We start from the raw sequence: 144,179 nt of genomic DNA on the forward strand, positions 1-144,179 counted from the left end.
CACCACCCGCCTGCCATCACTAGCCACCTGCCACGTACCCATCACCACCACCCACCACCCACCACCACCACTAGCCACCTGCCACGTACCCATCACCACCACCCGCCACCCACCACCATCACCCACTCGCTACCACCCTCCACCTGCCATCATCACCCACCCACCCACTACCACCCGCCATCTACCACCACCACCCACTCGCTACCACCCACCACCCACCACCACCACCTACCACCACCCACCATCCGCCACCACCCACCACTCACTCGCTACCACCCACCACCCGCCACCGTCACCCACCCACCCACCCATCATCACCCGCCACCACCCATCTGCCAGTACCACCCGCCACCACCACTCACTCACTGCCACCCACCACTCGCCACCGTCACCCACCCACCCACCACCACCACCACCCACCCGCTACCACCACCCGCCACCACCACCACCTACTCGTTACCACCCACCACCTGCCGCCATCACCCACCCACCCACCACCACCCACCGCCACTAGCTACCCACCACCCACCGTCACCACTTTCCACTACCGTCTTCCGCTGCCACTTGCTACCACTTGCCATTTCTCACTATTTTTTATATTTTTAAAAATTTTTAAACATTTTGTCAATTAGCAAACGCGTTTGTAGTTTATATTTTTTTTAAAATAAACAAAAAATAAACAAAAACCAGTTTATAAAATTTTTGTAAATATAAACTGAAAACGTAAACGTTACCAAACACACCCAATAATTCCCCATACAACTTGTCACCCATGCCTATTCCTTACCTCCCAAAGCAAAGCTCTACCCCCCGTACTTCTTGTTTCCCACGCGCTGATCACCTTCCATGGCTAATCACAGCCACAGCGGAACATTATGTTATTTTGAAAAGATGGTTAAAAATTGATTTTTTAATTTTTTAAATTTTTATAAAATTAAAATAAAAATTATAAAAAAATATGAGAGTTGATGTGATCAAAATGGGTTAAAAGCTGAAAAGTGCCGAATCTTTGGCCGAACACTCTTATGGCTGAAACATCACCCTTCATGGCCGAACACGGTTAGCCGGATACACCCATGGCTGAACAAAACCCACTTCCATTGCCAAGCACACCCATGGCCAAGCACACCCACTTCCATGGCCGAAACACCTCCTCTCATGCGACCATGGTCGAACAAACCATCAATGGTTGAAAGATTTCCATGGTCTAACACCACCCATGGCCGAAATAACTCCATCCATGGCCGAAACACCATCACTCATAGCCGACCCCACAAACACATGGCCAAAGGACTACCATGGCCGAAACACCACCTCCCAAGACACCAAAGCCTCCCAATCTCCCACTGCTGAAGCTCTTCTTCCACTCTTGTTTTGCAAATCCAAAAGCCCCTTCTTTGCCAAACAAACGTCAACCTCCTCTTTGCAGAACAAAACACTGAACACTGCCCATCATTCACACATTTATCAATCCACACCAAAACGACTCACACCCAAAACCCCAAGCAACTCCAAACACCCAAGCAACACCCAGCCAGCCAACCGAAAACCTAAACCAACAAAAACACTGTCGGATAAAGACCTAAAGACAAACACCCAACAGCAAAACTAAAGATCAAGCACAACCTAAGCAGGAGGATGAACAATGATGAGAACAATATGCGGAAAAAAAAGGGTTCAATATTATTAAAAGAGGAAAAGAGCAAACACAAAGAGAAAGCAAGGCTAGCCGACTGCCATGGCCATATGGCGGTGGCTAGTTGACCAAGGGAGAGGCCTATAAAGGAAGTTTTTAGAAAGAGAGGGGGAGGTTTTTTTTAAAAAAATTTAAGGCATAATATGACAATAACAAAAAATTTAAGGCATAATATGACAGTAACAAAAAATTTAACATGTCATTAAAGAAGCTCTTAGGAGTGCACCTAGTATGCATCGTAATTATTCAATATTCTAGGAGTACTACGTGTCTGTATCGTCATTCAATATGTCATCTCATGTTCCTCAAGCACCTAACATAATATCCAACCCACCCACCTTCTCCACCAATCATAATACGATGGAATACTACGTGTCCATACTCCGAAATTACAGATTAATTACCCCCCAACAAAAATATTGTTTGCACATAATAGTGTTAATGGCATAGACATGTAGGTGTGGCCTCCAAATAAGACAGTACTTTATAATTGGCTAGAAAAAAAAAATTTGTTCATAAAGGATTGAATAATGTTTGAGAGCTCTAAGTTGAGAACTTTAATGTAACTCTACTAATGTGGAGAGTGCCTATGAGAAGGTGGGGCCCACACTCCTCTATCTATCTATCTCTCTCTCTCTCTCTCTCTCTCTCTCTCTCTCTCTCTCTCTCTCTCTCTTCCACCTCAATAGAGCTCCAGTTAGAGTTCTAGTATTAGAGCTATGTATCATCACCCGAAAGGATCTATCACTAGAATAATGTAATGGTAGTATTAATATGTTAGGGATATTTACCGATAAATCCTACCCTACAAACAGCTTTCCAGGTTGGTCCCAATATTGTTCTATTGTTCTCATTAGTCCTATTAGTGGGGAATATATCGTTTAATTCTATTTCCTTTGTTTGGCCTCATTTACTGAGACAATTATGCCCTTTCTTTCACGCAAGGCCGATTTTGTTAAGATTACTTGTTCACATTTGGTAATTCAAATCTGTTACTGGTGGGACGTTCCTTTTCATACGTTAAGGTTTTGGGGCTGCGTGGTTGTGTGATTGTTTGACATACTAACGGCGATCCTAAAGTATGTTGTCGAGGCTGCCGAGTTGCAAAGGTATGTTTTTGTTTTTATTATTTGTGTGTCTGTGCGAAGGTAGTGTTGCAAAGGTAGTGTTGTGTTTGTGTGAAGGCAGCGTGAGTAATCTACTGTGTTCACACATTAATACCAATGTAGGTGTTCATTGCAGATTTTCGGTGTGACATTGTCATATATTTACAGGTATGGACACGCATATTATGTTGGTGTGTTGTTACCGCAATACGAACGCCACAATCAAGTTGCATTTTTCGTTTCGATTTGATGATCTTGTCAATTTTTTGTGCGGGAAATTCAATGGTCTAATACATGGTAATGTGTATTTGTTTTTCAAGATGCCAGGATACAATAATTTCACATTACAGAACGATATCGATATGGAGAACATGGTTTCCCTTGCACGGTCTTTCCGCTTAGAACACATTGATGTCATCATTCAATCTCAAAGAACGCATGGTGCAGTTGACGTTGGTGATACAACTCGAAGTCCACGTGCTGTTACGTGTAACTTGCCTGTGCTTGCAGATGATTCAGATATTGATGATGACCAACAAGATTTGCTTTCCAAATTTTGCCCCCATGCCGAGAAACTTTTTTTGTTCGCTCCATGGGCTCATGGTATCACACATGTGGGTCAAAGTTTCGAGGGGGAGCTGCTGAATTTCTTCAGAAATATGCGGTTGAGTGTAGATTTCGATTCAAATTTGTGAAGAATGACTCTGTTCGGATTACAGCGGTATGCATGATAAGAGAATCGAAAAGATGCATGTGGTCTATACATACACGAGTGTTACATACTGATGAGTTTTTCTACATTCGCAAGTGGAATAGGGAACACAGTTGCAGTGTTGTCGTTTGGACAAAAAAAAATCCAAGGGTTGGGTCTAAATTAATGTCTGATGTTATATCCGAATGGGTACATGACAAACCACTTACACGCCCGACCGATGTGCTATACGACTTGAAGAAAGATTATGGATTAGAGGTTCGCTACCGGGACGGATGGTTGGGCGTTAAGAAAGCGCGTGGCGAAATGTTTGGTGCACATTCCATTTCGTTCGATCAGTTACGGTGGTACGGTAATGTTGTCATGGACTACAATCCAGGTAGATACATCAACATTGATTACGATGAACAAAATCACCGATTTGAATGATTTTTTATATCATTCAAAGCATATATTGATGGGTTCAACCATTGTCGCCCTTTACTTTTTTTGGATGGCACCCTAATTTTTCACAGAATCATAATCAAAATTTGAATCACTGCCTATAATAAAGCCACAATTTTTGGAATTGAATCACTGCCCCAAATAACTCAAATTGCCCCAGAATCAAATCACTGCCATGTCAGACTCCCCAGATTTTTGGAATAAAATCACTGCTTTTCTGATTGTTGATCTTGGAATCAAATCAAACAATTTTCATTCAAGACAGGATGCCATATGAGCACATAATTTGCATTCATGCCTATTTAGCGATAGGATTGCCCTGTCCTGATTTTGGAAATAGGATCTAAGATTCACTAAATCATACAGAAAGGCAACATTGCAATCTTAGAAAGGAGTATATCATGTCCCAGTTTGGAAGGTGCTAATGTTCTCTATATGCAAAAGGTAGGCTCGGTCACAAAAGAGCACATCGGTTATTACTATCAATATAGCTCTCATTCCACAAGAAAATGATCAAACAGTACTAATAACATAATCTGACACTTGCCTTATTGACATAACATAGCCCATGAATAGTGTCCAGGATATTATGCAATTAGACAGGTTTCCTTAGTTCTAAAATGATGCAATGCAATTAACAATTAACCACTAATTTCATAAAATAAAAATTTTCAAGTCAAACTAACTTAATTCCCCAGCAGAGTCACCAACTGTGGGCACATGCCTTTTTCGAGCCTAAGGCAAGCATCTCATACCGACTAGCTTTATTGACACAAAGTCACCACTTAATTTTTAAAGGGGAATTAACAAACCTTTAACAATGACAACTGTGTTAATGCCTACTCCATCATAACAAAGAACATTCAAGGTTCGGGAACTTAGACACAAAAGGGGAAGGTCATTTGCATGGAAGCACCCCCTTTGGCCCAATCCGAAAATTGGCATATACTCACTCACTATTTTATGATTTCAATGGTTAATTGTTCACAAAAATTTATTTCAGACCTAAATCCCATAACTAACCTAAAACTACGTGATTTGAAGAAAAGTGAGAATCATATATTTTAAATTAAATAAATAGAGCCATATTTACATAATAAATAAATAAAAAAAAAGATTTTTCATTAGAAAAAGTGGATTTTGATAATCCATGGCCTTAAACATAAACTAAAATATACAATATCCACAACAATATTCAAAACAAACAATTTTGTTTATAAAACATGGATTATTGAAAGACAATGCAAAAGCACAAACACATGCTATGAAGATTTAAAAGACTTACCCAGATGTCCACTTTACGTATCTTACATGCAATACATAAAATAAATATGACCTAGACATGTAACTAATCATAAAAAATATGTACCTAGGCTTGGTTTAAGGGTTCTAACGTGATTTAATGTATAAAACAACAAGCAACACATAAAATAATGCAAAACTAACCTACATGATGCTTAAACCCGACCATCCATGTTGGTTATGTGATTACAATAAATCTAAAAAAACATGTTGTTTTAATAAAATAAATGAAACATGTGAGAAAAGATGAAAAACTTTGTAAAGATGATAAACTAGGCACTGAAATAAGAAGAAACAAAGAGTTACTTTCTGGTTTTAAGAAACTGAAGAGCAAATGCAAAAGAAGGCAGGAAAAAAAACTGAGTTCCTTACTTGCAAGCCTCCCTCAAGCTTTGGTTCCAATTTAGGGTTGATGTTCTTCAGTCCTTAGAGTATTTTCAGAGGCCTAGAGTTGCTTTAGGGTTCAGTCTTTAGAGTATTTTCAGAGGCCTGGAGTTGTTTTAGGGTGTGAGAATTTCTGAGCTAAGGCAAAATGAAGGAAAAGAATGGTGTTTTGCTCTCAAAAATTCTAGAAAGTGGTTTAATTCCTTAACCCCTTCAAAGAGAGCGGTAGGGGCTCAATTTATAGAGCTGGGGGAAAGTTCTAGAACCTTTCTAGCGTTTCATCGTTTCCCTCTCCGCCGTTCCCGCCAAAAATGCACCAAAATTGAGTTACCAAAAATAACTCTATGATGCTTTAACATGCACACGTGCAACGATTGTGCGCATGTACAAACAACGTGCGCAATCACATCTAACATGTGCACACGCATTTTTCCTTAGTATACGTGCGATACATGCATGCACAGGTACAAGGTCCTACGTCTTTCGCTTGCTTGCGGCATAAGTAAACCCGAATTGCATTCTAATCAATGTTTAATTTTGGAAAATATGATCACTCAAAGCACAATCGTTATAGCGATCCCAGTTTTTCCACTTCGCTGAGAATGTCGAGGATAGAGCTGCCCGGTCAGCTCACGCTTGTCCAGGGGACAGCACCCCTTGGTGGGTCCTAGGGCAATGCCCTGGCGGGGTTGAGGGGCAACGCCCCCGAAGCAAAAATACAAAATGTATTAGAAGTTGCTTATCCACTCGAGCGGCCATTTATGCGCTCGAGCGGAGAATGTTTGGTTTTAGAAGTTTCACCTGTCTGCAAAAGTACTAGGAAAATGTATTTGACACTCAAGCGGGGCTTTCCACGCTCGAGCGGATCATGTTATATCAGTTCGTGAATCTGATATTTTAGATCACTTTTGTCTATCTCTCTCTCTTAAATTGGATCAAAACCTTAATTTCTCAAGATCCATTGGAGTTCTGCCATAAGTTCTTCATCAAAGTTGGTTAAATTTTCGAGGGCTTCGTTGTGTGCGGTAAAGATCGAGTTTCGACACCTTTGATTTTGGGGGTTTCATTTCATTTCTTATTCAAAACTTGAGGTAGGGATTTTCTTAGAGTTATATATATATATATATATTTTTGCAAGATCTATATGATTTTCGAAATCACCTTTCAATAACTTTGAAAATTGATTGTTGATTCAAGAAGTTGAGCAATTTTGAAAGTGGGTTTGTCTCTTATTCTTTTAAAATGATCTTATGGATTTTGATCTTCATTTATTGAAGAAAAGATGATTTTGGAAAGTTTTCTTTCAAAAGATTTGAGTTGTATAGTTTTGGTGAGAAAACCTAGAATTTGGAGATTTTTTTTAAAGCAGACTAAAAATCCATGAATGATATTGTTATATTTATTTTGTGCATCAAAATAAATGGATGTTTAGAAAATCTTCTTATTTATATTTATATTAATGATGAATTTCAGGGAATATGAGAATTGTTGTTCATTTTGAAAATTATTGTTCAAAACGTTGAAATAGTCTTTGAAATAACTAATTGTCGGGGATACTTGAGAAAAGGGAATTGTGTTATTCCTTGGATGATGAATTGGAATAATAGTATTTATATTCATCTTGTGAAATTGGCATATCAATTCATTTGATTACATTAAACTTTGAAAGTTGATTTAAAAACTTGCATTGAGGAAAGAATGTTAAGAAACAAGTTTTCATGGAATGGTTTTGCGGTAAATACGTTGGTAAGTCTTGATAGTGGTGTAGATGATATTGAATAAGTTGGCTTGAAAGTCCGGGGTGAAAAATCAAAAACTTGTGCGGATAGGTGTCGAGCCTTCCAGTTAATACCGGCAAAAATGACAATTTGGTAGTACTTGTATAGTTTACTTGCAGACACTGACCTAGGGATTACCAGGGTCATATTTACCGCCCTTGAAATAAATTGTTTTGAACAATTGAAATTGCATGATATCATTGAGCATGATGGTTTTCAAAAGATGAAAATGTGGTTTATCTTCAAAAAGGGTATAGCATGGCACGTGTATTTCATCTCTTGAGACTTGTATAAAATGTATATACTTTGTTAAGAATTTCCTACTGGACTTTATGCTCACCCTACAGAATTTTTATGCAGGAAAAGATGTGGTGATCCCACCCAACTAGGGGCGTGGAAGTATATGTGTTGGGAGTACAATGCTCTCATTTTGTTGTGACTCTGTGTGTAAGCCAATGGCTGTGTTTGTGTGGGTTTGAATAACCGTTTTGTGTAACCAGGCTCAAGCCTTGAAAACTTGTAAACCTTGGGGGTATTTATTTGTTTATTTACTTGTTGTTGGATTAATGTATTGTTACATGAAGAACTATTGTATCATGTAATGTAAGTTTGGAGATTTATATTCGGTTTTCCTTGAGAGAGCCATGATTGTTGGCCCTGTTTGGGAAGCCAAGGTTTGGCTTTTTTTGGGCTAAAATAACCAATAAGACAAAATGTCACACCAAACCCATAATCATTTCACTTTTTCTCTCATAAACATCACATCCAACTATAAAAAAATCTAACTCTCTTCCCAAACACTAATATCTTAGCCTACCAAAATAGCCAAAAACTAAAATACCCTACTAAAACAGCTAACTTCCCAAACAAGGCCGTTATATTATCATTTGAGTTAGAAATTTGGAGCGTTACAACTACAATGCTCTCATTTTGCTGTGACTCTGTGTGTAAGCCAAGGGTTGTGTTTGTGTGATTTTGAATAACCATTTTGTGTAACCAGGTTCAAGCCTTGGAAACTTGTAAACCCTTGGGGGTATTTATTTGTTTATTTACTTGTTGTTGGATTAATGTATTGTTGCATGAAGAACTATTGTGTCATGTAATGTAAGTTTGGAGATATATATTCGGTTTTCCTTGAAAGAGCCATGATTGTTGTATTATCATTTGGGCTAGAAATTTGGAGCATTATAATCGGGCTTTCCGGGGTTAAGAAGTCGAATTTTGACTAAAAACAGGTCTAGGGGTAAAATGATCATTTTCAAAAAAAGTTAATTTTTGGCCAAAACAGGTTTGTACAACAACTCTAAACAATCCTTTAAACATTCTAAAGATGAAGTAAGTATCGTTTCATCATCGAGAGGCTCATAAGTGCCTGAAGTCTTAGAGTCAGTCAAAATGGGGTGTCTATAGTTCCTTCACTTCGGCAGAGGCACACCACAATCACCTGGGAAATAATTTCCACTAAGGGATGAGCATAAAGCCCTACAAAGATAATCTAAATAAAGTGTATGTATTTGAGTATATCATGAGGTGCAATGCATATGAGATGGCAATGCCAAAAATTATAGGTTTTATCATTTTGAGAACTTCATGCCATGCACTTGTTCGAAAACATATTTACAAATTCATGCATAGCATTAATCATTGCATAATCTCATCACCTAATATTCGCATTTGATTTGAGAAATTGGCTTTCAAAAATATTTGTTGGAAATATTTAAAATGTGTTGAGTTACAGGGTAAATACCTTGGTGAATCCGATTAGGACGTGTAGAATTGAGAATTAAATTAGCTTAAGATCTATAGTGAAAGTTCGAAAACAAGCGTGGATAGGTACCAAGTTCCTTCTGGTTAAAAGCCGATAAAGTGGCTATTAGGTAGCGCATTGAGAGTTTACTTGCAGACACCAACCTAGGGGTTACCTGAGTCATATTTACTGCCCCTTGTTTTATCAATGGAGATAATTGATCATTTGTAAAGATTGTAGTTAATGACGTCTGGATTACATTAATAAACCAATCGAGATTATCAAATGTTATTATTTTTGAGGCATTACACCCACCACCCTTAGCTCTGAAAGCAATAACATTACAACCCTAAAGTGCATCTAAGGTCTAAAGCAAAGCAAATTAAAGTGAATCCAAGCCCGAGGAAAGCTTATAAGTAAGGAAACTCACTTGTTCTCCGCGTGCTTTTCGGTCTCTCTAAAATCAGCGAGTAAGTCAGTCTTTTTATTTAATTTTAGTAGCTTCTTTGTCTTATTTTCAATAGTTGTAGGATGGTTATCTTGTATGTTTTCACGTTATTTTGCATGTTTTGTTTTTAATTTGTATAAACAGCATGTTTTAGATTGGTTTAGTCTTCATACTTACATGCATGTGGCCCAGTGTATTCATTGTATAATGTTCAGCATGTTTGATTTTACTTGTTATTTGCTTTTTGTGCATTAAATTGTGTTAGAACCCTTAAATCGGGTCTAGGTTGCATCTTTTGTGTAAAGTAGCACGTTTAGGATCATTGTACTTTAATTTAGTCATCTCATGAACGGTTGGACACGTGGCATAAGAGTGGGAATTTGCGACACGATACGATAATACAACTCGAACCGTACACGAAGTTAGCAGGTTAGGATTGACCATTTTCTGACACGAATACGTATATGACACGACCTGATAATACGAATATTAAATAGGTCGAGTTAGTGTCAAATCTGTATAATATTAAAATGACATGGATAACCCATATAATGAAGACTTAGTTACACACTTTAATATTATTTCCACTAAAGAGTATCATGACATTTTTTAATCTCTCAGAGCTTCTCAAACCCTTACTCAAACTTTTCATCAAATTTAAATTTGATGGAAAAGGCTCACTTTTTCTGCTCCAACGTTGGCATCAAACACATATCAAATGAAGGAAAACCCTAAACTTTCATCAAATTGAGGAAGACTTTAGCGTTCATCAAATTTTTGCATATAGCCGTTAAGGCTTCAGTGTTCATCAAATTTTTGCATATTACCGTTGAGGCTTCAGCGTTCATCAAATTTTTGCATATTGTCGTTGAGGCTTCAGCATACATCAAATTTTTGCATATAGCCGTTGAGGCTTCACGTACATCGAACAACCGGCCAGTTGTCCTCCCGGACAATCAATTACTTGCAAAGTTGCCCGTTGTTGCTTGCAAAGTACCCATTGCCCAGTTGTTCTCCTCGATTGTCCTCCCGGTCAATCGGTTGTTTAATGAAACTTAAAAAATTAGCGTTGGAACGCGTGACATCAGATACACCTTTTTATCAAATTTTTACTCAAATTTGATGAAAATTTAGAGTAAGCGTTGGAGATGCTATTACATAATTACATATAATTTATTAAAAGTATGTAAAATAGAATTTTAAGTTTAATATATGTTTTGTTTTTGCTTTTAATTAAACTTAATGTATTTTTTTGTCTATTATTTGAGTTAATCTATAAAAAAAAAAAATATATATATATATATATATAATAATAAAATACATTTTTTATAAATTAAGAAAATTAAATTAAATTGAAATCAAATATTTTTATTAATAATTTCATTTAATAGAGATTAGTTTCATTAAATTTAACTTGTGAATTTTTTTTAATTTCTTTTATACATTTGATATTTTTAGTTAATAGTAAAGTTTTTTGACATGACACGTTAATACACAAATCGGGCACAGACCAAAAATGACACGATACGATAATACAAAATAATAAATGGGTCAGGTTAGTGTTAAGGTAATTCTAACATGAACTCGCGATGACACGACACGAATATAACCCAACACGACACCACGCCCATGGCATATGCTTGTTCTGGTGCATTGTTCCTTAAATAATCCAAGTTAGGTTTTTTTTTTCCTACAAAATTGGTTGTTTTGGATGTTTTCATAAGTATCATTTAATTTAGTTCATGATTATGGCCATTTATTGTTTCTTTTGGTGGAAAATATGCTTGTATTCATTGGATGTAAATTGAGTGGTATTTGTTTATTCAGTTACTTAGTTTTAGGATTAATAATGGTTTTTAGGGTTAATAATAGAATTTATGAAACAATTAATCTCTAACCTCATAAAATAGAATATTAATAGAGATCAATTTTCGGATTGGACAAAAATTGGTACTTTCATTCAATGACCTTCCTTTTTTTGTACTTTACCTACCGAACCTGAATTATTTAGTTTCCGAATCTTCAAATTGACCAATCTTAAAGTCTTTTGCTTAGTTTTCATTGTTAAAAATTTCTTAATTCCTTTAAAATTAAGTGACGACTCTATCAATGTAAGAAATCAAGTTGGCACAACATAAGTGTGAAAACGCGTTTTATACCTAAAAAGGAAAACATGTTTTGTAAATTTTCTCTCTAAGATGAGAGCGTCTTTGTCCTAGGGCAGTCTCTCTGGGTTCTTCCCAAGTTGCCGGCATCTCCCACCTTCTCCCCCACCTCACTGGCTCATTCTCCCCTGCTCTTATACAGCCTTCTCCTCTCCTGTTTACCTAGCTCCATCTCTCCAAACATTCGTTCCATGCCTTTACTTCTCCATCTCTCCTTCTCTCTCTCTCTCTCTCTATCTCTCTCTCTCTCTCTCTTAGTTTCACCTTCATCTCTCATTTCCCAATCCACTGATACCTGTTTCTATACCTCTCCCTAGTAATCCCCGTCCTTACTCGCCCCCACCTCTCTCTATCCTCTTTTTTCCCTCCTATTAATATCACCCCCTAATCAACCTAGATACCATCTGTACCCACACAATCCTCCCACCACTCTTCCTCCCCTATCTCTGGCGGCTAACATAATGGAGCCCTCGGAATTAGATGGTCTGGCCCTCAAAGGATCGGGTGAGACTGAGGGTCTATCCCATCTTTGTCTCCTTAGGAAGGTGTTGGCCCCTAAACCACTGAATAAGAATGCAGTCACCACCATTATTCGTAATTCCTGGTGAACTAGAGGTGAGTTGTCGATCTCACCTTGGACGGAAAACGCCTTTCTCTTTCAATTCACAGATGATGAAGATCGTCATAAAATCTTGAGAGACAGTCCTTGGTCAGTTATGGGTTTTCTATTAGTTCTTCGCCCACTAATTGCAGGACAAACCATGGAAGAGATTGATTTCAAGTGGTGCCAGTTCTGGGTCTAAGTCCACGGCCTGCCCTTTAACAAGCTCACCAAGAAAAACGGTGAAATCATTGACAACCATGTGGGGCGGCTTATTCGGGTAGAAGCTCATACAGAGGGGTTGCTGTTGTATCGCGGTTTTTTGCGTATCCGAGTGGAGATTGACACAACTAAACCTTTACCCCAAGGTTTTTGGCTCAAACGACCACCAGAGGGTAGTGATATTTGGATATCCTACAAGTTCGAAAAACTATCGGACTTATGTTTTGCATGTGGGAGATTAGGCCATGACAGCAATGGGTGTAAGTTTGTGTCCAAAGAGGTAAGGGACCAATCTGGGTATGGTCCAAACTTGAGAACAGGAATTGCTCGCCCTACCGGCCTCCCTGTCGAGCATTATCGTCAGCAAGTTGATGAGGCCGAGAACCGACTTCAGGGTTTGCTTCGTTGTTGGCCACCACCCTTTGTTCCACACCCCACAGTACCACCAACGCATGCTCCTGCTACAGCTGTGGTCATAAACCAATCAGATAAGGGCTCGCACTTTCTACTAGCTTGTTCTGACGAGGTTGCACCCCCACACCTTTCTGAAACTTCTACCACCACTGGGCAGTCTGATACCTCGACACATGGCACCCCGACCTTAATCCCAGCTCCAAAACAATGGGTAGACAAACACCCACCACAGACCACCATTAGCCATGAACCCATTGCAATTCACCCAGTGCTTTACCCAGCATTTGGCCCATTATCTGACCCACCCATCCACCCCATATCTAGCCCAATGATTAACTTTACCCCTCTAGTCCACAGCCTGGCGATACCCACACTGAAATTGACTCTGCCTTATCTCAGACTGGGCCCAATTACTTTGTTACAAAGCCCCTCGATAGCCCCAAAGGAGGTCTTCTTTTTTACATCTGGTGAGTCCACCAGTGGGCCACCCTGGGCTGACGAACTGGGCCCGCCCTCCCCCACCCCAAGGGGAGCGGCAGACCATGGCACTAAGCTGATCACCAACATTCCTCATCTCTCATCGAAGGCACCACGTAAACGAAAACACTCTCGTCGAAAAGCTAAATCTTCAACCCCTCTCACTACCAGTTCTACTCTGGTTAATGCTCTAATCCAGTAGTCTGATACACAAGAAGTAACTGAGAGCATATGTCCAGTATCTGTAAGTCCATTGCCTAGTCCTGTTGATGAGTTTGAATCCCAAGTTCCCAGTACTTACCCAGATGTGGATAATAGCTCTGTTACCAGGGTGTTTGTGGCTGGCCCTAAGTAACCACACACGTTATGTTGATTTTGAGCTAGAATTGTCAGGGGATGGGACGACCCTTAACAATCCGGATCCTCCGAAGGTTATGCCATACCCATCGTCCTGCAATAATCTTCTTAATGTAGACTAAAAATAAACAACCCAAGCTAGAAAGAATTAGAAAAAGCTTGAGTTTTCCTCATACCAACTATGTGGACCCAATGGGTGTTTCTGAGGGACTAGCACTGTGGTGGAGGGATGAAGTGAATCTGTAAGTCCATTATAAGTCTGAAAATCTCTACAAATGTTTTGTTACTTTGGGCTCAGCTCTTGACGAGTGGTTGGCCACCATTGTCTATGCCCCATCTAGGTGGCCTGATAGGAAAATCTTCTGGCAACGCCTCAAATCCTTAGCTGCTGAGAATTGTTATCCTTGGGTCTATCTAGGGGATTTTAAGGAAGTTGGAAGCATGAATGAGAAACAAAGAGCAGTGGGATGCAATCTCTCTCACATTCAACACTTTCAGAATTTGCTTTCAGAGTGCGCGCTCATAGACCTAGAATTTAAAGGTCATCCGTATACCTGGACGAATAACCAAGCGGGTAGTCACCATATTCGAGAAAGGCTAGAAAGAGCCTTAGCTTCTGTCGATTGGAGACAAAAATTTCCCTATGCACAGGTTCTTCATGAAGTCTTACTTGGTTCTGACCATTGCCCCTTATTTCTCCAATGTCATGTCCCTCCCAAAAAAACGCCACGCTTGTTCAAATTTGAGTCTATGTGGACCACCAGTCTGAGTTGTGTTGAAGTTATCAAGTCCAACTAGAAGCATTCTACAGTGGGTTCCTCTATGTACAACTTAGTCCACAAACTCAAATCATGTCAACGCGGCCTTTCTTCTTGAAACAAAACTGAGTTCGGGGATAATCGCATCACGCTTGCCAACCTTAAAGCTAAACTCTTGGACATCCAAATGCTTCCTTTTTCAGATGCCAATTTGAATCTTATCAAATCTTGGCAAGGTGAAATTGAAGAAGTTTTATTACGAGAAGAGATGTTCCAACACCAACGGTCAAGGGTTAATTGGTTAACTTATGGGGACAAAAACTTAGCTTTCTTTCATGCTATAGTCACCCAGCGTAGGCAAATGAATCAGTTGGTCAAAATCCAAACAGCAACTGGGGATTGGCTAGAATCAGATAAGGAAATCAATGGGCACTTACACGACTACTTCCAAAATCTCTATCAAGCTTTACCTAGTAAGGATTTACGTGACGCCCTGGAGGTGGTTCACACTGCAGTTACTGGGGATATGAATAGAGCGCTCACTAGAACAATGACTGATGATGAGATTAAGGCGGCAACCTTCTAGCTTGGGGCTTTAAAAGCCCCAGGACCCGATGGCTTTCCTCGGCTCTTCTATCATAAGCATTAGGACGTGGTCGGGAATGATGTCTGTGCAACAGTTAAAAGGCTTTTTCAACGGAGGGTTTCTACTCCAAGAATTGAATCATACCAATCTAGTGCTCATTCCCAAGGTGGCTTCCCCAGAAAGACTCACACAATACCGGCCCATAAGTTTGTGTAACTTTTTCGTGAAAATCATCACCAAAGTGTTGGCTAACCATTTGAAAGGCGTTCTTCGCAGTCTTATCACCCCTAATCAATAGCATTTGTGTCGGGACGGATGATCCAGGACAATATTTTAGTGGCCCATGAAGCTCTCCATTTCCTCAAGCATAAGTGGAGAGGGAGAAGAGTGGATATTGCTTTGAAACTTGACTTTAACAAGGCATATGATAGAATCCAGTCGGATTTCTTGGAAGCAGTCCTTCATAAGTTGGGGTTTGATAGGCGTTGGGTTCAGTGGGTAATGCAATGTGTCACTACAGTTCAATTCTCAATTTTCGCGAACGGGGCCAAACGAGCATCTGTATCTCCTGCTTGTGGTCTCCGCCAAGGCGACCCTCTCTCTCCATACCTCTTTCTTCTTGTAGTTGATGTCTTGTCCAAATTATTGCTTTGAAGCCTTCACATGAGGGATATTTCAGGCATCAGACTGAAGAGAACTTGTCCCATTTTATCGCATCTCTTCTTCGTAGATGATGCTATTCTTTTTCTTTAGGGCGAGCAACGAGAATGCCAATCTTTACTGGAAATTATGAGAATCTAGAGTGTGGCATCGGGACAAGTCTTGAATTTCGATAAATCTGGTATCATCTTCCCGGCCAATGTTAGCATGGCTGTGAGGGGGGCTATTTGTTTGACTTTGGGAATTTCTCTAGCAGACCCAAATGCAAAGTACTTAGGTCTACCTTCTCTCTGGGGCAGATCCAAAGCTGAAGCGTTTGGGTTCTTGATTGAGAGGGTGTTATCCAAATTGCAAGGATGGAAAAACAAGCTTCTCTCCTCTGCTGGGCATGAAACTTTGATAAAGGCTGTAGCACAGGCTATCCCCTCCTGTGCCATGGCCTGCTTCTTTTTCCCTAAACGTTTTTGTAACAAGTTGAATGCTTACATTCAAAATTTTTGGTGGAAAGGGGACCCGGACAGTAGAGGCATTCATTGGGCTCGATGGGACTCCATGACAACTTCAAAATCTGCTGGGGGTATGGGTTTTCGGGATTTTCAGGCTTTTAACCAAGCTATGTTGGCTCTTTAAGGTTAGAGATTACTTCAACACCCCTCCTCTTATTAGGCCAAAATTTTCAAAGGATTATATTTTCCTCACTCAAATTTCATGACAGCCACCAGAGGATATCGACCTTCTTAGGCTTGGACAAGTTTATTAAAAGGCAGAGACTTACTTCAGAGGGGCACCAAATGGAAAATCCATAATGGGCAATCTGTCCACTTTTGGGAGGATAAGTGGATACCTTCGGCCCCTCAGTTCAAGATTTCAACTGTCAAACCACTCGGTACGTCCATACATGTTGTGGCAGATGCTATTGACCAAACCCGAAAGAGCTGGAACATGGAGGCTCTGCAGCAGGTCATCTCTCCGGAGGAACAACGGGCTATTAGTGTCATCCCTATTTCAATGAAAAGCAAACAGGACGTGGTGGTGTGGCATCCTTCCAAATCTGGTATGTTTTCTGTAAAATCAGGGTATGTTTTGGCTCGTGCCTTACAGGTAGAGCAACAACCGACTCGTCTTTCACCTTCCCTACAGCTCCCACAGGACTTCTGGAAAAAGATATGGCACCTCAATGTACCTCCCAAGCTTAAACATTTTTGGTGGAAAGCTTGCAAAAAAAATTTAGCTACCAAGGCCAACCTCTTCACACGCAAATATACTAATTCTGGGTTGTGTCCAATCTGTTGTTCAGCTCCAGAAACAATGGAGCATTTGTTTTTTGACTGTCCTTGGACCCAAGCGGTGTGGTTTGGGAGCCAACTTAGCTTGCGCATTGAAAGGGGTATGGTCAGCCATCTAGCAATTTGGATAAGTCAACAGTTGGAGTTCTTAGAGTCTCGACCCAGCTGGAGCCTTTTTTTAAGTCAGTTAATCATAACTGCTTAGCAAATTTGGAAAACTAGGAATGATTTTATCTTTAATCATATCCCAGTTAATCCAGTGGAAACTTTAGATCGTGCTGTCAATGCATGGACAGAACATGTCCAGTTTCTGCGGAGAGTCTCATCTGAGCAAAACAGTTCTTCTATCCCACAGACCAGGCGTAACAGATGGCAACCTCCTCCTCCTGGCTTTTTGAAAGCCAACTGTGATGCGGCCTTCTGCAAGCAGTCCAACAGAGCCTCCTTAGCCGTAGTCTTTCGTGACTCCACAGGGTAAATTATTGATGGCCACACTATTAACATCCATACTGATTCAGCCTTCCTAGCTGAGGCCCAAGCAATTCGGTTGGCTTGCATCATGGCCTAACTACAAAACTGGAGGAATGTGATTGTTAAGAATGACAATTTGCTAGCTATCAAACTCTGTGTTTCTAAAAATGTGCCTCCTTGGGATAGCTTGGTAGTCTTCTCTGACATTAGATGTATCTCCCAAGTTTGGCCCATGTTTTTTTGCTGGACAAGGCGAACCTCTAATCATGTTGCACACAGGGTTGCCCACACATGTGTATTGTCAAAGTTGCCTGTTAACTGGGTAGCTATTCCCTCCAAGGAATTGAGTTGTTTGGCTCACCTGGATGTTTTTCCTCCTACTTCTTAATATATTTCCCTTTCTGTTCAAAAAAATATAACACTCCAATAACGTAACACTTCAATGTAACACACTAAAAAATTCATTGGTGTACTTTTTCCAAACGTAACAACGTAACACTCAAAAAAAATCTTTGGTATACTTTTTCCAAACTTAACGCTCCAATGTATAAAATAAAAAATAATAATAAAATCCTTAGTGTACTTTTTCTAAGCATAACACTTCAATCAGTGTAATCTCAAACGTAACATTTCAATCAATGTAATCTCAAGCGTAATACTCTAATGTAATGCACAAAAATACTAAAAAAGTTTATTAGTGTATTTTTTTCAAACGTAACACTTACAGTTTAAAATTATACATTTGTTCAATTTGTACTCCTTTTGGAATGGTTTGAAGAATCTCACATTTTTTTTTTTTTTTTTTTTTTAGTGTTACATTGGAGTGTTACGTTTAGAAAAAGTAAACTAATTTTTTTTTGTTTTTTTGGTTACATTGGAGTGTTACGTTTAGGATAAATACACCAAAAAGTTTTTTTTGTGTGCTACATTAAAGTGTTACACTAAGAATTTTTTTTGGAGTGTTCTATTGAAATGTTATGTTTAAAAAAAGTACACTAAGAAATTTTTGTGTGTTACATTAGAATGTTACACTAAAGAGTTTTTGTATGTTACATTACAGTATTACATTAAAAAAATTTTAAGAGTATTATATTAAAGTGTTACATTTGAAAAATGTACATCAAAATTTTTTTTATATGTTACATTAGAGTGTTACACTAAGGAGATTTTGTGTGTATTACATTAGAGTGTTACATTAAAGAGTTTTTTTATGTGTTACATTAGAGTGTTACATTAAAGAGTTTTTTGGTGTGTTATATTAGAGTATTACGTTTAGAAAAAAAACACACTAAGGAGTTTTTTTATGTATTATATTAGAGTGTTACAATAAGAAATTTTTTATGTGTTACTTTAGAGTATTACACTAAAGGAGTTTTTTTTTAGTATTATATTATAATGTTACGCTTGGAAAAAATACAGTAAGAAAATTTTTTTTTTTGTGTTATATTAGTGTTACGTTTGGATGTTAATTAATGTCGATGTTACAATAAACACGAACACCACACCAATAACATTACAAACGAGGTAACATCATCGAGCTACAAATCACTCTACTTAATCCCTACAAAAAAAATAAAAAATTAAAACGTAAAAATTTACCTTACCCACGCACACCCAACATTAGAAAAAACAAAATCCAAACAAAATCACATACAATGGCAAACAAGTAAACTTTCGAACCCCCAAATCAAGAAATACAACATATCCAAAATAAAAATGACTAATTGATTTGAAAGAAAACTTCTAAAGACTGAATGGAATAACTTTTCTTCAAATGAGATTTATGAGTAACTTTTTCAAAATTAAATGTCAAATCAAATTTTTTATTAACAAAAAAAATAAATTTTTGTCAACTTCCCAAACACACACACTCTGTTTTTTTCAGTTATCAAATATTTACAAATAAATAAATAAATTGAGTTTTTTGGTTCTATATATCGATGTATTTTAGTAAACTTTTTTAATATATTTTTTATTTTTTAAATACGCCTAATCTAACTATACTTAAAAAGTAAAAATATTTGCATTCACTAGATGCAATATATATATATATATATATATATATATATATATATATATATTTATATGTTTTAAGTCAATACATATTTATATGTTTTTGTATTATTAAATTCTTTTAGATTTCTCTATATAAAAAAAAAAATTATTTAGATGTATCTAGATTAAGTTTATCTAAAAAAATAAAATATATATATATACATTTGACTAAATTAGTAGGGAAAAAAAAGTTAACATAAAACACGACAAAACATAGAACTTAAAAATTGAATTTGACTTTTTAAATTTAGTGGATTAGACACGTGCAATATGGGCCGTGGCCTCTCTTTCGATCATTTATGAAGAAAAAAAATTAAATTAATTTGATAGTCAAAATATCATGATTACAATCATTGAATCAATAATTGTATAATTTTCACACAAAATTTTACAAAATAAATAAATTAAATCATCGCAATTGGACCCAGAATGGGTTCAAAGGCCTGGACTATAGAGAAACCAATTCCCATACATTACATTTGGAACTATTCTATTTACACAATAATTATTCTATTTACACTATAAATTTCTAATTAAACTTTCTTCTTGTACAATAGTACAATGCATAGTACAATGCATAGAAATTAATTAAACCAGGGCCATTTTGGCAACATTTGGTAAAAAAGCCAGTTTTTTTACTTTTTAGACAAAAAAAACCAGCTTTTTTACCCAAAAGAACCCGTCTTTTTGCCAAAAAAGCCACCAAAAAAGTCAAAAAATCAACTTTTTACCAACTTTTCAAAACACCACCAAGTTTCATATTGCCTAATACTATTCCTTTAAATTTCATTTTTCATAATTTTCTATGGAATCATTTATTTTGATCAGAGCATTTAGCCTAATAATTGTGTAAAACCTTTTGTGGTGTAAAGTCTTAAGTTCAATTTTTATAAAGAAGAGTTCTATACATTTTGTAATGGTGTTTATTTCTTCCTATTATGAGAGTTGTATTTAGTTAGTAATGATTGTTGAGGTTGACTTGGTGGACTTAACCTATTAGTTGTTGTAAGCTTTGTTGGCTTTCTAACTATTGTAGGCTAATTGTATATTTGATGATATAAATATTTGTCATATTTTTAATTACTCTCCTATCGATTGAAAAAAAAAAAAAAAACCAAAAAAAAAGAGTATCATCCATTTTTTGCAGTATGGTATGCAGTCCCTTTAAAATTCGACAAATTACTTGGTGACGTTAGAACAATACTCCACACCACTTCCGTTGTAACACTCCTATTATCTTTTAAAAATCAACGTAAAAATGATAGGTCTCACTTTTTAACTAATAGAAAACAAGTCTTCCCTCAGGAGCACCAAATAATTTTCTCCAACAATTCCATGATCTATCCATATTGCAGATGTGATCTCTCATAAGGACAACAAAGTACGTCTTAGTATTAATGTCCTTAGTAATGCAACTCTCAAAAATGGCATTAGGGGCAATATAGCATCTACAAACAGAGTAATGATAGATGTCCATCTCTCCATATGCTCAATTATCTAACCTTCTGATTCACCTAGAAGATATAATAACATCTCTATACATGCCAGTAACATTATATAGCTAGCATGCCTTACACGTTTCTATATCCAATCTATATTTACAACAAAACCTGCATATCATGTCGTGTGTAGAATGGACTATACAAAACACCTATGGAGGTAATCCCAAGGAATGTAGTTCCCAAGGATAGAGGAAATGGTACGGAGATACATACTTATACTTACTCTTTGTTTTTGGAGGAGCGGTCCTTACTCTGTCCACCAAGAATACGTGAGATCTGTAGACCTCTGCTAAACGCTTGATTGAACAACATCCGAGTTTGGAATTCTGACACAAACGGGAACCAAGCCAAGAATGCAACAGGAGTAAAAAGAAGCAAACCCATGATTATTTCATAACCACGAGCAAGTGTCCGAACAGATGACCAGATTCCAGTATGTTTAACCACAGGCTTCAAAGCTTGTGCAATCTTCCAAGAAAGAAAAAATAAGTTAAAAACATAAATTATATATATAATTACAAGAATGTCCACAGAAATTTGTGCAATACTGAAATCAAAGGAGCAATATTATAAAACAGGGGCATTAACTCACCAGAAGCAAACCCCATCCAGTTGGCAAGAAAGCAAGAATGCATACTATGACATCCCTAAATGTCATATGGGGAAGTACTATCAAAAGAATAACAGAAGCGACAAATGTCATGAAGATTAGGCCTTTGATCAATCTAAACACAAGCTGGAAGTCTGCACTAAATTTTCTCCTTCCAACAGACACAGCCTGCAAAATTTGACGGGGATTGAAGAAAAGCATGCATTTATGTATTATAATTAATTAAAATTATGAAGGCTCATGCAAACCAAATCAGAGAATTGCAATATAATAAAAGTTATAATACATGTGCGATGATGATATTTGGACAAGACATAAATAACGTAAGCTTATGAATTCTGAAATAACAACAAAAACCCAGTGGTTAAGACTGTTTTACATAGCAAAGCAAATTAAGTAAATACATGATGAAGAAAAAAAATCTCAAAACAGCAATCTAGAAACTCAGTAAGTCCTAATACAAACATGCAGCACATAATGTGTCTAACCAAACTCGTCGTGAAAACCACTCTTATTCTACATTACACTGACTTGGGAGCGAGTATCGGGTGCGGGTGCATATTTAAAGGTCAGACACCTCAAAACTAAAAATGAAGGATACGTGGATACGAATCCAAATTTGAATACGGATATGGGGTACCGTCAAATAATTGTTTCTTAAATATATATTTTATATAAACATATGTTCTAATTTTTTATTGTTTTATATTTTTATATATATTATTTCTTAAAAGTTGATTCAATAATCTTTTTATATATAATTTATGGACCAAATATATAAATTAACCACATAACAGCCCATGACATTATAAGATTTGTTGCCCAAAATTTTAGTAGGCCCAAATTTTTAGTTTATCTATTTGGTTCAGCCCAATTTTTTTTTAAAAAAAAAATTATAAAAATAATAAAATAGAGTGATGGAACATAAAGAATAAGGCAGATCAAAAGGCAGATTGATGTCAGTGGGATGGGAGAGAAAGAGAGCAAGAGCGAGAGAGAGAGAGAGAGAGGGGGAGGGGGGGCTTACGGTTGTGCTCGTCGAAGACGAAGACGACGTCGAAGTCGAAGGGCACTAGACGAAGTCGAAGTCGAAGTCGACAAAGACAGACAAAATCGAAGGACGCAACGAGAGGGATCGAAGTCGGTGACAGAGGGATCGATGTCTTCACCCTTTCGAAACCAAGTTCTTTCCTTGCTCTCTCCTCTTTTGTTTCTTCTACTGTATCCATTTATAAAGAGCCGTATCCCGCACCCGTACCCATGTCAACACGGGTACCTCACAAAAAACAAAGAATCCATGTAATGTAGCTCTTATTGTTTCAACAAATCCTCTGCTGATAGTATGGGTAGGTATCGACTAGGCCAGGAAGTTGCACTTCATATAGTAACAACACGTGGCATCTCAAGCCAATCTCAGCCCGACATTAGGCTTAATATAGTCATCCAAGCCTGACCCCAAAAAGCTTCTAAAACCCAAATAGAATTCATTTGTAAATAATATTGGGTCTTTCAAAAAATATCTGAATTTAAGCCATAAAAGAAGCACATATATATTTTTCTTGCTTTTTTTAGTTCCTAGTTTATTATATAAATAAATATTATAAAAATTAAAACTAATATTTCATAAATGGGCAGATTGGATGGGGCCAGTCTAGAATTCCTCATCACAAGCCCAACCCGAAAAATACATGGGCTCAAAAGCTTAGTATAGCCTGACCCTATGGGCCAAAGTACTTATTCCAACCTCAAAAATATCAGATTTTGTAGTGGAAGCTCAAGTCAAAAATCAAAGTGAAAGTTGAGAATCTCTTCGCCTCACTCTCGACTTAGTCACATGCAACCACGCTTTCAACCTGACCAATTCTCCTATCTGTGCCATCTTACCAAAAAAGAGTACGGTCTTTCTGATAAGAGAAGAAGCATAACTACCTTGTAGACCTTCTAGAAAGTAGCTTATGGATGGAACATACCCAATCAATATGAGCCTGTCCAAAACTTGCCATTCCCCTGGAAGAAACTTCCCCTGCCTATTCCAATTTGATGATATACAGGTAGAATTGCTAGGAGAGAGGACAATGTACAGTTAGAATGGCAAGGAGAGAGGAGAAAGTACAAGGAAAAGGAAGGAGAGAAAATGAGAGAATGAATGAAAGTCACACTTATTTTTCTCTCCCTTATCACTTGTATTTTATACTTCAATAGTCCAAATAACAAAAAATACCATTACACAACAGGACATATTACACTCACTCAAGTTGATGAATAGATCTCTCACGCCCAACTTGAAAATAATGAGATTAAGCCTTTATTGAATATGTCAGCCAACTGATCTTCTGATCTCACAAAGGGCATACAAACTAAACCCTTAAGCAACTATTTCTTGATTTCAACCTCAATGTGCTCGACTTGTCATGCTTAATTGAATTGCAGGTAATATTGAAGGTGGCCTTATTGTCACAATACAATTTCATACATCTATCATCACATATACCAAATCGCCCAGTAAACTTGAAGCCATATAAGCTCACAAACTAAATGAGTCATAGCCTTGTACTGTCTTCGCACTATATCTAACCACCACTGAATGTTTCTTGCTTTGCCTCATAACTAGATTCCATCTTAAAAATGGGGAGTAGCTTGAAGTAGATTGTATGTCATCAACTAAACCAACCTAGTCAGTATCAGTAAAAATCTCCAACCTCACGAGACTAAGTTTGGACAACAAGATTCCTTTCAAGTTTCCCTATAGCTGACTTGAGGTTTTCAAAATATGATAAATAGCGTCAAGGTAAATTGTGTGAGGAACATCATGGATAAATTGGTTGACAACTTGCACTACATGTGCAATAATCTGGTTATGAGAGATGTATCAGTTCATTACAAGTCTTTGGTACATTTCCTTTTCCACGGAATCACGCCACCAGTACTAAGTTGATGATTAGCCTCAATAGGCAAATCTACTGGTCTATAACCCAACATACATGTCTCCTAAACGAATCTAAAACGCACTTCCTCTAGATACAGATGCTCGTCAGATTTGACCACCTCAATCCCAAGAAAATATCTCAATAAACCGAAGTTATTTTGAACTAATTGGCTAAAAGTGCTTTGAGTTGGGACACTTCCTCCACATATAAAATCTATGTCATCCACATATACAATAACAGTGATCTTATCACTAACTCATCTAAAGAAGATAGCACGATCTGCATGACTTTGCCTGTATCTAATCCTCAACACAGCACCCATTTACTACCCACTGGTCTTTTCCCAGCTGAAAGATAAACTAACTCGCAAATGTCATTCTTTCCCAGAGCACTCATCTCTTCTACCATAACTTCTTTCCATTTAGAGTAAGTGAGAGCTTCCTTCCAACCTTACAGAATAAGCACCAAAAAAAAAAGCCAAGGACGAAATTAAGGTACAACAATATGACAGAGATAAGGAACTATATGTAATAAAGTTAAATATAGGATGTCATTTGCAAGTTCTAACACCCTTTCCAAGAGCACTAGGAAGATTAGAATCATCAACATCAAGATTGCCGCTTATAGGGGTAACAACAAGATAATCATTACCTAAAGACTCAGAGGAAGGATCAGAAATCCTAACAGTAATTTTTTAAATTCTACTAAAATCCTAATAATAAATCTACCAATTACACTCGTGCCACCAAAAAGTCTTTGGTCCATGCAATGGACCCACGGGTGTCATCCTAGACTTCCAAAGCCGATAAATGGGCTTCCATCCAATCAAGGGTCACGCCATAGCTAGGTGATGCTTCAATACCTCCAGTTGGCATAGTAGCAAATTCAAGAAACAAACAACTTGGAATAAGGCAAGATCTAAGATTTTCAGAAAAAAATTATTATACCAAATTAAGCTTTGCTACCAAGTTAAATTGCTAACAGAAAGAAATGTAGGAGTGAGAGGAAAGAATGAGAGTCACACATAGGTTTCTCTCCGCTATCACTTGTATTTATGCTAAAATAGTGCAGAGTACAAAAATACCTTCACACAGCCTGACATATTACATGACATATACAAGTATGCACACAAGTATAGTTATAAGGAGATTAAAGGCACTGTTATTTTATGTTTATTTTTGAAAGCACCGACAAGAGGCATAAGAAATAACAAGATGCCTCTTTCTTTCACAACGTAAACCTAGTCGATAGCCTCAAATGTGATATTAAGAGAAGAAATATTAAAGATTTTCTCAAACAAGAAAAACTCAATTCTAAAATAAAACTAAATGAATGAAGAATTTCAAAACTCACCTTCATCACAAACAATATTACCAAGATCACAACCCATGATAGACCATAAACCTGTAGACCCATTGAAAATTAAGTCAATTTAATTGCCAATTACGTCTACAAGAATGAATTTTTTCAAATACACATTAAAGTAAAATGAGGAGAAGAAAATACCAGAACATTTTGGGTTTTCCTTGTAAGGCTCAGGTGATATACAAGTCCATACTGATAGATGAAAAAGCGCATAGACAACAAAATCTCACAAATGATACCACGCATCCCAGAATTACGAAGATGCTCTTGTTCTGTTTCCCACCATGATTCCCAACTCTTTTCAGGATGCACACCAATTCCTCCACGGTTGTTTATCCACTTATTCCAATCTGTCCAGTCATCAACAATTTTTTGCCACTCAAACCCCGAGGGATTGAAGAGAAAGGGAGCAAAAAGCCATGTCCCCACCATGAACCACATTGATATAGTAATCAGTATGTATGGAACTGCACCTCTATAAGATTGACCAAAAATTTCGTACACAATAAGTAAAATCATCAATTCAATTCCCTTGACAAAGTGACTCCGGGAGTACAGCCTATAGTTCTCAGCGAACTTCGCGTGGAACACAACGAAGCCACGACCTGTACCTCTGTATTGTGCACCACCATGAAGCAAAGTTCTTCCATAGTAATGGGTCTTTGTTCCAAGAGAAAATGTAAAAAATACAGAAGCCAACTGTAGTTGCATCAGTACAAAATCACTCAATGCATTCCGGAAACCCTTCTCAAGCCCTATTTCCATCATCATAGGCAATGCCATCAAGAATCCAATTTGCACAATAGACTGAGAAGCAAGAGCTGCTTGGAGGGCCTTGTTGTCCCGAATAGCTGGTACCGTACTCAATCCTTCTTCAAGCCCACTGAGAACTAGATAAAGGCGACCGTAGAGAAATACATAGATTGTAAGCACAGATAGCTGCCAAAGAAGAACCTTACTGATCAGACAATTATAAGAGATCATAAAAATATGGAGTAAAGAAAGCATGGTTCATATCATACCAAGGTGCTGAAATAGAAACCCACAGTTGTGAAATAACACGACAACATTCGGAAGAAATCAAACCGGTGGCCAAGTCTATATATGTCACGACTCATCGTCTGTTCACCATTGCCATTGGCTATCTTTGCCTCAAACATCGATATCTGGTTAAGGCCCACATCCCTTCCTTTACCAACTTGCATGTATTCATGATGAGTAACATTGCCTCCACGTAGCGTAGAATTGAAACCTGCACATCATGGAAGTACAGAAAATATGCATGATGAAGCTGAAACCATGTTCATAAAATAAAATAAAAGAGAAAGTGAAGGGAAAAAGTCCTAAAGCAATGACAATGCCTGCAAATATGTCTTCACTTAGGTTGATGGTTTTGGAAGCTTTGCTGACACCCCCTCTGGTCAGGTGAAAGAGTCTATCAAACACATCTGGATGCCCATAGTGGAAGCGAACCCTAAATGAGCACAGAAAGAGAATGTTATGAACATTTAGCGCATCAAACATCAATGAACAAAGTAAATAACCACAATATATAAGAACCCAACTCAACAATGAGTGAGAAACGGTATGACCTTAATGAAAACAAGAAAAATGACTACATTTTGAATGTTGTCTTCTAGAAAACATAAGTTATATGACCAACATTCATGTGAATAACTTCGAGTCACTCATTTCTCGTGTTGTGTCATTCTATTCAATCTCATGCCGTATTTTACCTTGAACTAATAATTAGATACCATCATTCATCATCATTTGCTTGAGAAATAATACATAGTTAATTTTTGGGCAAAATCCACTATACCCCCTTGTGGATTAAAATGCAAAAAAAAAAAAAAAAATTTTTTTTTTTTGGATTGCCACTGAAGTGTCTGGATCAAAGGCCAACTAATCCCCAGGGGTGCACAAGCCCTCGGTAAAGAGTTTCCCCCAAGTGCATCACCGTTAATTCAAGGGTTTTTCCCAGTCCGATGGCCCCAAGGAATTGTTAGCACCTAAGAGGTTTCGATCCTTGAACCTTGGAGGGAGCACACCCCCAAAACCCAAGGCCTTGCCACTAGGCCAACCCTTGGGGTTTTGGATTAACATGCAATTTTAACACTATTAAATGTTTAATTAGGGTTTCATGAATGCTTATAAATAGCCATTATGTATAAAAAAAAATTAGTTTTGGCATTAAGAATATTAAGTAGGTTGTCTTCTGTGATTAGGGTTGTGGTTCTTTTGTTCTTATTCCTCTATTCTTATTCTTCTTGATATTTTTTGTTTTCTGGTTCTGGGATTAATTGAAACAAATTCTTAATAGTCGTTCATAATTTGGTATCAGAGCCACACTTTGATCCGTTGATTCACAACCATCCATCTTCAATACCACCGCTGATTGTTGCTTGTTGCCCATCAATCAGAGGATTCGTTTCAGCGGCTTCACCCAAATTCACAGCAAATGCCCTACCTCATCTACTTCTACCTCGTTGAGCCACAGCAACTCTAGTGCAGAATCGATGAAGAATGGTTTAAAAGACACTGCTTTTACAGCAGTTGTGATTTCCAGCTACAGCACAAACAGCACCGAAATCTCATGAAAAGAGAACTGAACTAGTCAACTCGATAGCACTCAAACCAGTCAGTTCAAAGCAGTCATTCAAACTCAATTCAATTAACAAGAATTGGAAGACAACAGAACTCGAGCATAAAGCAGAGTAGTCAACAGAACTGAACTAAAGTCAATGAAGTCAACTCATATCAAATCAAAGCACCAAGTCAAGACATTAGAAAAATCACAAAACTCGTACGACTTCCAGCTAAGTCAATACACTCACAACACTTTGGTTGGGTGTTCCATCGAACAACATGAACTCAGCTGTAATGTGCAGATCGAAGTCAGAAAGTGAGACTCGAAATCAGATTCTGAAACGAAATATCGACTCACAGCACAGTACTAGTCAACATCGTTTGTGATACCTTACCAATTATAGAACTAAAATCGCAATTCGCTTTCAACTCCAAATCGCAGAAGCTAGGGTTTTGATCTCAGTCACAAACATTCAGCTAGGGTTCGTCAAAGATTGATTGCGATGTTCGCCCCGATCAAGACAAACTTCAATTATGAGTTCTTACATCTTCAACTACAGAATCAACAAATTTGAGATGTTTCGAAGTCACCACAGAGGCTTGCAACTAGAATGTTGAGGTACATTCATGAGTTTCAATTGCAAGTTAGGGTTGCTGAAGACTGCAAACTATGAACTGAATGAAATCTCTTCTTCAATCCACAAATGATGCATCAAAATAGGGACAGAGAATCTAGATCTTGTGCTCTGATATGGAATCAAGAGTCCAAAGAGAGAAGAAATCTTAGAGAGAAAATGCCCAATAGGATTCAAAGGCAGAGCTCTGGATATACAATATCAAAAATGATCAAAAGCTAGTTAGGAGGTCGCTGCACCCCTATTTATAGGCAACTAACACAACACCCAACTAACATAACAACTAACTACTCATATCTACTTGCATCATTATCTCACATAAAGAAACCTCGAACTATGATAAGAATTCGTACATAACCAACAAATTATCCCCAGGGGCACACACCTAGAACCTGTCTGAATGCAAAATACAACCATATCAATGCGGATATATAGCAGGTCAAACTTAAAATCTTACTTCAAGGGATTAGCCAACAATCTCTGTCCAATTGTTACAAAGCTATTCTCTTGAATTGACATGAACCATGCAAGAGAAGAAACACTGCACAAATCAAAACACACAAAAAATTGATTGTGATGAACCACAGAATGTACTTAGTAATATCTGTGCATGTGTAGCAACTAGAGTTTAATACCAGATCTACAACAAAAATCTGTATACCTGCCAGTGAATATATGCTCTCTAAGTCCTAGTATTGTTGGATTCCTCACTCCTTGCTTTGTAAGAAATTCTTGCAACAAGTTCCTCATTTTAAAGGCTTCTTCCATGTAGTTATCCTATTAATGAGCATTTAATGATCTTACTTCAGGCATAGAGATCATCATTTCCATTATTTATACACAGATATATTTAAGATAGTACCTGGTTCATATCTATCGTTTGCAAGCCTTCTCCACGTGTGAATATTATGGCATGATTTTGATTTTCTGGTTTTCCTTCACCCAATATAGCAGGTCCTGGAAGTTTTATCCGATAGATTACCTGAATGAGGAAATTTGAACAACTGTCACAAATCATAATAATGTAATGCCAAGTAACATAAAAACGGTGACAGTTCACTGATAAATTTTACATAGATCAGTATATAATAGATTGCAATCTCACAACTACAAAGCAAAGAAAAGAATGGGACTTTTACACTGTTGTCAGTGACAATGACAATAAAATGCACCACAAGAAAATGCGGGTGTTCGAAATGCATGTCTTTCTATATGTTGCCACCATTTCAAGCTCAAAATTGAAACAGTAATGTAATCTACTTAAAATTCAAAAATCCTTGGTGAACCCTAACAACCAAGTAGAAATATCATATGATCCCAATTAACTTCCAAAAAGCAAGACATCTAGGTAAGCCAGCTTACAAAATCCCATTATGTTTCAACCAATGCTGGGAAAAGACAAAAAAAAACAAAAACAAAAAAAATGCATTTTAGAGATTCATCCCATGTTCGAGTTTGAACTACCTAAAATATTTAGATCTTATCATCTTACCAAAGTTTTTAAAGGTGAATGCGTAACACGAGGCAATTTATCTCTCATAAGGCAAGGAGTAAGCCTTAAGGCTTCAAGGCATAAGCATTTTGAATTTTGAACTTTTATATATAGTAAATAAATTAAATATTTTTAAATAGTAAAAAGTATAAAAACATAAATATAGAAGTGTAAATACTTTTTCTCCTTGTGGTGTCAAACATTTCACAGCAAGGAGAAGCTTGCCCTCATTGAAAGGGAATTGACAATCTAAGCTTTAGTGATCGAGCTTCTCATGTGAGACCTAACTTTGTTTTTTTCCTCAATGGTTATTATATGTGGCATATAGTTTCAAAGGAAGCTTTTATAATTTTTTTATTTTTTATGTTTAAGCCATCTACTAGACTAAGTTTTAACAAGATATGTGTACTCCTCACATGCTTGTGCACAAAAGGCGTACAAGGCACACCTAAGGCACATATCTCATATTGTGATGCGTAAGCCTTTCGAAAGTATAGCCTAAAAATCAAAGCCTTGATGCTTGTTAACTTAGCCTTTCCTCGAGGCGAGCCTCAATAAAGCCTTTTAAGACTTTGGATCTTACATACAAAATATATATATTGTAAAAAAAAGTTTTGTTTTTCATATGCAAAATAATATATTGTAAGCTTTGGAGCGAGGTCAAATAGAAGAGTCTCTAAGGTTGGGAGTGCCTAGGGGAACATTTATGTTTAATTTATATACAAAATATATAATATATTGTAAAATATATAATATATTGGAAGATTTTCTTTTTCTTTTCTTTAAAACTAAATTGTGATACCACTTAAATTATTAGACATTAGCTTATTAAATTCTCATTATAACAGTAACAATTCACCACATATAACATATATTTTTATTCCTCAGCCCTCTTAGAACCCAAATTGAAAGATTTATAATAAAAAAAATCTTCATAGTTTAATTCTTAATAGGAAAACCAAAATCTAAGATAAATATTATTTCTCAACATATTTTCTTTTGCCTTAGTAGCTCTACTTTTCTTTCTCTGAGATTCATATGTATAATAGCTTCCTCCACTCCAGTTGGAACTGTGATTGTATCTCAACAGGAAATCAGTTCTCATAAAATTCTTACCCCGAACCGCAGATCACACGGTTCTAGGGCAGAAACATCACCCTCAGGAGGTGATTCATGCAATTAAATTTAGATTGGCTCAGTTCAATGTGTGCATCTCTCGTACCTGGTCTAGGCTTTGACCTGGCTCAGATGAGTCAACAGACTTTGGTACTGCCTTCACAAGAGCTGAATAATAAACCTTCTCAACCGTCTTTTTGGTTTTATCTTTGCTAGTTTCTTCTACCTCATCGACATAAGCTACGCGAAGAGATGGATACCTGCCACAAGAAATTAGGGAGATGGATACCACAATTCTATACTATAGCAATAAACAAAACAAGTAACACAATTTTAGAGACATACGTTGTCATAAGCCTCAAAATGCCTTGGGCACGGGCATCACCAGATCGTTTCTGAACGCCATATTGCTGGCATGACACGACATATGTGAACTTCATATCAGCTACTGCTTGACATTGTGCCAACAATGACCTGTCATCCCTTAGTAGTTCCTCAGTATTTGATGCAGCAGCCTTATATCCTTTCATCAACTCTGCAGAAAAGCAGCAACATACACACAAATAGCAATGAAATTTTAATTACCATACAAATGATTAAAGATATATCACAATTCTTTCAGTAAGTACCTTCGTCCTTTGCCATATCAAGGAAAGCCTGAAGTTCAAAGGCCTGCCGAAAGTACATCATGCCTCGTACTTATTTGTCAAACATGGAGTTAGAACATGAGTAGAAAACTTATCATCTGAAGGAATAAATAATCTGCAAAGATTTTGAAGTAAAAATAAATCTTATACCAGTTTTGGTCAATGTCTGGCCTCTATATGAGGCCCATAGACAAAGTTTTTCTTCCAGTTCTGGATTTCCTTTTATTTCTTCCTCACTTCCGCATTCGATCCGTTCAAGAAAATTGGTCCATTCATCTGTATATTGCAACTTCATTCAGAATTAAAGGACTGAAACTTAATGATGAAAACATATCATAATGCATAATAGCTCACAAGTTGACAACCAAATAAGAAGCCCAACCTGGAAAAATTTTTTGCAAGTAGAATAGGATAGATACACCATCTTCATTTTGCTTTTCCAGGTGATTCATGGAAAAAAGGACATCCTCATTAAAGTACGGAGTTAGGACACTATAAGAAAAATTACAAGTATGTAAATTGGTATGTGATACTTAAGATTTACCCAAGAGAAGTAAAATAAATAAACAAGAGAAAAAGAAAAATGAAAAAAATAAGCCAAACTAAAGAACAAAAGAATCCTTCCTCCCATCTACGCAAACACATTATTATGCATGCTAATCAAAATCCCACTACTAAAAAGCTAGGCCTAAGGAGGTGAACTCTGGGGCGAGCTGTAAACTCAGGCATCTCTTGTCGGTGCCTTTCGGGCTTAATTGATATATGTGATTGGTAGGTGATTGCAAGTATCCAGTGTTTACTTTGCAATGGTGGGCCCAACAGGCCTTTGGGGAGATTGCTTGACATACAATAAATAAATAAATAAATCATAAAATATAAGTATAAAATAAAATCATTTGCCAGAGTTGGCTAGATTCCATCATCGACTGTTACTTACAAAACTTCAAAATGGAATGACTCCCTGTCAATCGTTGTTACATTGTCCTCATGTTTGACTTTTCTAAGATGCAATTTAATTCAACTTCCGCCTAGAGTTATGGTTTTACTAACAATGCTAAGGATGCCACTGCCAGCCGATGGACCCCATCCTTTTTGTCCTTTTTCAGTGAGAAGATTTCTCTCTAATTACTGATTTTTGTATGATTCTGCAGTCCATTATAGGTAAAAGTTTTCACAAGTTCAGCCTATCTTAGCACTAGCAGATTAGCAACTAGGAAACTGCTAGGCAGCAAGAGTGCTTTAAACACGACGAAATTATAAGCAACAGTGAAACATTAAGTGTCCAGGTATTTCTGTACATGCAATGAGAAAACTAAAAAATGTTTTGAGATTTTACTAGGCAAAGAACATTGATACATTGTCAAAATGCCAATGTACCAATATGACATTTTAGATCCAATTAGTGGGAATCTCTAAAGCATGAGGGTGCTAATACCATAATAGGCATAAAAAAGAGAAGTAAAAGACCTAAGTATTATCCACAAAAGAGGGCAAAGCCCGTTTTACATAGATTTTGAGGGTGTGATCTGAACAAGCTATTGGGTCATTACATCCATCTGTCACGATTGAGCTCAAGGTATTGGGCCAATTTTTTCCAACAAGATTTCCTTTTGAGCAAAAGGTTAAAATAAATGCATGATTAAGATTTTCCCTCTGCCCTCTTGAATTAATACTCATTGTTGGTTTTAAATTACAGGAATTCATTATTCTTGTCTATTATATGTCTTCAATCTTCATTGTCGTAAATCATACAACCATCTCTTGACCTAGGTCATAATTTGAAACCTTAAGAGGTAGTCTAAATTGATGTTTTAGTGGACATTACAAAAGCTTTCTTGTTTTGTCACCTGAAGAATGAACATTCATCTCTAAAAACATTTACAATTTCTCACAAATGAAAAAAAAAAAAAAAAAAAAATTGATAGACTTTTTTGATAAAGATATAAAGGTAAGTAAGAGTACAATGAGACATCCTTCGAGTTTAAAGAAAAACAAAAATAAACAAATAAGGTACCTATGAAGTGTTTAATAACCAAAAACAAGTCGACAAATATCAATTTATGTACTTTCCTTTCGTCCAGTCTGCCACATCTTTTGAAGAACAAAGTAGAGTTTGAGTTGTACAATGGAAAGGTAGCTAGGCCAAGTACCGAGATTCTAGAAGGGAGTCACATCCATATCGTACTAGTATCAAATACTAATACTCCTCAGATAAACGTATCTAATACTTGATATTAATTTTCTTTAATTTTGATGAGTATCAGATCCTTTCGAAAACTCTAGATCAAGTATCCAAACTATTATGGAATTGAGATTGTAATACTTTTTGTGTAGTATTGGAATATAATTATTAGAATAAATACCATAATAGTTTTTCAATACTTTTTCTTATTTCTTACATAATAAGTAAACTTCGAAATAATAGTACCTTAATTCTTTAGAATTTAATCGATTAATGTATCCTTAATGTGTCATACATGTGTCCCATATTCTAAGAAGCACAGACACTCTACGGACACGACACTCTACGGACACTCTTAATCCGACACTTCTTTAACGTGTCTTAATTAACTCTGACACTCTGTGAACACTCTTAAGAAGCGTGTCCAGCACTTCTTCAATGTGTCTTAATTAAAAATGTAAATTCATAATATCAGACACTTTACAAGCACTTCTCGGACACTTTGGTGACACTTCTTGAACTATCTGAATGCAACTTATTCACTTTAATATGTTATATTGGGTAAATTACAAATACACCCCTTGAGGTATTCTTAAAATAAAAATTGCCCATTGTGGTTTTAGAAATTACATTCCACCCCTTGAAGTTACTAATTTCATGAAAAATAGCCCCTTCTATTAATAAATCATCAAGTCAATTAACAATTTTTAATGATGTCATAAATTTATTTCAATTAATAATTCAAGCAATTTTATTATCGTATAGAAAAACAGTTAGGAATTTCATTCTTTCAATTAATTCTGTTAAATAAATAAAAAAATCTGACAATGATTTGTAATTTTCCAAAGGCAACTCGTATTTTAAACAAACCTCAGAAGGTGTATTTGTAATTTACCCTAATATGTTTTGAAACACTTATAAGATGAATGATGAATACATCATGTGTATTTCTATATTCTAAAATTGTTTTGCATTCTTTAGATTGTAATAATTGTTATGTGAATGATATTTTGATGTTTAATTTTAATATTAATTAGTGTTATGTTTTCTTTTTATTCAAATAAACTATTCATATATTTTGAATATAAAATAAATTTATAAAAATATAAATTATTAATGTGTCTCAAACATGTGTCCCCTATAGTTTTTGGAAATTGATGTGTCAGCGTGTCAATGTTGTGTCACGTGTCCGTGTAGAAAGTAAACTTGCAAGAATATATATATATATAATACTAACATCAGATTTTAACAATTAAATAAGCAAGTAAATTTGCATACAACACTTTTGTATTTAACACTTCTGAAAAGAGAAGCACAATGGCAATACAAATAAATAAACTTGATATTGGAATAATTTTTTATAGGACCCCCTAAAAAATGTAAAATGATTACTTAAACTAATATCTAATTCCTAACTTTTTTGAGCCTACGTATATTTAAATTACTCAAAATTAAATTTTTTGAGCCTACTTAAGTTTTTTATAGGACCCCCTAAACCATTATTTGAGCCTACCTAGTACCTACACAAATTTACAATACTAAAAATTATTATAAAAAAAAATAAACAAAACCCCAATGTATCCTAGGCGTACAAGTATTTTATTTCTTTTAGGTTTTTCATATTTGTATCATATTGTATCCATATTCATGCTTCATAGCTAGGTACCCAAACGAATAATGAAACAACACTTACAAGTACCCACTACCAAAAGGAATAGACTCCCCCCATGCAACTCATCCTTGAGCAATGCTCAAGGTGCATCGAACTAGAGCCTAATTAGGGAGAATTTGATAAGAGTTTAACTAAAACTAGATGCTAAAATCAGAAAATTAAGCAAATTTCCCCCCATTTTACACCATCTAGTAGATGTGATACACCTAATCATTTGCAATATTGACATATTTGCTACTAGAATGATATCAGGGAACCAACTACCAGTGCAAATTAAACCATTAAAAGTCATGGCCTTACTAGGTCAATTGTTGTTTCTTGCTAATTAAGCTTGTAAGTAGTGAACTTAGTCATCCGATTGCAATTGGACTTTTGGGAACTAAACTGCCATTTGGTTCTGTTATTTTATCTTCATGAAAGCATGCTAACGTTTAGTTCATTCCAAACAGGAGCAAGAGAGTAGTTAGCTTAAAGTGTCAATGAACTTGATGGTATGGAAGTATTCACACTTCAATATCATTGAGAAGATGAAATTGCAAACGATTGATAATGGTCATGGTTTCTACTGAGCTTTTGTATTTAGATCAAGAAGTCCATGCATCTCATTTTGAAACATGCTCTAACCATTACAGCCCCCTTTCAGTGATCCTTTATATCTGAACACTCCCTCTCACTTCAGGTCCTGCTTGGTAGAGCTGTGGGAAAGTGCTTATAGCTTATGCCTTAACAGCTTATAACTTATAACTATGAACATAAGCTGATTTCTGACTTATAAACTAAGCATCTCCTACCTCACTCAAAGAATAAGCTGATTTCTAACTTACAAAAAGCTATAAGCTGCATTGTTAAGCTATAAGCTGCATTGTTAAGCTAAACCAAACACATCAAAATAGCTTAAATTAAGCTGAAAGCTGAAATAAGCAGCTTTTAAGCTGCACCAAACAGGCACAGTGACTTGCTTTCACAGCCACTTTATTGTGCATCGACACCTATCAACACAAGGACCTAGTACCGTGAACATAAGATGGATCATACATGAGGATCATGTTTTTCTGTTACATTTTGGAAGAATGTTACGTAACTTTAGATGAATGTTAAATTGTTTATCGGATGTACTTCTGAATTTTTGTTTTGGATGGACATCAAACAATTTTGGATTTACTTTGTATATAATATTTTGGTTTGTATGTGTAAGAAATAATGTATAGAGAAAGAGAGAGAATAAATTGTATGTATTATTATTGATTGATATATTGATATCTATTACAATGATTCATGATTCCTATATATAGAAGAGGGTGAGTGTGTAGTAGGTAAGGAGTAGGTGAAGTGGAGGTGGTAGTGGTGTAGTGGGTTAGGTTTAGTGGAGTAGGTGAGGTGGTAGTGGTGTAGTGGGTTAGGTTTAGTGGAGTAGGTTTAAGTGGGTGAAGTAGGTGGAGAGTAGGTGGATTTTAACAGCCCCCCGCAAACTCAAGGGGGATAGGAACTAACCAACTTGAGTTTGGAGAGAGTAACAAAACAAGAAAATACATAAAAATAAAAGAGGATAAGAGACACTGTATGGTCGTGTCAGACCATTGGTGAAGACACTGGATGGTGGTGTCATAACGTTGTAAAGGACACTGTATGGGGGTGTCATAACCATGTAGAGGACACTGTATGGTGGTGTCATAACGGTGTAGAGGACACTGGATGGCGGTGTCAGACCGATGTAGAAGACAGTTTATGGGGTCATGTCGGACCGTTGTAGCAGACAATGTTGTGACAGTTGTGGTGACAGTTTACGGAGTCTTGCTGGACCCTTGTAGAACCTAACCGGAATCAATGTCGGGACAGTTTACAGAGTCTTGTCGGACCCATGAAGGAGCTAACCGGAATCAATGTCGGGACAGTTTACAGAGTCTTGTCGGACCCTTGTAGAAACTAACCGGAATCTATGTCGGGACAGTTTACAGAGTCTTGTCGGACCCATAAAAGAGCTAACCGGAATCAATGTCGGGACAGTTTACAGAGTCTTGTCGGACCCATAAAGGAGCTAACCGGAATCAATGTCGGGACAGTTTACAGAGTCTTGTCGGACCCTTGGAAAAGCTAACCGGAATCAAATGTCGGGACAGTTTACAGAGTCTTGTCGGACCCCTAAAAAGTCGCACCCTCAAAAGGTGTGCCCAATCTTTCAAAAGGCGTGCCATCAAAAGGCATGCCCAATCCATAAAAAGGCGTGCCATCAAAAGGCGTGCCCAATCCATAAAAAGACGTGCCATCAAAAGGCGAGCCCAAGTCATAAAAAGATGTGCCGGACATGATGGCGAGGCACGTGAGTGCCTTGACTGGCGTGCCCGTTTGTCATCTGGCGTCAAGTGGCGCGCGATACGCGTGGCTGCCTCGCTATTTAACCAAGGTTGATGCTGAGGCTGAGGCAGACAAAAAAACTTCTGAAAATCCTCTGAAAACAACTCTTCCTTTGCTGAGAAAGAAACTCTGTAATACTCTGTAACCAACCCGTCTCTGAAACACTCAGCAACATGGCCTCTTCTTCCCGTCCAGCTACCCAGAACATGGCCTCCTCTTCCCGTGGTCTGCTCACGCTCTTTCCAGAACTGAACGAGTCCACAAGAGAAATAACTGGTGCGGTGGCCAGTGAACCTCAACCAAACACCTCTGGTTTTGCCCCGTTGAACTTTCCGATGCGGTCGGTGGAGCAAAAAATGGCGGTGCAGTCGGATGTGGAGGCTAATCAGTATACCTTGAAGTCATGTGTGAAAACCATGACTGCGGTTACAAATTTGTCGAACCGGCTGCAGAGTAGGACAAATGAGGTGCAGCAGTTAAACGCCCAACTGGCTCTGCTCCAACGCATGTATAAGGATGCGCGAGCAGAGATAAGTGTGCTAAAGGCGGAAAACAAGGAGCTGAAACGGAAGGCCAGTTTTATGTTCCGATTTGGAGGGCCGCCATATGCTGCAGTGGAGGAGCAGGGAGTAGTGATCATGCCCAGTGGAGTGGGAAACACGGAGGCAACACCGGCAAGGGCCGCCCAAGACGGTGGCAAGAAGAAAAGACCGGCGGAATAGGCGAGAAGAAAAATCCCACTGTTCCGATTTGTGTTGGTTGTGTTTTGTTTTGTTTTGTGTTTTTTTTTTTTTATTTTTTTTATTTTTTTTTTTTATGGTGTAAAATGCTGATCGGGGTTGATCCCCGGCATGAAGAAATGACAAGTTTGTAAAATGTTGTTTTTTTTTTTTTTTTTTTTTTTTTTTTTTTTTGTTTTTGTTTTTGTTTTGGGAGTGTTTTGTTGAAAAAATAAAAATAAAATGAAAGAAAACAAGGGAGAAAGAAAATAGATAAAAAATATTTATAGATGGATTATATGAAAAACATCAGTGCGATTGTTTCAAAATAAAGTGGGGTATTTAAAAAAGAGGAAAAGTGACTTGGAAAAAATAAATAAAAATAAGTGATTTTTGAAATCAAATGGAGGAGAGAGAGGGACAAACCCATGTGATAAAGTGGAGAGAGAGTCGGTGAGTGGGGTGCAAAAGGTGAAGGAGAAATGATGGATTGAAAATGGTTTGGGTCAAAAGTGGACACTGTTAGTGGGGAATATGAGTGCATTGATTATTTGATATAATAATAATAATAATAAAAATAAAAAGTTAGAACAGTTGGAGAGAATGAGTGGAGTATGGTAAGGGTTTCATCCAAAGCCAAAATTCCTGCAGCGAATCACTTCGCAAATCCTAGCATGAGCTTTTTCTCTTTCCAGGCTTATTCATGAATTTCCTGGTGATTTCAAGAGCCTCTGGTGGCATTGTGGCAGAGAACACCCCAACCTGGATTTTGGGTGGCAGCAACTGAGAACACCCCAACCTGGATTTTGGGTGGCAGCAACTGGAAAATATCATAGATCTGATTTTTAAAAAACCTCGTGACAGCATTTCATCAGCTTCATCCAAGACAAACATTTTGATGTAAACAGGGCGAAGTGATTGTCTCCGCAACATGTCAAACACACGACCAGGAGTACCAACAACAACATGAACCCCACTGGAGAGAATGCGCTGATCTTCGCGCACACTAGTCCCTCCAACACAAGCATGAACCTTCACACTTTGCTGGGCAAGTTCAAGAGTGGGTGGAAGAACCAAAGCTTGGCACTCAACCAAGCTATAATCTAGCTGCTGCAGAATTCCAGAGCAGAATGTTGCAGTGTTTCCAGTTCCAGACTGTCTCGTCATATGAGGTGAAGAATTCTTCTCCATCAGCCTCACACATGACTACAGTTGCACAAATCTTTGTTGATTTTATCAGCGGAATAGGTTGAGGTCCGGCGGGCGGCTAAGGTGAGGTTGCCGCCCGCCGGGGAAGCGAAAATACTAGGTTTTAAACCAGCTCTGATACCATGTAAGAAATAATGTATAGAGAAAGAGAGAGAATAAATTGTATGTATTATTATTGATTGATATATTGATATCTATTACAATGATTAATGATTCCTATATATAGAAGAGGGTGAGTGTGTAGTAGGTAAGGAGTAGGTGAAGTGGAGGTGGTAGTGGTGTAGTGGGTTAGGTTTAGTGGAGTAGGTGAGGTGGTAGTGGTGTAGTGGGTTAGGTTTAGTGGAGTAGGTTTAAGTGGGTGAAGTAGGTGGAGAGTAGGTGGATTTTAACAGTATGAAATATAATTTTGGCAACGTCTGAATTTATGGTTGTTTGTAAAGTAGTTGAAATGTTATCAAGTGTTTACTGCATTTGGTTCTGTGTTATTATAGCCCGTAGGTATTTGGTTGGGCAGTATTACAACAAATATTATAACAACTGCACATCCAATAAAGGTTACATTAGTCCATTAAACATGCACTATTAGACTAGTTACAAAGAGTAGAAGCATAATCCTGCAATGCACCATATATAGCTGAAAGGATCAGGTTTGCTTGGTAGTAGGAAACTGAACAGTTTGGGTCTGGTCGGTAGTATATAGCCCAATGATCAAAGTTTGTTCAGCATTAGGAAACTGAACGAGTGATGTTTGTTTCGGATCAGGAAACCAAACAGGTGAGGTTAGTTCAACATTGAAAAGACGAGCATATTAAAACGTTTGGCTCTAATGCACCAAACAAAAGTCGAACAAATAACCCAGGAACCAATTCAAAAACGTTAAAAATTCCAAAACAAACACATCGTTTGGGAATTTTGCTGCTCCCTCACCACCATTTCTATGTCCATTGTATAAGCCTCCTTTTATTATCAAAACGCTTTCGTTCACACTTTTTATCAAAACGCTTTCATTCACACTTTTTGTCAGAGGTATAATAAAGAGGATGAAATGAGAAAGGAATGAGAGGAATAGGGTTTAAAGAGATATTATGTTTATATTTGTTTTTTGTTTTTTTCCCTTAAAGGCAATTTTGCACATGGGTAAAATTATAATAATAAAAATTCAAATATGGAGTGTAATGTGCTAAAAAATTGTATAAGTAGAATTACCCTTTGGTTGTTCTCAAATCTTTTCTTTTGACAAAAAGAGGCCAATGGAAATTACTATTGTTGGATATTCCTAATAAGTGTAGAAACAAGTCATTATTTCGTTATGTTCGTAGTATTATGGTGTGTTTCTATGCAGTTAGGTGGAAACAATAGAGTTTTGGTACTCAACTAATGTTTCATTTCGGTTTCCCAGGAAACGGAAACATTTTGACAGTTTCAAAGAGAAAAAAACAAAATTTTGTTCCTTGGGTGTTACCAAGGGATCAAAGCTTTGATTCTAGGGTCTTGGTCTCTAGTTACTCCTGCATTCATTACCTCTTCCATGTCCCTATTTGCATTATGTTTTTCCTCTGGATTTCTCTCCATAGGCAAGAGGGCACATGTGACGGAAGATACAAAGATAAAAATACATTGTTTGAACATTTCCCTAACAACTTGCTCTTTTAAAGAGTTTGTTCTTACATATGATGATTATCAAAATTTTGAGTTATTTCACTACTAAAACAAGCCAAATCCCTAAAATAACAGAGACTATTAGAAATTAATTAAAATTCAAAAATCGAAGTGATGGGGATCATGTGAGAACCTCCATTTATTGCACCTACGTGAGACGAGGGCAAACGATTCAGGATTTAGGATTTAATTATGCAATTTGGTTTATTTTAGGATTTATTGTCTATTTTAGGATTTATTGTCTATTTCCACATTTGAGACCATGTGACCAGCTATAAATACTAGACTTGTTGTAATTGGGAGACACCTACACCTTTGGTATGGAGATCAATATTGAGTTTAGAGAACTGATATTGTTTATTTTATTTTTTCTTTTCCCTTTGTTGGTTCCAATCTTGCCTATCATCCGGGATCACAAAATAAATAGGTTATACAATTGCGAGAGAAGCAATTACAAGATCGTTTTACATCTGGGAAGTTTAGAAAGCACAAATAGCATAAAATCCTATGTTTAAACAATTGGAATAATTTTTTAAAATATTACTTCATAACAATTGGAGTAATTTTTCATTAATGTCTATTATGGGATTGACTCAGTTTCAAGACAGTGATTCTAATATTCTATTATAAAAATATTTTAAAAATTGCAAATGATCAACGAAATTTACATAACAGTCTGTTAACATGGTAATGTATGTGAAAGATGTGAATATGATGCATTTGGTGTATTTTATATTATTGTTATTATGTCCTTTAGCTAAGGGTAGTTTAGTCTTATTATCGTAATTAGGTTATTAGGTTTTTGGCATGTTTATTATATAGATTGCACTTAGTTTTGATTGATTAATTCAATAAACAACATGCTTTCATATTATGTTTTCATGGTATCAGAGCCGGAGTACTTGGGGATGGATAGGGTGTGTGTCCCTAGCTTGCACGCCACAAGTGTTGCCAAGTGAGCACGCTGGGCGTAAGGGAGGGTGTGAAGCGAAGTCCCATCTCGCCTAAGTACTAAAATAATGTCAAGCATATAAGTGTGAGGACACCTCACCTCTTAAGCTAACCCTCTTAAGCTAGCTTTTGGGGAGAGTTCTACCCAAGGTGTAGCATGAACAAAGATCAAAGTGTGACTGGAAGCAAACCCAAAGCAGAGCAAGCCACGAACTGAGTCAGAGATGTGAACTGATGCTGTGACGGCCTGAGAGAGAAGCCACAAGCTGAGAGAGACCCATGAACAGAGCAGGCCAAAACAGGTTGTCGAAGATGCAAAGGAGAGTCATGAACTGGTTGTCGAAGTCAGAGATAGATTCGAATTGAAGTCATGAACTGGTTGTCCAAGTCGACTGAAAGACAAATCAAACACAGGGGAACCACCTTCGAATGGGAGAGAAGTCGCCTGCATGTTGATGGGGCTACGGTGGTCTTGTGAAGAAGAAAAGAGGAGTCACAAACCACCCTAGAGAATCGTGAGCCACCTGCGAAGAGAGAGAGGAGACTTGCAAACCACCTACAAAGAAAGAGGAGACTTGCAAACTGCGAAGTCTTCCTATGATTGCTTCAGAACCCTGGGTATGGCTTTGATACCATGCTACACAAGCTTAAGAGGTGAGGGTGCCCTCACGCTTATATGTTTGACATTATTTTAGTACTTGGGCGATGTGGGACTTCACTTCACAAAAGAAACAGAACAAGGAAGAGGGCAATAACAAGCCACGGCAAACAACCAATTTCAAGATTCTTAATTCCCAAATTATAGTACTTCATGTTTCATAGCATTTAGAACGGCATACTAGAAACCAATTCTCTCAATTTCTTAAAAACAATTAAAAATAAAAATAAAAAAGCCATAATTCAATCAATTTCTGCAATGTACGTAGAAGTGATGGAAAAGATAAGCCTATTGATCAAAACTTACGAAAAGGAAAGCATATTGCGAACTTTTGGCGCTGCAGGCATGTCCATAAACAATGAATTTGAGAAGAAAGAAAGACGTCTTCTAGCTTCTAAATTGGATGGCACATCCATAGCAGATTCCTTCACTGTAAGCAATAGATGAAGCCTTTTAATCTGAAGAAGGAAAAACAAGCATTATATGAGTAAAAAGTATAACTTCAGATAAAGACAAGATGAAAAGGACAAAAAAAATGTTACATAGATGCAAAGAAACCAACTATAAGAGATTCAAACACTCTTGATTTCTTGCTCTCTGTGGCAATAGAAAATAAAACTGCAATTCTGGAAAATTAACAGGAACCGAAAAACAAATTGCCAGACACTCTAAAACTAGAATTTTTCTTTTTTCATGGGTATTTTAAGTAACACTTACTCTCTCATTGAAAGCTTCTATGTCATCTGTAACTGGAAACCTAAGTTCTCCAAAGAACTGATATTGCTTATCCAGAGGTGTCATTCCCTCATCCATTCCATAAGATCCACCATGGCTTGAATCTAGCAAACTGCTAGAGAATAAATCAACATGTACGATGAAATCAACTTGCAACAATAGTTGTGGAGATAATTGCTTCTGAATGATTTACCTAGGACTTGGGTCGTCCATTATGTCTCTGGTCACAACCTCCAGCATGTTGAGCAATACAATGACAACCTTATCCTTGTCTTCTTTTTTATTTTCTCTCTGCAGAATTACCAGTGCATTTAGGATTCACTATTAACCTTAAATTCCTCAGCAACTACATTGAGAAAGTTTTTCATATATTATATATTTACCAGATACTCAATTAGCTGAACAAATTGTTCGTAGAGGCTAGGCAGAGCACTCATATTCAATACGCGGATCAGATCATCTTCTTGCATATGAAGATCGACTTCAGAGAAAATATCATTTATAACACTGGAGATAGTTAACCAACAAGTCAATAATGAGACAACTTAAGAGGAGAGAGAGAGAGAGCAATATGCTTAGATTGCGTATGTGTTAGATAGCAATTAACTTACGCTTGTTCACGTTGCCCTAAAACTAAAAATTTGATGATGTTTTTGCATGAAGCATAACACTCCTTTACAGCACAGAGCATATAATTGTCTGCCTGCAATCTCTTTTTCAGCTCATGGTCTTTCTTGTTGCTATCTTTAGCCATATCCAACGCTATTGGCAGCTACACAGTACTCAAAGAACAGATGCATATATCTATTAAGCAAGGTTAAAGGGAGAAGGTAGCTAGGGAGATAGAAACCTCGATCAAGGAAAAAAAAGGCTCAGGAGACAAAAACCTTGCTAGCAAGTAAAAATGGAGGCCACTGGATAAGATTCAGATCACGATCAGCCGAATATGGGACAAGCAAAAGGTTCTTTTCTCTGTGAAGGCAAGAAAATAAAATAGTAAAACCAATTAAAAGGAAAACACACAGAAAAGCTTTCAAAAATCATATATATATTCAAAGTAAGGGAAACATTTTTAAGTGTTGGAATCCTTGTACTACCTATTATTTATTAGATCCTCCTCTCTGAAGCTAGTAATTATTTTGTTCCACAACTGAGCAAATCTTGCTGACGCCTTCTCTATGTTCGATGGGACCTGAAGAAACAGCCAATTCCCAAAACTTACTAAATAAATAAAAAACAAATGAACAAATAAACTAAAGAAGTAGGTGAAAATGGATCGGAGTAATATAGTAATCAATATATACAAGATGTAATTGAACCTCATCAAATCTTCGAGATAATGTAGCTTTGAGACCCCTTTTAGGCTTCTCATTGTTTTCGGGTGGAATCAAGCGAGCGTTGAAAGCACCCGGCAATGATGAAAATCGAGACCTCAGCATGCCCAGTGTTCGAATCTGAATGCAAACAGAAACATTGAATTTCTCATTTCAAGAACCAAAGATCAACAAATGGCAGGACATATTTTTAGAGAAAATTATATATTATTAGATGAGGTTGTATAAGAATTTTTTAGAGTAATAAAATACACATTTTTTAGGAAAGTAATATTTGAAGTTGCATTAATTATCATGGCATCCAACTTATGAGTCATTCAACGGAACTTTGTACAAAATAATTGAACAAGGTTAAGACGAGGCAATATTTTCAAAAAAATCAATTTGGAAATCCACCATTGAAGCTTTCATTGGTTTGGAAAAACAAATGATAAGATTCCTAGAATGATAATGTCAAGGGTTTTCACGAAAGAAAGAAATATCACTTAGATATTGTTAGACTAGTTGCATGTTGAGTGTGTTATTTAATTCTATAATCAGGGGTACTATTGTCATATTGTCAAACTTGAGTTTAATATAAATAAGTGTTGAGGTGGAGGGTTGAATTAAAACTCTAAGCCTATTATTGCTGCAATTTCTTTTCTTTTTTTTTTCTCCTTTGTCTCCTCTCCATCTAATCATAACTCTAATCTCTGCGTACTTTACACTTCAACTTGGTATCAAATTATTCAATTCTACTCACACAAGTGTTGAATAGAAGTTGGACATCATCCGAAGGTAATGGTGATGTGCTGACATCATCATCTATACAAGGATGTTAGTGTGACATCACGTCCGTACGAACGTCGTGATCCAAAAAACCTAGGGTCCAACTGGTTTCTGCCTCTTGGTATTTAGGGTGATTTTTATAAAATTAATTCAAGTCATTTGATATGATTTTTGAATGATTTTCAAAATTATTGTCACATTTTTGTAATCGCAATTATGAACCTTTTATGCTATTTTTGTTATAATCCTCTCTCTAGGTGTGATAATTGAAAAGTCCAACCCACATTTCTCCTTAAAGCCCAGGTATTAAGGAGAGAGAAACTTGAGCATTAACCAGCACAAATGAGGCAACTCCAGGAGACGTGGGACACATTCCATCACACCTTCCTAGACTAGGACATACAATAGCCGGACAAACAGCACACTAGTCACAGGCCCAACCAAGTTCTGATACCAAATTGAAAAACTCAATCCACACTTCTCCTTAAAACCCAGGTATTAAAGAAAGGGAAACTGAAACCTTATAACTAGCACAGATAGAGCAACTCCAGTAGCATAGATAGGGCAATTCAAGGAGATGTGGGACACATTCCAACATCAATTTGCACCTGTAAGGCCTTCTTTGGTGTTTATTTGATGATTAAATACACTGGGTGGTGATTTCTAGACATCTAATAGGTTCGGCACCCCCCTTACCTAGTTCGGCAACTTGGATTATGGATGAACTTGTGTTCTGAATGTTCTAGTGCTTCATCTTGCTGCCTATTATCTATCTTGTTGTGGTATGTGGTTTCTTGTCCTGTTGGAGTTCTCTTGGTAGCATTTTTTTTTCTTTGATTGTTCATCTGCTATCTAAGTTTCATGGCTGAGGAAAAATCTCCAATCGCTAAGGATGAGGTGCCTCACACTTCATTGGTTAAGGATGAAGACTTGCCCAAATCTATCACTACCTAGAAATTGAATGGTTAGAATTAAATGGCTTAGGCATATGTTGTGAAGGTGTTTTTGCGTGGAAAGAAAAAAAAAATCATGCTTCTATACAAAACTTCCTCCACCTACCGATGATAAAACCTTTGATGATTGGTCTAGCAAAGATTCTGGTGTTATGGGATGGCTTTGGCATAGCTTTGGAACCGAATGTTGCAACCACAATTGAGTTTTGTAAAACATCTAAGCAGAATTGGGACTCTCTTGTTGAGTCTTTTTCACATGAGAGTAACATCTCTCAAGTGTATGAGTTGCATGAGAAGATTTTTCCTACTAAGCAGTTTGGTCGTCCCCTCTCTTAGTATTATAGTTGTCTTAAGAATTTGTGGGGTCAATTATAGTAACATTGCCCCTTACCTTGTCCATTATGGTTTCTGGCAATGGTAACACTCACAATGGGTATCGTAGCAACTTTGGCTCTTCTAGCACATAGACTAGGTCTTGTGGTCATAGTTCTCGTGGTCGTGGTTCTTATCGAGGCTCTCGCTGTGACGAGACCCCGTGGTGGTCATGGTTCTACTTATTGTCATGACTGGAAATGTGACGATTGGTTCCACTGGCCATAAAAAACCTTGGTGTTGGCAAAAGTATGACTTGACCATGTGCATCAAGTTACCAATATAGCTCTCTTCCCAGACATCTTCCTCTGGCTATGTTGCTCCTTCATCTGATTCTCATGAGACACTCACTACTCAAAATAATGCGCTTACTTCACTCCTTCATTTTGTTCTCCCATCATTGTCCACCATTACATTGGCCAATTCAAGTAATATTGCATGTAGGGCTCAATCTAGCCAACTTTGGCTCCTAGACTCTAGCGCTAGTTCACACATCTCTGGCAATTCATCTCTTTTCCATAGTTTACATCCTCCACCCATAATATTGTTCCTGCAGATGGGTCATCTCAACCGGTCAATGGGATGGGTACACTTCACCACACCACCGCTTTATCTTTACCCTTTAGTCTCTATGTCCCTAACTTTCTCTTTAATTTGCTGTCAGTTAATCAATTAACCAAAGCTCTCCACTGTTCCATAACATTTTCTCCCATTTCTTGTGCTTTGCAGGACCTCAAGACCATCATGAGTTCGGGACCCAAACAGCAAGGGTAATATTATCAAGATATTGATAACTAACACATTCATATTTCATCTTTTCTGAGTGCTACCATCTCTCCCCTGCAGTGGCATTTCCGTTTGAGTCATCCATCTTTGGCTAAGCTTAAGCTTATTGTTCCTGGTTTGAGTCATATGTCTACACTAAAGTGTGAAGCTTGTCAACTTGCAAAGCATCGTTGTGGTTCCTTTACTAGTCATAGTGTCAGTCGTGAGTCAAGAGTCTTTTGATGTAGTCCACACGAACATATAGGGTCCTTCTCGTACTTCTACACTTAATAATTTTTTTTTTTTTTTCTGTAGATGATTTCCCTCGGATGACTTAGTTGTTTTTAATGCCACAGCGCTTTGAGTTACCTCACATATTGTCTAAATTTTATAATGAAATTCATACTCAGTTTGGTAAACGTATTAAAATGTTTCGATCTAATAATGCCTAGTATACCCAATCTGTTGTTAATTCCTTTTGTGTTGATTGTAGTATTATTCATCAGACTACGTGTGCTCACACTTCTCAACAAAATAGAGTTGATGAACGGAAACACCGTCATGTGTTAGATATGCTCATACCATGTTATATAACATGTATGTGCCCAAACACTTTTGGGGTGCTGTGCTCACGGTGTTCTCTCTCATTAACTATATGCCCTCAATTGTGTTGCATAATCAGTCTTTGTTTTCCCTATTATATCCTCACTATTCCCGATTCCCTCTCCATCCTCATGTCTTTGGTTGTATGGCCTTTGCTCATGTTCTTGATCCTGATCAAGATAAGTTATCTCCCTATACTCACAAGTGTCTTGTTAGGTTATGCTCATACTCATACTCATAAGGGTTATTCATGTTATCATCCTGAGTCTCATCATTATATGGTCAATGGTGATATCACATTTTTTGAGTCCACCACTTTCTCTTCTCATGGCCAGCAATTGTCTTCTAATCTCATCTCTTGTCATGAGGGAGAGCCTTCTTTCCCACCTCCACTCCCACTCCCACTCCTACTCTTCTGATGTTAGATGTGTCCTTTCCTTCCTCCATAACTCCTTCATCATCTTCCGAAATATTTTCTCCTCTTATTCCACCTCTGTCCTCCCCATTGCAAGTCTACAAGTGATCCCAAACTCGACCTATGGTTTGTTATGGCCTAACCAGTTCATCTTCTTCGTCAGAGGTTCCTGTTCCATCCTCGCCTTCAGTCTCTACCAATTTGCCTATTGCTTTGCATCAAGGTAAACATATTTGCACTCAGCATCCTATTTCCCAGTTTGTTGCTTCTGCTCGTGTCTCTAGTTTTTCTTTCCTTTGCTTGTAGTTTGTCTTCTCTTTCTATTCCCACCTCTTATCGGCAAGTCTTGTCTAGTTCTGGCCGAAAACATGCTATAGACGAGGAAATTAGTGCTCTTCATCGAAATCAAACATAGGAGCCCACTACTCTCTCAAAGCCTACAGTTGGGTGTCGTTGGATTTATATTGTTAAGCATCTCACCGATGACTTTGTTGACCATCTTAAGGCTAACCTGGTTGCAAAGAGATACGCACAAACCAATGGTTTTGACTATTTTGAGACCTTTTCCCTGGTGGCTTCTCTTAATTTCGTTTGGATACTTCTCTCTATTGCTATCAAGTGTTCTTGGCCCGTATATATCAACTTGATATAAAAAAATGTTTTCTCTATGGCGATTTGCAAAAGGTGGTCTATCTGGACCAACCACCTAGTTATATTGTGCCCAATAATGAGCATCTTGTTTGTCGCCTGCGAAAAGCTTTGTATAGACTGAAGCAATCTCCTTATGCTTGGTTTGACTGCTTCAGTACTATTTTACTTGCCTACGGGTTTAAGCAATCCACTTCTGATCATTCTGTTTTTGTTCACCAATCATCTGCTGGGGTTATAGCCTTGATTGTTTATGTGAATGACATTATCATTTCTAGTAATGACTCTATTGGGATTGCTACTTTAAAACACAATTTAAGCCAAAAGTTTCGTACTAAGAACTTGGGGAATTTTCAAAATTTTCTTAGGATAGAGGTTGCTCATTCTTTTCAAAGTTTTTTCCTTTCTCAGCAAAAGTATGTGCTTGATCTTTTCTCTGAAACAGGCCTCTTGGGTGCCTGACCCATACTCCTATTGGGATTGAGGTTGCTCGTTATGTTTTTATGTTGGCTAGTATCGTCGTTTGGTTCGGAAATTGATTTATTTTATTGACACCCATTTGGCTACTACTTATGCTGTGAGTGTGGTCAGACAATTTATACATGCTCCTCGTCATCTACACTTTAATGTCGTGTTGTATTTTGCGCTACCTAAAGAGTGCCCTTACCCGTGGTCTACTGCATCGCTATTCTACTTCTTTGTCTGTCACTGGCTTTAGTAATGTTGATTGGGCTGGTAGTCGTACTAATCATCGTTCCACTTCTGGCTATTGTACCTTTGTTGGTGATAACCTAGTTAATTGGTGTAGCAAGAAGCAAAATTTTGTTGCTCAATCTAGTGTCGAAGCTGAGAATCACGCTAAGCCCTATACCGCTTCTGAGATGTTGTGGATTTGCTCTCTTTACACGACATTGTGGCAATCAGGCTACTATCTTCATTTTAAATAATCTGGTATTTCAGAAAGCACTAAGCATATTGAGGTTGACTTTCATTTCATTTAGGATTTGTTATTACGAGAAGCATCTTCTCTATGTTCGGTCTAATGATCAAATGGGGTGATATTCTTACTAAACCGTTAGCTCGACCTTCATTTCAGCGCTTGTCCGCCAAGCTAGACATGTTCAACCTCTATGCTCTAGCTTGAGGAGTGTTAGAAAAGTTGCATGTTGAGTGTGTTATTTAATTCTATAATGAGGGGTACTATTGTCATATTGTCAAACGTGAGTTTAACATAATTCTATAATGAGGAATACTATTGTCATATTGTCACACTTGAGTTTAACATAATTCTATAATGAGGAATACTATTGTCATATTGTCACACTTGAGTTTAACATAAGTGCTGAGGTGCAAGGTTGAATTAAGACCCAAAAAAAATTCACTATTTAATATTTTTCTAACAACCATTCCTACTTTGTTATTATTATTTATTTTTTATATGTAATACAAATCTATTTCTTTTTTCTTTTCTTTTTTTTTTCTTTCTTGACAATACAATTTATTTCAATTTCAAAAAAATTTGTCCATTGATATCCCCAAAAAAAATCCATCCGTTGGTCTATTGTACGACACCAACCACTCATTCAATTATATCTCACAAATGCATCTTTGATGCATTGAACACACCAGCCACTATGTTCTCGCACTCTCTTTCTGTCTCTCTCACATACCTAGGTTCTCTGCATTCAATTACTCTTTTCTCAGACTCAATGGCTTCTCAGACTCAATGGCTTCTCTTACATACATTTGTCAGTCCTCTTTCTTACACAATCTCTCTCAGCCTCTATCTACCTCTCTTAGTCCACGATTGGTGATTTCACTCGACGATCTACCACTCACGCCTCTCTCAAACACTCAATCAATGATCTCACATGGCATGGAGCTTGGAGATTAAGGAAACTCAGGAGGGATTCTCAAACCTCGTCAGTGCTCAGTAGGTCGCGTCCCCACCTGCGGCAATCCAACCCCAACAACAACTACCGAGGGTTTTCTTTAAAGATCTACAACAAATCCGCAAATCCCTCAACCTTGTTTGATTTTTCCTTTTTCTTTTTTTTCTTTTTCTTTTTTTTGTATTAATTTGTGTTTTTGAAATTTCTTGTGAAGTTTTGGTTCAATTGTTGTATTTCTGTGTTTTTTTTTTTTTTTTTTGGGCCGGGAAACTTTGAAGGACGGAGGAATTAGTTAACTAGTTTGATGATGTGGCAAGGTATGGCATTGCCAAAGTTGCTGCCAAATTTGGCACAACAAATAGCATTGGCAAAATTTGGCAAGAGACATAGCAGCCCACTGGAGAACTAGTTTTGTGAATGCCAAATTTTGGCAATGGCAGCTCCTTTGGCAGGCCATTGGAATTGCTCTAGGAAAAAACTTTAGTAGGGACAAAAATAAAATAAAACAAAATAAAAAAGTACTTTGTGGAAACAAACAAAATATATGCTACTTAATCATGTTTGTTTTATCTTCTCCTCTCTATCTCTCCTCTTCTCCTATCTAGTTTCTTAGATTCTCTAATAAATTTAGTACTCTTTATCCTCAATTTTTCATTTACCAAAAAGACGCAAATAGAAATGAGAATTGGTAATTATTCTGAAGAGGTGTGTCGATTACTTATCATTTCGATTTGTTTGGTAGTGTTTCCAGTGTTATTTGGTATGTTTCGGTAGGTTTTGTTAATTTGGAAATAATCCCAATTCACTAGTTGTGATGAACTAAGTAGGCACATTCAAGAGCCTGTCCTTGATGCTTGTAGTTTTCAAACAACATAATATTAACAAAACTATTATGTTATGCTTGGGTGCTAGCTATAAAGCACAGACACCTCTCTAGATGTCACATACTGGTGTTCAACACCTATCTGACATGGACATGCTCTCGACACAAGTCAGACACACTCAAGGCATTGTCCCATATTTTTAGTTGAACAAAATGCGATGTTTCATTTTATTTTATTTTTTTATTTGTTTCACCGAAGCAACATACCAAAGGTTGATGAACTTGATGAGAATAAATATTTTACAAAGAAAAAAATTATATAACATTTAAATATATGATACATAATAAATATATAAAATGATATATTTTGCACTTATCTCCTATGTGTTGTGTTTAAAGATTTGCATGTATGCCTACAAATGTCATGTTCATGCTTCTTAGGGTGCTAGTTATTTCAATATTAGTGTAAAAGGGAACTTTAAATTTACCTTGGTATCAGATAGTAAGATTTGTTGTTGTGAACAATTTTGAAGGCTCTGTGATGTAAGTTACCCCTTGTTGGATAGCTAGATATACCTTGTTGGACCCATTTCGTAACAGCGTAAGCTTTTGGGATAATTGGTGACTTAACATGGTATCAAAACTCAAGTTGAGAGAAGTCTTGGATTCAAGTGTCTTCATTGGCATTTGGTATTATGTCCTCATTTGGTTTCTCCTTCTCTGTTTGGTTGTTTGTTTCTCCTTCTATTTGGCTCTCTGTTTGTCTCTCCATGTGTAGGATGGGGTTGCATGTGAGAGACGATGTTCAATAGCTTAAGCTTTGGGGACAATTGGTGACAAAACACCCCACCCACCCAAAATATATATATATATATATAATCATTAATAACAAAAAATAAAACTAAACGTTCACTTTATGTGACACGAGACGCGCTTGTCTATCGGGATAACCAATAAGATTCGGAAACTATAAAGCACGGACACCTCTCCGAAGACAACGTATGGGTGTCCGACACTTGATGAGAGGTGTCCCCTTTTCTTTTTTCTTTTTTTGAATTTTTTGCAGTCGGACACGTTGGGGACACGATTCCGAACAAAACCCTAACTTGTTGGTCGACAAAGAGAAAGAAGAGAAAGAAGGTGAAGAAGAACCTGAACATGTTAAAGCTGTGAAGAACCAGTCGAAGCCTTAGATCAAGGTATGTCCTCCTTCGTTCTTCTTCTTTGCTTCGTTTTTCTTCTTCTTTCATCACTTCGAAGGTCGTCTCTCTCTGTGCGCGCTTTTCGCTCTCTCTATCATAGATCGTCTCTCTCTGTCTCCCGTAGATTGCCTCTATCTGTCTCTCGCAAATCGTCTCTCTCTCGCAGGTCCTCTCTCTCTCTCTCATTGATCGTCTCCCTTTGCTTTTCATCTCTCCCTCTCTCTCCCGCTTTTTATTTATTTATTTCTTTTTCTTCTCAAATTGAAAATACTTTTTTTTATAACCAAAAGCCTACTTTTTTTATTTACACCTAAGACCCTCTTTATTTTTTAATTTTTTTTCAATTTTAGACATATAATAAATAAATAAAATTATATATATTAAGCATGTCCCCAGCGTGTCGTGTCCCCCATTTTTTGAAAATTTGCGTGTCTACGTGTCCGTGTCATGTCCCGTGTCCATGTCCATACTTCATAGATTTAGAAATTATCTGATACTCTCCTAAAAAGATAATACTATCTTCGTCTTTGCCATCGGAATCCATGCACTTCAAAGTCCCTATTTCAAGATAGGGAGTATCATTCCAAAAGATAATCCGTGGTAGCCTGGGGATTCTTATGTCACACTCCGATTAGCAGAATGTTGTTATCATCCAACATGTGACATCACATTATGTCATCATATGCGGTTATATCATCAAAATGATCATAACATGCAAAGATAAACATACAGAGTAGACATTTTGCTCATAACGTAGCTAAAAACAAAAAATACAAATAAGATATTATTGATACTGATACAATGACCTATGCATGTAGGATTCGCTAATTCTTAAACTACATCCTTCATAACATAATGAAAGGGTTTACTACAACAATACATAGCCAATAGACTCCATACTTGGATTGGGAGTAAAACAACAACAACAACAACAACAACAAAACTTATAAAAATGTGAATGGGAAGTTCCACCAACCTCTCCAAGACGGCGAAATGCACCATATATACCTCCAAATATTGTGGAGAAAATAGCATACCAAATCTGGATATCCATGAAATAGACCTGCAGTGGTCATTGATTTAGACATCAAGAAAAAAATGAGCTTGGAGAAACCGAGTGGGACAGATCCAGCACCAAAATGGAAATGAACTTACAAGAACAATAGGTGCCCAGATTGCAATCACAACACCAATATTGCTCTTGGCTGCAAACAGCAAATGTTAACACTAAAAACCATCTCTTGTTATGAAGAAACATATATATTTCTACACATGTATACAATAATGCAAAGAAATGAAATTCACTCATTTGTTACCTCGAGGGAAGAACTCATGCCATTGGTAAGTTGTTATGTGAATTCGCATAACATCTTTTGTAGGACGCACAAGAGAGCTTATCTGAAACAAAGAACACAAATGAGAGAATGCTCTAGTATATGCTAGGAAATAGTACTTGACCTATAATCTCTGTGAGAAGAATGCTCAGAGGGTAAAGTGGGAACACATCTCATGTTTAGCTGGAAAAGCACAAAGTGACTGCTTTAGACTGAAATTGCTGATCTTAGACTTGATAACCTGAGCTTTTACATCACACAGGGAGATGTGACAGTAGACAGATATTTATCTTTAGTATATTTTATTCAAAGTAATTGATTAACATAATCATATTATGTCAATTGCATATTGTTTTCTTTCCTTATCATGCTTCAGGTCTTCTTTTTTATGTATATGAGCAAAAGGTTCAAAATATTGGTTGATAAAGGAATTAGGAAAATTATAGATTATAGTTGTGAGCCTGAAAAATTAGAAATTTTAATACAACTCAGGCTGAAACGAAACAAAGATTTCCCTCTTACTAGAATCAAAACTCATAGTAGTAAAAGATGAATGAGAGAAACACCTCTACATAGTAACTGAATGCTAACTTCGCCACTATGAGGAGAACCCAAAACATAGTATACCTGAAAGTTGAAACAGATATAGCTAATCAGTTACAACAGGAAATATCTGATTCCTGCCATGCCCACCTGACAATCCAACACTGTATTCTTACTTGAAAAGAGAAAATGCGCTCTCATGCATTCCCCTTCCAACATATAGCCGAGGCTGCAAAACATCACAGGATATCAGAAAGATCGCAACAGAATACAAAACAGAACGTAATATTTATAAGGGGAAAACTCACTTTAACCCCTTGTACTTCACCCTGAAAACACATATGCCCCTAATTATAAACTAAAAGTTTGAGAGGGAGTATGTATTTTCAGAGAAAAAAGTTAAAAGGATATAAAGTCAATTTTCCCCTAATTATAAACTAAAAGGTTTAGTATCAACGAACACATGCAAAAAAGATACATAAATATATACACATTTAAATTAGGGACTAATATAAAAAAATATCGAGATGTTCCTGCATACCTGAGACCACCACATAATGAGCATAACAATCTTATAGTTCGACCTTTCCAGGTGCCGGCGAATGAATGGAAACAGAAACAACAATGCAGATAGCATATTTGGAGATAGGTAAACTAGAACTGCCACAATGAACAATGAAGGTGAACTTGGACTATTGCCGAACCAATTCCTAATGGTCTGTGCAAATCCAGTAGGATTTTGCCAACTATACGCGTAAGTCACCGGTAAAACTATCACCCAAGCTGCAGCAGAAACAGCCTTCAAAATGTATCGTAGCTTGACATGCAACGACATGCTGCGCCTGGCTTTAAAGCTCATAATTATATCAAGGATAGCTGCAAATATGAAGATTCCAGTAAGCAATTCACAATTTTCACCAAGTACATACTTGTTATATTATTGTTGAATACTGAGGAATATTATGGAGAAGATAACACTCTAGTTTTTCCTTACATCAAGCTAAGCCTTCACCTTCTTTTAACTAAAGGTATAGAATTGGCTACTAACGAGTCAAAAAGAGCATGCCATGACAATCCTTAGGTTTTTCCCCATGAGGTTAGGTCACATCAGACATCAAACAATCTTAAATTCTCATATAACTCAACCTATTGAATTGAAAGAATACATAGACATTTACAGGCTGCTGGACTTTTCTTACTACTATCTTGGGAATTAAAACAATAAATTTGGATCAGTTAGACCACTAAGACTCTTCTAAATGCATTAGAAACCACATATATATACCCACACACAAAGCTTGATACCAATACTGCAGGCCTTGTCCAGTAAATATTTATAGGAACAAAAATAAGTAACCTATAAAGAAACATAAATAAGACTAATGCAGCCAAGTCGATGCAAGATTGACATGATAATTGTCAATTGAGACACTAGAATTATATTAGAAGTCTTTTCAAATTATTTTGTTGTATTTGCTTATTTTAGACGTTATTAGCGTTTTTGGGATGAATCTTGGGACTTAGGAAAGATGTTACCATATTTGATAGGGGTATTCTTGTATGGTAATTACATGTTTTTAAGGTCTAGTTTGGCCTACAAAATGGTCTCTTAGAGAAAAAATAAATTAAGTGTTGAAGATGAATAAAAATTAGGGCCTTGTTTGGTTTGTTTTTCAGAAAAAATTTTGGGAAAAATTTTCTACAAACAAATTTTCAAGAGTAATCAAACCAAACAAATTTTTTCAAAAAAAATCTCAAAATTTTGTTTGGTTACCTACTTTCCAAAATCACTCTCTCTCATCCACATCAAATCAATCACTTTTTTTAAAACTCTCTCCCCAAAATAATTTTCTAAAACTATTTCTGAAAAAAAACAAACCAAACAAGTTTTCGTACTTTTTATCTAAAAAACTACTCTACACATACAAACCAAACACACCCTGAATATTTGAAAGAGATTCTCTCTATATACATGTTCTCTCTACTTTCCCTTTCTTCCATCTCTTCTATTCCCATGTCAGAAAACAAATCAACATTCACTTTCTTTGGTTAGAGTTTTCAAAAAATTCTATTTTCTTGTTTTCCGTATTTTTTTTGTTTTTACTAAATTTTTTTAATATTTTAAGTAATTTTTTTAATTTTTAGACATACCTAACATAAATACACCTAAAAAGTTAAAAAATTGTGAAAAAAACCTTTTAAAAATTTACTAAATACCAAAAATACAAAAAAAAATATATGAGAATTCAGTACATTTTTTGTATTTTTATGTATTTATTAATTTTTTTTAGAATATTTTTTCACAAATTTTTTACTTTTTAGATACATGTAAGTAAGATGCATCTAAAAAAGTAAAAAAAAAATGTTTAAAATTTTAAAAATATTCACTAAAAACAAAAAAAAAAACACGAAAACCAAAAAACTCAGTTTTCAAAAAACTTTATCCAAAAGACTCAAACCAAACACACTTTTTTCCCATCACATGTTTAATGAAATTTTAAAGAAGTTTGGACTTACATCAGTTGGGTAACCTTGTTGTTGGGGAAAACGGAACCTCAAGTTCAATATTCTTCAAGTTTGAAAAGATTTGGTATCATCTTTTTGTCTCCAATGAATCCTTTGCTTTGATACCAAAATGATGTGGGTTGGACATTTTAAGAGATGGAATAGAAGATGAAAGAATGAAAAGCAAGAATATAGGAAAGGAAAGAGAACACGGAGATAAAATATGGATAGAGAGAGAGAGAGAGAGAGAGAGAGAGAGGGAGTTCAATACTTTGTTAATGAATAATAAGAAGAAAAAAAATCCAATTTTAATTATCATTAATGTATAATTATTATTTTTGTAAAACTCAATAGACAATCACATTTAGATTGAGAAATAGAATGCTAACATTATTAGTAAAATATTTATTGAACTAAAAAAAGATATTAATCAATACACGTACTATAACACTTCACGTCTAAACCCGACCCATTTGCCCTTATTTGATTGGTTTCGGGTACAGTTATGTGACCTTGGTATCCGAATCATTTGTTTGTATCGTCATTGTAGTCATTGCTAATGTTGTTAATGCGATAGAATTGTTTCAAGATTTGAGAAAGTATTTTTGGGGTTTGTTATTGTGAATTTGAGAGTAGAAATGTGATTTTTTGGATTGTCGATCGATTGCTTTGTTTGTATTGATTTTGTGCGTCTTCCAATAGCTAGCGATCATTGTGGGATCTTAAAGCAATCGGTCACTCATCAATTGCTTCACCTAGTTAGAATTTGAATTTCCATCCAGTGCTTAACTATCACTCTGAAATGCAATCAATCACTTTGATGCAGATATTTCATTAATACACGTCTTCTCCCTCTTTTCTCTCGCGTTTTCTCTCTTCTTCTCTTTTCTCTCCACTTTCTCCCTCTGCCATTAATACACCATAAAAGCTTCAATCTACCCTAGCTAAAGCGAGAGTTGATCGTCAACATTGTAGAGCACAACGAGGGCTTCGCATTCATCAAAACCAATTTCCATTTCATCCACCTTCAAATTCTGGGGTTTCTCTCTCCACTATTTGAGGTAGGGATTTCTTTGATCTACTCAATATGAGTTTATATTTGAATGTGTGGTATATTTATTTATACTAAATTCAGAAATATGTAGAGATTTTTGGAAATTTGCATTGTAGAGATTTAGGGCTTAAAAATATTGGTAATTTCTCTATATTTTTCTTATCAAATGTATTTTATCGGTGTTTTATAACATGAGAATGCTTTAATTTGAGAAATCCCAATTTCTTTGAAACCCTAATTTGAGAAATTATTTTATTGTTGAAAATGTCGTCTCTACTCTCGAAATTGAAATGAGATATCTTAATTTATGAGTTATTGCATATGCTAGAGATTGTAAATTGTTGACAATTGGTGGAGAATTGCATTGTCGTAGAAATCACAAACCTGGGGTGAACTGAAACTCATTATGATAATTTGAATTGTTGAATTCTTGAAATGAATAATCCGTTGATGAACGGTGGTGTTGTTAACCACATTTTGGATGATTGAAATTTGCATCAGATGCATTACTATTTGAAAACCCCTTGTTTTAAATTGACCGGTAAATGGTCAATATGGGAAATGTATAGAAATGAGATTAAGTTGGCAAGAGGGTCCATTGTGAAAGATCGGAAACCTGTGCAAATGGATACCAATTCCCTTCTGGTTAACAACCGGTAAAGTAGGGGTATAGGTGATGCTTAGCGATGACTATTAGCAGATACATTGACCTACAGATTCACCTGGATATAACTAGATAAATCATTGATTTGAGAATATTTATCAAACATTGTGATTAAACCATAAGATTTGAAAAGGAATGTTATGATTGACAGAAAATGGGATTTGAACATTGTATACATATGTTATAGTATCATGATCATATACATGTGTAGATTGATATTAGTATATGTAAAGATTTCTCTACTGGATTATATGTTCATCCCATGCTAAAACTTTTCAAGTATTGACAATGTGCCACGATTTTGAGTTGGCATAGAACTTATGCATGAGCTAGAGAGAGCTCTATTGATTGTTGGCCTAGGGCCTTTATTTTGAAGGTTGAGTGACGTTATTTTTGCAAGGGTTGTACCCTTTTTGAGAGTGATGTAAGCCTGTGAGCATTTCTTTTGAATTGAATGATTATTCCATTTTGATTGGCATACTTGTATTCATGTCAGCTAGTCAATGAATATAGGATGTAAGGACTATAGATCATGTACTTGACCAGTCTATATATATATATATATATATATATGTGGAGGGAGGTTTGTTGTAATTATTCTGTCTTTTTATTATATTTGTGGTTTGATTGTCGTGGAGTCGGATCTTGGAAATTCGAGGCGTGACACATACATCAAACACTGAAGTAGTTATAGGTAGCAATAGGAGGGCAAAACTGTCATTTGACTTTGAGGACGAAAATAAAGGACCATGTTCCACTCACTCTTTCTATATAGTAGTATGGATGTGGATGTGGATGTGGATGTGGATGTGGATGTGCTGGAAGCAAAAAATATTGATCAATATTAATATTAATCAATACATATACATCAAACACAGAAGTGATATGAGGAGCAAAGGGAGGGTAAAACCGTCATTCAAATTTGAGAACAAACATAAAGGAACGTTTTGCTCCAGTTGTTGAAGATTCATGGAATGTTTTTCATTGAGAAAAGTATAGTGGCTAATGGATGGAAATTAGATTATCTGTTTAATTGGTTATGAATGATCATTTTGATATATGAAAATGGAGGGCAAAAAGTGTCATAACACTTTTGAGGACCATTTATGCACTCAAGCTTTACATATGGATATGGATAGAATTGGCCACCCAAATCTTGTTCTTCATGTCCTCCAGATGCAATCAAACATGTGCTAAATAAAGTAAAATTTAAATGAATTAAGGAAAAAGATCCCAGCTCTATTCTGAAAGAATAATACTGTCAACAACTTCTAGCAAAAAATGTGTGAAATAAAAAAGGATAATGAACAATTGTATAAAGTAGGAAAACCCAAATGAGTACAGTATTGAAACTAAGAGTTTGGGGGAGAAAGGGGGTGAGGGAGAGATAAAGGAAAGGCATCAGAATATAAACAATAAGCTAATTAAGAGAAATTCACCTTGTGCAAGTTTCAATATCGCAGCAGTGATAAAGATGCTCAATACTTGCTTGAATACATCGCCCTCAAATACTGAACTTAGTTTCCCCGATCCATTCCAAGCAATGATAATCATTGCCTTAAATGTTGTCCACGTTAACATGATATAATAAGGTTAACAAGACATATGACTAGCAAAACCAATAGTAAATATAAAAACGACACAAAAAAAAAAATAGAATACCTGTAGACACAAGATAAAAAAGCTCCACATTCTATCGAAACTCCTAAAAATATGCCAAAATGTGCATATCTCAACAAAATTAATTTTTCCTGTCCATCGATCCCCAGCAGCTTGTTTGTTCTCCTGAATATCATCAACAATCTACTATCAGAAGGCAATATTTCATATCACAGAGAGAGAGAGAGAGAGGATGTAAAAACAACCAACTCTACTTGTGTAGGTCCAATAATAAGAAGTGCTGAATTCTTTATAAGAAAAGATTTAAATCAAGTCATTGAAACAGTATGCATGTTGAAAACAATGTTCATCAAGCTTCCTCCAAAATAAGGCCAAGTGCATATCAGTTACAAGTCAGATCTGGTTGTTCATTTTATCTTGAATAGAAGACCAACATTCCAAGAATAGCTTTAGGAAACAAGATGAACTACAATTCAAAAAGCTTATTATCCTCTTAAAATTTACATCAGAACTAATGCAATTCTCTAGCATAACATTAAATTAAGACCCAAAAAATAATAATAATAATAATAATAATAACAACAACAACAAAAAAAGGAAAGAAAAGAAAACAAAGAGAGGGAGAGAGAGAGAGAGAGAGAGAGAGAGACAACGAGAACACTGAAGTCTATTGTTCTTGCAACCGGGCAAAAAACGAAGAGAGAGAGAGAGACAACGAGAACACTGAAGTCTCTTGTTCTTGCAACCGGGCAAATATTGGCATGCAGTCCATAGTTGACGTCACAAAAACAACAGACTACCAGAATGAAGTCCACGGATGATTCAGGCATTCCATTGTTGGTCATAGATTTTGTGTGCTGATTTAAGCTCATTCTAGATGACTAAAGCCAATGTGCTATAAGAATTCTAGATCCAGTGATTATGGGAGCTGAATAATTTAATCTCCATGATGACATTTAATTTTGCAAATCTTCTCTATTGTGCTTACTATTATAATGCACTCTTGGGCTAGACTCAGTTTCTTGACAAGCTGTTGTCCTGGAAGAGCTCCAAGGGTAATCTTTCTATTTGTGATTGAGAAACTATCATCCTCCTGACGAATTCCTCCCCACATTTCCCATTTAACAATATTGGAACTTCTTTACAAGTTTCAGTGAATAACACTTCCAGCACTAATGTTGCCGTGTCAAAGACGTGGAAGTCTTGAGATTTATTTTGTGCATCCTTGTTACAACAATTTCTTTTCCAATTAAAGTTCGTTTTTGTTTCAAAACAATTGGCTGCATTTCGAACTTCTTGTAAGGTGAGATGCATAACTGTTCTGAGTGGAAAAGGAAATGGGAAAGTGATTCAAACCAGATCCAAATGTAAAAGTATGATCCGTTGGCAAACTTTGAGCTCGATGGGACATCAGCCACCAAAAGATCGGGTAGATTTTAAAATTACAACTGTGTTTCTACAAATGAACCAAAAACTGATATGCATCCAACACCCGTACCCAATTTAGTCATTTGGATCTTCTAATTTTTTTACAATGTTCGAAGTGAAAAAAAAACTTAAAATTTTCCAGTAACGAAACATTCTAGTCTTTTACACGGATGGAGATAGAAATTTCATAGTTTTTTTAAATCTTATTTAATTTCAAGTACATTTCTAACAATTTACAACATATCTAAATATATTATACAATATGCAATATATATGATGAACCAAATTTAGGAATTAGATTCATTAGAGACAAATATATCCAGAAGGATACAAAGAGCACTAGCTCTAATTTTACAATATCGAATGTCATCAAAACTAAATTCCTAAAATGCTAACCACCGACTTATAGGCCAAGGCCAACTAAGCAACCTAAACACAACAACCACACCAACTCTTATTACATCAAACTCCCCCTCTAAAGAAAATAAACTTGTCCTCAGGTTGGGGACATCAACAAAAAAATGACGCAAAACAACAACAAATGGAAGCACAATGGACATGCAACGGCAAATAAGACGAAGTGGTTGCAAGTCCTTATTCAAAATCACCCTAACAAATATCCCCCCTTGAAAATGAGTTCTCATTTATGCACATCAACTGAAACCATAAGGAGGTGTGAATAGGCCACCCACATAGCATGTTGTTTGTGAAACATTTGAACAAAATGAAGCTCCACACAACACTCAAGACTTTCCAAAATAAAGTCCGTATGCGATAGTACACCAAGCATCAACTCAAAACAAAGTTGCACATCTTGTGCAAGAGGTTCCTCAAGAGACAAGTTTGGAGAGCAAAGAACAAACACCCTTGATACCTCCACTTCCCACTCTTCTGACTCTTCAACAACTTGTTAAACTTCAAAATCAATCCCACACTCCTTGGAAAACAAAGCCAATGCATGGCCAAGCTCATGAATCCCCTTCACAACTTCATTTGAAGAAAATGAGTAAACAATTGAGTTGCAACCATTTCTTCAATGAAGCCTGCCTCATCGCCAATGCCATTCCCATCGTTTAAAAGATCATCACTGTCATAATTATCAAAAATTGGAACATCTTCGTATTCGTAAACATCAACTTCATCACGATCCAATTCCTCTTCATAACCACAAGCATCAACGTCAACACAATGCAGTTCTTCAATTCATCAAAGATGGAAACATCTTGGTCATAACCTTAGTCCACATTCTTTGTCAAAAATAGGAACATCTTGACCCCAATTTTGTTCTTGATCACAATTTTGGTCCATATCCTCTTCACCAAAGATGGAAACTTCACCATCACCATGTCTTTGTTCTACTGCCTCTTCACTAAAGAGCACATTATCCTGTTATCCATCGTCAAAAGGTTTAATTTTTCCAACACAAATCAAATAATCATATTGGACATATTTATTGGATGGCTGTCCAAGGTCAAAGACAGATATCAATGTTCAGAACTTGAAACGCTCTTCCTTTGTTGCTTCTCAACCAACGAAGGTTGCGTGCAAGTAATTGGTAGGTAAGAAGTGCTCTTTAAGCTTCCATTTTTATTGCTACCCAATATCTAATCTTTCCTTTGCCTCTTCTTTGTCTACATTCTTGCAATTGTTTCCACAATTGTCAAAGGCCTTTAAGGCTTTGAAACACCAACTTCCCTTGCTTCCTCCTGGCACATCATGGTACTCCAAAAACTCTCAATAGTGTTCAACATTCCACAAACACATTCGGAATATAGCTCATGCATTCAAACCTTCACCTACCCATAATTATTCTACTTGCCCGTGTTTGGCTAGTTTATGAGCATGGTCACACATGAGGGTCGTGTCCATGCAAGAGGGGATTGCATGAAAGAATGTGAGTGCATGATATATTTTGGCCTATTCCCTGACAACTGAAACGTTCAGGTGAAGTGAATGTCAAATACCATTAAGGAACGATCAGGTTGTGAGATGATTTATCGCCTTAACGGGCTGCTTGTCATCCAGTTACTCTGATCTAAAGGGTTGTACTTACAAGGATCTAAACCAAGATTTTAAATATTTTTCTTATTTTACAGAAAATGGTTCTGTTACGAGTAGACTAGAGTTTTCATCATAAAAGAGCTATTTCTTGCAAGGTAGACCTGTTAGCATATTATATTAGCCGAAAGTGTTAGCATATTATATTAGCCGAAAGTCAGTAGGGTCTGTAATCATTTTATGCCCTCAGGGATCATCTTGTAATTGTTTTCTTTGTAAACCCTAATTTTCATTTATAAATAAGGGGTGATCTTCTATCAACCCCTAAGCTGGTTACCCAAGCTTCATGGTATCAGAGCTACACCTCTAGGGTTAGGGTTCAAAACGTACCTAGTTGGATCATCTGCTGGGTCGATCGTCAGTCACTGTTGTCACGCTGCTTCATCTTCATCAGCCAGTTGGATCATCTGCTTCGTCTTCGTTCTTCTCCTCTGCTCGTCGATCTCCTCAGCTCCTCAGCTCGTCGTCGTCTTCTCCTCAGCTCGTCGATCTCCTCCAAACGTTCGTCACTCGTCTTCCTCGCCCTCATCGTCCTCAGCACTCGTCGTCCTCAACTTCGTCACTCGTCGTCCTCACTGTGGTATGATCTCAGACCTAGTGTATATATAAATATATATATATATACTAATATATATATAAAACTAGCCTCATATATATATATATATATATATATTTATATATAAATCCATGTAGATATCTTGATATATACATAAATAAATCAAAAAAAAACAAAAAAAAAAAAAGAAAGAAAGAAAGAAAACAAAAAAAACAAAAAAAACAAAAAAACAAAAACAAAAAAAAAAACAAAAAAACAAAAAAAAACAAAAAACAAAAACAAAACAAAAAAACAAAAAAAAAAATGGTTTCTTAAATTTAGTTATATCTTTATAGTGGTCATTGTGCCTGTTATATCACTACCACCTTCCAGGTTTGTGATTGCTATTAGTTTTGTTGCGGGTTCGGTAGTATTGTATCCATGACAGATTCCACCAGTGTGTCCCCTTCTTCTCAAACACCAAAGAGTGAAAGTCCCATTCTACCTACTACCATGACTGAGAACCCCAACCCTAGTCTGAAAATCACCACCTCTCTATTTAATGGTCAAAACTACCTAGCATGGTCTCAAAGTTTGACTATGTTTTTGAAGAGCAGAGGGAAGATGGGATATGTTGATGGCAGGATACAGGCACCTAGTACCACTGACTCAGGTTATGACCAATGGGAGATTACCAACTCTTTAATTATGAGTTGACTTATCCATTCGATGGTTCCAGAACTTGGTGAGGGCTACTTGTCTATGGAGACTGCCCAGGACGTTTGGGAGGCTGTGGCTGTTACCTATTCCCGCAAAGGGAATTTTTCACAAGCATTTGAGTTGCGCCGCTCTATTGAGAGCTCACTTCAGGGGGAGCAGACTGTTCTTCAATACTTCACTTTCCTCACCAACGGCTGGAAACGCCTTGACCACCTGGAAGACTACAAGCCCGTTTGCCCTACTGATTCTGTCGGGTACAAGAAGTTCATCTCACGGGAACGGGTCTTTAAATTTTTGGCCGGCCTAAATGTGGAGTATGATCCAGTTAGGGGTCGAGTTCTGAGTATGGATACTCTTCCTTCACTTCAGGAGGCATTTTCTTATGTACAAAATGAGGAGAGTCGCCGGTCTGCTATGATGTCCCCTGTCTCTACTGACCGTTCCGCATTACTGTCTACTCCTCGAGATGGCCTCAGCCTGCCTCATCCGTCTGCTGCTAAGGAGTCTGTATTCTGTGATTATTGCAAGAAGCCGCGGCATACTCGTGAGACATGTTGGAAGCTTCATGGGACTCCATCCGGGGGTCGCGGTGATCGGTCTGGTTCTCGAGGAGGTCGGTCAGGTCAATCTAGGGGCCGTAGTTCCTATTCCCGGGCTCATCAGTCTAGTGCCGTTGATACCCTTGATTCTAATTCTACTTCTGTTACCCAAGCTTCTGATACTGAGCTGGAGGATGCTTTGCGCCAATTGTTGGACCGCCGATCTTCTACTGCTCTCAGTACCGCTTCCTCGTCCTTTGCCCGCTCAGGTAACTTAGCATCTTCTCCTTGTGCTTTCCTGTGTCATCCATCTTTGCCTTGGATTATTGATTCTGGTGCCTCAGATCATATGTCTGGCTCCTCTAATCTTTTCTCTGTCTATAAGCCCTCTTCAGGTCAGGACAAAGTTAGGATTGCCGATGGAACTGTTTCTTCCATTTCTGGAAAAGGTTTAGTCCAAGTCACTCCTACCATACATCTATCTTCTGTTCTCCATGTTCCCAAGTTTTCTGTTAATCTGTTATCCTTAAGTCGTCTTACCCAGGATTTGAATTGTCGTGTGACGTTTTTTCCTGATCATTGTCTTTTTCAGGACCTTGTCACGGGGAGGACGATTGGCAGTGGTAGTGCAGAAAATGGTCTCTACTTCCTAAATCAACCGGACAAACTTGCTTATTCTACCACCACGTCTTCTACTACCCCCGCTGATGTATGGCTATGGCATCGGCGTCTTGGGCATCCCTCATTTCATTTACTTAAGCATTTATTTCCTTCTAATTTCGCAAATCATCATGTGTCTGACTTTCTTTGTGAGTCTTGTCAACTTGGAAAACAACATAGAGCTTCTTTTGCTCCCAGTTTGAATAAAAGCTTCGTTCCTTTTTCATTAATACATTCTGATGTTTGGGGTCCCTCTCGTGTTCTGTCTGTGAAAGGTCATCGCTGGTTTGTTACATTTATTGATGATTTTTCTCGTGCTATTTGGGTGTATCTCATGAAAGATAAGAGTGAGGTTTTCTCTGTGTTTCGCACTTTTCATAAGATGATTTGTACTCAGTTTGGGGCCACTATCAAAATATTTCGTTCTGATAATGGTGGGGAATACATAGATTCTGGGTTAGGACAATATTTCTCTACTCATGGCATTATCCATCAGACCTCTTGCACCAATACCCCTCAACAAAATGGGGTGGCCGAACGCAAGAATCGGCATCTTCTTGACATGGCTCGGTGCATGTGTTTTTTTATGAATGTGACTCGACTCTATTGGGGCGACGCTGTTCTCACCGCTGCCCATCTTATTAATCGTCTCCCTACCCAGGTCTTGGACAAACAAGCTCCGCTTCACGTCCTCCTAGGTTCTCAGTCCTTATTTTCTATTCCTCCCAAAATATTTGGTTGTGTCTGTTTTGTCCATAATCACTCTCCCTCTCGTGGTAAGTTGGACCCTCGCTCCCTCAAGTGTGTTTTCCTTGGTTACTCTCCTACTCAAAAGGGGTATAAATGTTACCACCCTTCTTCTAGTAAGTGGTTTGTGTCCATGGATGTCACTTTCTTTGAGTCCCAGTACTATTTCTTGTCCTCTCCGGTGTCACCGTCCTCATTTCCGGGGGAGCCTTGGTGTGAAGTGAGTCTTGTGCCTCCGTGTGAAGTGAGTCCTGTGCCTCCTATGGTAGAACCAGTTGCTCTTGCACCACCCTCTACTACTGTGCTTCCTATGGTGGAACCAGTTGTTCTTGCACCCCCCTCTTCTACTGGAACTATAGAACCCACTGTCACCAAGAATAAGGACGGGAATGTTTATGTCCGGGACATAGACAGAAAACAAGTTAACTGGATACACGGGACCGTTTCTGCTACTCCACTGCCATCTCCTGCTTCTGATGGGAGTCTAGGTAACTTTGAATCTCGTGAGTCCATTGATCTTGATGTTCCTATTGCCAAGAGGAAGGGTGTGAGATCTTGTACTCAACATCTTATTTCACAGTTTGTATCATACCCTCATTTGTCATCCTCATATAGAGCGTTTGTGTCCAATATTTCCTCTGTTAGCATTCCTAACCATTTTCAGGATGCTCTTGCTACCTCTGAGTGGAAACTAGCCATGATTGAGGAAATGAAAGCACTTAGGAAGAATGGCACTTGGGAATTGACTGAGTTACCTACGGGCAAACGAGCTGTGGGATGTAAATGGGTATATACTATGAAACACAAAGCAGATGGGTCTATTGAGCGTTACAAGGCAAGACTTGTAGCAAAAGGGTTTACTCAGACATATGGCATTGATTATCAGGAGACCTTCGCACCCGTGGCTAAAATGAATTCAGTCAGAATACTTCTCTCTCTAGCAGCTAATCTAGATTGGCCGCTTTATCAGTTTGATGTCAAGAATGCTTTTCTCCATGGTGACCTCGAAGAAGAAGTATATATGGACATTCCTCCGGGTTTTGAGGATCATCAAACATAAGGCAAAGTATGCAAACTTCGGAAGTCATTATATGGTCTCAAACAGTCTCCAAGGGCTTGGTTTGAGAGATTCACTCAGGCTATGTTCAAATATGGCTTCAAACAAAGTCAGGCAGATCACACATTGTTTGTGAAACATTCCTCACGCGGTAAGACTACAGCACTTATTGTTTATGTAGATGACATAGTTCTTACAGGCAATGATAGTGGAGAAATACCTCTGTTGAAGAAATATTTAGCCAAAGAGTTTGAAATCAAAGACTTGGGAAGCTTGAAGTATTTTCTGGGAATTGAAGTTGCTCGCTCTAAGGATGGGATATTTATCTCACAGAGAAAATATGTGCTTGACCTGTTGAAGGAAACTGGGATGCTTGGCTGCAAAGCATGTGCCACTCAACTGGAACCAAATCAGAAATTGGGGGATGATGAAGGAGGAGAAGTTGTGGATAGGGGGAGCTATCAACGATTAGTGGGTAAGCTCATTTACCTATCTCACTCCCGTCCTGATATTGCTGTTGCTGTCAGTGTAGTTAGTCAGTTTATGCATGCTCCTCGTCAGATTCACTTTGAGGCTGTCATGAGAATCTTGAGGTATTTGAAGTCTGCTCCTGGTAAGGGTCTGTATTTTTCAAAGTATGATCATCTTCGTGTAGAAGCCTATACAGATGCTGACTGGGCTGGGTCAGTAACTGATAGGAGATCAACTTCAGGGTATTGCACATTTGTTGGCGGCAACCTAGTTACTTGGAGGAGTAAGAAACAGAATGTGGTTGCCAGGTCAAGTGCAGAAGCTGAGTTTAGAGCTATGGCACAAGGTGTGTGTGAACTTTTATGGATCAAATTATTGTTAAGTGATCTAGGTATTGATCAGACGGACTCCATGCGGTTATACTGTGATAATAAGGCAACCATCAACATCGCTCACAATCCCGTTCAACATGACAGGACAAAACATGTTGAGATTGATCGCCACTTCATTAAAGAGAAACTCACTAGTGGTACCATTTGTACTCCTTTTGTCTAGTCTGGTGAACAACTTGCTGACATTCTCACCAAGGGAATTGGGAATAAACCATTTCATGACATATTAGGCAAGCTGGGCATGAGAGATATCTTCGCACCAACTTGAGGGGGAGTGTTAGCATATTATATTAGCCGAAAGTGTTAGCATATTATATTAGCCGAAAGTCAGTAGGGTCTGTAATCATTTTATGCCCTCAGGGATCATCTTGTAATTGTTTTCTTTGTAAACCCTAATTTTCATTTATAAATAAGGGGTGATCTTCTATCAACCCTAAGCTGGTTACCCAAGCTTCAAGACCCAATCCTATGAAGAATCTAATTTAGAAAGGAGCTTAAAGGTTAACCTTATTTCCCGCTCCTACTTCCCATCTCAGCCTGTAACCCCATCTTCTCCATAATTGTCTGTTAGCACAACCCCAATTCATATAAGTTTCACTCAGGCTACTGCTGAGATTTATTTTAGGAACCTTATGATATTTGGTAAAAACAAAATTAGTTAGCACTCAAAAGCCTTGGCCTTCCCAACTTTCCTCGTCTGAAGAGTCTTGGCTGCTGCGTAGAGCAATGTTATTGGAATGCTGTTAAAATAAGTTGTGGCAGCTAGTAAAGAACACATTTAACAAGTAATGTTGACAATAGTACTATTGCTCCTGGGAGTGTTGGTGCAACCAGAAAAATGTGTATGAGCTTGAAAACCATAGCTTACAAAGATTTTTGTTACTTTAAAATAAAACCCCAGGTCTACCCCACTCCTCTAAATACCACTAAGACCATTCAAGTGCACGTAGTTCCCATTTGACTTTTAAATGTTCAAATGGAGAGGTTTACAACCAAATCCAACAGGCACAAACAATGAAAGATGGTTATGCAGGATATATCAGAAAAATTAAAAGACAGTTCATAAAGATTCCTTTAATGGATGTATCTGGTGGTAATTTGGGATCTAAAACACGAACTTATTCACAGTTACGAAGTTTCTAATAGTCTTTTAGCTCATATGGGATATCTCTCAAACTATAAAGAATCTGCTGACCTCCCACCTAGCATCAAATTAGCAGCACAAGGAATGCATCTAATTATAATGATAATTCTGAACTGTTCCAAAATATTTTCAAAATTTTTGTACCAACTTCTGAATCTCGAGTCTAAACTAATGTGGATTTAGATTGTAGAAAAGGAGTTGTTATCCTCAAATATGGCATATGCACTGGTTCAAGGTGAGGATTTGTAGGAAAGCTACAATGCAACATAATAATCCTCACGAATCAGTCAATAAAATAGCTAACAGGAGCTGGACAAAGTGGTGCATAGGAAGCTTAGATGCTTTCTACTTCTTTATCAAAACAATGAGTTGCTAATTCTGACAAATCCAAGGCACACACATCTCACATCAAGTTAGCATTGCACAAGCTAAAGTACACTTCACATCAGGACATTAACCCTACAGATAGCATTGAAGTGCTCTTTTTGAACCTCACATCAAGCAAGCCATGAGGCAAAAGCCTGGCATTCCTTTCAATAAATTAATTATATATATATATATATTGATAAATATATTAATTTTATATGAAAATTAATGAACGAATTTTATACGGCTGTGCATAATTTTTTCCACAATAAAAGAAAAATTATAGTATTCTATCATATATTTGTAAAGAAGGAAAAATGAACTATACAACAGTTATGTAAAAGGTCCCAAATATTGCATACCCCATTTTTATCAGCCTGAAGCTGTTCAATTGGCAGGCAAAAGAAATCAGCATCAGCACGCATTGGCCAACCCAGCCGGAAACAATCAACTGACCTGCAATTATCCCAAGATTGATTTACATTTGACAAACTGAATGCAAAAACAAAAAGAGTGAACAAAGATAAGCATGATACCAAAAGTATTCATTTAAATCATCATAGTTCCTCCATTGAGAATGCTTCAATTTCCCTCCTTTGCACCTTTTAACTTCCTGTGGAGGACAAAGAGGCAAATTCCTAAGCCATGAACCAAGGGAGAGAAAAAAAAAAAAAAAAAAAAATCAAAAGATCACAGTAAGAACTTTAACACAGTGAAGGAAACAAGCAGGGGCAACACCTGTTCTATCATGTTATAGATTGGAGTCACCACTTTCTTTAAGAAAGCCTCCTCCTCACCACCATATGCAGGCTTAATATGTTCACCTGTCATGGGGCTTACACTCCCAGCCAGCATACCATACAGTTCAAATGCCATCTAAAATAAACAAAGAGGGAAAATATTAAGATATAAAGCAAATCAATATCACTAAGGTCAATTAAAAAAAGAACAAGAAAACACCAGAAAAAATAAATAAATAAAGTACACAAGAAGTTGGAACCATAGAACACTTCCAGTAATGGAACAGGAGAAATCTAAAACTGATGAAACCAACATTCTAGGAACAGATTTGTTAGAGAGAGAGAGAGAGAGAATCCCAAATCTAGGGATACAAAGAGCTAAAGCTCAAAATTACAATTCTAATTGTTCAAAATTAATTATTAGAGGTATCATCCTTTTATCGAGCTTTAGTGGATGGTGGGGATATGTCTTTCCTGTGGCGGAGTGCTGTTAGAATAATGAAATTATGTTAGAATAAGGAATTGTTAGAATAAGTAAATTTGTTTTATTCCTTGATTGATGTAATGAGCTGTAATGAGCTGACCAATAATTCATGCCTTATGGCACTCTTGTAATTATGCTTTAATCTTAATACAAAAGGAGATGAGGTCTCATTCCCTACCTCTTTCTCTTCTCTAAACGGTCATGGTATCAGAGCGACAATAGGAGGACCCTAACACCAATCACAGCCACCTTGCTTGTAAGGCCCCGGTGTCCCACATCGGGAATGGAGAGGGAGTTCCTGGGCTATAAAAGTAAAAACCTGGACCCTTATACAGTATCAAGGCCTTTTCCCAAGTGGTGAAACCCCTATTAGAACTCCCTAGTTAAGCGTGCTTAGGCTAGAGTAGTTCTAGGATGGGTGACCCACTGGGAAGAACAAATCCGTACGGGAGTGACCCAAAGCGGACAATATCGATGACGTATAAAGGGTCGGGGCGTTACAAATGGTATCAGAGCCGACTCTCCGGAGTACCGAGTGTGGGCCCCTGGCATCTCTCGGTGCATGTGGGCGGGCTTGTGAGCTGGCAGGCTACTGCACGGGGACGTGCAGCCTTATGGGGGGTGGATTGTAAGGCCCCGGTGTCCCACATTGAGAATGGAGGGGGAGTTCCTAGGCTATAAAAGTAAAAACCTAGACCCTTATATAACATCGAGGCCTTTTCCCAAGTGGTGAAATCTCTATTAGAACTCCCCAGTTAAGCGTGCTTAGGCTGGAGTAGTTCTATGATGGGTGACCCACTGGGGCGTGACCCAAAGCGGACAATATCGATAACGTATAAAGGGTCGGGGCATTACAAATGATATCAGAGCCGACTCTCCGGAGTACCGAGTGTAGGCCCCTGGCGTCTCTCGATGCATGTGGGCGGGCTTGTGAGCTGGCAGGCTACTGCACGGGGACGTGCAGCCTTATGGAGGGTGGATTGCAAGGCCCTGGTGTCCCACATCGAGAATGGAGGGGGAGTTCCTGGGCTATAAAAGTAAAAACCTGGACCCTTATATAGCATTGAGGCATTTTCCCAGGTGGTGAAATCCCTATTAGAACTCCCCAGTTAAGCGTATATAGGCTGGAGTAGTTCTAGGATAGGTGACCCACTGGGAAGAACAAATCCGTACGAACGTGACCCAAAGCGGACAATATTGATGACGTATAAAGGGTCGAGGCGTTACATTGCTTCCACCGACGGTCAGTCGGCTCTCTACCAAGGCAGCCGAAGCCTCCTCAGATCTTCTCTAGGTCTATCGGCAGCCCTAGCTTGACCTTATAGGTCTGTCGGCACTCCTAGAAGCTCTGTAGACTGCTTCTAGTCAACTTGGTTAGTCGGCTGGTGTCTAACAAATGGACTGAACTCTTATTGTGGTACATACCTCTATAAAAGCTTCTTCTCTGTTTTCTTTCTCTTTAAAAGAAAAAAAAAAAAAAAAAAAATCTATATGAGTTCTTAGTTTGTTATGCTTTCATATGTCAGTCACAAACCCGGAACATGACTATTTTTTTGAAGAGTAAAGGAAAGATGGGATATATTGATGAAAGGATGCAGGCACCCAGTACCACAGATCCTAGTTATGACCAGTAGGAGATCACCACTCTCTCATCATGGGTTAGTTGATACATTCTATGGTACCCGAGATTGGAGAGAGCTACTTGTTTATGGACACTGCCCAGGATATTTGGGAGGCTGTAACTACTACTTACTCCAGGAAGGGAAACTTCTCACAGGCTTTCGAGTTACGTCGCTCCATTGAAAGGTCGGTACAAGGTGAGATGACTATTCTCCAGTATTTTACCTTAGTAATAGGTGGAAGCAGCTTGATCACCTTTAGGATTACAAGCCTGCTTGTCTCACTAATTCTGCTAGCTACCAAAAGTCTGTGGCACAAGAGCGGGTCTTCAAATTCTTGAAAGGCCTCAATGTAGAGTGTGATCCAGTACGAAACAAAGTACTTGGCATGGACGTGTTTCCTTCTCTTTAGAAAGCCTTTGCTTCTGTGCAAAATGACGAGAGTCGCCGCTCTACGATACTTCCTTCTGCCACTACTGATCGCTCGGCCTTGGTTTTTGCACCCCCTTGCGATGGAGAGCGTGTGACTCGTGGTTCTCATCCTTCCTCTAAGAAGGATAATCTTTTCTGTGACCACTACCATAGACCTCAACACACAAGAGAGACTTGTTGGAAGCTGCATGGGACTCCTCCTGATGGCTGAGGAGACCGTCCTGGTATTCGAGGGGGTAAGTCTGGTCAGTCTAGAGGTCAAGGGGCCAATACTCGGGCACATCTTTCAAATACAGTTAAGCCATCATCTTTATCTCCAATTATCTCACCTGCTGCTGATGTTTCGGGGTTATTTGCCTCAGATTTTGAGATTGCTCTTCGCCATTTGCTAGACCGTCGAGCCTCCACTTCCACCACAGGTGCATCCTCTTCTTCCTTTGCCAATTCAAGTAATTTAGCTTCCTCCTCAAGCGCATTGCTATCTCATACGACTGTGCCATGAATTATTGATTCTGTTACTTCCGACCATATGTGTGGTTCATCTCATTTGTTCTCAGAATATAACCCCTCCTCAGGTCAGGAAAAAGTGCATATTGTTGATGATACTATTTTGTCCGTGTCAGGGAAAGATTTAATTCATCCCACCTCTTCCCTTCCTTTATCCTCTGTCCTCCACATCTCCAATTTTAGTGTTGATCTTTTATCTTTGAGTCGTATTACTCATGACTTGAATTGTAGCGTGATGTTTTTTCCTGATCATTGTCTTTTTCAAGACCTTACCACGAGGAAGAGAATTGGCAGTGATAGAGAGGAACATGGTCTCTACATTCTGGATCAGACAAACAAGCTGGCTCATTCATCTATTCAGTTACCATCCACTAATGAAGACCTTTGGTTGTGGCACTATCGTTTAGGACATCCCTCCTTTTTACTACTTAAGCATTTATTTCCTTCTAGTTTTTGAGAAAAATAATGTGTCTAATTTTCAATATGAGTCTTGTCAACTTGAAAAACAACACCGAGTTTCTTTTGCTCCATCTAGTAATAAAAATTCAGTTCCATTTGCTTTGATTCATTCTGATGTAGGGGTGCTCACGTTTTGTCTTTAAAAGGTCAAAAATTGTTTGTTACTTTCATAAATGATTGTTCTAGGGCCACTTAGGTATATCTAATGAAAGATATGAGTGAGGTGTTTTCTGTATTTCAAAACTTTCATAAAATGGTGTGCACTCAGTTTAGAGCAATTGTCAAAATTTTGCGTTCTGATTCTGATAATAGGGGGAATATATTGATTCTGGTCTTGCCAGTTAGTTCACCACTCATGACATTGTTCATCAAACTTCTTACACTAATACTCCTCAATAAAATGGTGTTGTCGAATGAAAAAATCGCCATCTTCCTGATGTGGCCCGTTGTCTATCCTTTGAAATGCGTGTTCCTCGACCCTATTGGGGGGGGGGGGGAAGCGGTCCTCACTTCAGCTCATTTGATTAATCGTCTTCCTACCCAAGTTCTTCAAAAACAAACCCCTCTTCAAGTTTTATCCAGGTCCCCCTCTTCTAGGCTCTCCATTCCACCTAAGACCTTTGGCTATGTTTGTTTTGTCCATAATCATTCATCCAACCGTGGTAAATTGGATCCTAGGTCTCCTAAGTGTGTTTTTTTAGGTTGTTCTGCTACTCAAAAGGGTTATAAGTGTTATCATCCTCCTACTCGTAAATGGTTCGTCTCTATGGATGTCACCTTCTTTGAGTCTCAGTCTTACTTTCTACCTTCCCTATTGTCACAATCATCCCTTTAAGGGGAGCCTTGGTGTGCAGAGATTCATGTTCCACTACCGCCAGTGGTTGAACAAATAGAGGATGATGAGCCCGCCATTGTTGTGGAAAATGAAGTAGGCAAAGAGACAAAGATAGACAAAGAGACAAAGATAGACAGAAAGTCACCTGGATGCAAGAAGCTATTTCCTCTCCTCTATTGCTAACTTCTTCTCCGGATGAGTGTCCAGAGTCAACCCCCTCTCCTGAAAGTCGAGGTAATTCTAATGCTTCTACTCTTGAGTTTTCAGATCTTGATGTTTCCATTGCTAATAGGAAGGGAGTTAGGTCATATACTCAGCATCCTATTACTAATCATATTTTTTATTCTAATCTATCTCCCTCATATAAAGCCTTTCTGTCTAAGATTTTCTCTGTGAGTACACCTAACAACTTTCAAGATGCTCTCTCTATTCCTGAATGGAAACATGCCATGATGGAGGAGATGTGAGCTCTCAGCAAGAATGGCACTTGGGAGTTAGTAGAGTTACCTAGAAGAAAAAATCTAGTTGGGTATAAGTGGGTATACATTGTAAAACACAAAGCAGACGGTTCCATAAAATGGTACAAAGCAAGACTGGTTGCTAAGGGCTTTACTCAGACTTATGAGGTAGATTACCAGGAGACATTTGCACTGGTTGCTAAGATAAACTCTGTGAGAATACTTTGGATTGGCCACTTCATCAATTTGATGTGAAGAATGACTTCCTTCATGGAGACGTCGAAAAGAGGTCTATATGGATATTTCTCCTGGTTTTACTGGTGCTAAGTCCGAAGGTAAAATGTGTAGGCTCCAGAAATCACTTTATGGGCTAAAACAATCTCCTAGGGCTTGGTTTGAAAGGTTTGCTTAAGCTATACTGAGATATGGGTTCAAGCAAAGTCAAGCAGATAACACATTCTCATGGTAAGACCATAGCTCTTATTGTTTATGTTGATGATATTATTCTGACAGAGATGATATTGAGGAGATCCCTCGGTTAAAGAAATACTTAGCCAAGGAGTTTGAAATCAAAGACTTGGGTAATTTGAAGTATTTCTTAGGCATTGAAGCAACTAGGTCCAAGGATGGCATCTTTATATGCCAAAGGAAGTATGTACTTGACTTACTAAAGGAAACTGGGATGCTTGGAGGTAGACCATGTAATACACCTCTAGAACCGGGCCAGAAACTAAGTGAGGATCAAGGGAGAAAGCCAATGGACGGGGAGATATCAGAGACTAGTGGGCAAGCTTATATACTTATCTCACTCGCGTCCAGATATTGCCATTGCAGTAAGCATGGTTAGCCAATTTATGCATGCTTCTAGAACTTCCCACCTAGAGGCAGTAATGAGAATTCTGAGGTACCTAAAGACTTCACCTGGAAAGGGTCTGTATTTCTCGAAACATGGACATCTCGATGTGGAAGCATTTACTGATGCAGATTAGGCTAGATCAGTCACTGGCAAACGATCAGCCTCTAGATATTACACATTTGTTGGAGGCAACCTTGTCACATAGCGAAATAAGAAACAAAATGTGATTGCTAGATTTAGTGCTGAGGTAGAATTCAGGGCCATAGCACAGGGTGTATGTGAGTTGCTATGGATTAGACTATTGTTAGGAGACTTAGGGATCCATCAGACTAATTCTATGAGATTGTACTGTGACAACAAGGCAGCGATCAACATAGCTCATAACCCAGTTCAACATGACAAAACCAAACATGTGGAGATTGATAGGCACTTCATCAAGGAAAAGCTCACTAGTGGCACCATATGTACTCCATTTGTGAAGACTGAAGATCAACTAGTAGATGTTCTCACCAAACGAATAGGGAGCAAACCATTTCATGACATTCTTAACAAACTGGGCATAAGAGATATGTTCGCACCAGCTTGAGAGGGAGTGTTAGAATAAGGAAATTATGTTAGAATAAGGAATTGTTAGAATAAGGAAATTTGTTTTATTCCTTGATTGATGTAATGGGCTGTAATGAGCTGGCCCATAATTCATCCCTTATGGCGCTCCTGTAATTATTCTTTAATCTTAATATACCTTATGGCACTCCTATAATTTTTCTTTAATCTTAATACACCTTATGGCACACATGTAATTATGCTTTCATCTTAATATAAAAGGGGATGAGGTCTCACTCATTCCCTATCTCTTTCTCTTCTCTAAACTTTCAAGTGTGTGGATTGCTGGAGTTCCATCCAAAGTGGTGTACTTTGTATGGACGACGATGCCAGATAGGATTTTGACTTTGGACAATCTCATTTGGCATCGGCGGATTGTGGCTAATTGGTGTTGCATGTATTGCAGGGATGCGAAATCTACTTCCCATCTTTTACTTCATTACCCTGCTGCGTATTAGCTTTGGGGGTTGATTTTCTCAATGTTTGGTTGAAGAGGGTGGAGGATGTTCTTTGTAGTTAAAGAGGGAGCAAGGTTGGGAAAAGGCGTCAAAAGGCTTGGGAGCTAGCTTCATTGTGTCTGATGTGGTTGATTTGGCTGGAGCGTAATAGGCAGATTTGCCTGGAGCGTAATAGGCAGATTTTTCAAGTGACGGCGGTTCCAATGCCTATTTTGAAAAATGGATTTTTGGCGGTTTTATATGTATGGGTTTTGGGGAAAGTGGCTCCGGGGTTTGTTTTCTTTTGTGGATTTATAGATGCTCTATTTGTCTAGGAATGAGTGTTGATTGGTGGTGGGTGTATTTGTTAGCATCATCTTGATGCTCTTTGTTTAATAAAATTTACTTTTATTTATCAAAAAAAGAAAAAAAAAAAACCCCACCTTATACGAAAAAGACAACTAACCACTTAGGAAAACCCATGTATAGCTGGTCAATCTAAAACGCCAACAACTCTAAATTTCAATTGCCTTTAATTCTAGTGCTAGAGTTATTTTAGATTTCAACTATATATAATTTGAATCATGATATTGGATTTTTGCATGCAACATTCTACTATTGCTCTATTACTTTTAAGGTATCAGGACGTGTTCAGTTTGAGTGTGTGTGTAGACAGATCTATACTACATCCACTGATCCTCCCAAAATTAAATCTTTTTCCTCCAGAGTGATTGTGTATATGAGAAGCTACGTTTTCCAGAATATTCAGTTTGAATCATTAGAATAATATCATGATATATGTCAGAAAATAGTAAGGGAATCCAAAAAAAAAAAAGGGAAAGGCAATACTATAAACAAGTTTGCCATATTGAAATCAAAGAGCAGCATCTTAATGCATACATGATGATAAATATAGCATAGGCATTCTGGCATAAATCTCAAGTTAGCAGCTTCCCCCCATATGAGAAGATATAGCCCCATGTACAGTAATTTCCGTTGCTGCACTTCCTGTTGAATAGTTGGCAACCTGCAAGTGTAGATTAACCACAACATACAACAATGATGAATTAAAAAAAGTTTTAAGTTAACCTACAAGTCAATGTTTGATTAGCAAGAAGGAAAATGAGAGACATATGGATAATGGAGGAAGAAGTCATTCTTAATCAGAATATAATTATTCCACTAAGCCATAAAAATGATAAAAAAATAAAAATAAGAAAGTAAAAATCTCAACTCACCAAAGACTACTTTTGCGACCCAAATAGTTGCACCATTTTTTGTAGTTTTTGAAAAGTTTCTTCATAACTTCTGTAAGTGCAGTGTCATCCAACTGAACATGAATGAGGTATATGTTATGAATAACTAAGTGTTTTTTTACAAAATAAAATATTATGAGCCAGCCCTATTTGTGAGCAGAATACCCTGGGCTGCTGATCAGGCTGAAATCGCCGAATATGCACATTTGCCAGCAACAGTATTAAGTGCTCCCTCTGATTTGCCACATTATCCTTCTGCAGATCAATAGTTAAAGAAACAGATCCCCATCAAGACTCAAATGAAAAGAAGTGATCGAAAGCAACAAGAAAGTCACCTGAAATCCAAACATAGCCTGAAGCCAGTGTAGAATGTCTTCATCTACTTTCTTCTTGTGGCCCTTGGGCCATGGCAACCCTCTGGTGTTTCGAAGTGCAGAAACAGAAGCTTGAATCTGTAAATTAAACAACCAAGGTATAAAAAAGGTACTTTAAAGATATAATTGAAAAAGGTCAAGAACACTACTCTAGATATTCAAAAACTAACCTCAGGATATTTCATGATTGCTTGATTTGAGCTGTCAGGATCAAGAGGAAGTATGTTATAAGGTACATATATCGCAGTCTTTTCCTCAACCTTACTGTGAGCTTCCAAAATCTACATGCATATGTATGTCTAATTATTATTTTTTTATTTAAAAATATATATATATATATATATATATAAACAAAACAAACAAAAAACTAGATACATCAATACTCAATATGAAAGAAGACTACAAGAAGCACATCAAAATTCTAAATAGAAGTGGGTTAGTCTTAGCCTAGACAAAACTGATACAAGAAGTTCCCTCGAGGGACTGATATTATTCAAATATCACCAATCAAAAAACTATCAGTTTCACCTCATCAGCCACTTCAAGAGATTCTGTCAGATTAACAGCCTTCAAAACCTCAAATAGAACAGCAGCAGTTTGATATGCTTTTGTAAGCCGAGCACTGCATTAGACAAAAAAACAAAACAAAAAAAAACAACAATTTCCTATCAAATAAAGCATGAGGCAATAAGGTCACATCTCCAAGCAGACAATCAGAGGGTGCCCATTGATAATTTACCGATCCGCTTTATCAGCAGCATTCTGCAAAGCCTGGATGTATTTTTTGTAGTAATGCTGATAAAAACTCTGCATTTCACGAGCATCACTTTTTGTCCTTCCTGCTAATGTCGTTTCATTTTCCTGAAAGAAGAATGGTTCGATCATTATTTTTATTGGTGAAACTTTAAGGCCTCATTTGGGAAGGTAAGTTTTTAGCAAAAAAGCCACCACAAATTGTCAAGCCAATCTCTCTACTTTTTTGCATGTCTTTTTGTAAAAAGCCAAAAAAATTCTAAAAAAGCCAATTCCCAAACACCCCCTAAATGGAGATCGTACAGAACAAAGGGGAAAGTGTGTGGTAATACAGCAGATACATGTACTGAACAACGGGAAAGTGTGCGGTAATACAGCAGATACACGTTAGTGTTTCAAGACAATTTATTTTTTTGGCTCACAGAACAGAATAATTAACCATTTAATATATTTATATGTGAGACTGTCACTTAACACACCCCCAATAGTGCATGCGACGGTGTTTCAGTTCATGCATTCCATGTGTTAGACTTCTCTCTCTCTCTCTCTCTCTCTCTCTCTCTCTCACACACACACACACACACACACACGAGCTTGAACCCTCAGCCTGGGTTGCTAAATTACATTCAAATTCAAAATAGAAGGGTTGATGACACCACATCAACTTTGAGCTAAATATACAGTTCACACTACCTTTAATGGCACTTAATACTTGAATATGTCACTAAAAGGAAGAGACACTTGTAATTGCAGAAGGGACAAAACTTGCCACATATAATACCATGTAAGCCCGTGAGCCTCACTGAACCAAGGAATATAATTGTACAAACTTGGCTTGTTTCTTTGTCAATCAGAAAATTTACGATTGTGATCGCCTTTTTCATAGCGAGCGAGGTTGAGCAAGCTATTAAACAAACCAAAGCCTAGCTACTTGCAACTGGGCTCAGTTCGTTTAACAGCTGTATAGTCCTTTTCGGTCGTACCAAAGAAAATAGAACATACCAGCATTTAAATGATGACAAATTTTATATCATCATACCACTGACATAAATATACAGAGATATATCAGTGAAGAGATGAAGAAACAAACAGAAAGAAAACAAATTCTTCATCAATAACAAATCATTTAGACACAACCAAAAAACATGTCACTGTCCAGCCACATAGGACAAATTCCAACACACCCTCCTGGACCAAGACATAAAGTAGCCAGACAAATGACACACCAGTCACAGGCCCAACCAAGCACTAGTCCCAAATTGAAAAGCCCAGCTCACACTTCTCCTTAAAACCCTAGTATTAAGGAGAGGGAAACTGGAGCCTTATAACCAGCACAGATGGGGCAACTCTAAGCTATGTGAGACACATTCCAACAATGTCCAGAATGATAGCTGTAAAAAATATGTGAAAGTAAACTTAGCTCTCTAGTATAATAAGCCAGGAACAAAATTTTCTTTTGTTTCCATCAAAACAGCTAAAAAGCTTCCGTTTCCTAAGGAACCGAAATGAAAAAGTAGTAGAATAATGAAATTCTAGCGTTTCCACCTAGAGACAGCAGAACATCGAGACAGCATCCAGTCCCAACAAAACATAGGAAGAAGTACGTTGTGTGAACACGAATTTGGAATCCCTCAAACGGTTTATACTTTTTGAGAAAAAAGATAAAAGGCTTTATGTTACTATATTAAAAAGAACTATTATTAGTAGTATACACACACTATTATTATTACTATCTCTGTAAATTCTTAGACATTATTTTCATGTATCTTATGTACTTAATTTGTGGTTCGCGTCAACGTTTATTTTTTGATTTTACATTTGTTCCTTTATATGAATCAATGAATAAATTTATAAATCTTAATATGCTTAATTAAGAATTTTTTTTTTTTTAATATGCTTTAGTTTGTGAATCTAAGCATGTCATATATTTTCCTTTTTCTTTGTTTTTTGGTCTCTTCCAAAATATTACCAAAACATTTTCAAATCCATATTTTTGCTCTCTGAAACAAAACACGAAAAGAAAATTTTAATCATTGACAATAAGCAAATGCATATCACATTCTCAAACATTAGATTGTGGAGAAAAAAGAATTATGTGATGAGCACATCAGTTCTAGTAAGTGAAAACATGACATACCCTTTCTAGGCGTTGAAGAAGGGCAGTTTTGAATTGGCGAACTCCACGTCCACTTGATGTTGGATCTAGTCTGTGAGCTTTCTCAAACGCATAGAACCGACCTGATCCGAGCAAAGGCATCAATATGCATCAGGCTTAGAATGAATCAAAGTTCAAAAATACCATTGCATTTTTGTGAGAACAAAAATATAGCATAAATAAGATTATTAACACAAATTATTATATTGGGTTATAATTGGCATGCAGGGGAGCGAAGAAGGTAGTCAAGCTCAGCAACAACAAAGACAAAAGCCATTTATCTCATACCAAAACACATAAACCAGCAAAGGATGCATGAGTTAAAAGGAATATACACAAAGAAAGAGGAGATATTCTTAACCATTGCCATCATTTGAACCCAACGGAGGTTGACTAAAATACTGGACCAAATAACAAACCATGCAAGACGTGGTTTTAATGTGTGTAAGTTTGTTCGGGAAATGGGATGGGAGGGGGTTGTGAAAATGGTGAATAATAAAGAAATAGTGTTAGGATCATCTCCTTGGATGTTTCAATCATCATTCCATTGCCAAACAAAACAATCAACACCAAAGAACAAAAATCCTAGACAAATGTGTTAAAGATAACATCAATAGAAATGTCCTTGTTAAAGTCCTGAATCTTCTCTAAGAAAAACTTCATATACCACACTTACACTTGATCCCAATTTGAGGACTTTCTAATCATGAACCAAACGATGTAGTTGTGAGATTCTTAAGCAACTAATCTATGTTTAATGTCATCGCCCGTTTCTCCATGACTAGTAAAATACTTATCTACATTTGTACGAATGAAAAGATAAAAGAACGAACAAATTGAAGTGAAACCCACATTTTGACACAAGCAACACCAATTTCCACAAAATAACAACATTAAGTGTTGCTATCCCATATTATAGCCACAAATAACTGCATTAAAGTCTAGTATGAGTATGTATTCAGTAACAGTACTATATGCACAGAATTAAAACACAGAAAATCGGCATATTGACATATTGCATGTGTAGTTTAAATTTATCTTAAGTATGGCCCAACACTTTACATATAAGCTCTTAAATTAAAACTAATAATCTAATAGGTTGGAGAACTGAATTGTCCCTGCGTGCGCGCGCACACACTATATGCATAAGCACTTAAAATTTAAAAGTCAGATATGAAGTAGATAAGTGAAATTGGAACTTACAGAGATAAGCCACCCTGGGATTGCTTGGCTCGACTTCGTTAGCGACCCGGAGAATCGGAGCAATCTCCACCAGTGAAGATGGCACCACCTCACTATCCATCATAGTCTCTCCTAAATTACCGGCGGTCTGCGTCCTCAGAATCCGCCTCGGCGGTTGCTGATCAGACCCCCTTCTATTGAAAGACATTTCTTCCTTAAACCCTTCACACAATAACTTAAAGATCCCACTAATTTACCTGTCAAACCATCAAAATTCCAATATAACCATGTAACCAAACACTTGTATTCCACTGAAACCATAAACCCTCTTCCTTTTTTTCAAAACTGAGCAACAGATCAAACAAAAACAGGGAATCTTACAACAGATTACATGTTTTCTTTCCTTTTCTTTTCTTTTCTTTTCTCAGCAATCAAACAGAGTAAATAGAAAATTAACACACACACACACACACACACACACACACACACACACACAAAATAAAATAAAATAGAAGTAAGAAATCAGGAAATCAGAGTAGAGGAGTTACCAGATGAGTATAGATCAGTGAAAAGATTCGGATAACATCAGAATGACTATTACATCGCGCGAGAAATCAATTCCGCTTTCTATTATCAGAGAGAAACTAGAAAGAAGAGTCGTAACAATACAAGAGGCTTAAAGCATCAGTTGCCCGCAGAGAGTGAAAAACTGCAAATACTACAGAGAGAGAGAGAGAGAGAGATAGAGAGATAGAGTAGGGGAGGTGGTGCTTGAGACAGAGCCTACCTAACAGACAGGCATGAAGTAAGCACGCAACGCGGGTACGAGCTGACATATAAAATTCGACAAATATACCAACGCCTCGTTTTGGGAGTAAAATCAAAAAAATTACTATAAGTTATCAAATTACCTTTTTTATTTTTTTACATATTTTTTTGTTAAAAGTCAAAATATTACTAAAATAGTTTATTTCCAAATGAAGCCTAAGTTGATGTTTGAAAAATTGTTATTTTAATAGATTATTTTAATTTTTGATTATTTTAATAAGTTAAATTTTTTGTGTCAAAAAAATAGTTAGATTTTTTATAATTGCATGTGATATTTGTAAAAAAAATAACATGATTATAGATTTAATATGACATTTTATCTTATTAAATATTTTAATTTATTTTATTTTTTTATAAATTTTAACCTAAAAAATCAAAAATAACATTTGTCAAATTGCTTAGTTTTTTTGGCTTAATTCATTTCAGTTATATTTTTATTGAGCCCTGCTAAATACCCCCAGTGGGGGTCGCACCCCCAGTGCGGTGGCGCGCCCCCACTGGCTGACAACCAAAAAAAAAAAATAATTTTTTTCGCCTAATCACGGGCCTCCACCTCACTGAGGTCGACCCCCAGTGGGGTATAAAGCATTTTTGATTTTTATTATAACGGTAATTTTGTAATTTTGTAAATCATCCATATAATTAGGTAATAGAGTAAATACTTCTGCATTTAGAGTATTTCTATCTGTATATCACAAAAAAAATTAATGCACCTTATTTATATGATTTGTGTATAAATTTTTTACTAAAAATTAAATATTCAGATATAAACTTATAAACTATTTAAAATATATATATATAAAGTAATTGTTTAAAAATAATTGTAAATATATATATAAAGTAATGAAAAAAAGTAATTGTTCTTTCGTATAGTTAAACGGAATATATGTTTAAATCTGAATATTTATATTTCATTTAAAAATTTATATTTAAATAAAATAAATGATGTCTATTAAAATTTATTGTGACGTGGTAATAGATTTTTTCAAAAAAAAAAATTAGAATAATATTAGAGATTTTAAAAATTTTATTAAAATTTCTATTAAACATCTCATATGGATGTAGAACCCACACTATGTGAGTCTTATGTGGATCTCATTATATAAAATATTTGATAAAAATTTTAATTAAATTTTTAAAATCTCTAATATTTAAAAAAATAAAAATAAAAATAGAATAGAGGAAAATGAGTAAGCTTGGTCACTACGCGAAGACGTAAACATGAATAAAAAAAGAAGACCTAAACAAGTATGCAAAGTTGAAATGTCAACATAAGCGGTACCATAGAAGGTTGGTGTCCCGCCCGGGTAATAATCACTCTTATTGTTGACTGAAAAATAATAATAATAAGGGTAAATTATAAATAGATCTCTTAAAGTTTGTTTAAAATATATATTATTTTTTATAATTTAAAAAATTATAAATATTTTTTTATTAGAATTTTTTATTTAACAGAATTAATTAAAAAAAATAAAATCTATAATTACTCTCCTATACAATAATAAAATTATTTAAATTATTAATTGAAATATATTTTCAACATAATTAAAAATTATTAATTGATTTAATGATTTGTTAACAAGGGATGGATTATGTCCTTATTATTATGGTAAATTACAACTCATTCAAAGATCATTTATTTAAATAAGTACACTTATTTGGGTTACATCATATCTTTATTTTTTATTTTTTTATACATCTGTTCATAAAAAATAAAAAATATACTTATTTAAATTATCTCAAATAATCCTTTAATACCTATAATTAGAATCTTTACTTTACTGGTTGCGTAGCACTATTATTTTATTTGTTTGTCAGATTTTGCCTTCAACTTGGGAAATTTGATACTCTTTGATATTAGTGTTTATTTTTTCTCCATCTAACTATTATTAGATTAGTGATTAATAATATAATTATTCTCCTATCGACCCATACATAAAAAAATATATATGTTGTGATATTTTATTAACCAATAATAACATCTAATTAATGTTATAATCCAGAATTATTTAATTATTTTTTTATCTCTCATCTATAATAAAAAAAATGTAAAAAAATTACATGTGGGTGAAGATACATGAATCATATTCCATTTTTCCATTCGATTCAAATGTAAATATGTATGCAAGTTTACAAACAATATGACATCATGATTTAAGAATATATATATATATATATATAATTTGAAGAACTACAAATTAACTCCAATTCTTTTAAACCAAAAAATAATTTGGGAAAAGTTATTATGTACATCCTAGTTGCATAGGATATAACTTTCATAATTTTTTCACAAATTTTTTTAACATAAATTATAAAATGTCATACCTTTTTTTTTTTTTTTTTTAATATGTAGGGTATTCTAGGTCAGATTGTATGCACTAGACTAAATTCTTACAATTCAAACAAGACTAAGGCCTAGTTTGGCATAATAAAAAAAATCAAAAAGTTACTATCATATTTAAGTCACATCATCTCATTTAAATCACATCATCTCTCTACCACATCACTTCAAACCGAACCTATATTTCATGTTTTTTCGTAAAAAGTTAAAAAGTGCATTTATTTAGATCATCCAAAAACAATCCCTAAATTTTGCTAGCTAGAGAAGCGAACTTGAAACCTTGGAGGGACCAAACCTCGAAGTCCCAAGTCCCATCTATGGAGCCAAATTCTTAAAGTTAAAATGTCATAACTTCTCTCTCTACAAAAATCATAAAATATCAAAATTTTCGTCATTCGTAAACTCTTAAAGTTAAAATGTCACAACTTTTCTCACTACAAAAATCGTAAGATATCAAAATTTTCATCATTCGTAACTTTAATATGTACATCATAAATTCACTATTTGTAATTTTAGCAGAAAATGACATAACAAATAGTGGAATAGAGAAGAAAAAAAAAAGGGAATTACAATATAGTGGAATGGAGAAAAAAAAATACAAAAATATGTGAGGTGTTTGATTCTGTGATGGGATATAAGTGAAAAGTTATGGAGGTGCAAATGTAAGTTGCACCTTTCTATGTTTGTGTAAAAAAAATAAAAAAATTGTCGTTGGGATGTAATTGCCCCTACAAATTTACACAAAGTACTCTCTTTTGTTTTTTCAAATTTAAAATATACCATAAAAGCTATATATATAATATTTAGTAATTAAAGTCGTGGGGTGCAAATAACATGATATGTAGGATATTCTAGCCTAGATTGTGCACATCAGATTAAGTTTTTAAAGTTCAAACAAGTTTTTCAAAATAGGTTTATTCTCTGCAAAAAAAATTTATTGGCAAAGAGAGTCAAACTTGAAACCTTGGAGAGGGACCAAACCCCCAAGTTTCAGGCTTCATCCACCACACCAAACTCTTAAGGCCAAGTTTGGGATGTTCCAAAAAAGTCAAAAAGTCAAAAAGTTACTCAAAAAGTTAAAAAGTTAACACTATTCACCAAAAGTCAACAATTACAGCTGCACAACTCCCAATTCAAATTTTTCCCTACAAATCAATTTTTACAATTTTTTATTACACATTTTTCAATAAAAAGTCAAAAAGTTAACCCAAACATCCATATTTTCAACCTCAATTTTTTAGTCCAAAAAGACAAAAAGTGCACTTATTTAGTCTTCCCAAACTTGGCCTAAGTTTAAAATGTCATAACTTTTCTCATCACAAAAATAAAAAATAAAAAAATTTCATGTCATAACTTTAATATGTACATCATAAATTCACTTTTTGTAATTTTACCAAAAAATAACATAACAAATACCATAAATTTTCATAATTTTTACCACAAAAAATAATAATCTTTTTACAAAATGCACTTTTTAATAATGCACACTATAAATTTCTCCCACATGTAAGTAGAACTCTAGCCATGAAACATGGAAACAAAATTTATAAAAAGACAAAACTCACTTTAGTCGTGTAGCTTAAGCCTCCATCATTTTACCTCCTATGTTTTAAACTTCAGTCGTGTAGTTTAAGCCTCAATCATTTTACCTCCTATGTTTCAAAAATATGCAGATGAGGAGGTAAAATAAGATTTTCGATTAAATTATTCGGTTAACTACGTTAATAAAAAAATATAAGAACACCTTTATACCCTTACCATTGTTTTCAACCCAACCACCATCATCAATTTTAATGGATAAAAATATACAGACACTCTTTTGTCCTTTTAAATTAAAAATATACCATAAAAGCTATATATATAATATTCAATTGAAGCAGTGGGGTGCAAATGCCATGATAAAGTGTTAAGAGATAGAGATCCAACCAACAATTAAAATTGCAAATAAATTAATCATAGGAGATCCAGCTAGTGGATCCATGTGGGAACCACATTTGAAATAGTAAAAAAATCAAGGCATTGTTTGGTTTGTTTTTAAGAAAAAAAAAATCAGAATTTTTTTTGAAAAAATAGAAATTAGTTTGTTAAAATTAAATCAAAAAGATATTTTTTTAAAATTTTAAAATTATTTATAGCCTTTCAAAAATAAAATTATGTAAAATTATAAGTATTTTTTTTATTTTTTTATTTCTTTCAACAAATTAATTTATAGATTTTTTTTTTTAAATTCTAAAACAAATTTCTTAAAAGCAACCTCGTTTGGAAACAGACTAATTTAGTAACTTTTTGGCTATTTGGCTAAAATATGAGCTAAAAAAAACTAGTATGTTTGGAATGACTTTTTAACTTTTTACGAAAAGATGTGCAAAAAATAACGAGAAAATGAAATCTTTAACTTTTTGGTATAAATTATTGACTTTTTGATTTTTTTAATAATTTTTTATTTTTAAGTTAAAAGAGACGGTTCCCAAACGAGGCCTAAATATGTATGGCCTAACTTTGTGTGAGACTGTGTGTGTGTGTTGGGAGGCAATGAATCACAAGCCACAGTTGGCACCAGCATGTGCGACTGTGTGGGGGTGTGAACCAATTGATCTGGGGAAAGAGGTTAGGGCCTGCGGAGATCTTGCAAGAGGTGGGGGATGTGGAGAAAGAGAAAGGGCCTGCCGCTGTGGCTGGGGAATGGTGGAATAGGTTTTTTTTATTATTATTATTTTTTTATATTTTTTTACAAATTATACTAACGGTCCTTATAATTTGAGTCATGTATTACTTTGGTTTCTGACTTTTCAATCGTAATACATTTGATTTTAAATTTTTAATCTTGTTTTAAATAAAGACAATTGAAAATACCATTGCTCAATTTCAATGGCAAATTTGTCAATTCGATAAAATATAAACTAATTTAACAAAAATAAATGTCAAAAAAATATTTTTAAATTTTTAAAAATTATTTCTACCTGCTAAAGATAAAATTATGTAAAATTGATAAATTTTTTAGACATTTATTTATTTAAAACCTAACAATCACCTATTACATGATTATCATTCAAACACATAATAAAAATTAATTTGGTAAAAAAATAAATGTCTAAAAGATTTATCAATTTTACGTAATTTTAACTTTGGTGGATAGAAATTATTTTTAAAAATTCAAAAATATATTTTTGACATTTATTTTTATTAAATTAATTTATATTTTATCAAATTTACTACTTTGCCCTTAAAATTGAGTAATGGTATATTCAATTGTCCTTATTTGGAACAATATTCAAAATTCAGAATCAAATGTATCACAATTGAAAAGTTAGGAATCAAAGTGACACGAGTCCCAAACTATACGAACAGTTAGTGAAATTCGCCTTTTTTTTTTTTTTTTTTTTTGGTTAGGCTATTAGGGTTAAGGTTTTTAGAGTTTGAAGGTTGATGATGAAGATGATGGTAAAATGACTTTTTCTATTTTGATTTCATTTTAATTTTAAGACAAAATTACACTCACTCTTAAAATGGGTAAATGTTCTACACCTTTCGTGAATTTAGATAGAAAAAATACCATTTTAGTTTAATTCAAAATTATAAGAAAGTTTTTATCTATATTTAACCAATAAAGACGTAAAGTGTTCTGACCTTAAACTACAAAATAATAAAAATAAATTTTGCTATTTATAAAACAATGGAGACTTTTTTTTTGTTAGTGTGTTCCAAAATGGGGTATGTGTTTCAGTTTGGTTTTGAGAAATTTATTTTAGAATTTTGTTTTAAAAAATTATAAATTAATTTTGTAAAAAAAAATTAAAAATACTTATCATTTTTGTAAAATTTTATAGTTTAGAAAAAAAAAATTATAAATTCAAAAATATAAGTCTCTTTGTTGACCATAAAAACAAGATGCAAGGTCATTTGGCATTCCAATTCCTAAGCAAATAATCACAGTAAGGGGCTATGATTAATCTTGTAATAACCTAAATTTAGGTGTTTAGAGTTGGCTTTTTTTTGGTATTCTTTTCGTCTTTAGTTAATTTTTTTTAAAAAAAATTATTTGGGTATGCTATTTTTCTGAAAATTTATTTATTATTTTTTTAGTGATATATTTTACACAAAATGTTTATTTTTTAGATATACTTAAAAGTAGGATTTATTAAACTTTTTTATTCCTATACTATTGTTAAATTGTCTACTTGTCCATGAAATATTGATTGAATCTACTCAGCCCCTAAAGTATATTTAAATCAAAATTATTTAGTTCCTAAATTATCAATTAAATCTATTAAGTCCTTAAAATATTTAATTCAAACGTATTTAGTCCCTAAAAGAATTATAAAAATAAAATATATATACGCATAAATATTATAAATTAGTAAAATACCTATCTAATTTATATTTTATTATAGAAAAAACTTAAAATTTTATTTTCTCGTTAAAAAAAATGATTTATTATGTTGTGTGTTTAAATTAGTATTAAAGTCTAATTTCTTAGTTTTGCCAATAAAATTATATGAATATTACATATACTGAAGAAGTAAAATTAGATAATTTAAATAATAATAATAGAATAAAATAATATATTAATTAAGTTATAATAAGAATTCAGCAAAAAAAATTTAAAACAATCAATTAAAAATTATAAAAAAAAAAGAACTTTACACTCATTTTTCAAAAACAGAATAAAAGTTAAAGTTTTTTTGAAATAAAATTTTAATTAGATAGGGTCTTTTATTAATTTATAATACTTATGGACTTATATTTTATTTTTGCAATCCTTTTAGGAACTAAATATATTTGAATTAAATAATTTAGGAATTTAATAGATTCAATCGATAGTTCAACGACTAAATAAACTTTGATCTATATATTTTAGAGACATAATAGATTCAATCGATAGTTTAAGGACTAAGTAGACAATTTAACAATAGTTTAGGGATATAAAGTGTAATAAACTCTAAAAAGTATAATGTTTGTGAAAAAAATTAAAAAATTCACCAAATAGAAAGAAATATTCAAAACTTATGAAAATTCAATACATTTTCTTATTTTGTTATATTTAATGAAGTTTTGTAAAGATTTTGGTACAAATTTTATATTTTTAAAGTATAAGTGGATTTAAAAAGTAAAAAAAAAATGATTAAAATATTTTAAAAAATCACTAAAAATATAAAAATAATAATTAACAACTCAAAAAATTATTTTTGAAAACTCCAAACCAAATAGAGTGAACTTTTCAGTTCTACCTGACTTGGAGGGTTGAATAAAATAAATTAAAAATTTGAAGAAAAAAAATCCTAGAAAAGACGGGGAAAAGGCAAACAAATTATTTATTTTTATTTTTTTTGAAAATTTTCAAAAAGTTATTACTTTTTAGATTCGTATATACAAAATAAATTGGAAAAGTAAAAAGAAAATTGACATATTTTTAAAGAAAGATCATTAAAAATAAAAATAAAAAATATTTTAAAAAACTGTGACTTATTTAGACGTTCCTAAAAACCCTAACTTAAAATTTAAAATTAATTTTCTTCGAGGGACACGTCGGACAATGGGAGATGCTTTTATTTTAGGGTTAATTGCTAAAAAGCTCATTCAAGTAAGGCCATATGTTATTTGGTCAAAGGTTTAAACTTATCTTATGATAATGACACGCATTGAAAAGTCACTACAAAAAAGTTATAGATGCTGAGAATGTTAGTGGAAAAGTTGCTGGCGATGATGGCCGACAGCAACGACTGGTGGCAGTCAGGTGAAAAGATAGGTGACATTTAAAGAGATAGGTCTCCTTTTGGACAAATATATATCCCTTGGAGAGGTGGCACTTACGGGTCGATCCTGTTGACGAAACTTATTTACATATAAGTCTTACTATTTTTTTAACCTATTAATATACCCAAAATGCCCCATCATTCTTCATCTCCAATTATCAGTATTGCAATGAGGCTACCCCTCCTCCAACACCCATGCCTAGCCGGAAGCGACTATGTCTAGTCATCGACTCCAATCATCGGTGAGCATCTCTGGCCACCGTCCCCAACCTTTGGCGAATCTCCAGGCCCCGTCTTTGATCACTGGCAACCATTTTTGGCCACCGTCTCCATCCGTCGGTGAAACTTCTCAGTAACATTTTTGATAATTATCCAACAATTTTTTCAGGAAAACAAAATCATTCTCTACTATGTCACTACTCTATCACCTCCATAAATTTGATGGTAACAAAAGAAATGGAGAAGCAAAAGAAACATAAAACACACCCACTCGCACTCTTACACTCAATTACTACGTCTCACTCTTACATGCACACTCACATAATACACACTCACTCCCTTATTCATTCATAGAAACACACCAATGCACTTAAACACACACACACACCAAAAAAAAATAAAAAATAAAAAGAAAAAAAGAAGTAAAATTGATAAATTTATCAATGTAAATTTATTCATTAAAATCCAAATTTTACAAATAATAGATTTTGTTTAACCAGATCTTTACAAACAAATTGATGGAGATCTATCAATATGTGTACACATGCACACACGTATATATTTATATAGAGACTCAACCGCAATGGTAGGAGCTTTGGCGACTATGTCATGATCAAATTAACATCAAAAATAGCCAAATCTGAAGTTGTCGGTGAAGATTTGAGTTGAAAATGGCTAGATTTGAAAATCACCAGTGATAGAAACAAAGGAAGAAAACGATGGTGAGAAGTATGAGGCATTGACAGCGATAGAGGAAGGTGGTGGTATGTAGATCACGACAGTAGAGTATAGATCGGCAACAATGGAGGTAATTGGTGAACGTTAGTGGCAACCAAACAATAATGGTCGCAGTGGTAAGTAGACGACGTGGCTATCGTAGTGATATGGCAACGCTGGCTGTAGATGGTAGTGGTGTGGTGACAATGGTAGTAGATGGTGGTGGTGTGAAGCTCTCCAAAAAAAAAAATGATATAGAGAGAGAAAAAGAGGGAGAAGATAATAGAATGAGGGTTATTAGTGCATTCAAAAGATGTGGACCCATAGGTATTTAAATTCATTAGAGAGGATTAGACAAAATTATCCCTTTGGAGAGATAATGTCCTTTCGGCCAAAAATTATTTAAGTTTGGGCCTATTGGCCCAAAGTTTTAGAAATAGACCTCTGGCCTAAGTGCCTTTTATTCTATATATACTACTCTTTATGTTTTGTTTCTAATCTAGTGATTCAGATAATTTCATTCCAAAATCTACTTATTTATGTGATTAAATTTCTAATGCATTATGGAAAATTTAATCGTGTATCCCTGTTGGAGGAATTGCAACCCATTTAGTCATTTTTTATTTCTTATGAACCAATGAGTCTCACTGATTTTGGTAAGGTGGCTTTAATATATTATCTTGTATGGGATTTTACGTGTATAGCCATGTTTCACATAGATTTGAATTGATCCATCTATTGTAGAAGGAATGTTGGGGAGACTAATATTATTTCCTAAGGTCACATTAACTGAATCACGGATTTGATTGGTGTGGGATTCCCATTTGGTGGTGAACTGAGGCCAATATATACATTGAGATGGTAGAAATCGGCATCAGAATGTGGAGTTTTGAAGGTGTGGGTTTTTGGAAAGTTGGATATGGTATATTCACCATTTTGAAAGCTAGATCGATGTGGATATATTCGTCCATAGCACGATCCTACTCATCGTCCATAACATGGATGTGGTTTTTAAGATGTATAATTCGTGGGTATATGGTTTTGGTGGATGTTGTTTTGTGGGATGTGGCATTTAGGATTTATGGGGATGTGGTTTTTGGATTGTTAAAATGTGGTTTCATGGTCTTATTTCGGTGGGGTATATGGCTTTTGGAATATGTGATTTGTTATTGTGTGGCATTTGTGGTGGATGTGGTCTTTAGGATGTAGTTTTGATGGATGTGGAAGTTTTGTCTTGTATTCCACCAAAAGCTAGATATGATATATTCAAAATGGTGAAGATTCCAATATAGTATAATCTTGTTTTGAAAAGTTGGATATGTGGGATTTTCAATCATCCCAATAATGACTACAATAACCCTTAGTACGCTTTGACTAAATGTGACATTTCACAATATGGGTTTTTGATAATTTGGAAATGCCAACTATTAATGCAGGGCTAAATATATGGGTTAATCAAGTAATTTCTACACAGATGGGACTACTGTGTTCATAATATTTTGGAAAGGACTTATTGGTGTATAAGATGGAGAATATGGGATTTATTGGTACTTGCCCCATACATTATTTCACTTTGTAGGATACTGCTAGTTTATTTAGCTTTCCAAAATTAGAAAAGTAATTTCATGCGTTGATGCAATAATTGAAAACTTATTACAGGTTTTTTTTGCCCCAATGAAGATGAATTTAATAATCAATGGCAAGTTGAGAATCAATTTGCAACAAGGGAAATGTTGGAAAAATAATGATTTTTTAGTAACTTTAATGCGAAATTAAAGCGGCCACCAATTGAGGTGGGTCCAAGTGGGTCTAATTTCTCCATAGTGAGAACTTTATACCACAAAAAGAATGAATAAAAAGTATTAAAATTTGAATGAGAAATTGTCTCATAAGTAAGCATAATGAATTAGATATGTGAGAAATAGAAAAACCTCATATCCCACATTTGGTGTTGGTGCTTGGGCTTGAGCTTGGGCTTGGACTTAGACTTGGTCTTGGTTTGGGCCTAGGCATGTGCATGTGCATGTGTTGGGTTGGGTTGGGTTGGGCTTAGATCGAATCGGTGGCCCACCAGCCCTATCCGTTTTGTGACCCAGAACTACAAGAAAAATCACTTTTGGCGACTAAATTTTTAGTCGCCAAAAGTCCACTTTTAGTCGCCGAAAGTCGAGTTTTTGCTTTCAGCGACTAATTTTTTTAGTCGCCCCTTTTGTCGCGCATAAATGGTCGCGAGAGGTATCGGCGACTAAACTTTTTTTAGTCGGCAAAAAATAGCTCTTTAGCGACCAAATGTTTAGTCGCCATTGGTGCATTACACATTTTAAAAGCACACATTTGGCGACTAATATTTTAGTCGCCAATAGTCCATGAATCGCCGACTAAACAATTTTGTCGCCCAAAATAACACTTTTGGCGACTAAAAGTTTAGTCGCCAAAGGTTCTTCCGTAAAAAAAAAAAAAAAACAAATTCTTTGGTTTTTCTGAAATTCGAACCGTGAACCATTCCAAGTGCCAACACCTTTACCAACATACTCCCCCCACTATGCCACTTGAACCTCACATGATTATATATGCAATATATATTATTTATATACTATTTTGACCGGTATTTATACAAAACCATATCTGTAAATATAATTATTTTTATTGAATATAATTTATGTAATAAATAAATTATTTATTAAAAAAAATGTAGGCCACTTTTGGCGACTAAATCAATTATTTAGTCGCCAATTCTATGATTTTTGGGCTACTAATTAATTTGTTGTCGCTAAAAAAATATGTTTAAATTAAAAATAGCACTTTTCGCGACTAAATCTGTTTTTAGTCGCCAAAAACGTCCCGTTTTGGCTACTAAATTGAAATTTAGTCGCCAATTCACTGTTTTTAGCTACTAATTTTTTTTTTGTAGCCAAAAATCTTCATTTTCAGCGACTAATCTTTTTTTAGTCGGCAAAAGACCCATAATCGGCGACTAAAATGGTTTTTAGTCGCCAAAACCATAACTTTTGGCTACTAAATTATTTTAGTCGCCAAAAACCGTCGCTTTTGGCTACCAAACACCCTTTAGTCGGCAAAACTGTTACATTCGGCGACCAACAAACAGTTTAGTCGCTAAATCCTTGGTATTCGGCGACTAATTCATTTTAGTCGGCAAAAGGCTTCATTTTTGGCGACTAAATCGAGTTTAGTCGCCATTTGGTCAACTTTCAGCGACGAAATTCTTCATTTTAGTCGCCATTTGTGCTTTTTCTTGTAGTGGGCCTTTGGTTCGCAGCACATGTTTTCAACATGTGTAAATCTTTGTAACTTGTGGGTTAATGCACATGTTACAATAGGATTGATGGCCCTATGATATTGGCCTTGAAGGCATGAAGCTTCGCTACAAGTATAAGTAGAGGTTCCTCTTCCAAGTCTACACACAACACAAGTCAATAATTCTCTCTAAGAGCTCTCTTTTTTCTTTTTCTTCTTCAATGTTCTTCATTTTCATCCTTATTTTTAGTTAGAGAGTGTAGCTAGTGTTTTATTCGCCGGAGTTGCTACAACAAGGTGCTTCTATAGTAACATTTCAACCACACCATTGTATCTTAGGAGATAGATATCGATCAACCAGCAGCACCTTCTGGTGAGGCAACGAATCTGTTTTAAGGATACTATGTGATATGCAGGCCTCGATTTGTTATCGTTTCAATTTTCCAGATTTGTTATAATAATGGCAAAAATTAGATTTGTTCATATAGTTGTTTGCATAAATTTCAATTTCTGATTTTTTTTATAAAAAAAAATGACATATATAATTCGAATATGTTTATTTTATTTTTAAACATTTCGAACAACAAGAAATAAATGCAATGAAATTGAAAGAAAGAGAGATTGAAGAGTAGTTTTAGTTGCCATGAATTCTAAATTATAAAACATAATTATAATTAGAATTTTATATTACACAGACAATTAAACCATAAAACACAGAATTTAATTATGTAAAAAATAAAAGAAAAAAATTGTAACTTTTATTTCAAATTAATTTGAAAATAAAATTTTATTTAATCAAATTAATTCCACACAGAATATTATTTTTGTAAAACTTCAAAAATTAAAATGCTGAAACTAGAATTTTAATTAATGAAAACCCAGAATATTATTTATGAAAATTCAGAATTAATTTCTAAAAACTTAACACAGAAAATAATTTCTGTAATAAAACCCAAAAAGAATTTTTGAAAGGGAAATAAACAAAAAATTCTGTATAAACAAAATAATTTGAATCTATTTTAAAATTGTTGGAACAATCTTCTATGTATAAAATTAAACTCAAACAAAGAAAATAAATTACTTACAGGAAGTTCTTGTACCGGAAAGTTAGAACAGCAAAACCACAATCCAGTCGAATGTGTGACACTCTATTCTTAAGATAGATTCGTCGTTGCATAGGTGCTCACAGATTATAGGCTTCTATCTCTTAAGATATAATGATCAATATCACAGATTGTAGTAGCATTACAAACAATCTGTTTTGCGAACCAGAACCTGAGTTATACACTCTCTAAATCTTTATAAACTAATATGAAGAATAGATACAAGAAAGAAAGAAAAAGGGGAAGAAAAAATAGATGATCTGAATCTGCTAAAGGATCTTGTATTTATGGGAAAAGATGTGTTTATTTGGAAGGACAAAAAACCCTTCTAACAAGTGTTTTACACTAGAACCACCGGAAAATGAAGAGAAACGACTGGAGAGGCACTGTTCCGGAAGGAAAAATTTGAATTCAAATTTTGGTGCAAAAATTTGAATTAATTCGTTAGGAATTCAAATTTTCCTACAAAAATTTGAAAAAAATCAAACAATTTTGTCTAAAAAATGAAAGTTAGGGCCTGACCTGACCCACACCACGCACCAGTGGCCGAACGGACATTATTTATTTGGCATAAACTAAATAAGTGCACTTATTTGGATTACATCACATCTCTATTTTTCTGCACATATTTTCTTAAAAGTTAAAAAGTATACTTATTTAGATCATCCTAAACAACTACATTTATATAAAAATATTGAATTAGTCATTTATCAACCATTTCAAACATATCAAATCCATTAATTTAATAAATACTTTAAAATTTCTAAATTAACAAAAATACAATTAAAAAATAATAATAAATGAGAGGGAGATTAATGATCTGGTACTGGGCCGGACAGATCTAGGCCAGACAGGGTTTTGCCGGACAGATTTGGGTCGGGCAAGTGTTGGGCCGAAGATGTGTGGCCCAGTTTGGAAAGAAGTTGCTCGGTTAAGGCAACGTTTGGTTGGACCGAGCTACATGTTTGGCGGAGGCGAAGCCAGTCAAGTTAAGTGACCGGCGTCCGGAAAGGCGTGGTCAGCCGAGGTACCTGTTTGCTCGGCTTTGCCGAGATGTTGCCCAGCCCGGTCCTCATTAAACTTAGCTAGTGGAGTGCTTGGATATGAAGCACAGCACGACCGTTGGCAGACAAGATGGTGTAGCTCGGCTGCCGAGCTCCCAATAGAGTGAGCGGGCAGTTGAGATTAGGTGACGCTCAGCAGGATTTGTGCTGACAGATGGGATAGCAGAGCCACGTGTCGAGAGACCATTGGGAGCAGGTTGGAGACGCAGAAGGGTATATAAGCATGTCTGCGCCCCCCATACAAGAGAGGACGAACACTTTGTAAGAAACTCCTACACTCTAACATTCCTCTCTCTCTCTTTATCCTAAGGTGTGTGCTAACTTGACCGTCGGAGGGGTTTTCCAGCCACACACCGCCGGGTAGCTCACCGCCGTTGTGCTCACAAGTCGATCGGACAGACAGGAACTTGGAAGAAAGGAATACGGGCTTGCCTGAATATTTGCTCCCCGTACAACTGGCGCCGTCTGTGGGAACTTGACAGACAAAACCTTGTCTTACAGGTTCATCTGATCGCCGTCCATGGCGAACAACGACGAGTTTCCGTTGTCTGCCATAGACGGAGCCACCCCGGAGTTCACCCGAAGGAGAGAAGGCCCTCCCGCCATCCATCCAATGGCGGACTTGGGGACGCCCCCCGGAGGACAGTCAGGAGACGCGCGGGATAAGCGCGGAAGAAGTCATGGTCATTCACGGAGTCCAGACGGTCACCAGCGGAGGAGAGACTCACACGCCAGACATCTAGAAAATAAGTTGAGGGACCAAGACGCTGTCATCCGGCGAATGGCGGCGGAGATGGAGGATCTGAAGCGGCATGTCAAAGGGAAAGGTGTAGCTGGAGTGGGTGACCACAGTGAGCGCACCCCATCCCGCCGTTCAGGCGGTCAGAGTCAGCGACGCACTCAGTCCATACCAGAAGTTACCAGGTTGGTGATTCCGACGCGTATGCAGAAAAGTCTAGCACACAAGATAGCACCTACAAACCCTCACGACCGGTGACGACGTCGAGGTACTCTTACTCCGCTCATTCAGAGGATTTACGGCGGTCTTAAAGGAGCGGGCTCGCCGGCGCGAAGCTCAGAGAATACCGGCTTTCCAACGGCTATCCTACGGGGTTCACGCCAGCGAGGAGGTCGGAATGCCTCCACCCCGCCAAGCAGTGCCACTCTTTGAAGATACGGACTTGGCCAGGCTGAGTGCCACCCCTTTTTCCCTGGAAATAGAAACAACACCGCTTCCGGCAGGCTTCCACCAGCCTAAGTTCACACTCTACGACGGAAAAACCGATCCTTACATGCATGTGAGCCACTTCCAACAGGTTATGGCCGGACATAGGTGAAATGACGGACTTATGTGCCTAATCTTCCCGTCAAGTTTAGGCGAGCTGGGCTTAAAGTGGTTCGAGAGGTTGCCGGAAGGGAGCATACAAAGGTGGCATCAGTTGACCAAGGCGTTTGTTACACGCTTCAAAACCAACACAAAAACACCAAAGGAAGTCGATCACTTGCTAAGTGTCAAGATGGAACCGAGTGACACACTGAAGGCATACAACTCAAGGTACTGGAAAACCTTCAACGAGATCTTGGATTGCCCGGTCAACCTCGCAATCACACAATATAAGCGTGGCCTCCCGGTCGGCCATAGATTGCTGGACTCGCTTACCATGCACCAACCGACCTCCATGGGCCAGCTCATGCAGCGCATCAATGAGCACATCCGAGTAGAGGATGATGCGTCAGCATCTACCGTAAAGGCAACTCCGATAGCAACAGACAAGAAGACAGCAGGCAAAGTGCACGCAGTTGGGCAAGAGTCCAGCCGCTCAAGTGACCGAGCAGAGGAATCAGACCGTGGCTCGAATCGCAAAAATCGGGATAGAGGACGTCGGAATGACCGGGATGACTACCCCTGAGATGACGTAGCGGATGCAAACAGAAGATTGAAGGCACGAACTGGCGTAACCACGGTCTTTAAGATTCCAATCTATCGCATACTTAGCGAAATCCGAGACGAGGAATATGTCTGGTTTCCTTCTAAGTTGGGCGATGGACAAAAGGGCTACAATCCACGGTATCGTTGCACATTTCATCGGGAACGGGGCCACCGAACAGAGGACTGTTTGCCTTTGAGGCAACACTTGGAAGAGCTAGTCGCAGCCGGGCACCTGGATCTTTACATTGATGGGGGCGTCAAGGCAAATCAGGTTCCGGCTGATCCGCGGGGACCGGATGACCGAGATGCACCTCCTCAAGGGGTTGTAAATGTCATCCACGGCATAGTGGAACCGGCACGTGTTTGTGAGCTCCGTGGTATGATCAAGAAGGCAGAGCACATGCGGGAAGTCTTGTCAGTTTAGCCTGCGCTCAAGAGGGGGAAGACAGAAGCGAAAGATGTGATCAGCTTCTCCTCAAGGGACCTGGAGCGCATTCAGACACCGCACAATGACGCCTTAGTAGTTACACTTCGCGTCAAAGATTTTGAAGTCAAACGGATCTTGATCGATCAAGGAAACTCGGTCGAGATCATGTACTACGACGCTTTCAAACAGCTCAAGCTCCGAGATACAGATTTGGCCTCGGCGACTTCGCCATTGGTTGGTTTCAACTCACAGCCAAAGTGGCCTTTGGGAAAGATTATCTTGCCGGTCAAAGCGGGATCCGTGGTCAAACAGGTGGAGTTCTGGGTGTTACAAGTGCCATCTACTTACAATTTAATCCTTGGAAGGGGGTGGCTTCACGCCATGAAAGCCGTGGCATCGACTTTTCACCAAGTAATGAGATTCCCCTCGGCTATGGGGGCAATCGAGGAGATTTGGGGCGATCAGGTCAATAGTGCTTCATGGCAGTCAACGGGAGCCGGGCTGCCAAAGGATTTGTTCAAATGATTGAGGGACCGGAGGACCAGGGCGTCTTGGATGATGTGGGCACCAAGGCCGTGGACAAAGCTGTCGAGGAATTGGTGGAGGTACGAATTGATACAGAATAGCCAGACAAGTTCTTCTTGCTCGGCTCAAGCCTTACGGCCATAGAACGGACTGAGATGGTTGAGTTTTTGATGGCCAACATCGAATTTTTTGCATGGTCGCCATACGACATGCCCGGCCTCGATCCTAGTTTTATTTGCCATCATCTCAATGTCTTCCCCGGTGCCAAGCCAGTTGGACAAGGAGATCGGCGCTGCATCACGCCGAGGTAGTTGCGGAGGAAGTCAAGAATTTGCTGGAGACATGAGCGATTCAAGAAGTGCACTATCCTCGATGGATCTCAAATACAGTGGTGGTATCGAAGAAGAATGGGAATTGGCGGGTTTGCGTTGATTACAAGACCGTCAACCGAGCTTGTCCAAAAGATAGCTTTCCTTTGCCTAGAATTGACCAGCTTGTGGATTTGACGGCTGGACATAACAGGCTAAGTTTCTTGGACGCTTACCGCGGCTATCATCAGATTGCCATGCATGGCCTCAACCGAGAAATCACCTCATTTACTACACCAAGGGGACTCTTCTGCTACCGAGTCATGCCTTTTGGTTTGAAGAACGCCGGGGCAACTTTTCAAAAGATGGTGACCAAGATGTTTGCTCCTTTGCTGGGCCAGACAATGGAAGCTTACATTGATGATATGGTGGTTAAAAGCCGACATGAGGCAGATCATTTGTCCGACTTGGCCGAGATGTTCGCCATTCTCAAAAAGCACAAGCTACGCCTGAATGCGTCCAAGTGTGCCTTCGGCTTGGGATCCGGGAAATTTTTGGGATTCTTAGTCACGAACCGAGGTATCGAAGCAGACCCTACACAAATCTAAGCCGTGCAAGAGTTAAAACGGCCTAGCTCGGCAAAAGACGTGCAGCATCTGGCCGGAATGGCCGCCGCGCTTAATCGATTTATAAGCCGGTTGTTAGATTGCTGCCGCCCTTTCTTTCAGTCCTTAAAATCGAAGTTCTCCTGGGATGAAGAATGTGACCGAGCCTTGGCCGAGCTCAAGGAGTATCTTTCTTCAGCGCCACTGTTGGTCACACCGGAGCCTGGAGAAGAACTTTATCTTTATTTGGCCGTATCACAGCATGCAGTCAGTGCGGTGCTCGTCCAGGCTGATGGAATCAAGCACCTCCCCATCTTTTATGTCAGCAAAACTTTGCTACCGACAGAGTCGAGATACTTGCCGTTGGAGAAGCTTGCTTTGGCATTAATGATGGCTTCAAGAAAATTGGCGCACTATTTCCATGTACATACCGTCATCGTCTTGACCGAGTTCCCCCTCAAAGCCTTATTCAAATGGGCAGACTTCTTCGGTCGGATTCTTAAGTGGGCGGTCGAGTTGGGACAGTTTGATGTGAAGTTCCAGCCGCGCACTGCTATCAAAGCCCAGACTTTGGCCGACTTCGTCGCCGAATTCTCACCTGGCACTTATCCGGTATGCCCGGTCGATATTTCCGTGGCAGATGATGAGATGCACGCAAGACCATCCGAGATACAACCAGTTGGTGGAGGTAGCGACGCGGAGTTTGCGCGCACCATTGAAGCGCCCTCAATTTGCACGGTTTTACCACCCAGTGATGCGATGACGGAGTTGAGTATCACCGACCCATCTGCTCTGTCCGATCCCGCATCACCAAGGAGGGAAGAAATGGCACCACACAGCTCAGAACCTGCGGCCGGCATAGCACCGCAACCTGATGATTCGCTTACGGACTTGAGCATTACAGATCAACTTGCTGAGTCCGGTGCCGAATCATCAAGGGGGACTGAATTGGAACCAATCAACACAGAACTTGAAACCGCATAGCCGAGCAGTTGTGACCCCATCAACCTTCAAGCCTCTCAGGATCCCTCAGAATGCTGGAAGCTCTTCGTGGGGGAGATGTGGAAACTTTTTGTTGATGGTGCCTCGAACCGTCACGGCACCGGGCTAGGTATAGTTTTGATATTACTAGATGGGTTGACAATTGAACACTCTATCACCCTTGGCTTCCCTGCATCCAACAATGAGGCCGAGTACGAGGCGTTTTTGGCCGGTCTCAAGAGCGCGCTTCAGATGCAGGCATCAGAGTTAATGGTTTACAGTGATTCCCAGCTTGTGGTTAACCAAGTTTCTGGGGTCTACCAAGCCAAGGATGACAGAATGATGAAGTATCAAGCTTTGGTCAGGGACCACATCAAGCAGTTTCAAGCAATCAGAGTCCAACAGATTGGCCGTGAAGAAAACAACTGAGCTGATGAGCTGGCCGGCCTCGCTTCCATGGTAGATAGTACGTCTCCAAACCCCCTGTTAATTGACTTTCTTCCACAGCCAAGCATTGAAGATGCCGGGCAGACGGATGTACTCTGCGCCGCGCTAGGTCCTTCCTGGATGGACCCCTTAATCTTATTCCTCAGAGACCGGACTCTACCAACTGAAAAGAAAGAAGCACACAAAGTCCGGGTGAAGTCAGAGCGGTTTTGGCTCTCTCCGTCTGGTGCGTTGTATAAAAAGTCCTTCACTGGTCTTTATCTAAAGTGCGTGCACCCGAATAGTGTGGAGGCCTTCTTGTACGAAATTCACGAAGGCATTTGTGGCAGCCACATAGGGGGCAGGTCCTTGGCCTACCGAGCTATTTCGCAGGGATACTGGTGGCCGTGCATGCAGGCCGATGCACAAAAGTACGTCCGTAAGTGCGAAAAATGCCAGAAATTCGCCCTTTAAATCCATCAGCCTGCTAGGGAACTTCTTCCCCTCACCAGTCCTTGGCCCTTCGCCATGTGGCGGCTAGATATAGTGGGGCCACTACCAACAGCACCGGGCAACCGGAAATTCTTCATTGCGGCCACAGATTACTTCACGAAATGGGTTGAAGCTGAGCCCTTGGCAACAATCAAAGAGAAAGACGTGAAGCGATTTGTCTGGCAGAACGTGGTCACGCGGTTTGGCGTCCCCAAGATCTTGATCTCTGACAACGGCATCCAGTTTGATGGTCGCCTATTCAGAGGATTTTGCGAAGATTTGAAGATTGAATTCTACAACTCCACCCCGGCTTACCCGCAGTGTAATGGTCAAGCCGAGGCATCGAACAAGACTATACTGGATGGGTTGAAGAAACGGCTGGAGAAGGCAAAGGGAAAAAGGGCTGAGGAATTACCCAGCGTCCTTTGGGTATACCGAACAACCCCGCGGCGATCTACCGGGGAAACTCCATTTGCTTTGGCTTATGGCATAGAGGCGGTCATACCTCTGGAAGTTAGCATGCCCACCCTAAGAAGTGAGAGTTTCGAGCCCGAACTGAATGCTGAGGCTATTGCCTTGGAGCTGGACCTAGTGGAAGAGCGTCGGGAGAAGGCCCTCATCCATGTGGCTGCATACCAACAAGAGCTCTCAAAGAAGTACAACAAGACGGTGCACCCCAGACCGTTCAAAGTTGGTGATTGGGTTTTGAGGAAAGTTATGGGCAACACCCTGGTGCCAGGTGAAGGCAAACTAGGGGCAAATTGGGAAGGACCCTACAAGATCATCGGTCTGGCTGGCAAGGGGGCTTACCACTTGGAGGATCTAGAGGGAAGAGCAATACCCCGGCCATGGAATGCGGCCAACCTGAAACTGTATTATTTCTAAGCTTTTGCTTTCTTTTCTTGTGCAAAGGAATTTTTTGGCTTGCACTTCAAAATGTAATTCTTTTTGTCAATATATAGAAGTAATTTTGCTTTAGCACTTGGACTGTTGTTTTAATGTAAAAACCGAGATGATTTACTCCGATTAGAAGAGTTGGTGTTTTGTCCAACTTCAGATTCTCAACCGAGATGATTTACTCCGGTTGGTAGAGTTGGTGTTTTGTCCAACTTCGGATTCCCAACCGAGATGATTTACTCCGGTTGGTAGAGTTGGTGTTTTGTCCATCTTCGGATTCCCAACCGAGATGATTTACTCCGGTTGGTAGAGTTGGTGTTCTGTCCAACTTCGAATTCCCAACCGAGATGATTTACTCCGGTTGGTAGAGTTGGTGTTTTGTCCAACTTCGGATTCCCAACCGAGATGGTTTATTCTGGTTGGAAGAGTTGGTGTTTTATCTAACTTAGGATTCCCAATCGAGATGATTTATCCCGGTTGGAAGAGTTGGTGATTTGTTCAACTGCTATTCCCAACCGAGATGATTTACTCCGGTTGGAAGAGTTAGTGATTTGTTCAACTTTGTTATTACCAACCGAGATGGTTATTTCGGTTTATGAAGTTGCTGTTTTGTTCTGCTTAAGTACTTCAACCGAGTTATGTATTCCGGTTGACGAGGTGTTTTGTTCAATCTATGATTTATACCGAGATGTTTTGCTGAAGATGGAATTGATGACAATCGTGCAAACACTTGGCAAAATTAGAGTTTTTCATTGATAGAAAGTCAATACAAAAGGTGGGGACAGAGCCCGGTTACATCAGAAACGCAGAAAGCAAACATACAAAAAGAAAAGAAAACTAAACTAAGGGGGAGAGATTGGTAAACTCGTCATTGGCGGCCTCAAGGTTGATGGTTGGACTTTTGTCTTGGGCACCGGGCTCGTCATGGCCGGGCTGCTCTTGCACCTCGGCATCCTCTGCCTCTGCATCTGTCTCGGCGTCTCCCTCTTCAAGCCCTTCCTCGGCCTCAGCTTGCAACCCGCTGAAGACGTCGTTTGCGTAAGGCACGAGGTAGACCGGTAGGAAAGCAGGAGGAGGATTGGAAAATACGTCGGTGTCAGAGCCCTGGCCGAGATGCTCGCAGGCGGACTTCCAGCCAGCTTTGAAGTAAATGTCTTGTGTTGCAAAGACTTGTTTCTTATAGCTCTCCTCGGCTTCGTTGAAGCCGGCGTTGTTAGCATCCCGGCAGTCTTTCTTCCGCGACTTTTTGAGCGCGTTTAGCTCGGTCTGGAGCTCATCCTATTTTTTCACGGCCGCATCCAGCTGACCGAGCAGTCTGTTGTTGTCTGCATTAGCCATCTCAAGTGAAGACTTTGCCCGGCCGAGCTCGGCTTAGAGGCTCTGGACTTGGCTGGCTGTGTCATTGGCCGTTTGCCGAAGTCTATGGATGCGCTCCATTACTAGGTGTTGTTTCTGAATGGCCTGCAAGAAGCAAAGTTGATTAGAGAAGGAACCGAGCAAACACTTGTGAAAATTTCAGAGGCACATTGACTTACCCTAGCCATAGACTTCGCTGATGATTTTATCAACCGAGTGTCAGGGACGTGGTCGCTGCCGACCACGTCGCTCGGTAGAAGAAAAGCTTTGGTAAGATAGAAGGCGAGCAAATGCTCTTTATTGCCCTTGGTCGAAGCCGTGGCCGGGATGTCTTGACCCCGGTGCTTCAGCTGTGGACACCAGGCCGGCACTGGGACAGGAGTGTCAGATGGATGCTCGGTAGTCAGCTCGGCAACAAGCTCGGCAGATGGGTCTGCGCGAGCTCTTTTACCAGCACGGCGAGGAGCAGGTTCTCGGCTGGACTGCCCGGTCGCTGGTGAGGCAAGAGCGACCACGGCGCCGCTGGATTGACCGGCGGCTGGCGAGCGGGTGACAACGCTTGGCATCTCGGCAGACGTGGCGGTGAGCAGGTTCTTGATTCTGCTTCGTTTGGCCATCTCTTGCTCCTCTGTCAAGCGAATGAGTGGAACATCTAGCAGAGTCGGATCTGGTGGAGGTGTTGGAGCGCGGAGGAAGTCTGTAACTTTACTCCGGCGGGGAGCGGAGTATCTGTATGAGGGATTGTAGCCGAGCAATTGGTTGCAATCTCGGTCGCGGTAGCGAAACACGGTCCTGATTGCCTCTACGTTGGGGAAATGATAGTTGGCTTGCAAGGCTTGGATTGCTGCAAAAGAAACAAGAAAGAAAATGACTAAGTACAGATACATGAAGAAAGTATATTAACCGAGCTAATTTGCGCGGCTTACATGTGTTGCCAAAGTTTTTGCTTATCATCCAGCCCGGTACCGCGGCTGTCTCGTAATTTCCTGACACCCAGAAGAAATCATCGTCGTGAAGATCCTTGTCTGGTGTGCCGGTCACGATTTTCTCTCTGCCCGGTCTAATCTTAAGATAATAGGCGAGGCCGTTGCCGGTGTGGCCTAGGGTGTATTGGCGCAGGATCTCGGCTAAACCTAGGCTTATGCCTAACCGGATGTTTAGCTCGTGCACGCCGTTTATTATCCGGTAGGTGTTGGTGGATACTTGGGTTGGTGCTAGCCCGGTTCGGCGCAGGAACTCGGTAATCAATGGGTTGAGTGGAAAACGAAGACCTCATTCGATGATGGATAGCACGGTGAAAGGGCACTCCTCTTTGCCCCAAGGCATTGTCTCAATCTCTGCTAGCTCAAGGTAGACATCGGCCGGGATACCATACTCCTCCCTGAACGCGGCTAGGGCAGCCGGAGTATCCACGAGAAACTGAAATTTTCCCACGAACGACTGGCTAAATTAGCCCGGCCGAGGAAGTTTGGCACTGACTAGTGATTGTTGGTTGTTCGGTATTTGGGAGCCTCAGGAATGGTCAATGGTCCCCTTGGACTCTGCAGGAAAGCGAGCTTGGCCATAGCTCGGCCTTCTGGAAGTGCCAAACCACCTCGGTTGTGAAGCTAACCAAGGAGCTTGGCCGCCCAAGCAGACCAGATTTTAGCCCGGTTGAGCGGCCAAGGCCTTTTGTTATCCCGGTTAGTGTTGCGGTTGATTCTAACAGGTTATTTGCACGGTCGATATGGTTTTTGGATCAAACGAAGACCTGGAGCCCGGTCTGCCCCAGTTCTTCGAGGTTCATCAGCGAAAATAAAGAACACCAAGAACAGTGGGAGGTTTGGGACGGTTTCTATGGCCTATGCCCTAAGAACTAAGTTTTAGTGCCCTAATGTGTGAAATATTAAAGAAGATAGCAACAAAAGAGGGAATGAAGGTCTTACCAGTGAAGGGCAATTACTTTTCCTTCGAGCACAAACGCAAAGAATGGCAAGCGGGGCTTGGAGGAAGATGCTAGAGCTCTGGCGAGTCGGATTGCAGAAAGACAATAGGAGGAAAATGAGGACGAAGGGTCTTGTATGTATAGACAAAATAGACCGCCCAAATTCAAATTCTGGCAAAACGGCGAGTTGGCTGCTCGAGACCCAATGGCAGCCCGCCACGTGTCCCCATTTATGGCGACGTTAGAACTGAAGAGACATGTTGAAGAGTCGAAGAGCCAACCGGGCTACTTTCAAAGAAGAGGACGTCAGTCGAGGAGTATAACCGGGCAAGTTTGCAGACAGTAATGTTAACTAGCCCGGTCGCCCTTTGGCATTTTGAAGACCGAAGAAATGCTACCCCGGTCGAAATATAGGTAATCCCAGTCACGCTCGTGCGGACGGAATTAAGGGGTAATTGAGAGGGAGATTAATGATCTGGTACTGGGCCGGACAGATCTAGGCCAGACAAGGTTTTGCCGGACAGATTTGGGTCGGGCAAGTGTTGGGCCGAAGATGTGTGGCCCAGTTTGGAAAGAAGTTGCTCGGTTAAGGCAACGTTTGGTTGGACCGAGCTACATGTTTGGCGGAGGTGAAGCCAGTGCCAGTCAAGTTAAGTGACCGGCGTTCGGAAAGGCGTGGTCAGTCGAAGTACCTGTTTGCTCGGCTTTGCTGAGATGTTGCCCAGCCCGGTCCTCGTTAAACTTAGCTAGTGGAGTGCTTGGATATGAAGCACAGCACGACCGTTGGCAGACAAGATGGTGTAGCTCGGCTGCCGATCTCCCAATAGAGTGAGCGGGCAGTTGAGATTAGGTGACGCTCAGCAGGATTTGTGCTGACAGATGGAATAGCAGAGCCACGCGTTGAGAGACCATTGGGAGCAGGTTGGAGACGCAGAAGGGTATATAAGCATGTCTGCGCCCCCCATACAAGAGAGGATGAACACTTTGTAAGGAACTCCTACACTCTAACATTCCTCTCTCTCTCTCTTTATCCTAAGGTGTATGTTAACTTGACCGTCAGAGGGGTTTTCCGGCCATACACCGCCGGGTAGCTCACCGCCGTTGTGCTCGCAAGTCGATCGGACAAACAGGAACTTGGAAGAAAGGAATACGGACTTGCCTGAATATTTGCTCCCCGTACAATAAATAATAAGGATTCAAGAATAATAAGTTAGAATAAAAATTATATATATAAGGGTATAATAATTTAAGTTATAGGGATGATAAAGTTAATTAATTGATATTAATAATTTATTATACTTATTAATATCATTATATTATTAAATTATCTATATATATATATATATTATAAATATAATATACATTGAAAACATTGATTTTGTCTTAATTTGATAACGGAAAATACTTAAATCGATATCAAATTAAAAATTAAAAAAAAATTAAATTAAAAAACTGCACAAATTATTTTTTATTAAAAAACTGATCAAATAAAATTAATTTATTTCGATTTGGTCGATTTTTTAAAATTTTCTTTACATCTCTGCATGACATGTGGCTTTCAATGCCGTGTTACCCTTTATACACTTTTGCCACGTGTGCTCTATTGTGTCCGACCTAGCGTTCTTGATGAGGAGTCACTTGTCTTATTCTTATTGAAAAGTTCATAACACTAGGGGTGGGCAACGGTTTATCTGAACCGCTCAAACCGCCCAATCCGTCCAACCCGCATATAAATGGGCGGTTTCGCAAACATAATGCGGGCGGATGCGGTTTAAAATATGACAAATTTGCGGGTTGCGGGCGGGTCGCGGTTTAAACCCGTAACCCGCAAAAACCGCCCGCACTTTAATTATTATTATTATTATTATTATTATTATTATTATTATTATTATTATTATACCAACTTTGTAACTTTTACAGGAGCACTATTATATTCTCTATGACACTGGGATCCTTATTTTTAAGTATTTCTCAACTTTCTTAATGCCGTAGAATTATAAAGTCCTAAACTTAGTTTCTTATATGATTTTCATTGGTGATTCATTCACTTTTTCCTAATAAAATTTTCCTTCTAATGGTCGATGGAACTTATAGTTTGATTATTGATTACTGAACTGGCAATTCTAATTGAGTACAACCTTTAATGCATTGATATACATTTTTTTAATGGCAAAAATGCTAGTGTAGGGTCTCTTTGTTTTGGGTACTTTCATTTAATGCATTGATATTCAATTTTTATTTGTAAACTCATCAAAAAATTGTTATCACAAATATATAAAATGAATCTGATGCCTAAATTCACTGGGAAAAAAAAACTCGAAAATTAACTTTTAAAGAAAAAAGTGTAAACCGCAAACCGCCCGTAACCGCCCGCACATTTGCAAACCCTATCCGCACAAACCGCAAACCGCACTGCCGGCGGTTGCGGGTTGACTTTTTCCCAAACCGCATAGATGCGGGCGGGTCAAAACCGAACCGCAAACCGCACAAAACCGATCCGCGAACACCCCTACATAACACCAATAAATACAAGCATACACTAGTACTTCAAAATAATTTATCTCAGATTTACAACCTTATCGACCCGTGATTGAATTTATTAAATAATATTTTTTTTTTGCGTGAAAATATCTACTTTATTAAGTTAAAGTGAGTAATATTTATTTTGAAAATTTAATGTAACATAATTTTCTAACTTTTGATAATAAAAGAAATCCACAATATTATTTTTGATAACTTAAGATCCCTCACCCACAATACCCATAGTACCCGGTTTGATACCGATACTAAGAAAGATCAAAAGAAAGCTGAGTTTGCAGAAAGAGAGAGAGAGTGAGTGAGAAGTGGAGAAATGGATTCGATCGCCATTGTCATCTGAGTAAGTTATTTGCTTTAATCAATCACAGTTTTGGTGGATCTGATCTGAATTAGTTTTTGACATTTTGTTTCTCCATTGATCTGTTAGTGGATTTGTCTCTAAATCAATTTGAAGAAATTTGAAGAAAATTCTCTCAATCTTTGATTAGGTCAAAGTATTTGTAGGTCAATTTTGAGGAGGATCCATGGACTAGGCGACACTGCGATATCTGGATCTCTGGCATGTTGGCCACAGCTCGAAACCCTTTCAATCACGCCACCACATTTCACCCCACTCAGGCTCTCATCACCGTCGTCATCAGAACCTACATCATTTGTATTGCTAAAACCTTCCATTTGAAACAATTGTTTCTTTTATCTCATCGTTATCATTGATAAAATTACGATATATGATGCTAACAAATATTTGTATGTGCAGAATTTGATGCATACACTAGAAGCAAGATTGTTTCGATCGACATTGGTGCACTTGTTGTTCGAATGTCTTACAGTCTAGAGAAAATTGGTCAAAGTGGTGGTTGTTCAATTTTCTCTTATTTAATAAAAAATACAGAGAAAATTACGAGCAAATCAGAAAAAATTAGTCAAAACATAAAGAAATTTGTAAGCAAACTAGAGAAACTTGAAAACACATAAAATTTCAAAATACATAGAAAATCAGAGAAATTAAGAAAATTAGAGAAATTTCAAACTAGAGAAATTTGTCTAAAATTTCTGTGGATCAAATTTTTTTTGGATTGAAATTTCTCTAAAAAAATGTTGAGGGACCCCAACCACTATGAAAATATTGCATGTCTTTTATCCTATAAATATTAATATCAAGGACCCTCAAAAAAAATTTCCCTATTTATTTAGGGTGTGTTGGAATTTGCTTTTTAGTATTTATTATGATTTTTTTTTTCAATTTTATGAATTTTTTTTTTTCCAAAAAGTTTTACACTCCTAAATTCTGCAACTAGACAAACTAAAAAAAGTTAAAATTAAATTTTGAAAAACAAAAGTCTACTATTTTTTTATTAAATTTTTTTTAGATTTTTCTAAAATTGTTTTATTTTTTAAATCCTTCTGCACTAGACGGATAAAAAAAGTAAAAAGTTTGACACATATTTTAAAAACATACTAAAAATAAAACAAATTACTAAACAAATGTAGGTTATGTTTGGTAGATTTTTTTTAATCAATTTCTTTGTGAAATTTTTTTTCTATGTTAATCAATATTTTAAAAAAAATACTCAAAAATAAAAAATTCCAAAAAAAAAGACACAAATATTTTTAGTGAACCTTTTTTTAAAAATATTTCAATCAATTTTTGTTTAAACTTTTTAGATACATCAAAATTATATGTATCTAAAAAAATATTAAAAAACAATTGACTAAAATATTAATAAAAAAAAAATACTGAAAAAAAAGAACAAAAATGCACATAGATTGTTGATTGGGTTTTCGATTATTGTTAGTGAATATATTTTTTTAATATTTTGGTCTTTCTTTCTTTATTTATTTTTTTAGATATCTTTTTAGATAAAAAAGTAAAACAAATTGACTGAAATATGAAAAAAAAAAAAATCACCAAAAAAAAAAAAACCCGTTTAAAGATAGTTTTTGAAAAATTTATCACATTTATCACAAAAACAATTGATGGTCTATTTTCTAAAACATTTTTTCCGTCTTTTTTTTTTTTGTTTTGGAAACAAGTGATTATCAGATTAACCTAATTTCTTGTGTAGGTAACATAAATAAAGAATTTTACAAATTAAACTATTCAAATTATTAAAAAATAAAAAAAAGCTCATAATGACTCACCAATTTGACCAACACTTCTCAATCTAAATTTGGAACGGGAGAATCTGTTCCCTGGTCCATGTTTTCCTTTCATTGAACAAAAAGTCATTGAGGTGCCCTTTCGTTTTCCTTTCCTCTTTTCATGTTTTGTTTTGTTTTGTTTTTTTTTTTGTTTTTTTTTTTATTTTATTTTTTTTGATAGGTTAGGTTTTCCTTTTATTAACCAAAAAAGTTATAGACCTTGCAAGTCAATCGTTATCCTATCTAGAAGAAAGTAAGATATGAATAATCTTACGATGATCACTATTTTCTTTTATCAATTAATTGGACTAATTTAATTAGTTACACATCTACACTTTTAATTTGGAGGGTTACAGGTTTGGGACCCTTTATTGTATTATTATTATTATTATTATTATTATTATTATTATTTTCATGTTGAGTCTCCTTCTTAGGTTAATTGGTTTTTGGGTCGGTTATTTCTTTCTCATTATGAGACTTTTGTTAGATTTTTATAGTTGTTATGTAACGCCCTCAAAATAATAACATTAAACCCATCAAATAAGACATTCGTCGATATGTAAAAGTTCCACATTCTTCCATTTATCAGAATTCCATTACATAAGTATTACATGTTAACAACAAAAGCAAAATGCCCTACGGGCTTACAGCTTTCCAAGTTAACACTTGGTTACAAGAAAAGAGTACTAACTCATACATATTAAGCTCTTGGCTTGAATTTACATATAATACATCAAAAAGTAAAACAACAAAAGTATGTCCGCCTCTAGCCTCCCAAGCTATGTCCTTGGAGGTGGCATGCTACCTGTACCTGAAAATGATATTCCCATAAAGGGTGAGCCACAGCCCAGTAGAAATACACTAAATCAACCATGAACAATGACTAAAAGATTAGCAATTGATAGATGGCCAACACTGAAACATTCACATAAATCTCATTTTATGTCCTCCGACTCATAAGTCCAGGTTACTTTTCATTTTCCCTTTTTCAACAGATAAGCATGTTAGCTCTATCATTATTTCAACAGATATATATAAAAACTATATCCCACATTTACAGATAAGCATGTAAGCTATATCTACATTCTCATCAGATATATTTAACAACAATATCCCACATTCACAGATAAGCATATAAGCTGTATCCACACTTCACAAAGATAAGCATATGAGCTCTATCTTCACTTCTCTAGACAAGCATATGAGCTGTATCTACGGAGTTCATCCCCTATCTTCTCCCAACACTATCCGGTTTAGAGGTACATCCCCTATCTTCCCCTAAACCGCGGAGTACATCCCCAATCTCTTTCTCTACACATAACGTATACAAACACATTGGTTCTATATACAATCACTCAATACATACAATTAATGTATTCTATCAACCGTCAAGTTCCATGACACATTCCATTGATTAGTTTCCGTTTGCCTAATCATCATGCATTGTCTACAACAATCACGACTATCCTCCACCGATAGCCCAAAGCAGTTATCTCTAAACAGAAAATAAATGCACAATGGATATTCAATCAACATCTCATTTCCTCATTTCTCACAATTAATTATCCCAATTAATCAAACAATGTAATTAGGTCATTTCCCATAATTAACATTTCAACCTTTAGGTCCCATTTTCATCAATGATTCAATATTTATTCCATTTCTCTATTCCAAACATGCATCTAGGTTTATTATGAATAAAACCCCAACTTTTGTAAAATTACACAAAAGCCCCAAACTTTCACAAATTACCAAAATAACCCCAACATCTCAAAATACTAAAATTTAAAGACAAAACCCATAGAGAGGAGTAGGATATTCCTACCTCGAAGTTTGAGCCAAAAAGGAGATGAAGACTCGAAGATCAACGTGTTCCAAATCCAAACTTTTTCAGATTAAATCAAAGCTCTCAACGCCCTCTATCTTTTTAACAAAGACCCTAGGCTAGATTCACACTCTAGGGAGATCAAATCTTAGAGAGAGTGTAAGTTTAGAGAGAGAGAGTCTCGGATCTAGGGTTTGATCAAAAAAGAAAGTGAAAAAGTGATGTTCAAAAACGCTACTGTCCGCTGATATAAAACACGCTCGCTCGAGCGAAGACTTTGTCGCTTGAGCGACCAGACACAGAAAACCCTCGCTCGAGCCAAGAAGGTCTCGCTCGAGCCAAAAACTCAAAAGTGCACTCGAGCGAAAGAATGCTCGCTCGAGCCAACAACTCAAACCCTCAGGTCTGCAACCAGAAGCACGCTCGAGCGACAAACCTCTCGCTCGAGCGAAGAACAAACCAGACCGCTCGAGCCAAGAAAAGCTCGCTCGAGCCAAGAAATACAACTCTCAAGTCCAGAACCAGACGCAATCGCTCGCTCGAGCGAAGCCACTCTGGCTCGATCCACCAGACACAAACTCAACTCTCGCTCGAGCGACCAACTCCTCGATCGAGCGAAGGTCCAAAAATCTGGGCAGCAACACTAGGCTCCCAAACACAACCAACCTGAAACAAACCTGTCCAACACATCCTATAACTCAATATACAAAGTAAAGAGGATGCAGACAGGATAATAAACAACTTTCAACATCCACGGACACATGTCCGGATCACTGCACAACAATGGTAAACCCGGGATCGCTATATGTTAGATTATAATTGTTTGGATGTAATGCTCTTCATATTGTAAATAATCTCTTAATTGGATTTTTATGTCACGTGATTGTTAATGAACTATTTCTTTGTCTAATTTTTTTACAGAAGTTAGTTGTACAGGTAAACTGAAAAAAAAAATTGAAACATGAAGGGCCAAAATAGATTTTTTTTTTTTTAAAAAAAAAAAAAAAAAAAAGAGTAAGAAAGTGGCTAAACATAAAGGGGGCAAAGTGCAATTTCTCAAAAAAAAAAAAAAACAAAAAATTAACCCATGAAGTATTGCACATTACCATTTGACTGAATAATCTTATGAGTATTACTAAGGCTAAGTTTGGCATCTTCAAAAAAAGATAAAAAGTCAAAAAGTCACTATCATATTTAAGTCGCATCACCTCTCTACAACATCACTTCGAACCCAATCAATATTTCATAAAAAGTTAAAAAGTGCACTTATTTAGATCATCCCAAACAACCCCTAAATGTTCTTACCTTTTTACTTTGAACCCCCCACTCTTTTTTTAATTATAATTTTATCCTAATATCAAATTTCAATTTCATCCCCATCATCATCTTCCCAAACTCTAACACTAACCCTAATCCCAACCCCACCTCCAATTCCACTTCCACCTCCACCTCCACCTCCACCTCGAACCAACAACTTCTAGTGACACCCTCTAGTGACCTCCCTCTAGTGACCTCCCTCGTTATCTTCCTCCGGCAACCTTTCTTCTCAAGTAATACCTTTTCACTTTCCGGCGACCCCATCACTAATTACAACCCTCGCCTCATTCTTTTCCACCAACAATTTTCATTGTCGTGATGTCTACCACTGCAACCGTAACCATCGCAATCGCATCACCTATTCCCTAAGACCTTAGATTGGAAAAAAGAGAGATTAACAATGAAAGGGGTACAGATAAAGAGATTGAAATTGTGTGCCTTGTTCAGAAAATCAGTGACAAACAAACAATATTAGTTTGAACATTAATCACCAACCAAATGGTGGTGGTTCGGTCATAGATTGTCGAACCAGATATGAGGCAATGTAGACCATCTGACAAATGGTTGTAGTTTGGACATATATGACTGAACAAATGGTAGTTGTTCAGTCATATATTGTTGAACCAGATTTGGGCAAAAAAAATTGCAAAAAGGGGCGATGGTCGCGGATGGAGGGTACAAGAGAGCCACCAGAGATGCGACTTGGGTGGTAAAGAGGTGCAAAAGAGATGGTGGAGAATGGCTAAAGTGGTGGGCAATGGTGGAATGGGTTATCATTGGAGGTGCTAGAGAAGGGGATGTAAGAAGGGTGGGGTGCAAAGAAAGACGATAAAGTTGGAAATATGGTAGAAGTCCAAAAAAATATAGGTGATGAGTAATTTTGAAAAGTGGGAGCCAAAGAAATTGGAGATCTAAAGTAAAAAGGTAAGGATAAATAACAACCCTTCTACTCTTATATTATTAAAACATGATATGCGCTTAAATAACTCAAAGGCAGTTATACTTTTTTATTCAAAATTTTAAATTCCATAACTTTTGCTCTATGGATCCATCTTTCATAAAATTTATATTTTTAAAAACTATTGAAAAAGATTTATCAAGTAAGATTCATATTCTAAAAAATATTCAGTATTATGAAAATTCTCAGTTTATCACAACAAAAGCTGTTAATACTCCTCTTATTATCTCGTTCTCTATCTCATTGTCTTCTACTATTATAAAAGTTTGAAGAGTCTGCCATGTTTTCTATTTTTTTAAATCTCAATTTTACTCTCTCAAATCTATTATATTTTTTAAAAGTCATGAAGAGTTCTATATAAATCAACTATCACTTTATTTTTGGAGTTGAACACTCAAAAATGATATATCTACTTCCGGGAGTCCTATATAAATAAAAATAAACCGTCTCCCTTCTTCTAAAAAAAAGAAGAAGGAAAAGTTGTCTCCATATTTTTTACATTGATTATGATTGAAGAACAAAAAATAATTACTCTTTCTTATTTTCTGTGCCTGCTTCAATACTGATATACATAATATTTACAATTGTCTATCATGGATTAAATCATTATAAATAATTCTGGTTGAATCTTAAAGTTGAATGCATTCGTTAGAATTTAGACAGAGAAAAGCACATGCATTTTTAAAACAGAGATTTGTGTTGCATCTCAAATTTTCGCAGGTTATCTTCATAAACTTTTTTTTTTTTTTGGTTTAAATTATATTTGATGAACTGTAATATTTTATATGCTACTTTAATAACTAATGTATGATTTCAAAATTCTAAATAAGAATAATCTTTTTTAGTTTTATTTTTTAAATCTATTTTTAAAATTTTTAGTTTTCATATTTTCTTAGTTTTGGTGATTAAAAAGATACTGAAATTTCTTCATATTTTATATTTAAATTATATTTTTACATAAAAATCTATTATCTAATAATCTAAATAGAATTAAAAAGTAAAATATTGGTAAAAAAGTTTATAAATTTAAGCATGCACTTATTTTCTTTTATTATATATATATACATATATTTTTGTTATTATTATTTAATATCAATAATTTTTTCCCCAAAAAGAATATAGAATAAATTATTTCTGTGTATTTAGATTAAGTGAATATAAATCTAAAAGTAAAATTAAAAAATAAAAAAGTATTAAATTAAGTGAATCTAAAAAGAAAAAAAAGAGTTATTTAAAAAAGTGTCAAAGACCAAAAACAAAAAAACAAAAAAAAAAATGAAAACCAAAAAATTCAAAATAAAAGTTTGAAAAAATAAACCAAACAAAAAACTATAAACTTTTTTTTTAATAAATATTTGTTCACTAATCTTTAATTTTACACAAATTATTCACAATTTCCTTTCAATTTTTATGTGAATTTAATAATCTAATTAAAAAATTGTGCATACGCACAAAAATGTAACACTAAATATTTACATCATGACCAACTTTTTAATTATAAATAATTAACTTCTGATTGTCAATTTTTTTATATTATTACAAAAGATTTCACATATTACTTTTGTGATATTTTATATATGTCAATGTTTACATATATAAATACATAAAAAAAATATAAATGTAAATCTATATTACCATCGAATACCTTAATTTTCTAACATGTATCGCTTTAGTAATACAGTTATATTTGTTTGGAAAAAATTGTGAAATTGTATATTGTTCTCTTATCAATTTATGTTCAATACATATATACATACATGTCATACAAACAAGTGTCCACAATAAACACTTTCGATAACAAACCAAGACTTTGCAAAATACCTCCACCACGACAATAATTGTACTTTTCCCCCCTCAAAGAAAAATCCATTATTGAGGGAAAATGAATTTTAAAATTCATAACAATATGATATCACCTCAAACTCTTACTTATCAAAATATTTTTATTACAATGAGTTATAATGGTGAGTAAGAAAAAAAACAAGTAGATGGTGAAACAAAAATTACAGAAGATATATTGCAATATACTCTCCAAGCAAAGTTAGACGAGTTAAAGTATGAATTGTCCTATCTGTTGTAAAGTTCAAGAAAAATAATGTATCTTACGCAGACATTTTAGTCAAATTATAAGGAAAAAATATCAAATGATACACAAATATTATTGCAGCAACTCAATGATATCAAAAGCAAGTACATCAAATAAAAAGTTTCGATCAATTTTTGTTATATGTTGATTACTTACAAATACCATAATAAATTATGTAACTTGACAGTTTCATGAAAGTGACTCTGCCAACACTTATAAGTATGGATCTATAAATATCGTGAAAATAATTATGAAATTCCTATATCGATCGAAATATTAAGTTATAATTGTGTGTGTCAATTTCCGACCACACTGCCAATCAAGAACTTAGCTGGAGAACACTAGCAGAATAGATTAAGCCCGAACGACCTGTCACAGAAAGATAAGAATCCCGTGGTGGTGCGTCCACCCGGTGGCACTCTGACGACCAAGTCAGTAAAATACCTCTAAAAGATAATCAATAGTACTTAACTCATTAGACAGAGCATAAAAGACATACCTTAGACCCATGGGGGTGCCTCCCTTTAATAGCCAACACAATCCTAGTCCCAATAGAAGCCTAGCTCTAATGGACTTAGGATTATTGCTAATCTTGGACTCTCAGTAGGATTAGGATAAACTCTCTAAGAGTCTTATATTTACCAAAACTGAAGTCTTCTCCCATTCTAGGACTCTTGTCCTCTATCCGCTTATCTCGGATTCCAGTATCTTTACAGATAACCTCGGCCTAGCCAAGATGATTGTAGACGTCCCCGAACGCCCCGGGAGGGTGAGTCCCGTTCTGTTCATTTTGGGGTCACTACAGCTCAGGACTCTCAAATTTGTCACGGTTCTAAGTCTGAACCAAAGAGTCCAAATCCGGCAAATCGTTTTGAGAAAAACAGATTTTTGAAAGAAGTGCCAAACATGGACTGCTTTGCCAGATATAGAGTCGCCACCTAAATGTTTTTTAATGGGAAATTTAGGAAACCCTGACTCGGTGCCAAAGGCCACGTGTCCGTCATCACCAAAGTTGCCTCGGCTCGGGAACTTGGGTACGATTGGGGAAGGTCACTTCGTGAGCACCCTCGCTCGCCCGATCAAAGATCGGCCTCTACTAACCATGATATCTATTTTTGAAAACATTGTGTGTTCTTATTCCGGTTATTAGCCTAGGTTACTATGTGATGTATACAACATATAAGTATAGACAAGGTCGCCTGAATTGGAACAAAACATTTCATGTTTATTTTTGAAAGATGGTTTGCTACTCGTAAGTAGACTTAAGATGCAGATTTTGCCACTCTCGGGTGGGCTTAGAAAAGATGGTTTTGCCACTATCTAGTGGGCTTAAAACAAATAGTTGATGATTTATTCCAATTCAAGTAACCCAACCTTCACCCACAGGCATTCAGGCAGTTATATCACATAAGCATATAGCCTCATGGTAAGCATGCTATTCATGGCAGTCACTCACATGCATGCAAGGATGCTAAAGCATAGAACTTACCGAGTACTCCAAGCTAAAAAAAGAAGTTTATTAGAAATCATGCATGATCCTAAATATACAGAAATGCCTAATGCAACACATGCAAAAATGCAACTATAGCAGGCTCGGCTATTCTAAACATGGCATACGAAATGCTACAGCTAACATGTATTCAATTTGAAATTGAAAGTACGATGCAGTTAGTATGGTGCGCCGAGCCCGGTGCATGCAAAACAGATGAATGATGCAAACATGCTGTCATACAGTATGCTAATTGAAATATGCCCTAATCTAACCATCATAAGCGGATAAATAAAAGGGAGAAAGACGTGGGGTTGGAAGACATACAACACACACACGCACACTTATTACAGTTATGCCCTCGCGCAGAGGGTCCGAATAAATAATACAGTCCCGAATAAAAGAATATTACAGTCCAAATATTACAAATTCCTAATTAATTAATGAATTAACTAAGAAAGCTGTAAAACTGGCGTGCAAGCCAGGGACCGCCTTGCTTCTGATGAATGATGTATACCTGGGCTGCCTTGCGCGGAAATCCACTGGGATGCCCCAATTAGCCTCTGTTTAGCAGTTATTCTTGGAAAGCGTACCAGACTCCGAAAAGTTGCTGATTCTTCATTTTGCTGCAACAGAGAGCAAGAAAGGGGCATAGCAATGTATTTTCACAGATATATGCATGCCTCGATCCTCGTGCCACCAATCACGCATATCGATGCATGATGGCAGAGGGGTCGAAATGTGCAACTCAATATGGAATGAATGCACACGAAAACACAATAAAACCTAACTCCATCATGGGTAATCCGGAGTGTCGGTGACTAGGGAATTGAGATACATTCCGTCACTCGGAGTACGAAATGCACCTCGTTTCCCGTGCCCAGGCTAACTCCTATTCCGAACACAATGCGATATGCATGACATGCATGAATGCAACTAAGATACAGCCTAGCATGCACAATGCTATGAAAATGAGATGCCTCAAAGTGCGTGCGCACGGGCACACAAACCAAGAAAATGCATGAATGCGATCTAAGATACAACCTAGTATGCACAATGCTATGAAAATGAGATGCCTCGAAATGCGTGCACACGGGCACGCAAATCAAAAAAATGACATACGCAATGCAAATGATATGAAAATGCGATATGGGCTTACACTAATATGAGAGAGACTCAGCCACGCTCACATAAGAGGCCGATGGATGAAAATGAAGTGCCTCGAAATGCGTGCACACGGGCACGCAAACCGAGGCAATGGCATATGCAATGCAATGGCATGGAAATGGCATATAGAATGCAACATGGACTTATACTAACATGAGAGAGCCTCAGCCGCACTCACATAAGAGGCCGATAGATGAAAATAAAGTGCCTCGAAATGCGTGCACACGGGCACGCAAACCGAGGCAATGGCATATGCAATGCAATGGCATGGAAATGGCATATAGAATGCAACATGGACTTATACTAACATGAGAGAGCCTCAGCCACACTCACATAAGAGGCCGATGGATGAAAAAGAAGTGCCTCGAAATGCGTGCACACGGGCACGCAAACCGAGGTAATGACATATGCAATGCAATATGGCAAAAATGGCATATAGAATGCAACATGGACTTATACTAACATGAGAGAGCCTCAGCCACACTCACATAAGAAGCCGGTAGATGAAAATGAAGTGCCTCGAAGTACGTGCACACGGGCACGCATACCGAGGCGATGACAAACGCAATGCAAATGACATGGAAACATGATATGGGCTTATACCAACATGAGGGAGCCTCAGCCACACTCACATAGGATGCCGATGGATGAAAATGAATTGCCTCGAAATGCGTGCACACGGGCACGCAAACCGAGGCAATGGCAGAATGCGATGCAAATGACATGAAAATGTGATATGGGCTTATACCAACATGAGTGAGCCTCAGCCACATTCACATAGGATGCCGATGGATGAAAATGAATTGCCTCGAAATGCGTGCACACGGGCACGCAAACCGAGGCAATGGCAGAATGCGATGCAAACGACATGAAATGGATAGCAATCATTCTAATGGAATTTCAGCACTAAAATATGGGGGAAAACAGTCCCGAAATGAGGCGAAATGACACGAAATGCATGAAATAGTCCCAAAATGCGAATTTGGGCACCCGAAATGGCCTATAGCTATGCCAAACATGCACAATATGGACATGAAATGCAAAGACAGAAGCTAGGCAGTCCCAAAAAAGGCACTTTCACAGTTATAAACATGGCCAAACAGCAAGCATAGGTAGGGCAAAAATGGCATGCAAGAATAGGGGCCAAGAGAGGGGTAATGAAGCAAGTGATATAAGCAAAATCCAAACTGAAAAATTTCCTTCTATAACATTGAAGAGGGACCAAAAATATGAATGTTTACAGTATATGGCAAGCCTCGAATCAATATAAAAACATGCTAAAAAAAAGGCACAAGATTGAGGCTCAAAAGGTACTATAACATGAAGTATACAAAATAATCACCAAACAGAAAAAAAATGTTAATGAAACATGAAGTATAGGCCAAAATAAGGCCACTTTCAGTTCTGTGGAAAAGCCAAAAACAGAAGCAAAGGGGGCTGCCAATTTATGCAAAAATGGGGTCAAATAAGGGATATAACTACAAGTGACACATGGAGGCATGAAATGGTGAGGGGCCCTTCAACAATGTTGAAGAAGGGCCCAAAATAAGCACATTCATAGATTACATCATGCTCAAAAACAGATTATTCATGGGCCAAAAATAGCATGCAAGATTATGACATATAAGAGGATTAATGAAGCAAGTGCATCATGGAGGGCTCAAACAGGGTTGAGCCCTTAATGAAAAGTGAAGATGAGCTCAAAAGAGGGCCTCTTTCAGTTAGGGCCGGAGCTTGAAACAAAAAGCATATAGGGCTTACAAATTGATCAAGAAAAAGGGTCAAAGAGGAGAAATGTTACTCACCCTTGAAGAGTAAAGCTTTTGTTGCTTCTTGGACCAATTTGCAGCTCCTTTAGCCTTTGATAAGCCCTCCTTGTTTCTGGAAATGAAGTGGTGATGGTAGAGCTTGGTGGTGTAGAAGAAATGGTGATTAGGGACTTGGAAGTTTTTTAGGAAATGAGAGGGGTAGAGAGGGATTTGTCTATGGAAGCTTGAAGACAATTTTTTCTAACCCCTAAATGTGATGCCACCAGCTAGTTATATGGACAAGAAAAGGGGAGTAAAGGAGGGGCAAAAGGTGGGGGAAAATAGGCAAGTTTTTCCCCACAAAATATCCCCCGGATTGGGATATTTTCTGGGGGAAAGGGCTACACAGCTGTAAAGTTCCTGGCACAAGGAAAATGGCCGGCTGGTTTTTGGGCTTGAAAATGGCCAGCCGGCCACCCCCCCTAGCCGGCCAGCTAGGGGTCAAAAGGGTCAACTTGAAATAGTGGCCGACCACCACATATTGGTGGCCTCCCAGGTCTCCTCTTCACAACCCTGTGGTTCGAATTTGGAAATTCTAAAACAGGAGAGAGAACAAGCCAATTTTAGGAGGGGTTCAAAAGGGTGAAAAGGAATTAATGGCCGGCCATAAACTTTTAGGGTCCTCCCATATGTGTACAACACAAATATGTGGTTCAAAGTTCAAGAAAGTGGCCCGAGGGTGTTCAACATTGGCTCGGAAGGAGGGGTTCAAAAGGGTCAAGGAGCATTAGTGGCCGGCCATGAACTTTTAGGGTCCTCCCATGTGTGTACATCACAAATATGTGGTTTGGGTTTGAAGAAAATGGCTCCAAGGTGTTCAACATTGGCCCGGAAGTGCGAAAAACGGGCGTCGGAGGGCGCCGGAGGAGTAAAAAACTGGTTGCTGCAACAATTGCTGGCCTCCCACCCTTCTATGACCTTCCTAGTGATGAAACAGAGGTACCTGCCAAAAACGAATGAAAACCGATGCAAAACGAATGTTCGGGGGCCAAAACACGCAATTAGGGGCCCCGGAAACTGCCCGTTAAACACCGAAAGTGGCGTTCAGCCACGAAGTGGGTTTCTCAGACCCCAGTGTCCCTCAAAAGGGAGTAAATAAGATGCATGCCAAAATTCAGAGCAAACGGAGACGGTTGAGCGGTCCCGAACCTAGGCACACGGCCTGACAGCTCCGAAAACCGGGAACCGAACTCCGAAATGGGCAAAATGGCCTACGGCCACGAAATGTAGCCCACAGCCATTGAGAGATGGTCTACGGGACCTCTCCCTCCCCTCAGGAAAAAAACAAAGAAAACCGAGCCTGGTTCGCAAACCGAGGCAAAGCACAGAAGAGGGTTCGGAAATCCGGAGGCAGGGCTCACGGCCGCGACTCAGAAACTTCTGAACGAGCGCGATATGCAACATCACCAAGCGCTCAACTGGTGACGTCTGAGTCTTAAGGTCGGTCAAAAATGGGGTGTCTACAATGATCTCGGCGTCATGACCAGGACACGTGGCACCTCGACTGGCACTTCGGTGACACCTCGGCCGGCCCTTCGGTGACACATCGGCCACGTGTCGTCATTCAAAATTTATGTCCCCACAATTGCCCCCTAGGTTCTATTACCTCGGCATCCTGAGGTGATGGAACCTATATCATTTCTTCCATTTAGCATGTCAGCTAAGCTCGCTTCATCATCTATTGCCGAAGTCAGAACTCGTCCGCTTAATATGACCAAGACCTATATGGCCCCGTTTGTTTGGGGTTATAGGGAAGGGATTAGGATTAGTAATCCCTTGGTATTACTAATGGGGTGTTTGTTTTGAGAGATGGGAAGGGGACTATTAATCCCTTAGTATTAGTAGTCTCTTTGGAAGGGGGATTGATAAGGAGGAGGTAGAGATGGTATTAGAAAAATAGTGAGAGGATTAGAATTTTTTTTATTTTTTTATATTGGGAATTTTTTTAAAAATATTATGTTTAATTTTTTATATTTTTTTATTTGTTTTATTATTTTATATAAAAATAATTTAACAATTCCTCACTATTAATCCCCCCACTATCAATCCCCTCATTATTAATCCCCTCACTATGAATCCCCTCCATTCTATCTCTGAAAACAAACGGGGCCATAGTCTGCTTTCATCAATGCCTTAGAACCAACGACCAAGTTCATTCAAGTTTCTCAGCCGAAACCGTCCTCCTGGCCGAGGTATTTGCTTCATTTGAATCAAGAACTCCAAGAGTTCCAGCACGCGTATGAGCTGGCACGCACAGTATTTCAACCGTTTTTACCACGCGTCTTTCCCCTACTGGACCGTACCTGATACGCCCCATCAAGTCGCATCACTTTTGCGTGCGCCGTCTGACAAACACGTCGTCCAAGGCACCATAATTGCCATTTTGCCGCCATTTCATGCTTTTGATCAAAATCAACTCTCTTTCCGTCTTTTCACTTCTGCATCTTTGTTCTTGTTCAAACTTTCTCTCTCAAATCCTCTATTTGCTGCTTTTGCGAAGCTTTCTGCAACCAGTTTCACTCTCTCCCTCCGGTGAGGCTTTCATTGCACTTCTTTGCTTACTACCACCATCTGACACCGGCATACTTCACACCGGCCTTTTTGTAATCTAAACAATCATTCTTCAATGTTAGGCTGAAGTGCCTTCTTTCCTTTTCTAAATGCATTTTTTAATTTCTTCTTTCAACGTGGTTGTATGTGTCTTGTTTTTACTCTTGTATGATTCTATACTTAAAATAATTTGCATGTCTTCAAAATACACCTTAATTGTGCAATCTTCTCGGGGTGTAACACCTCGATTGTACCCACTAATCGGTTTATTTCAGCCTCGGCTTTAACACTTTGAAAATATTTTTTACAATATTTTCACAAGTGTTATTTACAACTCGATACTTCACTCTTAGCAAGACTTCTGTCTTCAAATTTCTTCCAAGTCTTGGCAACATGGTAATCTTGGCAATTATGTAGATATTTCTTTCAACATAACTTAGGCTTAACTTGTAAATTTTTCTCAAAATTTCAACAAGTGTTGAACCAATCTTCTTTTAACATAACCTCGGTTAACTTCAACTTGTAAACTTAAATTTCAACAAGCGTTAAACGTGACCTCGGTTTAATTTCAACTTGTAAACTTAAATTTCAACAAGCGTTAAACATGGTCTCGGTTTAACTTCAACTTGTAAACTTAAATTTCAACAAGCGTTAAACGTGACCTCGGTTTAACTTCAACTTGTAAATTTAAATTTCAACAAGCATTAAACCTGACCTCAGTTTAACTTCAACTTGTAAATTTCAATTTCAACAAGTGTTAAACATGACCTCGGTTTAACTTCAACTTGTAAATTTCAATTTCAACAAGTGTTAAACACGTCTTCGGTTTAACTTCAACTTGTAAATTTCAATTTCAACAAGCGTTAAACATGACCTCGGTTTAACTTCAACTTGTAAATTTAAATTTCAACAAGTGTCTTAACCAATCTTAGCTTGTGAAATTTCAACTCCCAAGCATCATTCCTCAGCCCTTTGCCTCCTAATGTGAACTTAAGTTCTACTTCGGTTCTCATTAGGCACGTGGCTTTGACCTCGGCGCCGATGTAAGATTCAAACAAAGACTGGCCGAGGTTATTAACCTTGATCTCTTTACTAAGGCACTTAGCTCCAATCTGTGTGATTTTGCCGATATGACAAGTCCAGGTTAACCTAATTGAGTTCAACTTTATTATATGCAAGTAAAGTTTCTACTCTGCCATATAATAAGTCTAAGTTATTCGTCATGTTTCAATCAGAAATATCGTCATAGGACTGGTCGGTCCTATCGCACAGATTTCAAAAATCAAACTAGCACTTTATTATTGCTTCAACCGTTATGCCCCATTGCCGACAACCTTTCTCGGGCTAAGGTCCCTAACTTTGAACTCTCTTGGGTTGCCCTTCTTGTTGTAAGCCCTAGCAAGTTGTTACTGGTATGCCCCCAGCCGAATTGCTGTTCTATTGCACGTTGCAAGTGGATTTCAAAGCATTTTCATGCTTTTTTACATAGGCTTCAGCTTCCTTTTGCATGTATGGCCAAAAGAATCCCTACGATATTGCTTTATGGGCAAGAGATCTGCCCCCTGCATGGCTTCCACATACTCCTTTGTGGACCTTATATAAAAATTCTTTAACTTAGTCCAAGCTCTTCTCTTCTCAGACTTAATCATCTAGGCCGAGATCTTGACTTCTGGGATCTGGGATCCGAGATCTGGAATCCGGGATCTGCTCACTTGGGTTGAGCTCTTGTCTTCTCGTATCCAATGTTATCTTGGCTTTGCTTCGGCCAACCATTTCTCTTCTCTTGTTTGGACGCCTTTGTCCCCGGCGTGTCCTCCTCGACTCTGGCATACTTTTCTATCCTGGCCATCAGCTTCTTCATGCTTTTCGACAATGTCTTTGCCAGTGATCTTCGAAATAGGCAGTCATCCTTCAAGCCGTTTTTAAACGACACGACCGTCACCTCTTGGTTGCATCCTGGTATTTAGCTGAATACCTCATAAGACCTTTTGGCATAGGCCCTGAGGCTTTCATCCTCGCCGATCTTCAGGGCTATTAGGGCTCAATGGTTGTAGCTTGTTTGTCAAGAACTTGGCCACAAATATCTCGGCCAGGCCTTCCCAGGTTTTCATAGTTCCTTTCGGCAACTTGTGAAACCAATCCGATGCAATTTCTTCGAAGGATGAAAGGAACACCTTGCAGAGCAACGGCTCGTTTTCGGTGTACAACGCCATCGAGTTTAGGTACAAACCGACGTGAAAGTTGGGGTCCGATTTACCGTCATAGATTTGGAATTTCGGCATGCTGAACCTTTTCAGGGCCTCAAATATGTCCAACTCTGCCAAAAACGGTATCCTCGGCTTGACCGGAGAGGTAACCTTGGCATCTTATCGCTTTCTCTGAAGGTAATCCCTCAGATCCTCCTTGGTTCGTCTAGGAGCTCGACTATCTCCAGATTTCAGTCTCTTTCGTGCACTACTTCCAGTGTCATTGTGAGTCCTTTTGGACTTCCCTTCATTGGTCGTGTCGAAACAGAGTTCCTTCCCTTGAACATCTCGATGTTCTTTGGTGCAGTCTTCTTTGGTTCGACCTGTCTTTTGGGATTCTCTTCTCGTTGATTCTCTATACCCGGCCTCCCGTGAAGGCCGGTGTGAATGTCCCTTGGTCCTGTCGTGCTGAGGGACTACAAGAACTGTTTTCTGCCACCCTTTCTAGGCATCTTTCTTGGCCGCTAGAATCGGAGTATCTTGTAACAGGAATGATGGCTGCATGACGTTGTTTTGCATCATGAAATTGACGATCGTTTGCAGGTCCGCCAATTTGTCCACCATTCCCTTCATCTCGTCGTCCCTCCACAAGCATCTATCTTTCTATACTTGGAGGTCGTCCTTGTTATAATACCCGCTCCGGTCCGATTTCTTCGGTACGCCGCCCTCCTGGCTGACGTCCTTTCCTTCATGATTCTTTTCACGAGTCTCTTCGTTGCAGTTGTCTTTTTCGACATCAAGGTCAATATGTTTTCCACTCTCTGTAAGGGTGTCGTCCCCAACCTTGTCTTTCTGTCTATCGTTGGCCATCTATTCTCCTTTCTTTTCCATAGACGGCGCCAAATTGTGTGTGTCAATTTCCGACCACACTGCCAATCAAGCACTCAGCTGGAGAACACTGGCAGAATAGATTAAGCTCGAACGACCTGTCACAGAAAGATAAGAATCCCGCGGTGGTTCGTCCACCCGGGGGCACTCTGACGATCAAGTCAGTAAAATATCTCTCAAATATAATCAATAGTACTTAACTCACTAGACAGAGCATAAAAGACATACCTTAGATCCATGGGGTTGCCTCCTTTTTATAGCCAACACAATCCTAGTCCCAATAGAAGCCTAGCTCTAATGGACTTAGGATTACTGCTAATATTAGACTCCCAGTAGGATTAGGATAAACTCTCTAAGAGTCTTATCTTTACCCAAGCTGAAGTCTTCTCCCATTCTAAGACTCTTGTCTCCTATCCGCTTATCTCGGATTCTGGTATCTTCGCAGATAACCTCGGCCTAGCCGAGATGATCTCGGCGTCATGACTAGGACACATGGCACCTCGGCTGGCACTTCGGTGACACCTCGGCGACGTGTCGTCATTCAAAATTTATGTCCCCACAATAATATTATTCCACATTTTCTTTAAAAAAATTACTCTACATTTTCTACATAAATGAAAATATATTAATGACTAATGTTATATTTTTCATCATACAAGATATTAGTGATACAAAAAATGAGATTCAACAACTCTTGATATATAAAAATATATTACATATTGATATTAATGTATTCTTACACCAATAGTATGCAAATAATATGTAATAGTATGTTCAATGAATTTGTGTTATGAGATAAACTATTAAATAAAATTATGTAATTGTGTCATTAATTTCATACCTTCAATTACATTACAAGTGAGGATTATGGAAAATTGAAGTGGGAAGTTGATAGAATTTTTTTTTTATGTAATACTATATATTTAAAGGATCCACATATTGTTTATTGTTTAAGATAAGATTGTGGTCTCAACAATCTAGTTATAAATTAATGTTTATATTTATAAAATTTTTCATTTATTATTTAAATTTTTCAGTCGAGTGTGCATTCATTTTTTTGTTTAGTTGTATTTTGGATATAGATTAATTTATCCATATAAGTCTCTATACTTTGTATACATGTCATCTATTAATTTAAGAGACATGCATAATTATAATATTAACAATTGATGAAAAATTATATGTCACGTGTAACACACGTGTCCAACCACTAATAACAAAAATATAACAAATTTTATGATTTACTTTATCTCCGATAATCTTATTTGTAATTTCATTTTATCCAATTTTTTAAATTAATCTGATATTTAAACAAGGTTAAAAGATAGGATAAAGGGGTGTCACTAAATATATTCCTATAATTTTTCATTGCAACCACTTTCCTCTCTCTGCATTGAGAAATGTATTTCATAAATATATGGTAGTGTTCGAAAAAAAAAATTATATAAAAATCAGGAGAGGAGGGGTAAACTATAGGTAGAATTATTGAAGTTGGGGTATCTAGCTAGGCTAGAAGTAATTATTTATTCATATACTTTTATTTTTTAACAAAGGTAGAAGTAAAGTTTATATTATTCATATACTTTTATGTTTTTCACAAAGCTAGAAGTGAAGTTTGGATAAACATGAAAGGTTGGAGGAAAAGAAAAAAAGGAAGAGGATTAGACAGCTTGACGATAAGTTAGGCTATTGTGATGATAAGTTAGGCTATTGTGGGTCCAACTGATGGCTTGTTAATTTGATTATGCAAGTTGATGAGGTCACTCTATTCTTTCTGGATGATGAAGATTGTGTTTATTTTTTAAGTGTCGAAGGAGACCCTCCAAAGCATTCTCATTTAAAGTGGTTTGTTAAATCAGTACATTATTAGACCCTCTAACACTGTATTTGATTAGAAAATTTAGAAAGGATTTTGAAAAGAAAAAAAAAAGGGTAAGTCAAATATTAATAAAATATACTTATATTTTATATAATTTTACACATTTTTTTCACTTTTTTTTCGAAATACCTTTTTAAATCTCCCAACTAAACACAACATAAAGCATTTTAAACTTTAATTTAAGAGTAAATTGGTGATAAATTTAATTTGGAGAGTGTCTAAGATATTAGGTTCAATGAATTTTTTTTTTTATTGGCAAAAGGTCCATCATTTGTGAAATATTTTGGCGAGAAGTCTTTTTGTTAGTTTGAAGGACATTTTATTTCTAATTTTATCCCTTAATTTATCTATTGACTTTTTTATCTGTTGACTTTCGTTGCTATCTGTTCAAAAAATTTCCTATCTGTCCAAATTTTTTACACTTATTTGTTCAAATAACTGTCCAAATTTTATTATTTATTCAATTTTTTCACTTGACTGTTTAGTTTTGATTAAGTTGACGAGAAACCTTGAATGTGGAAAGTTTGGGTTCTTGAGAAAAATGTGATTTTGAAAATCGTATCCAAAGAAATGAGATTTATGAAAATGTAATCGATGGGAATGTTAGAGAGTCCCCTTGTGGAAAATTGTTTACTTTCAAAATGATGAACTCTCAAGAAGGGATGAGAAATATCTATCATGTTTGGATTGTTGAGATTGTTGATAATGCTTAGAGTGTTAATTATGTTCTTTCCTCATATTGTTTATTTGAAGTATATTGAGTAGAAATAATTGTATTGGGCAACCTGTGGAGGGTTGTATTGATTGTTGTAAGAATTACAGGTAAATTAGGTAAATTGATATATTTAAAAATTCATGCATTACATGGATCATTGCGAGGCGTCATGATTTAATCTTTGCATTGGACGTGAGAAATTGGTTTTCAAATTGTTTCCATTGGAATATTTGAAATGTTGAAATGTGTTTAAGTTGATGGAGGTAAATATCTTGGTGAATCCAATTAGGTTGTGTAGAATTGAGAACTAACTTGGCTTGAGGTCTATAGTGAAAATCGAAAACAGGCATGGAGTAGGTACCAAGTTCCTTTCGGTTAGGAGCCAGTAAAGTGGTTTTAGTAGTGCTTTGAGAGCCTACTTGTAGATACTAGCCTGGGGATTTTCCGAGTTGTATTTACCACCCTTTGTTTTATCAAATGAATAATTGAATTAGTTATGTTTTGGAACAAGTGCATGACATAAGAATTTCGAAGTGAGAAAAATGTATATTTTGGGCATTGGCATATTAGTCGCATTGCACCTCAAAAATTGTTAAACTGCATGCACTTTGTTTAGATTATTTATGCTAAACTTTAAGCTCACCCTTTAGTGAGAACCATTTTCAGGTAAAGAAGTTGTGCCTTAGTCGAAGTGAAGGCTTGGAAGATTTTGTGGAGCATAAGGCTTTTTTTTTGTTTTGTTATTCTTAGCAAGCCAAGGGCTTTATTTGTTTTAGTTTGAAACCATTTACTGTAACCGGGCTAAGCCTTGGAAATTGTAGCTGCTAAGACATTCTTTTGTATTCAACTTGTTTTAAATTCTCTTATCACATGTTATAGATTCATATTCTATGAATTGTAAATGTGTGAATGCATGTGGTTTGTTTTGCAAATCCCCTTGGGAACGTAATGAATGGAAATGAGGGAGATTTAGTGATGATATTGATGAATGAGTTGCCTATTGTTCTCTCTTATATCAATGATGGGATGAATGGAAGCTAGATTACTTTTATGAGTTAACTCGGAATATCAAATGTCTAAATTTTGGGAGCATCAAAAATATACTCTAAAACGTGCTTAAGTGACAATATCTATCTATCTATCTATCTATATAAAGTTTTTAACAATAATAGTTCAGAAATCTCCAAAATTTCAAAAAAACTTTTTGTATTTAAAAAAAAAGTTATTGGTTAATAGCTAAATTTGATAAATTTTAAAAAGAACCACCTATTGGTTAACTTATTTAAAAATCTTTCCCAGTGACAATTCTATCAAAATATTGGCTTTATTTTGAAAATTTATTGGATAAATTGTTTATTTTTAGGTTAAAAAAAAATGCCTATTAATTGACCTTCTTTAAAATTTGTTGATTTTTAGATTGAAACTTAAAAGTTTTTGGGATTCAAGCAAAGTAAAATTTAATAACCATTTAAAAAGATGGCAGCATTGGAAAGACAATGACATGTTTAGTTTAGTTTTCAAAAATTTGTTTCAGAAATTTTTTAAAAAATTTAAAAATTAATTTGATAAAAGAAATTAAAAAAATAAAAAACATTTAAGTGCCATTTCACAATGTTCACAAAAAATATAGGTAACTACTCTGTAAAACTATTGAATAACTAATCCGTGGGGCTAGACCATGGGATCTAGATATGAAGCAATTGAGTTTTAGAACGGATGCTGCTTCTTTTGACCGGTCCTGTAATCATTTGGCCTTCTCATTTAGAGCTTGCCCCGCTTTCAATAAGCATGTGAGTTCACTGCCTTGACAGTCTCAGTTCCAAAAATGAACAGGCTAAGCCCTTTCTATATATATATATAGCTAGCTGCCCTATGTAATTGAGGACATGAGTGGAGAATCATGTTTATGTTTGTTTTAGATAAAAATGAAAACAAAAACATGTTTGGTACATTAGTATTTCAATTTTTTTTTGGAGTTACGGGATGTGATTGTCGACGGTTGGAGATGGTAGCTAAATGTGGTTGTTGGCCACAAAAGGTAGTGATTAAAATTGTTGCCACCACTAAGTGACAATTGCCAATGGCTAGAGGTGATTATTGGTCACAAGAAGTGTACATCGGAAGTGATTGATGGAACATGTGGGCGAAGGCGGTTAATGGAGGAGGTTATTGGTGATGGTAGCTAATAACGATGAGTAGGAATGGTAACAGAGGCAGGGCAAGAGTAAGGCGGGAAAGAGTTAATTTTGTTGCTTTAAAAATATAAAAATTAAAGGTAATATACCAAATCAAAACTTAAGTTCCGTCAAATGAGAAAAAAATTAAAGGTAATATAGTATATTATAAATAATAATTTATAATTAATGAGAGTTAAAAGATGTAACATGATAAATAAATTAGTGAAAATGAATATTAAGTATAATATTTTAATATTTTAAATTTATTAAATTAAAAATTTTAAATTATATACATTATATATATATATAATGGGTGGTAGTCGGAAAAAGTAGGAGAAAGAAGAAAAAGAAAAGAAAAAAAAAATTAACAGAAAACGAAACCTATTTTTTTGTGTTTACAAAATTTAATAAATTTTTAAAATTATTTACAACTTTTTGAAACAAAAATCAAATGGGTTTTTGATTACAGTTTTCAAAAATTCTATAAATATAAACAAAAAATAATAAATATAAATATTACCAAACAAGCCCTTATTGTTTTTTTTTTTTAATTTTATCTTTTGAGAGGTCATAAATAATTTTTTAAATTTTAAAATTATGCTTTTGATATTTATTTTTGTTAAACTTGTTTTAATTTTTCAAAAAATTTCTGTAGATTTTTCTTGAAACACAAACCAAATAAGCTGTTGCTCAAAATTGCTTCAAAATTTTTAGCTTGAGTTGTGGGAACATCACCACGGGCATAGAGCTTAGGAACACATGACAACATTCTTATGTAATTGTCCAAATGAGACGATTATAACATAAATCTCATGGAGAATTGAGGGTAATAGATTAGGCATAAATTTTCCTTCATATCTATTCTTTTTGTAAGTTTCAATTTGAACCTGTATTGATGATTCAAATTATTTATCTCGTAGGCCCCAAAATAAAGGTCATTCATAAAAAAAAAAAAAAATTATTAGACAATTATAAATACAAAAATAAATTGCATTTTGTTTTATAAAATGAACGGTAATTATAATTAAATTAAATCCATGCATTTTATAAAACAAAATGCGATTTGTTCCCATACTTATAATCGTCCCATGAAGCTAATTTTTTGCATGGATGGCCTTTATTGTGGGACCTACAAAATAGACGGTTCGAACACATAGAAGAGGTATGGATACATGAGGTATGTAAAGGAGCTTATCCAAATAGATTAACCAACTCCTTGGCAATCTCCTATTACTAGCCACCAAGGGGGCATTTTATTTGTACCCAAAAAATCATTAAATACACTCAATTTTTTAATGAGAAAATTGTTGAAAAATCCAATCTAAAGAAACTATAAGGCATTAGGTCCAATGGGTATTTTTTCTTGGTGAGAAATATACTCTTTGTAAAATATTGTGGTGAGAAGTATATCTTATTATTTTGAAAGACATTTTATTTCTAATTTTGCCTCTTAATATATATGTTGAATTTTTTTATCTGTTTAATTTTTTTAACTATCTGTTCAAATATTTTTTTATCTATTTATTTTTTTTAACTATCTATTCAAATATTTTTTCATCTGCTTAATTTTTGACTATCTGTTCAAATTTTTTTTTTATCCATTTAATTTTTTGACCATCTGTTCAAATATTTTATTTTCTTATCTGTTCAGATCTGTTTAAATTTTATTTGTTTAATTTTTTAACCTATCTGTTCAACAACAACAACAACAACAACAAAATGTATACAAGAACACTATCTGTTCAAATACATATCTGAGTTTTTGTATCTATTTAATCTATGTTCAAATAGTGTTTTTTGTAGAAATGTGTACAAGAAAAAGAGCAAAAAACAATTTGTAACAAAGAAGCAATAAGACTACTTTTGGGTTGACACATCTCAAAACCTTTAGTAGCTACAGGTTCCATGTGCTGCAACAATAAGTATCTTACCAAATCACTCAAAAAGCTCCCATTTTCATGTCCATGTCCTTTTGGATCAAGTTGAAGAGCATTTACTTGCTCATTCAAAAGATGATGAACAAATTGTTGGAAAAATTGGTTTATTAGGCTTATTTTGGGCTAATTTTGAGCCCAAAATTGAGTGGGCCCCAAACGTTTTTTGGGATAGGTTAAAAAAGGTGAAGTGTTCCTTACTGCGTGGTAAGTCACACGGTGAAGACGGTTCGTCAAAACCATTTATGAGTGAGTGGGAACATGACGTCGTTTTCGAGTTCGTGGAATAGGAAATTTAAGGAAGTAAATGTGAGTTTCTTTGGAAAGAGTTGTCCCACATTGAAACTTTAAGAGAGTTTATTTGTGTATATAAGCTCTAGCCTACAATACTTGGGTTGGACCCCAAGGGGCACCCCAAGTTTATAGAAGAGATGAGTTATGGACAAAGTGAACCTTAGCCCAAACCACCACACAAGCGCGCCGCTGCCTCCGACCGTGCCAAGCGCAGGTGTGGGTTGTGGGTCGAGTCAGTTCTTGTATTAATTTTTTAGAAAAAATTCATTTGAATCTTTTCCAAATTTTTTGTGGGAATTTAATTTAAATTTGAATTCAAATTGTTTGTCCAAAATTTATGCCTCTTCCATATTCCACTACAGATTTCGAACAGGTTTTTAACTGCCAATCTGTTATATTATTCGGACAGATTCACTATTAAATCTGCCCAGGCAGATTCAAATAGTGGGATACAGCAGTTCTGGGCAGTTAAATAACTGCTACAGTTTGGACATCTGTTCAATTCAAATTGCACATGTTCACTTCTTTTGTGTACTTGTTCGGGTCTATATATTAGAGACTTGTTCCTACAGATTGTGGTTGATAAATATACATCCAAAAATCTGTCCAGAGGTCTGTTGAAATTCGGACAGATTCAAGATCTGTCCAGTTTTCATTTTCAATCTGTCCTAAAACAGTGTCATATCTGTTTGGCGGTTTACATACCTGTTGGGACAAAATTGATTGCCTATAAGTTCAGACCATTACCAGCAGTCTTGGGCACTGAATATCAGTCTGAAAATCCCATCTTTTGCTGTCCAACTTTGTTTTGTTTTGCATTATTCTACATTTTAGTTTTAGAATAGTTTTCAGAGAATAAGAACACAGGTTTGGTTCGCCGAACAATTTGTTTTGGAGTGCTACTACAAATTGGTTAAGATCATTGTATCGTGGGAGATAGACGCCACTCAACCGTAAGCACCGTAGCGGGGCGAATCTGTCTTAAGGACAGAGTGTCACACATTCGACTTGGTCTTTGAATTTTTAATTCAGTTTGATAAATAAATTCGGTACGTTATTTATTTATTTGTTTGACTTTGTTCCAATTTATTTTATTTACACAGAAGATTGTTCCAACATTCTTAAGATAGATTCGAATTATTCTGTTTACAGAATTTTTCGTTTGTTTCATTTTCTCTTTTTTTCTTTTGAGAAAAATTATTTTCTGTGGATTTACAAAATAATATTCTGGTTAGAAAAACAAATAGTGATTATATGCTATTTGACAGATAGTAGTAATATAGTGTCTATTTTCTTTGACAACTAGTAGTAATATACCGGTGTTATTAACAATTCATAATATATTTTTGTGGAATTTTTTCAAAAATTAATTTTGGTTTTTAGAAATTATTTTCTGAGTTTTCATTAATTAAAATTCTATTTCAGTATTTTAATTATTGAAGTGTTACAGAAATTAATTTCCTGTGTGGAATTAATTTGGTTAAATAAAATTTTATTTTATTTTATTTCCGAATTAATTGAAAATAAAAGTTACATTTTGTTTTGTTTTTTTTATTTTAACAGAATTTAAGTTTTCATTAATTAAAATTCTGTTTCAGTATTTTAAAATTCTGTTTCAGTATTTTAATTATTGAAGTGTTACAAAAATTAATTTTCTGTGTGGAATTAATTTGGTTAAATAAAATTTTATTTTATTTTATTTCCAAATTAATTGGAAAATAAAAGTTTCATTCTTGTTTCTTTTATTTTTACAGAATTTAATTCTGTGAATTTGGATTAGTTTTCTGTGTGGAATTAATTTGGTTAAATAAAATATTATTTTATTTTATTTTATTTCCAAATTAATTGAAAATAAAAGTTACATTTTGTTTTGTTTCTTTTATTTTAACAGAATTTATTTCTGTCGTTTTGGTTTAATTTGTTTAAATAAAATTTTATTTTATTTTCAAATTAATTGGAAATAAAAGTTACAATTCTTGTTTCTTTTATTTTTTATAGAATTAAAAATTCTGTGTTTTTTGGTTTAAATTTTCTGTGTAGTATAAAATTCTAATTCTAATTTTATTTTTTAATTTAGAATTTATGGCTATTAAAACTGGTCAAACTCATGTTCAAACCAGTACTAGTATGGTGATTGCCATTACGCCAATCTCTCCTCATATTGGGACTGCGCCAGTGAATCATGGTAAACAACCAGAGAAGTTCTTAAGAACTGATTTTTGCAAAGGCAAAGGAAGAACAAGTAAGAAGGTTACTAAAGCCGATATAACCGAAATAGATATAATTTCCAATGGTGTAGATGTTATAAATCTTTCTGCAGTTGTTTCCGAGACAAATCTTGTCAGAAATCCTAAAGAATGGTGGGTGGACACTGGTGCTACTCGCCATATTTATGCCGACAAAAAGATGTTCACATCTTATTCTATAGTGGACAATGGTGAATAACTTTTTAAGGGCAACTCCTCAACTTCCAAAGTTGAAGGACAGGAAAGGATTGTACTTAAGATGACATTTGGAAAGGAACTCACTCTCAACAATGTGTCGCATGTACTGGACATTCACAAGAATCTTGTTTCCGGATCTTTGTTGAGTAAGAATGGGTTTAGGCTAGTTTTTGAAAGTGACAAGTTTGTACTTACCAAAAACGGGGTGTATGTAGGAAAATGTTACATGTCTGATGGCCTTTTCAAAATGAATGTAATGACTGTTGTACCATCTGGTATTAATAAAGACACATCTTCTTCTTACTTCCTTGAATCTTCAAATTTATGCCATGGTAGACTAGGACATGTTAATTATAGATCTTTGCGTAGATTAATTAATATGGAATGTTTACCTAAATTTGACATTGATTCAAATCATAAATGTGAAATTTGCGTTGAGGCAAAATTATCCAAAACTCCTTTTCATTCAATTGAAAGAAGTACGGAACCACTTGAATTAATTCATAGTGACATTTGTGATTTTAAATCAATTCAAACTAGAGGTGGGAAAAAATATTTTATCACTTTTATAGATGACTATACTAGATATAGTTATGTTTATTTAATTCCAATCAAGGATGAAGCTTTGGAAACTTTCATTCAATATAAGAATGAAGTTGAAAATCAACTTGGTAAGAAAATCAAGAAACTTAGAAGTAATAGAGGTGGTGAACATGAATCACCTTTTGGTGAATTTTGTAAAGAATATGGAATAATTCATCAAACCATCGCTCCTTACTCACCTTAGTAAAATGGAATTGCTGAAAGGAAAAATAGGACTTTAAAAGAAATGATGAATGCCATGTTAATAAGTTCTGGATTACCTCAGAACTTGTGGGGGAAGCAATACTTTCTGCTAATTATATTTTAAATAAAGTACCCCAAAAGAAAGTAAATCAAACACCTTATGAAATGTGGCATGGTAGAGTGCCATCTTACAAATACTTAAAAGTGTGGGGGTGTTTGGCCAAAGTGGCTATTCCTTGTCCTAAAAAGACTAAGATAGGTCCTAAGACCATTGATTGCATTTTCATTAGTTATGCTAAGAATAGTAGTGCATATCGGTTTTTGATTCATAAATCAGAACATACCGAAATGCATGTAAATACTATTATTGAGTCTCGAAATGCATCTTTCTTTGAACATGTATTTCCAAATAAGACTGGAGAAGAGACTAGTAAAAGATCTCATAATGCTATTACTAGTCAGGATCATGAACATGATCAAGAACAAGAGTTAGATCAAAATGAGGAAGAGGAACCTCGACATAGTAAACGTGCTAGAATCTCAAAATCTTTTGGTCCAAATTTCCTAACATTTTTGTTAGAAAATGAGCCTTTAACTTTTAAAGAGGCTATGTCCAGTCCTGAAGCTCCTTTATGGAAAGAAGTTGTCAATAGTGAAGTTGAATCCATCTTGCAAAATCACACTTGGGAATTGGTGGATTTGCCACCAGGTTGTAAACCTCTTGGGTACAAGTGGATTTTCAAAAGAAAATTAAAAGCAGATGGATCAATTGACAAATACAAGACAAGACTTGTGGTCAAAGGTTTTAGACAAAAAGAAGGTCTTGATTACTTTGACACTTACTCACCGGTTACTACAATAACATCCATTAGAATGTTGATTGTCATTGCATCTTTATACAATTTAGACATTCATCAAATGGATGTAAAAACCGCTTTCTTAAATGGTGAGTTAAATGAAGAAATTTACACGGAACAACCAGAAGGTTTTTCTGTTCCAGGAAAAGAAAAGAAAGTGTGTAAATTGGTTAAATCATTATATGGTTTAAAACAAGCGCCAAAGCAATGGCATGAGAAATTTGACAAGGCAATGATGTCAAATGGATTCAAAATTAATGAGTGTGACAAATATGTTTATATTAAAAACACATACAAAGGTTATGTCATTGTATGTCTTTATGTAGATGATATGCTCATCATAGGTAGTAATAATGATATGTTTAAAACTACCAAGAAAATGTTGAATAAACATTTTGACATGAAGGACATGGGCATTGCTGATATAATTCTTGGTATGAAAATTACCAAAATATCAGAAGGTTATGCTTTGTCACAATCTCATTACATTGAGAAAATACTTAACAAATTCAGCAAAGATGATGATCATCTTGCTAGAACACCTGTAGATGTTAATTTGTTTCTATCTAAAAATGTACAGGAAAGTATTTCTCAATTAGAGTATGCCCAAATTATTGGAAGCTTAATGTACTTGATGAACTGTACTCGCCCAGATATAGCTTATGCAGTAAGTAAACTAAGTAGATATACGAGTAATCCGGGAGTAGAACACTGGAAAACAATTATAAGGGTTCTAAGATATCTCCGATTCACTCGTAACATTGGGCTGTATTATACTAGATATCCAGCAGTACTTGAAAGTTACTGTGATGCAAATTGGATATCGGATACTAGAGACTCGAAGTCCACCAGTGGGTATGTCTTTACTCTTGGTAGGGCGGCTGTATCTTGGAAATCTTCCAAACAGACTTGTATTGCTAGGTCTACTATGGAATCAGAATTCATAGCTTTAGACAAAGCTGGGGAAGAGGCAGAATGGCTTCGCCACTTCCTTGAAGATATTCCAATATGGCCAAAACTGGTGCCTGCTATATGCATACATTGCGATAGTCAATCAGCAATATGTAGAGCACAGAGTCATGTGTATAATGGTAAGCCATGACACATTCATCGTCAACATAACACCGTAAGACAACTACTCTCTAATTGAATTATTTCCATTGAATATGTTAAGTCTAAAGACAACATAGCGAATCCACTAACCAAAGGGTTAGCAAGAGAGTTAGTTGAGAATTCATCGAGGGGAATGGGACTAAAGCCTATTAAATAAGAGTGACCACAACGGCAACCCAGCCTAGTTGACTGGAGATCCCAAGATCTAGGTTCAAAGGGACAATCGAGTTGTGTATGACTCAGAAAGATCATTGGGGAGTTAAACTCCTACCAATTTTTATGATAAAATAGTGATGACTGCAGAGTTTTAGGTTAAGTAATACTTTCAATGATTCTTATATCTAGGTATACCTAGTGGAGTATGACAGAATACTCTTCATAAGAATCACTTATATGAGTGTGAACTGGGCCGGTTCTATGAGAT

The 144,179-nt window shown here is 36.9% G+C and overlaps 1 protein-coding gene and 2 long non-coding RNA genes across 3 annotated transcripts; 1 reads left to right on the plus strand and 2 right to left on the minus strand.

The window, feature by feature from the left end:
- Window positions 1-21,037: 21,037 nt before the first annotated feature.
- On the minus strand, window positions 21,038-86,299 carry GSL03 (glucan synthase-like 3). Its single transcript, XM_082869174.1, has 43 exons — window positions 86,000-86,299; window positions 85,473-85,708; window positions 84,252-84,352; window positions 82,101-82,222; window positions 81,890-81,983; window positions 81,532-81,642; window positions 81,323-81,439; window positions 81,153-81,242; window positions 80,970-81,061; window positions 80,632-80,758; window positions 73,040-73,177; window positions 72,838-72,914; window positions 72,664-72,757; window positions 62,227-62,349; window positions 62,004-62,121; window positions 56,883-57,217; window positions 56,518-56,570; window positions 56,365-56,425; window positions 55,781-55,862; window positions 55,620-55,669; window positions 55,441-55,527; window positions 46,009-46,143; window positions 45,787-45,881; window positions 45,577-45,661; window positions 45,301-45,461; window positions 45,073-45,196; window positions 44,883-44,980; window positions 44,672-44,801; window positions 44,261-44,412; window positions 32,935-33,044; window positions 32,703-32,828; window positions 32,535-32,603; window positions 32,251-32,440; window positions 32,012-32,165; window positions 30,160-30,279; window positions 29,959-30,074; window positions 29,755-29,838; window positions 27,435-27,547; window positions 27,096-27,325; window positions 26,215-27,012; window positions 26,062-26,112; window positions 21,764-21,949; window positions 21,038-21,639 (listed from the first exon to the last, which is right to left on the minus strand). Exons 2-43 carry the CDS (start codon window positions 85,657-85,659, stop codon window positions 21,391-21,393), a joined length of 5,835 nt encoding a protein of 1,944 aa, XP_082725300.1. The 5' UTR covers window positions 85,660-85,708; window positions 86,000-86,299; the 3' UTR covers window positions 21,038-21,390.
- Window positions 37,647-37,962, plus strand: LOC145790710 (uncharacterized). Its single transcript, XR_014329700.1, has 2 exons — window positions 37,647-37,741; window positions 37,784-37,962. It is a non-coding gene; the product is annotated as an uncharacterized LOC145790710 (long non-coding RNA).
- LOC145790708 (uncharacterized) lies at window positions 39,637-41,077 on the minus strand. Its single transcript, XR_014329699.1, has 2 exons — window positions 40,277-41,077; window positions 39,637-40,239 (listed from the first exon to the last, which is right to left on the minus strand). It is a non-coding gene; the product is annotated as an uncharacterized LOC145790708 (long non-coding RNA).
- Window positions 86,300-144,179: the final 57,880 nt, after the last annotated feature.

This window comes from Camellia sinensis, chromosome 5, assembly GCF_055761805.1.
Source record: "Camellia sinensis isolate YWXY chromosome 5, ASM5576180v1, whole genome shotgun sequence".
Classification (NCBI taxonomy): Eukaryota; Viridiplantae; Streptophyta; class Magnoliopsida; order Ericales; family Theaceae; genus Camellia; species Camellia sinensis.

Excerpts from the sequence above, each read along its gene's own strand:
- GSL03 (XM_082869174.1), bottom strand. The coding sequence starts at position 85,659 with ATGTCTTTCAATAGAAGGGGGTCTGATCAGCAACCGCCGAGGCGGATT. Across the intron at positions 72,758-72,837 it reads GATTTAAATGAATACTTTTG|GTCAGTTGATTGTTTCCGGC; the intron begins GTATCATGCTTA and ends GGATAATTGCAG. Across the intron at positions 46,144-55,440 it reads CATTTCGCCGTCTTGGAGAG|ATTCGAACACTGGGCATGCT; the intron begins GTTGGTGGAACT and ends GTTTGCATTCAG.